The 124,421-nt window shown below is 34.2% G+C and overlaps 1 protein-coding gene across 1 annotated transcript; it reads right to left on the reverse strand.

The window, feature by feature from the left end:
* Window positions 1–52,566: 52,566 nt before the first annotated feature.
* LOC129219108 (uncharacterized) lies at window positions 52,567–120,061 on the reverse strand. The gene is made up of 3 exons (XM_054853428.1): window positions 119,917–120,061; window positions 73,513–73,987; window positions 52,567–52,738 (listed from the first exon to the last, which is right to left on the reverse strand). The coding sequence occupies exons 1-3, from the start codon at window positions 120,059–120,061 to the stop codon at window positions 52,567–52,569; spliced, it is 792 nt and encodes a 263-aa protein (XP_054709403.1).
* Between the last annotated feature and the right edge of the window lie 4,360 nt (window positions 120,062–124,421).

Genomic DNA, 124,421 nt, shown 5'->3' on the forward strand with positions numbered 1-124,421 from the left:
ATTTTATTTTAGGAAAATCATGGTTATTGTATCAATTAATTGTTAAGGAAGATTTAACATTCATACTTGTACCTAATTCCTTCATAACCAATTGAGTAATTAAGAGTAAAATTTTATAATTTCATTTCCTCATACGTAGAGATTTCTATAGAAAAATACTGTTTGAAAATCTTTAACTATTATTAAAAAAAAAAAAAAAAAAAAACCGTATATGGGCCTTGGTATAAATGATCAAAGAAATAATTTACTGTGATAGTTTAGAAACTATTAATTGCAAGTAACTAAGAATAAATTCTTGTAAATTGATTTCCTCATAATCATAGCTATCTACGATAAATGCAAAAACAAAAGTAAAAGTAAAATCACTCATTTTTAAACATGAAAAGTATTTTAGTGTCTACAAATGAGTCACAAATCTGATGCACATTACAGAATTTCAAAAATCAAAAGATCAACGCATATTTTGTTTAAATATTTTTAAAAAAAATTACGAATCATGTAATTTATTTACCTAATGTATCAGTGACAATAATTATAGAAACAGGGCAAGTAAGTTTTAAGAAAATCATTATGTTTTTCCATTGTAGACATTATTTCTCTTGGTTTAATGCATTAAAGACTACTTTTTTTTTTTTTTTTAGTTAACAAAAAATCATTTTAATTGAAAGTCTCAGTATGAAAATACCCTTTTAACATATTTTAATAATGAAGACTGTCATAAAAATTAATGTTTATTGATTCTGCTACTATTCATACATGATATTTCTTTTATTATATTGGGATCAAAAAAGAGCTTTGAAAGGCGAAAATTTGGCATTACATTTTTTTAAGAGCACTGAGTTACACGAATATTTTCTGTTTTCATAATTTTATGTATTTTCTTTTCTTGCTCTGACTGCATCGTCTATCAGGGATGCAAAAAGTGTGCAGGTATGAGCACAATTTTATGCCTACTCTAAGTGTTCTTGGACTTCTTTGGTTATTTTTTTCTCTTGTCATTTAAATATTCAAGCGTTAAAATTTATATGCACTATGCATCGCTTCAAAAGTACATCATCTATCTCAATAAATTTTAAGTAATCAAGCTAATTAGGTAGTAAATGAAGTTTTGGTTGAAATATGCTTTTTAGACTATTTTGAAATGCAAAAGACTGAAAAATAATGATAACTGAATAAATAATAATTAGAGCTACTTGAATTTTTTCTCCATATAATTCTAGAAAAACTTAGTTGGTCTGCCTTGTATATTTATGAACCCAATAGGAAAGATGCATTGATTAAAAAATAAATAAATAAATAAATAAATAAATAAAAGCTATTTAGCAAACTTGCATCACCTAAAAAAATATAAGTTTATAAATTTATTAAATCTGTAATTTATCTATGAAGCTTTGCTAGTTATTTTGCATCAATTAGATTTTACTCTTTGCAATAATATGTAAAATTTATGAAAACATTTGGGGGAAAACGATGAAGTTTTTCAAAAATCAACTCCCTTCCTCCCTCTAAACTCCCCTGAAAGTTTCAATGGTGTAGTCTCCACCATGAGTGTGACCTCATGGGCATCCGTGGGGGTAGTAAAGGACAAACATTGCAAAAAATTGCATACACATGATTTGGGATTTCAAGCATTTTCTTTTTACTTCTTTTCTTAAATTTAAACGACGTGATTTTATAGATGAAAGAACATCCCACAAAACGACTGTTTTGCTACTCGCAAGAGCTCATTAACACCTACAGCTGTGAATTGTGTTTGTTTAGAACCCAAGTTCGTTTAGGTCCCAGGGAAGGAGTCTAACCCCCTTCAAAGCTTGTTTTTTGAGCAATCACGATTGCTTATTGCTTTCATTTGAATGTTTTTGGCGTCCTATCATTTTATTTTCATACCGCCACCCTCCGCACCATCACCGTCGACCGGCTCCTCACGATGCTGCTCCTATAGCGAAAGCCGTCTCCAGGTTGCATCCATGTCCTACGCACACGCGCATACATACACAACTACACACACATACACATACACACACGCATACATACAGACACCTACACATACATACACACACAAAAACATACACATACACACAACTGCCCACACACACAGACACAAACACATATGCCTACACACACATACACACTCCCCCGCCCCCCACACACAACTACCCACACTCTTATGCCAGCACACAGACACAAACACTCATACACACAACTACCCACACTCTTATGCCAGCACACAGACACAAACACACATACCCCCACACACAAACACACACGCCTACATACACACACTGCGAAAAACATAATTTGAATTCAAGATGTCAAAATTCAAATTAATTTTTCTTTTTCTTTTTTTTTCTTGAGTTATCACGATTGCTTATTGTTCTCACTTGACTGTTTTGGCGTCCTATCATTTTATTTTCCCGCCAGCACCCTCTGCAGCACCACCGTCGACCGGCTCCTCACGATGCTGCTCCTATAGTGAAAACCGTCTCCAGGTTGCATCCATATGCTACAAACACGCGCATACATACACAACTACACACACGCACACACAAATACATACACAACTACACACACACGCACGCACACACAAATACATACACAACTACACACACACGCACGCACACACAAATACATACACCTACACATACACAAACACATACACACATAAACGCATACACACACTCAAACACATACATACACACACGCTGACACGCATACATACAGACACATACACATACATACAGACACCTACACATACACACACACCTGCACACAACTACCCACACACTCATGCCTGCACACAGACACAAACACATATGCCTACACACATACACATTCCCCACCACACACAAACACCCATACACACAACTACCCACACACTCATACCTGCACACAGACACAAACACACATGCCTACACACACATACACATACCCCCCTACACACAAACACACATACCCCCCACACGCATATAAACACACATGCCTACATACACACACTCACACTTGTGATTGCGAAAAACATAATTTGAATTCAAGAGGTCACCATTCAAATTAACTTTTTTTTTTCCAATTTTTAATGATCTGTTATTCTTTGGGTGGGAGGGAGATTTTGATAATGTTCCATTTAGAATAATTTCTTTAATTAAATTCGATTTTCAACGGAAGGCGGAACGAGAATTTTATTTCATTCTAATCATAGTACAAATTTTAGCCTGATCCTTCCTAAATTGGTAGATAGTATTTCTGTATTTTGAAGTAGATTAATTGACTTTAAGGGATCCTAAAAAGCATTGAAAAAGATCCTTATGAAAACTTTGCTATGCAAAAATGTATGGGGGTGCGCACTTTCTGCTCTTCGGTGCCCCCTCCAAAAACTAATTGTCTACAATTTTGGTCCCTAAAAGAAAAGTTGTTTAGCATAATAAAATAAGGGTCTCAGTTGTTTATTGTCTAATATACACTGCATGCATCAAATAAACAACAAAGAGGTAAAAATTTTAACTTTTCATTCTACTTTATTATTTTACGTAGTAAATTAGGGTAGGGAGCGTAGACATTTTTTGGGTCCATGCGCATGAGACATATAAATCCGGCTCTGTACATAGGGACCACCGAAATATTTTTATTTCAAATCTCTACATAATATATAACTAGCTGTACCCGCACGGCTGTGCTCGTGCTAAAAAGGTTGTTTTTGAGCAAATGTAAATTTTCCTTCTTACACTTAAATAAAAAAGAAAAAGAAATCCGTTTCCTTAATTAAAATGTGCACACATAATTTTACCTAAGCTCCAAGCATAGTCCTTAAAGTAATACAGCAATCCTGATTTGGTGAACACAACTGTTCGTCATTACTCTCTCTTCCAAAGGAAACAAGTGTCTAATTTAAATACACATAAAATCATTCGAAATCTCTGCAGCTAAGCGTTTCAAGTTAAAGAAAAAAAATATTATTTGCAACATCCAATCCGACATAAATTACCAATGAAAAACATTGAGTAATAAATGTCTCAAAGTTAAGATTTATCGTTTAAAAATGTTAATAATATATAAAACAAAAAATAAATAAAATAAAGTAAAACTATACGATTACATGCAATTGAAAAGAAGATAACAATATTTAATTCGGGCGAATAAATTTCTTTGGCTATGCAACTAAGAATCATCTGGCTCGCTATCTACCAATCACAAAAAGAATAGATTTTGACAAACGTCAGACATTGGGCAATAGGACCACAATTAGCAATCTCGATTGCTTAATTAGACGCAAGTGAAAATCTCCCCCCCCCCCCCAAGGAATAAAGAATTTTATTGAAATACTTAGTGAGTAGAGAAAAAAATAAGTTTCATGAAGTAAATGAGTTTTATGAAAATAATTTCATTCTAAGAACTTTAACTTATATATATATATATATATATATATATATATATGTTTGATTGAAAAATAATGTTACTCGATTATACCTCATTATTTAAAGAAAACTTTGAATTGTTTATTCCACCTTATCAGATGAAAATATTATATTTCTGGAAGTTACCTTATTTTGCTAAGAAATCTTTTTTGAAAAAAAGTTTTGAATAAGAATGCGGGACAAATTCCAGCCTAGTCCTCGAGCAGGTCCGTTATTTCGAAATTTTCCGGAGGAAGGGGGTGGGCGGTGGGGCAAAGGGTGTACACTCAATGCAAATTGTATCCGAAAACAACAAAAACTCTCCCATTTATATGTAAAAACAATTTTTCATTGTCGTTGGGAGGGCAATCGGCCCCCTAACCCCCTTAAATCACGGGCCTGTGCTTGAGGTGAAATAATCATAAAAGAAGGGTCAGCGGCAGGTGAAGTCATTGACCTATGAGACTGTTTTCAATAGAATATTACAGGTGTGAAAACATGTGAGAGTACGAGGGGACATGCAATACTTGGACTTCTTAAAAACAATTATAGCAATTTTTTTACCCGCGTGGCTTTGATGATATACTCTCGCATTGAAATGTGATTAAAAACAAACGGTTAAGTATGCAAGCTCTCATTTATTGATGCACTAGTGTCCCTGGATTCGAGCGGCGCAAAGCATCGGCGCGCATATTGATGGATTTCAGACCCAGAGGTGGGCAACACAAATTCAAAAACTCACTCACTTGATCAACGCTCCAAATAGTGCATTGCTGAGGACGAAGTTCACTTTTTTTTCCCAGGTTGGACGCCAACGAGCTCACCACACACCGTAGAGATCCCCGCAATTGAATAGACCCAGCGGTCGAAAAAGAGGATGCAGCTAGTTATCCTTTCAGCTCTTGAACCTCCAGATGTTTCATCCGCATCTTCTCCAGCCGATGATTTTCCCCGCCTTTTCACAGGAAATCGGCTGACAGCGCCATCTAGAAGCAGAGAGAGAAAAGATAAATTGGGATGATTTTGATAGTGCATGGGAGGAAATAATTCGAGGGAAGCTTATTTATTTTTCTACCCAGAAGACAGTTATCTTTTTATTCGTCCACTACACTTCGAGGGGGGAGGGGAGTGGTAGCGGCTCCGCAATAACATTTCTATTTCTAGCTTGAACTTCTTGAAACGAAACGGGTTATCTTGAGCAAATTTGGGTTTCTTTCTGGAAGAAAACAATGAACAATGTTTGTTCGTCATTCCAGGGCCGATCCTAGGGTGTCGGCCGCCCGTGTGCAAAGACCTAATGTGCCGCCCCTCAAGAGTAATTTGCATATTTTGACTAATTTTTGACGTCCATATAAATATTTCTTCAAATTTCTATATCAAGTTCTAATTTTAAAAAAATTAATTAATTTGAATTTTGATATTTTGAATTCAAATTATGTTTTTCGCAATCACGAGTGTGTATGTGTGCGTGCGTGTATGTGTTTGTGTGTGTGTGTGTGCGTAGTTGTGTACGTATGCGCGTGTGTGTAGGATATGGATGCAACCTGGAGACGGCTTTCGCTATAGGAGCAGCATCGTGAGGAGCCGGTCGACGGCGATGCTGCAGAGGGTGCTGGCGGGAAAATAAAATCATAGCACATCAAAACAGTCAAATGAGAACAATAAGCAATCGTGACTGCTCAAAAAAAAAAGAAAAAAAAAGAATGATGAACCTATAAAAAGGAAGAAAAGTTTTATACAGTAGACCCTCGTTTTACACGGGGGTTACGTTCCACGAAAATGCCGCGTAAATCGAAACCGCATAAATTGAGACCTAATACTGGTGTTAAAATAGGTATTTGGTACCGAAGATGACAAAATACTTCACTCTAGTGATGACTAATTGTGTTAATAAGTTTAATGTGTACTTATATCGACTTCTTTGCACAACGTGCATAAAGAAAACATATACTAATTTCGTTTTCTGTTCGTAAAGAGGAGCTGGCTATGATAGTCTTTTGGCAGTCATTAAGAGCTTTTCTCTGTAATTCTTTGCAGAGCATTAACGCATCCATGACCACTTGCGTCATTTCCATGATAGAATTTTTCCTTCACTAACAAATCAGACAGATCATTTCTATTGTCTAGGAATGGCTCAAAATTTAAATGTGAACGTTTTTGGTTGTGTGTCATCGATGTCGGTATCCTCGTTGGTTTTGACCACCTTTGTCACTCCTAAAAGCTCTTCTTCCTATGAGTTCTGAACTGTATGAGTTTAATAACTTTACTTCTGGAAAGAGCTCTGGAACAAATCGCATAAAATGTCTCCAGTGGCCCAAGCTCGATTATTAGCACGCCAAAATGCAGTTTATTACGTGTAATCTGCAATATTTAGGAGTTTGGATTTTGGAAGAGGGGAAAATTATATCTGTTTGCATTGCCGCATCCGCGTAAAACCGAAACTCATCCGCGTAAAATAAAATAAAGGTGTCAAATCTTAAACCGCGTATAATCGAAAACGCGTAAAATAAAACCCCCGTAAAACGAGGGTCTACTGTAGTAAGAAACTCCTTAGGTACCATTTATATCTTTGAAAAAAGTAATAGATACCAAATTTACTAGTCGTAAAAACGCATTTTATAGTCTGTCTTCGGTGACATCAGAGAAAGAACGTAGGAGGGGGAATCAGGGGAGGGGGGATTGCTCCCAGAAAATTATCGATAATGGCGTACTAAAAACAGTTTTAGTAATCTTTGGTTGTGTTTGATTGCAAGGAAAAAAGAGTCGGGTACATTCAAGGTGCATGGAGAAATTTTCGAAATTGATGTCAAATATCACTATTTTAGGAACTTTTTCGAGACTTCAGAAGAAAAGTAATGTTGGAGTTCTCTTCTAAAATTCTTTCCAAATTGAAATCAATTCGAAGCTTTATTCGTGACCGTAGCTTAGGAAATATCGGCACTCTTCCCAAAAATTTTCCGAAACTGAAGTTTTAAACAAGCAGTTTTGTGTTATCTTTGTTCACGTTTCTAGAGGGAGATTCAATCATCTCCCATTGAAAGTTTTCGAAATTGAAGTTTAAAACGCAAATTTAGGCTGTCTTTTGTGACGGTAGGGGACTGGCGGCTTTCCTCCGGTAATTTCTCCTCACTATTGCTTCAAAAACCCATTTTTGGCTGTATTTGAAACGATAGGAGAAACGTGAAAATATTCCGAACCAAAATATTTTTCGGAACTAAAATCCATTTTAGGCTATTTTTGGGAAGGAAGGGTTTTGGAACTCCCAAGCGGATACTTTTAAAAGCGCAATTTTATGCTATCTTTGGTGACGTTAACAAAACTGAGAAGCTTCCGCGGATCTTTCGGATACTTTTCGATATTAATATCTGAAAAACACAACCATAGACTTTTGTCTACCTCACTTCTACGATTGATGGGTATATGCCCTAGTGCCGTAAAAAGTCACATAAGCCAGTCAGTTCTCCTCTAGAGTTTTTTAGAATCTGAAGTCCCAAAATCGTATTTAAGGCATTGTTTGATAACGATAGGACAAAGAGCGAGCGGGGGTTCAATGTGCGATCACGAACTGTTTTTTTGAAACTGAAGTCAATTTTAAACTGAGGGGGTGGGATTAGCGCCTCTCTAAAGACGCCGATTCAGACTATCTTTCGTAGTAATGTTTGGGAATGGATTTCGGTGCCCTCCATCGCAAAAATTTCTAAAAAGAAATACGAAAAATGTCCTTAAGCAATTTTTGATGATATTAAGAAGGGCTGTTCTCTGAAAACACATTTTGGATTTTAAAGTCAACATTTTCAGGCTATGCTTGATTAAGTTAAGTTGGAAGGGGTGAATCAGAGATTTAATTGAGTCCTCAAGATCGGTGGTTCAAACAGCAAAATTTTCCAAAATTAAAGTTCTAAAAACGCCATTTTAAGCTTTCTTTAATCTCATCAAAGAGGTCATGGCATCCTTCTAAATCTTCGTTTTGGAGCTACGTTTCTATTTACTACCCAGGTCAGTTCATTTGTGATTTTAATTCGAAAAATGCTGTAAAGGGAGAACATTAAAAATTTTAGTTTGTCATTCATATATGTTTGACTCCCAGGGGAGTCGCAATTTTCCACTGTCTCTCCACGCATCCGCGATTGTTGAAAATAGAATTTGTTGTTTGAAATGCTTGCGAGAGTATCTAATCAGTATAGCTTTTAAAAATATAACATAAAATATGTCTTCATTGTTTAGGTCTATAAAAGCTAGGGGGGTAACATTAGTGGCCGCCCTGGGTCCTGATTGCTCCTTTTAAAAGGCACCCTTTCTTGCTTCAGGACGGGATCATTTCCCTCATCTCCCCCCCTTCCCCTGTATCCATGCCTGATTACCGGTTCTGTCATAAATTTTGCAACCAAATGAAGCATGTGTGTAAAGAGTAGATATTAATGGACAATGAACCAACACAATGTTCCCTAACAATCTATTTTTCTTAAACTATGCTATGCTGTCGAGAAATCAGCACTTACTTTGATAATTGAACATTTAAAATTCAGCACATTTATTTGACTTATTATAAGTTTTCTTCTGAGAAATTCTTGAGGAATTTTGCTTGATTAAAATAACTATATGATGCGGCCTGCGGCCGCCCCTTGCTTTGGCCGCCCTTGTGCGGTGCACACTCTGCACACCTGCTAGGATCGGCCCTGCGTCATTCGGAAATTTCTCCCGAAAACTATTAGAACAATTTATTTTAACGGCTAGTTAGCTGGTATAAGACATTCTTCATAGTAAAGAAAAAACATTCTGTGAGATATTTTTTTATCAGGAAACGAAAATAATGTACCGTAAGGGCGAAATGGTGCCACATGAACTTTTTGACTAGTTTAAAAATTGCGCTACTTTTGTACTTGCCAGGGGTGCCTATCTAGGGTCGAGGGGTCATGGCGCAGATTGTGCCGTTGAAATTTACAAGAAAGTTTTTAAAGGAGTATTTTTTTCTTGGGAGGTTGGTCCCGATTTGGAAAGTCTTTGTTTACTTGAGGGGGTGCGCCCTTGCTCTTGGGGGGGGGGGGGGGAGTAGCCCTGGAACTTGCTACAGGGTAACGAATGATTATGTCAGGTACCACACGTGTGCTGCTAACCATTTGGTCATTATTTGTACTTCTGGACAAACTGTAATGAATGATACAGTGCTTTAACCTAAACACTTTATTTTTTATCTAAAAATAAAACCTGCAAATTTTGTTATGTACAACTTTCAAGGTACCTGCAGGTCATAACCATGTTTTGCTTTGATCGTTAAACGTTTGAGAACCAGGGGTATCCATCCCCCCCCCCAGAGTGAAGGAGCACCCTCTCAAATGTTACGCCCCCTAAACGAGGTCATTAAAACTGTCCCACAACTATTAAATACATGGTTCTAATCTGTGCTCAATTTTCAGTATATTTCTTTTATTTGCGTATGTAACGTGGAATGAGTAGCCTAGAATGGTAGCATATGTAGGTACTTGCATCCCATGAACTTGGCTTTGATTGGACTAGAACGGTCTTAATTCCAGTAGTTAATCTTATTTATCAGGTGTCAGATTGGGTGCTCGTTCGGGTAAAAAATTACCATCAAATGTTGCAGTTCTTTCTTTTATATATATATATATATATATATATATATATATTTTTTTTTTTTCCCGAACACAAGCGTTGACGCTTTTATCCCTCTGTTCTTATGGGATTGCCTTTTCACCCGACAGCTATTAATTTAGAAGTAGTAGCTTTGTAGAAATAGTTTAAGAAAAAGTAAGTGTAAAGAAAGATCTACCAGTGATAAAAAGTCAGTTCTGGGTTGTTTCCGTTAGTTTTGAACGCAAAGCAAACCGAGAGCTTTACAAAGTTTTCGGGAAGCCATATTTCAAATTTTAAATTTTCTAATCAATAAGCAGTTAATTTATAACACCACCAAGCATTTAAAACTGCATCATGTATGAAAAACTATATAGTTACTTCAGGTAACTACGGCGGATACCAAAATTTAACATTTTGACGAAATTTATTAAAAACGTTACCCCCCCCCCCCTACACACGCGCGCGCGCGCGTACACAACACTCACACACACACGCACATACACAGAGAGAGAGAGAAAGAAAATTGCTAAAACTTCTACACTTTTGCGTAAGAATTATACCGCACATCTCAAATTGTTTATGGGTCTTTAGTGTCACCAGCGGCACTTTTCCGCATCCCATTATCGGAAAAAAAAACTTGTTTTTTCTAATTTTGCTAAAAATATCAAAAAGCAGCATTTGGTCGAAACTTCAGCGCAATTGCGGCAGATTAAGAAACTCCGAAAAAATTCAAATTTATTTTGTGCACTCCACCCAATGGCACCTTTTCCGCAAGTACCCATCATCAAAATTAGAAAAAAAAAGATTTTTTTTACCCACCCTAATGAGCGTTCCTCGAAAAATAATAACACTAGAAGGAGACAATAAGGCAGTTCAAAGTAAATTAACCAACTTCTTTGGTACCAACTGTACAGGAATAATTAGGGGGGAAAAAAACAGACAAGTACGCATGACTTTTTATGATTTTTTTTTCACAAACTCTTTTTTTTTTTTTTTTTTACGAGCATTCGATTAAAACAAGAAAGTATGGCTAGCCCTTCATGCTCGTGAAAAGTGAGTTCAACTACAATGGGAAAGGAAGGGCACTTTATTTGGCTCGATGTAAAAATGTGTTGCTGGTAAACCGTAAACTATAAGTAATCATTCATTTATTAATTTATTTTTCCAATGCCGAACATTAGCGCCTAAGTCACGAGCTCACCAGTACCTTTTAGCAGTGTCCTCATATTGCGATAGCAGAATTCAACTTTCTAAATGTTCAAAAGTCATTGGTTGTTTTGAGTTACATAAAGAACTTTCAGGGGAATCTACCACTTTAATTCTACAGAAATAGTCTCGCAAACAGCCATGGAACTGTGTTTTCCCCCAGAGTCCTATATCTTTTAAGAGCACGTTGCATCATATTTTGTTTTAGAATTTTATTAAAAGGGTAGCTTAACAAATAATTCAGTCGCATGGAAGGAAAGTGGACGCTTCATTCGTTGTTCTGTCAAAGCTACTTTCTTAGCCTATGTGTCAGCTTTTTCATTGCCCACAATAAATCATTTCATTCAAAATACAGTGGCTCCCAAAAGTCTTCGTACACCTACGACTTTCAACGAAATAGGGCCCAATCCATTGGTTATAATTAATATTTCGGAATAGGTATTTAATTATAAGATCTATAATCAATTTTTAACAAAACTACATGAAAAGTTTTTAAAAAATATTAAAACTTAATTTTTAAAAAATTAAAAACCAAAAAGTGCCGGAAATTTTATCTCACAAAAGTCTTCATACACTTTATAAAATGTCTATATATTATTGAATAATCTAACTTTTGATTAAGTTATTAATTAGTAGAATATCATACAGTATTCATAACACCTTTTAAACGTCTGGGAATAGATTTCATTCTTTTTCTTTCTTTTTTTTCTCTTAATTTCTGAGTAAGTGTTCAACCATACTTCGAGTATTACTGTTTCTAGCTCTAATTTCGTTTTTAAAGCACTATTTTCATAATCTAGCCTCCGGATATCTCTAAATACGCTACATTAAGTTAAAATCTGGAGATTGAGGGGGTATTTTCTAAACTTTAGTACAATTTTCGAGGCACTTGAAGCAAACGTTGAAAACCGTGTGCTTCTTATCGTTATCTTGATAAAAAACAAAGTTGTTTCCAATAACCAAATTTTTGGCTAAGAGTTCAAAATTGGTTTTTAAAATATTTAAAGGAACAGCATGATTCATTATTTCATCAAAAAATTCCAAACTACCAAGCCCTGATGCTGATATGCACCCTCACACCAGAACACCTCCACCGTCCTTATTAACTGATCCAATTTAGTTCTTACGATTAAGTTCCTAATTTGTTTTTCTATTTACAATTATACAACAATTTAACCAAAAATGTTGAATTAATTTTTTTCTGTAAGTAAGACGTAATTCTAAAGCGTTTTGAGCTTATTTATCATTGATTTTGCGACGAAAAGCGTAAGCTTTCTGTTTTTCGCACGATCAAGAAATTTTCTGCGGGAAGAGGTCCCATTTAATCCAGCTAATCAGAGAACTTGGCGAACAATTTTAGGTGAATATTAAATGTAAATTGTTTCATTTAACTCTGCAGAAACTTTTACAGCACTCAAATGTGTATTTTTCATAATTTTTTTAACTTTAAATCTCCGATCACGTTTTGTCAACTTTGCCGGTTGACCTTTTCTTACCTTGTTTTCGATCCGATTCCTTTCTTTAAAGCATTTTATCAAGCAATTTACTATACAAACGAATAAATCAACTAATCTAGAGACATTTCAAACCAATTAACCGCTACTGTGAGAAAAATAATCAAATTTTGAATGGTGTTTGCGGTTTTTTACGAATACCAGCCATTTTATAGTAATAAGCACAATATTAAGGAATAAATAAGCAAAAAGTTAAAGCCAAATGACTTATAAGGATCAACACAAAGCAAAAATATTAATAAAATGGCATATGATAATTTTAATCGTGAATTTATTCGAAAATATTTGAGTGTACGATGACTTTTGTGGCGTGTTATTTCTCTGTCTCTTCGTTTTCTGACCGATTTCAAAAAAAAAAAAAAAATCCGTCAATATTTTGAAAAAACCAATGGGTTCTATTTAGAATGACATAGGAATGATGTGAAAAAATATTGGACTTCGTATTCGAATTCAGTTTCGAGTTATTTTGGTTTTACTAAAAAGTTTCAAAGTGTACGAACACTTTTGGGAGCCACTGTAAGTGCTTTGAAGTTGCTTTTTTTTCTTTTGAAAAAATGCTTGAACTTTTTATTGAAATAGTAAAAGAGCAACAATAGTGCAACAATAGAACAATCTCATGGCGACTCGGATGAAAGTGGTAATTTGTAATGAAGTATTTTTCTTTTAACGGGTGCAGAATTTACAGGTTTGAGGCCCCGTCGCAATGCGTTTTCAAGGACCCTTTTGTTGGCCACAGAACTATGGTGACAACTAATTTTTGCATCCCTTTTGAGGTCCCTCACAATTGTGACAAGAAAAATCCGCAACTGCCTCTCAAATACGTGTTAATTAGGGATGAAATGAACATTCGCCGCTTTGATCGAATCTTCGATTGAGTAGAACATTGCGGAAAGTCATCTAGACTGGATTTGACTTAAAAGTTTTCTACCGAATATGTGCGAATAACAATGGAGAAAAAAAAAAAAAAAAAGACGTAGAAAAGGGGGGGGAGGGGGGAAGGTTGGGTTTCAAATTTTCAAAATTGTATTGCGGTTGCACAGAAGCATATTATTACATAATTTTCATCAGCAAAAAATGTCTGGAATTAACTACTTTTTGAATATTGCAATTAACTTTAAAGTTTTGTTTTAACTACTTTTTTCAAAACTAATAATTTTGTTAAACTATTATTAAATTGTTTAGTAGTTTCTAAACAATTTCTAGTTTTCTTTTTTTCTATTTACACTGCAAATTTAAAATTCTTTAGAGTAATTGAGCCATTTATGTGTTTAAGCATTTTTAGATTTGTAAACAATATGTTAAATTCATTTATAGGTTTCTTTTTTTTTTTAAATTTTACTACAAAAATGAAGTTCTTGAGAGTAATTGAGCCACTTATATGTTTAAGCATGCTGTTTTTAGATTTGTTTATAATATGTAAAATTATAAAATTACTTTATTTTACTAATGAGTAAGTGCGTAATAGTTACGTTTAAAAAAGAAAAAAAAAATGTAAAAGACATTTTATTGTATCTTGAAATTATTTATTGCCTTTTTTGAATGGTCTTTTAAAGGAATTTTTTTAGGATGGGGGGGGGGAGAGCTCTCGTTTTTGGAGAGTGTTCCGTGGCATTTGAGGAGGGGAGAAGGGCGTCACTCTTGAGGAGAGGGGGATGGAAATCAACACATAGGCGTTATTTTTCTCTATTTATTCCGAATTAAATATTATTCTATCTTAAATATTAATCGAAATATGTTTCTAAATCAGTTGGAATATATGATACTTAGCTGAAAACACAAAATAGTGTCGGTTGGGGGAAGTTGGTTACTGGGATAAGTAGGTCACCCCCCTCCCAAAACTGAAATATGGATATGGTTTTTATTCTTTTTTACACTGTTCATGACATATTTCATCACAGTGATTGGTTCTGCATATATTTGGGTTTTGTGGATTTTTTTTTCTATCTCATTGAGCTAGTCAAAAAAAAATATGAAAAATATTTTTTTTGTGAGTTCAAGCAACATTTTTCAAACAAGTGTTTCCAGGTCAGTTTGTATTATTTTTTCATGATAATTCAACTTTCGTGTACGGTTTAACTTAAAGTGCATATTGAAACAAGAATTTTTGTTCAAAATTTTATTAATGAGTGTTTAAGAGGAGGGGTCCCACTTACCCCGTACATTTTTGCGATAAGGGTAAGTGTGTCCCCCCATAACAGTGACAATTTAAAATCAAAAGCAACTCATATTAAATATTTATTAGTGAAATATACCAGACAACTATAATGACCAAATAGGAACTGATCGTTCAGCTACAAAACAACTAAAGCTGGTGATTATGTATTTGTAAAACTTACGTCAAAGAAAACCATAAAGTAGTACGTAGGTCTAATGTTGGAAGTTGATGACACAAATTAAAAAAAATACAGCTGAATTTGCAAGAACGAATAGAAATAGTGACACTTTTTATTGGCCTGTTGCAGATGATTTTGGAATTATTACTGAGGATGAAGTGATAATAGTTCTTCCTCAGCCAACTTTAAATTGACGAATCCATTTAGTGTTTCCAATTTCTTTTTCAATTTATAATTTTTTCTAATTTACCAAAATTGATCTTAATCAACTGTATTACGTTTATCCACCACACCTTCATACAGTGGCTCCCAAAAGTGTTCGTACACCTTGAAATTTTGTAGTGAAACCAAAATAACACAAAACTGAATTCGAATATGAAGTCCAATTTTTTTTCACACCATTCCTATGCCATTCTGAATAAAATACAATTTTTTTTTTTTCAAAATATTGCCAGATTTTATTTTTGAAATTTGTCAAAAAACGAAGAGACTGAGAAAAAATACGCCACAAAAGTCATCGTACACTGAAATAGTTTCGAATAAATTCATAATTAAAATTATCATATGTGTTTTTTTTTTTATTTTTGCATTGTAATGATACTGTAAAGTCATTTGCCATTAATTTTATGTGTATTTATTCCCGAATATTCTGCTTATTATTTTAAAATGGCAGGTATGCGTAGAACAAACACGATTCGAAATTTGATTTTTTTTCCCTCACAGTAGCCATAAATTAGTTTGAGATGTCTCTAAATCGGTTAATTTATACCATTCTATAGTGAAGGGCTTGATAAAATGCTTTAAAGACAAGAATCGGATCGAAACAAGGTAAGAAAAGGTCAACTGGCAAAGTTAACAAAGCGTGATCGGAGGTTTACAGTTAAAAAAAATACGAAAAATACACATTTCAGAACTGAAAAAGTTTCTGCAGAATTGAATGAAACATTTTACGTTTAATTTTTACCTAAAATTGTCCGCCAAGTTCTCTGATTAGCTGGATTAAATGGGACCTCTTCCCGCAGAAATTTTCTTGTTCGTGCGAAAAACAGTAAGCTTACGCTTTCCGTCGTAAAATCAATGATAAATAAGCTCAAAACGTTTTGGAACAACGTCTTACTTATAGATAAAAATAAATTCAACATTTTGGTTCAATTGGTGTATAACTGTAAATGGAAGAAAAAAATGAGGAATTTAATCTTAAGAACTTAGTTGGATCAGTTAATCAGGACGGTGAAGGTGTTCTTGTGTAAGGGTGCATCTCAGCATCAGGACTTGGAAATTTGGAATTTTTTGATGAAATAATGAATTATGCTGTTCATTTAAATATTTTAAAAAACAATTTTAAACTATTACCTCAAAATTTGGTAATCGGAAAAAAACTGTTTTTATCAAGATAACGATAAGAAGCACCCGTTCGCGTTTGGTGCCTCAAAATTTGCCCTTAAGCTTAAAAATATATCCTCAATCGCCAGATTTGAACTTAATGGAACATATTTGGAGATCTCTGGTGGCTAGATTACTAAAATACACCATTGAAACGAAAAGCGAACTAGAAACAGTAAGACTCGAAGTGCGGCTGAACACTTACTCAGAAATTGCACAAAAAAAAGGAACAAAAAACAATGAAATCTATTCCCAGACGTTTAAAAGCTGTTGTTGTTACTGCATGATATTCTACTAAATATTAACTTAGTAAAAAGCTAGATTATTTACTGATTTTTTGACATTTTTTCAAAGTGTACGAAGACTTTTGTGAGATAAAATTTCCGGAACGTTTTGGTTTTTGATTTATAAAAATTAAGTTTTAATGTTTTATTAAAAATTTTCATGTAGGTTTGTTAAAAATAAATCATAGATCTTATAATAAAATACCTATTCCGAAATATTAATTCTAACCAATGCATAGGAGCCTATTTCATTGAAAGTCGTAGGTGTACGAAAACTTTTGGGAGCCACTGTATGTAAAAGAAAAATATGCACCTATAGGTCTTCAGTAAATTTCACAGATGTAATTGTTTTCTTTTTTGTTTTAAAATTTTCCTTCATACAAATTTAAAAGACAGTAAATATCTCATAAATGGATGCATTTCCAAAATAATAATAATAATAATAATAATTCGTACTAAAAGCTTGCATACTTTATCAAATAAAACCCCCTTACATCTTTTTTAGATGTGCTTGATTTAAATTTCAATAAAGGGGGGGGGGGGGGTGACCCACTTACCCTTTATTATTGGGTAAGTGGGACACCCATCCGATTTTTTAAAAAAATACAATCGTTAAGAATATTTTAAACATTATTTTAGAAAATAATGATGGTTGTTTGTTGATTAATAATGTCCAAGATAAAATACGACAATAGGTTTAAATTTTTTTCATTTCAAAACTTTTGAATAAGGTTTCAAAAATGAACTGTTCTCAAAAGGGGTCCCATTGACCTCAACCAAAAAAATATCCGACTCTTGAGCCATTTAGAAACTTATGTGACCATCTTAAAATGTTTGAGTTAAGTTAATCGTTTGTATTAAAACTTGAACGACTTTTTTCTTAATAATATTTAAAGAGCATTGTCGTCTTTCTGGAGTTCAACGGTATGTTTTTTGCTAATTATCTGTCACGAAGCTTTGGCGTCGCTAGGGTGCGGTCAATGTTCATCTTTGGGGAAGGGACTGGCAAAAAGGCATTTATGTGAATTATGAACGAGCTCATTTTTTTATGATAAGGAAACGGAAAGGTTGTTAGCTACCATATTCTTCATTACAACATTGCTATTTTCTCTTGAAAAATATGCTGATGAACGTATCGATTAATCGAGTTTTTATGCTTGAAACGTTTTGTTGATAAATTCATTACGTTTTCACAACGAATCATCCGGCTCTGTTCGTTTTTTCCCCATGTCATTCTTGTATTTATCGAGCGAGGGCAATTTGAAACATCAGGTCAGTTGACATGGAATGACTCTAATATAACAGTCTGCATGATCATCTCCGAATTAGATGAAATTTTATAGAGGAATCTTTGAAACTAACATATAAAAAATTTTCAGCTCCCAAGATCCAAAAACTGAGGATCTAAGATCTCCAAAATACAGTGCTCCAAAATGGCGGATCAACTTTGTGAGACAAATTGACATGTTGTGGTTAAGGTTGCAGAAAATTTTATTACACTGGAAGCTTGAAATCTCTGGAGCTTAAAGTACATTTGGCTGTTGATAACTTTCAAGTATTTTTGTATTTTTGTGCGTTTGAGCTCATTAGATTATGTGTAACACGCATCACGCATGTAAACTGGTGAACAATTGCTGTTTTGTACAGAAATTATTTTTGAGACCGTTAAATTAAGAAAGCTGGTTATATTCTGTGGGTTTCTGACACGAGTCTAAAACTGCACCACGTAGAGTATAATTACAGCTTTTGCTCAAAGTTATTGACTCAGTCCCTTTAGAGTAAGTTTCCTAAAACTTTGATTCTTTCTGTTTCAAACTATCAAACTTGAGACCGTGTAATTGAAAATGTTGATAAGTAAAACTACACCTTATGGACTACAACTACAGCTGTATCACAAAGTTATTGACTCGTCAAAAACAGTTATTGACCCTAAAACTTTGCTTTTTAAAAAAAAAAAATCATAAATTTTGAGATCGTTTAACTACTAAAGCAAAGAGTAACCCATGTTATTTTCTATGTTCCAGCAGCAATGCAGATTTAAAATTTAAAAAAAAAATGTGGTTCGTGGTTTATTTCTTCAAAAAGTGAGTCTAAACTTGAAAGTACGAGAATTTGAATTTGAGTAGTGTCCCTAATAATTAGGCACTCACTGTAATTCCCTAATTACGTTAAATTGTTGAATATCAAGAATATTTGTTTCAGTTTTTCAACTGAAGCGTAATTGTATGTTTCTACTGCAAAATCAAAAGTTAAAAATTGCAACTGAAACCTATACTAATTGACAATCCCCCCTCCCCATCCCATTTTAAAAATTGTTCTTGGGTTAGGCAGGCGTGCCCCCCTAAGATCAAGCCACCCCCCCCCCAAATATCGCAAAGATCCCTCCAACAGCAAAGAGCCTCCCCCCCAAAAAAAGTGAAAAATGCCCCTCAAAGCAACTCCCCTAAAACTTCAATGGTGCAGTCTGTGCCATGATCCCCCCCCCCCCCCCCAGGTAGGCACCCCTGGGTTAGGAGAGTAAATAACTTAATTTGCCTAGAGTTTTTTTCTTTTTTTTTCAATCGAAACTGCAAAGCTAAAAATAAATATAATTGAAGGATTTTTTTTTACATTAAATTTAAATAATTTTGTTTCAATTTTATTCGCGCGAATTAATACACGCACAATCTTTTGTCCTTGCAAAGTTTTGTAAGCACGAAGTTTTAGGTGCACGAAGTTTTGCCCACGCGAAGCTTTGTAATGGTGAAGTTTCGTCCTGGCGACGTTTTTACGTAGCGAAGTTTTGTCCTGCCAAAGTTTTGACCTCGCGAAGTTTTGTCCAAGCGAAGTTTTGTCCGCGAAGTTTCGTTCGGTAAAGTTTTGTTCGATGAAATTTCGGCAGCAAAGTTTTAACCCCCCATTACCCCCCCCCCCCCCCCCCCAAAAAAAAAAACATTTCAAGCAAAAAAAATGTTTTTTTTTTTCGTTTTAGTTGCCATTTTAAAATTCCAAAAATATTTGTAAAAGTAATGTATATTTCACGGGACTGGTTAAGAAGTAACAGCACTTTTGAAACTCATGTCTTTTTTTTCTTTTTCAATGAATCGTTCATCCACAAGTTTCATTACATTTTATTCTTATAGTAAACTTTCTAAAAGCTTTTCGAAAGGTTAACGTTTCTTCATAGGGTAGGAATCAATTATAAAAAGCCTGGTTATTCTTACGGTCAGTGGTCTAACACAGCTCATTAAACTTTGGTATTAACAAAATCGTAATTCTTCTTTCTTTATCAAGATCTTTTTTCTCAACATTTGTTTCCCCTCTTCCGACCCCGACCACTGAACATTCCGCCATTTTCAAAAGGCGAATGATACGAAACAATGGTCAATCAGTAAATGACACGCCCAATAATTTTGTCTTCGTTTGAACTTTCAAGTTATTTTTATTTTACACTGGAAAAGAACTCCACTTTGTCGATGAATACTCAAAACAACTCATTATGTGTACTGTGTAAAGAGCATCAACTATAGTAATGTGTGTATAAATGATTTATTTGTTTAAATATTGAACTCAATAGCATCGAAATTTTTACGAAACGAACTACATTGCTCGTATTAAATGAATCAATTAACCAACGTTTTGAAGCAAAAAAATTGCAAATCTATGCAGTAAAGTTGCTGTAATTTGCAATTTTTGTGCTTCAAAACGTTGGTTAATTGATTCATTTAATTTTCAGCACAAAGTTTACATCGCTAGTACTTAAATTTATTATTGTAATTTTATGCTCTAATATTTCGTGTGAGATTTTTTTAAAATTTGTACAAGCGCTTAATTCCATCTGCCTTCTTAAAAAAAAAAGAAAAAAAAAGTTGCCTTTGAAAAAAAAAATAAATAAATAAAATAAAACAGACTACGAGCATTTTTCTCAATGTTTGTTTCAGCTTCCTTAAATTATTACTCATATTTGATTCTAGCAATCGACAGTTTCAGATAATTTTTTCTACAACTCAAATTTTCATTTAACATTTCAATTTTTTGTACATCCACTTGCTTCTCAATTGGCGATTACTTAAAAATGAAGTGGTTTCTTTATTATTAACAACTGTGTTTTTCTATAAAGCAAAAAATCACTCAGCACAAAGCAATAGATTATATTAAGTACTTATTTTTATATCAATTATTTATTTATGCTTAAATGTTTTCTTTGACTGTAAATCTTAAATGGGATTATAATTTTAGTATCACACGGGTGAAAAATTGATGCTACGTTGGAAATCAACTGTATTAATGAAGTTGACGATGTTATTTGTGAGAAAAGATTCAAGTTATATGTAGCGTAATTTTCCAGCTTTGAGCTAAGTTATTGAAAAAATAGTTTAGAACGCTACCCACCACCCACAGATACATAGCTAAATCAATTTTTCGACGATCACACCTTCCTAATGGCTTATTTAGTTCTACCTATAGATTTTTTTAAAGTGTAGTGTAATAGTCTATCGGAGAAGCGCAGCGAGTCCGGGAGTGATGTGGGTTTTCGATCACCTCAGAAATGCTGGTGCGGGTGATAAGCACTCCTTCCGAAGGTAGAGCCCCTATAACTGGAGAGGCCGACGCATCCGCCATTTTGGATCAAGCGTACTACAGGAAAAGCTACCTTTATTGGCAACCATTCGCCAAACAGGGAACGAGAGAGTCGGAGAGCGAAGGTGAGCATTGGCGAAATTTTAAAAACAGTTGGCGTCGTTCCCAGGCTGCCAGTCACTCCGCGCGCTATTATTTATCCATTTCTTTTTTCTTTCTGCATCTGCTAGAAATCTGAAGAGCTGAAATCCTTTTTTGGAGCTGCTTACACATTTAACAGCCGAACAATCACCTATTTGACTCAATTTAACACATGCTAAAGAAATGTAAACATCAGCAGCAATGCTCTCGCTACCAAGCACTGGATCAAGTTTGCTCCGAAATGGCGGATGCGTCGGCTCCTCCACTATAGGGGCCTTATCCGAAGGTAAGTAGACAATAAATAGGATATAAACTAGTCGCCTGCGGCGCCGGACTCGACCTCGCCGTCTACGGCGGCTCACACAATACGCCTCCGGTGGGTTGGTGTACAACTAACTCTGTTCTTCCGAAGCACTAAAGTACAGCTCCTTCGGCGCTGTACTTCTTTGGTTTCACTTAGCGAAAGAAATTTAAATGAAGTTTTCGGTACGTAAATTGCATTCTTTCAAAGGAAAAGATGAAAATATAATCGAATCAGAAAACACATCGCCTACGTCGGTACATCGATTAATAAACAGTGTATTATTTTTTTTCGCGGTGAAGCTCTAGAATCATTCGATTCTGAACTATTCAATAACTTACGCATTAAACAGAAAAAAGAGAGAAAAGGAAAATCCTTCGATCTGTGAGTGATTTGCGCTTAGCCGCTTGCCAGAATGACGGGAAATATTACAGGGAATATTGTAGGGAAATGTGTTTCGAAAGAAGGGAAAATTGTTCCGAAGAAAAACCGCCAGAAAAAAGAGTTAGGGATTTAATCGTTTTTAATTAATATCTCCGCTAGTTAAAGTCGCACTGCTATGCCACATAGCTAAATATGTAGCCAAGAAAATTACGAATATATCGATACCTGGTTCGATGCTCAGTTTTCTGTCGCTCACCAGCAGTAGCGATGACATAAATAGATTTATAGATAGTCACATACAACAACTTTAATACATAAAGATGATCAAAATGTGAAGCGCCTCTAAAAATCTGAAAAGATTCAAAATGCTGGGAAAGTAGAGTCGCTACAGACCTGATTTCGGAAAAGTGGGCAAAATCAGAGAGCAACAATAGAACTAGAGCGCACGCGAGGGTTCTTTTTCGCTGTACGGATAAAATTTGACCTCTACCGTTTGACGCGCGAAACCGTCAAACTTTCTTCCAATCGCGAAAAATTAGTTAAACACCTAGTTTAACTTCAGCATGCTATGGGAGAAAGATGCGTAATAAAGACTACCAGGGGTGTAGCTAAGGGGGGGTTTGGGGGACAACCCCCCCCCCCCGAAAAGTTAGTCTCAAAAAAAAGAGAAAAGGAAGAGAGAAGAGAAAGAAAAAAAAAGAAGAAAAGGAAAAAGTTCCAAGCGATTATACATACATACATATATATATATATATATATATATATATATATATATATATATAAGAAGTAACCCCCCCCCCCCCGAAAGTCGGGTCTAGCTACGCCACTGAAGACTACCTCCCTCTCCGATTACTTGACCACTACTTTCTCCACATATTAACAGCCAATTTAAGCCGGGGGGAGGGGATAGTGAGGGGGGGGGGCAATTGAGGGAGCACACACCCTAGTATGCAATGCTATGGCTACTGTTGGAACATTGCTCCTATTTGTGATTTTGCCTTTTGAATTGTATGTGAACATGTGGAGAAAAACTTTCAAATGAGGAGATGAAGATGAATATTAAACAATTATTGCGAACTTGGTGATTTTAGCCTATTGAGAGCTGTTCAATCTAGTGTTAGTTGACCTAAAATAACCACATTCGTTTCTTTTTAATAAACAAAAGGTATAAAAGGAGTGTTAGCGTTTAATTAAAATGAATGGAATTCGTACCAAATACTAAATGAACAGGAGTGTCTACCCTGTATGCTTAATAGCGCAATCCCCCGCCTCCCTCCAATTTTTAAAAATTCTATTGCTTTCAAACTGGGTTACATAAAAATCTATAGAGTCTCAAATTTCTTGTTAAATTCGCATACTCAGAAAAAAAAAAAATTTGTTTTGTTTTGATTGATTCATTAAATGAATTGCTCATAATGATTCATATGAATCAATCAAAAACAAAAATAAAAATCAAGAAATAAATTGGCGTGAATAAAGTTACAATAAATATAAAAATGAGAAAAAATGAGCAGCTACCATTTACGACAGCACAGGACTCAAACATGGTACTTTTTCACTTTCTTCGACAAAGTTTTCCCCCCTCCCCCCCTGTCGGGCTGCACTGAAGTTCAGCCATAAATTTACGATATATTTCAATTTAGATACTAAATTTCATATTGCTTAAGAAATACTTTGTTTGATGATCAACGCACAGATATAGTCAAATATTGAAAAATGTCGGTTTGAGAAAAACACGAAGTGGGAGCCAATTTTTGGAATTTTTGTGGGTCACATGAAAATTCCACGGAGGAAAAAAAAAAATATGTGTCTTCTAAAATCATTAGAAGAGAACAATGTGAAAGTTTCAGCAAAATCAAAAAGTTTTATGTTCCTGACCTGCTTGACTATACTGCCCTATGCAGGTAAACAGCAGTGTCTGAAGAAATAAGTTTCGATGTATTTGAAGAAACGCGTTTTATATTCAATACTAACAATAGGGGAATGCTGGAAATAGATTTATTTTTCCTGCTTTTTTTCAGCCGAAACAAAATAAGCAAGCTTGTACAATAAAGATAACATACAATACATGACAAAAATGTAAAAAAATGAAACATTTGCTGTTACTGCCCCTTACCTGCTCAGGGCAGTAAAATAAAAACTGCTTCCAAACGACCGACCTTTGACTGGTTAAAAAAATAGAGTAAACAAAATCGTCTTCTGTCTTCTATATTATATTTAATTACAAATGTTGTTTTCATAGTTAATTTGGGCGTTCTATTCCATAAATCGCTTGTGATTGCGAAAGAAATTGTACTTTTTGTTTTATTTTTTCAGATAAATATATCATATGCTTAAATTTGTTTCATTTAAATGTTTTTTCTATACCTCATTTGAGTTTTGCATTCCATAGGAAATTGTAAAAATTTAAGAACAAATTAACTGAAAAAAAAAAAAATCGGCATCAAAACAATTTAATTCTTTTTTAAAATTAGTATTAAATCTCTCTAAAATCGGGAAAAATCCGAAATCCGTATGGTCCGAACTCTTGACTAGTCCGAATTTTTGAAGTCGTACTTACGAATGTATGATGCGCCCGGAACATGTGTTTGTGAGTTTAAAAATAAAGGGTAAAAACAATTGTCCCTCTAGACCCCTCTGAAAACGGACCTGCTCGTTTGGCATGCGATTCGTAAAGAAACAACAAAAATGGCCACCCCCGGAACTCGAATCGGCGCGTTCTATTCGCACGTCAGTGACCCTGAGTCGAGGCATCGATCGCCTCAATACCAACAGTTTAAGACTCAAATCTTAATCATAATCGGATTAATGTAAAACCTCTCCTAACAATTCTCTAAATTAGGATACTTTCACACTCTCCTCAGATTATTTTTTCCGTTGGGTAGAGTGGGGGGCTGGGGGGGGGGAGGCGAAATTCTTTCCAAGTATCCATTCTATTCATTAAACTTGATTTTCGCAGTTGAAGTAAAGAAGAGATGTCAAGAGAAGCGTTTTATTTTCACTTGCTGGTTTTAATTAAATTATTAGAAACTTAGTACCAGATTTTTTTTTTTACTTTAAAAAAATGTGGGTTTTATTTTTATATGTCTATAAACAGGGCCGGATTAAGCCAGCGCGGGGCCCGTAGCAAATGTTTCCAAGGGGCCCTCGTTTTCGAATGATATAGTAAACAATATAGCACTTCTTCATGGAGACGGGGGGTGTAATTATAACATGCATGAATATATAAATGTGGATATAGTTTTAGAGCTTTACGATATTTATGATAATCTTTTATTGCCCCTCGTCTTCCCGTTACTACACGTTTTTAACTTTTAATTCCAAAAACGCAATTTTTGTACGATATAAAGGGAGGGGGTCCGGGGGGCTTACCCCCGGAAAATTTTCGATATTTCAATTCTAAAAACTCAATTCCAACGACCCCTGATCATATTAGGAAGAGAAGATTCGAAGGCTATTATTTGGGGAAACTGAAGTCAAAGAACGCGATTGCATCCTATCTTAGGTAAGATCAAAGGAAAACAGTTGGGTTCACAGCGACTCTCTAGGCATTTTTTTTAAATTGAAGTCTTAAATAAAACTGCAGATTATCCTTAATGCTGTTGTAGAGAGAGAGGAAAGAGTGGTGTTCAAGGAGATCTCATTGGAAAATTTTTGAATTTATTATCTGTTATTAATCTAAAAACTTAATTTTAAGCAAAAAGTTTCGAAATTATATACTCTGAAATGGTATTTTTTTTACGTTCTTTGGTGATTTTGGGGAGGAGTTTGCGAAAGCCATCCCCTAGAAATTTTAAGGGGATGGAAAGTTGTGAAAACGTGATAGATAGTAGGCCATGGCGGATTACGTTTTGGTATGGGATGGGGTTCAGGCACTCTCCGAGGCAACCCGGAAAATTTTCGAAGTTTAAGTCTTAAAAGTACATTTTAGACCATTGTTAACAATGTTGGAGGGGGAGAGGTACACTCCCATTGGAAATTTTTCAAAATTCTAGTCCAAAATACGCGTTTGTAGACCACCTTATTAGACGACGTTATAGGATCGGACTCGGGATTACACCCATGGAAAGTTTTCGAAACTGAAGTCCCAGAAGGCGGTTTTAGCGGGTTTTCGATTATGTTAAACAATTTTCTTCCTGAATTTTTCTGAATTTCAAGTTCGAATGAAAAAGTTTTCGGCTACCTTTGGTGATGCAAAAGAAAGGGGTTAGGTTCAGGGCATGGGTGGCAGCTTTTTAGTTCCCTCCCGCTCAGAGGAAAAAATTAAAAACGATATTTAAAGTCTTTCTTCTACACATAATTATATTAGTTCATCAAAAATAATATTCTCTTAACAATTCACTTATTTCGCTCAGCATAAGTGTGAAGTCTCAAAATATTTTTCTTTTCTTTTGTCATGATCTCTTAATTTTGCTCATTGTTGTTTACAGTGCCGGATCTACGGGCTCGTGTCACGAGCGGAAAATTTTGAGGGTGATAAATTGACACGAAGTTAAGTAACCAAAAAGAGTTTAAGGATGACTAATAATTACCTTTTCAGGACTCCAATTTCGAAAGCTCTAAGAAGAAAGCCACTTTTAAACAATATCTGAATGGTAACCCTCCCCCCCCCCTCTTGTCTAACATCACCAAAAAAGCCTTAAAATGTGGTTTTAGGATTTGTGCCTTAAGAATTTCAGCATTCTCCTTCTCCTGCTATCAACAAAAATTGCTTAAAACTGAGTTTTTAGAGCCTAAATTCCGAAAAATTCCAGAGAAAGCCCTTAAACCATCTCGATTTCAAAATTTCAAAAAAATTCCAAAGGAGAATACCCACCTACTTTCCTAGCTCCTCAACATTCGGGGGAAAAGGCTCCAAAGCATCACTCTTCACCTAAAGTTAGAACTAAAGATAGCCTGCGTCTTGAAGATTTCAGTTTCTAACATTTTGCGAAGCAAACCCGTATCCCCCCCCCCTAACGTTTCCAGTGATAATCTAAAACCACGGTTTGAAACTTGATTTGACGGTTTGAAACTTGAAGTCTGAATTGTTTCTGGGGGAGTTCAGACCCTCATCCCTTTCTCTAATCTTCCCACATAGCTTGAAATTTTGTTTTCAGCTTTAGCATGGGTCTATCCCTCAAACCCTTTCCTCCTAAAGATAAGATAGCCTGAAATTGACTTCAGTATTGAGCACAATTTCAGGAAAGAGCCCCTTCCCCTTTCCTCTATTGTTATGAAACAACCAATTTTTTTTTAAAAAAGGCTGGGATAGCTGAAAGTTTTAGAACCCTAACGCCCTAAAATTTCCTAAGATATCTTAAAATTCACTTCATTTTGAAAAAAGAAAAAAAAAAATCCAGAGAAAACCCAATTCTCCGTTCTCCAAACTTTGCCTAAAATTGTAATTTTTAGGTCAGTTTTGAAACTTTTCTGACCCAACGGAGCTTTTTCTGCTTCCACTAAGAAAGATTAACTATTTGCATTTTCATGACTTTAATTGGGAGAAATTTCTGGAAAGCAATCTATCGAAAAAAAATAAAATTTTTAATTTACCTGAGCATTTAGAAAAACTATAAATCTACATAAAAAGAGAAAGCTAGAGAGAAATTTAAACGGGTTAAAGTACGGAAAGTAGTTTTTTTTTTCAGGAATTTTTTCTCATGGCGCGGGCCCCCAGAAGAGCGAGGCCCATTTGTTACTTCTGCTCTATGACTAATCCGGCCCTGTATATAAAAAAATAGAATAAAAGAAGACACAGAATAATCCGTGATCCAAAAAGGAATTTTCTCCATATCTAAAGCCCATGCGGCCTATCTGCTGAATCAACCAATCCAAAATTTCACACGTGGTTTGTTGAGTGTATGCGTAAAGATTTTGCGAATTTTTTCAACGCAGTGCTCACAGTTGAGCCAACAGTGAGATAATTTTGCAATTTTTGAATGGCAACACCCACTTTTACCTTGCGCGGATGAAAGTTGCGTGTTGGCACATTTGAGTATCTGACTGACGAAGCACTTTCAACACTACTTATTAAAGTATTTTCCAGTAATTAATGCTGCTACTGCTATCTCAGGGGTGAAATCCCCCTAAGAGCAAGGACGTACCCCCCTAAATATTTCGATGACACTCCATGAGCAAGAGTCCGATCCAAAAAAAAGAGAAAAAATAACTCTCAAACCCCCCTCCAAACAATTGGAATGGCGCAGTCTGCGCCATTCCCCCGCCCCCTAGGTGTGCACCGCTGGCTATCTAACGCTGTGATTTATGCAAAGTTTGTCAAAGATTCTCCTCTCTCGTGTCATCACTAGTCCTGTATAATGCTCTTTTTTCCAAATACTTAACGCCGGCTATTTTCGTTACACGGCAGTCTTTCCAGCGCCATTCGTGGTTTTTAAACACGCTGATCAATTTGCGCAAGGAAAAAGTGTTAAGTTACCCTTCAAAAATTTCAAAATTAGCTCATTGTAACCGTAACCGTGAGCACTGCGTCGTTTAAAATCATCACGATCTCCACCTTATACCTTCAAACAAACTTGTGTGACTCGTGGCTTCAAACGCCTATAGTGAAGATAGGCTGACAAATTGGGAGCCTCATTTACCTGAAACTCTTTTAACCGAAATGCGAAACCTCGTTTAATCGGTCAGATTTATTTTATTTTATTTATTTATTTATTTAATTATTTCATTTATTTATATTTTTATTAAATAATACCACTTTAAGGTCTTCGGAGACAGCAAGAACTGCTGCAGACCCCGAGATCTTCGTACATTTCTATCATTTTTGTTTTTCCCCCATACCCATCAGTAAATTTTGGGAGCATTGTGAATAATTTTATCTAATAACATCTCATGAAATTCAAAAGCTATTGAATCAAAAAGTAAAGTTTTATTTTATTAAGTATTTTTTTCCACTGTGTATGTATGATCAAAATTAGTTCTATTATTTATCTTTACTAATAATAAAGCTGAAAGTCTCTCTGTCTGGATATCGGGATCTCTGTCTGGATGTCTGGATCCCTGTGACGCGCATAGCGCCCAGACCGTTCGGCCGATTTTCATGAAATTTGGCCCATAATTAGTTTATAGCATGGGGGTGTGCACCTCGAAGCGATTTTTCGAAAATTCGATTTTGTTCTTTTTTTATTCCAATTTTAAGAAAATTTAACTGAGCAAACTATCACAACGTGGACGATTAAATTACCAAATTATCATAACGTGGAACCATAACATGGGCAAGCAAATGAACACAGCAAATTGGCGAAAAAATTCATCATCCATTATTTGTAAATACACAGGCGAACCAAATGACCTTTTAATTTTCTACTACGGGCAAAGCCGTGCGGGTACCAATAGTAACACAATAAAGTAACTGCATTGTTACCGAATGCCATACAGCTAAATCTCTCTTCAAGGTCAACAGAGACTCGAGTACTAAGTACGTTTAACCTGTCCTATTAAACTTACGTGGCATTTTCTGATATGTGTAAATGTATTGTTTAAAATTAAACTAATATGTAATTAAAAAATATATGTAGGAGGAAAGGGGGGCACATGTGAGCATGGTATGTTTTACTAGGAAAACGCCAAACAAAAAATCTTTAAAAAGTCTCAAGTAATGTCGGTACCAGTCCTACTTCTTGACCAAACTTTTATGGCAAAAAGCCAGTTTACGCTCTTATGGCGACAACTTCTTTGTTTTAGCAGATGCTGATGTACTTTTATCACTGTCTTCATCACGTAAAAACATATTTTAAACTAACTAATAAGCTAAACTCACGTGTTGCAAACCATTATATGAACATTCATGTTAATTTTTGACAATGTTTAAATTTTGTAATTAAATTTAAAATTCTTTATTTTTGAAAGTTAGTTCTATGGTAGATAACGGGGTACTTGTGAACACAACATGTAGGGGCACATGTGAATAGTTCCCATGTATTCACTCCGGAATATAAACATATGTCTTAGTGTAGACTTATTGTAAATGTTAAAAAAATGTAAAAGATTTATAATTATTATTTTGTTACAATCAATTTGTAAATTTATTGATAATTAGTATTACGTTATTATTTAAAAAGCTATTTGTTTTATTATTTTTTATTTTTTAAATTATTTTGTTGCTAAATATTTGGTTAACAATTTACTGGTAGATAATATTTACAAGGGGGAAAAATCTTTTCCTTTAAGTAAAAACTGAAGTTTAAAATCATTTCCTTAATGACAGTTATTGTACAATTCAAACTGAGACAGTATAGGTTACAAACCCTTCAATGTAATTGGTATGTACGTATATGTTTCATATCAAATAGTTTTTCGTTGAAATATGATGCTCGTCCTGCATTTTTCAATCGTTTTCATATGGGCCCCAAGTTTGTTCACATGTGCCCCCTATAGGAGCATATGTTAACAATTGAAGACTTTTTTTTTTTTTCGAATTTTCATAAAGTAAAGAAATATTTTAAAAACAAATCTGAAAAAATTCCATGGCACAAAGAAAAGACTGTTCAATCATGAAAACAGTTTTGCTGTGAGAAATTGAAAATATTTTCAGAGAAATTAAGACATGAAAAAAATTGTTCACAAGTGCCCTCCTTTCCCCTAATTATTCTCAAATCTTTAGAAAAAGAAATAGATAAATATGTAGGAGAATGAGGGATACAGTGAAATAGCGGGAGAAAATGAAATGGTATAATATTTTCAGACTGTTACACCACCTATTTAGCAATATTTTAACTATGTTCTAAAACATATAATTGATTCCAATCAAACATTAAATTGTCCAAGGACCTATACAAATCATTTTCAAAACTTGATACAGTGAAACCTGTGTAAGTTGACCACTTGCGGTGCAGTACTTTGGTGGTCAACTTAGACAGGTGGTCAACTTATAAAGGGGTAATGATTATTTTATTTTATTTTATTTTATTTATTTATTTATTTTTTTTTTTTTTTGTCATTTCTTGCACCATGTATTCATTTTTTGACTAATTGACACTTACTCTTTCCATTCAACTCGCTTTCATTGTTTAACATTACTTTGCTCCTTATTGAAGTTTGGCGCACTTATTAAACACTAGTTTTGGAAATTCCATATGTCAGTTAATTTTCTCTGGATTTCTCCCTTTTCAATTAATTCTAATATTTCATACTTTTTATAAATCTCAAGTTCAACTAACTTTCTTTTTGAAGCCATTTTACGTAAAACTATAACACAAAGAGCAACAAACTGGATTCTCATAGTTCTAAAAAGCAGTTGAAAATGAAAATGTCCTATTTCTTCATCCCTTGCACCAGAAATACTACAATGCAAGTAACTTTTACTCTAGCACAATTCCAGTGTTGCTACAAAATATTGCAACTGGAAAAAAATACTTTGTACTTTTCTACCGACACATTTTTTCATTGAACAGAGAGTACAAAAGGCAATCTCAAATAGAGCAACAAAAGAAAAACAAGTTTGGAGAATAAAAGAGTTCTTAATAGTTTTCCCATGTGGTTAAACTCACAAGGAAGTTTAGTTATGCTACTGTTTTATTTAGTTGGTAAAATGCTGGTCTGGCATCAAAATATTCTTGGAAAGCTACAAAAAATAATAATAAAATAAAATAATCTGCTAAATTAAGTTTTAAAAAATATACCAAGTGGTCAACTTACAAAGGGTTTTTTACAATACTCCAAATCAAATTTGGGGTACATTAGTGGTCAAGATAGACAGGTGGTCAACTTACAAAGGTGGTCAACTTTACAGGTTTTGCTGTACTCATTTTGTAATATTTTGTGGTTTATCAAAAATAATTTTTGTTACAATGAATTATTGAAGTTTTTGTAATTAACATTTTAAGTATTAAGAAGAACTTCTAATGTCAAGTGTAGTACTTATTTAGTTAATATAAGGCATGTTTTGACTTTAAATATTTGATACAATTTGTCAAGTGCACTCGGAGCAAAGTGGAATAGCTCATTTCGTTTATCCGTTCATTCATTTATTAAATCACTTGCGTATTTATAATTAATTCATTCATTTACGTTCCTTCATTCATCAATTAATTTATCACGCTCCTTCCTTCATGAATTCACTTATTTATTCATTCAATCCACCAATTTTCTTATTCATTCTCTATTTCAAACCTTGCTCAGTTTTTGGAAATAATTTTCTTACACTTTTACTCCCTTACAGGAAGAAAAGGAAGTCTTGTAGGGAAAGACAGCCGAAATATTGGACCACTGTCTGAATTGGACTTCAAAGGGTAACAACTATCATATAGTTTTGTCAAAGGAAAAACAAATCTACAGATCTGCAGGCTACAAAGATGAAGATGGCCAGCGCAGCGCTAGTACAAGAGTCGTCCGTCCAATTCACAATAAAAACAGTTTTAAAAAAAACCGAACATCTTTTCATATAATACTGCAATTTGAGCTGAGGGAAAAAAAAATAAACTCTTATAAATTTAAGTTAAAAGTCTGTAAACGGCTGCAACTGTCTGAAGGACTGCAGTTAGCCTACCATCTACAGTTTAAAGTTAGGATCACAAAACACGATCAAGCATGGCAAAAATTAGGGGTATGTTTTACGGTCGACATTATGGGATGAAAATATTAAAGCAATGGACAATTAAAAAGAAAAAAGAACGTAAATGACGAGTTTCAGTTTGGATTATGCAAATATTTGAAATTTTAACTTTCAGTTTAATTTTAAACTACGTTTTTCATATCCAAACACTAGTGCACACTTTAAATTTTAAATTATCCTTTTTAACACTAAACGGTGTATCTTCTCAGAGAAAGAACTTCGATTTTTCTGATTCGGGGTTACGATTTAATCTCATTTCGTTTTTATATCAAGTTTAAACTTAAATAAATAAAGAAGCATGGTGAATTTATAAACGTAATGATACTGAGAAACTATGAGCAATTTTTTGCTTTAAAGTATTGATTCCCAACTGGTGATCTGCGATCCCCAAGGGGTTCCTGAGGTGCATGAAGATGGTTCACGAAAATAATATTGTAATTGTGAAATTTTCAATCGCCATCATCGTAAAAGAGACAACTGAATATAATTATCGTACTGCTAAGAACTTGAAAATAAAGATTGAATAATCTCAGCAATAATGATGACGATGACAAGAATAACAATAATAATTGTAATATTCTTAATTAGACAAATATGGAGAGAGAAACTCTCTTCTATCCACGCTCACAGAGGCGGCGTAAACCACCGATAAATGGAGCTTAGACAATGTAGCCTCTGAGTACAATAATTATAACTTACAGTTATGTAATTTTCATTCATACAGGTAAATGAGTAAATATGCATTTTTTCGATTTATTTTTAAATTCTAAGTTAAACATGTACATACAGAATAAGATAAAAGCCGCGGTTAAGAAAAAAAAAGTAGCTTACAGTCTCACTCACGCGAATTTATTTCTTTGCCAGTTATATATAACAATAGCGTTGCTTGGATAAGTTCTCCGAGTGCGAATAACATTCTAATCTTGGTCATTTTACTATGGATCGATGGTTAAAAACAGGTTAGTTACTCCAATCGATCAAGCACCTGATTTAAAAACAACGCTTAATGATAAAATTGAAAGTTGTGTTGTGAATTGCCTTCTCATCTGAAACAAAACAAGAGAAGCAAATTGCGAATTTGGTTGGAAAAAGCGAAGATATCACAATAGTTGTTTACAAATGGGATTTCCTTTTACTGGAGAAGCATGAGAATCTAAATCGCTTGGTGCAATAGCAATGAAGCATTTGTCAACAGCAGTTTAAAGCCCTCACTTCTTGGCAGACACTTTGAAACCAAACATCCGCCGCACAAGAATAAATTTGTCGATTATTAAAAACAATAACATAAAATAAACTTTTTTAAAAAGCACTCAACATATAGCATCCAGCTTCTGGCATTAACTTGATACTTGAATTTTTGCATCGTGAATTCAAACTTTGTTTTTTGCAGTCATAAATTGCGATACTTACCCTACTCTCTTGTTTTTACAAATGGCTCCTATCGCAACCATTATTGCGAAAAACATAGTGAAACTTCGAAAAGTCGAACTTTAATGAACCGAAAACTTTGATAAACCGAAGCAAATTTTTTTCCCGTCCCGTCTAACTGAATGGGAAATTAATGTTTTTTATTTTCGATAGGCCGAATTTCGTTGAGTCGAATTATTCAATAAATCGAATTTATTTCAAGATTGTTGTCAAAGTGTCCTTGTTAACATAACTCTATAAGCCGACATCGTGTTTTTTTTTTTTTTTTTTTTGGTTCTCCAAAAAGTATGAACAAAGAGAAAGATGTCGGCGCCATTGCATTGCATCTTGCATCAAAAGGCGTCTAGACAAAGTAGATTTAATAAATCTCTGAAATCAATTATTTACACTTAATTTGGCAAGGTTTTTTTTTTTCTTTTCGGTTTAAATTACTGTTCACTTCATTTCTTTCAGTAGAAAAGAAAAACCTGCACATGGGGTAAACCAAAGTTCTGATTTAGTGCAGCCCAAAAATGTGATGGAAAAAATACAGCGAGGGGTGCTCATATTCAGGACTACGAAATAATTTTACTTTTGGTGAAAAGGGGGGGGGGGGGGGGGTACTAGGCAGAAGAACTATTTTGGGGATTTTGCGGTATTCTACGATGCTGCTGCTCTTTCCAAGACTGGCTTTTTTTTTTTTTTTGTAGAAAGCGAATATTTGTGGTGCTTTTCCATCGATTCCTAAACGTTTGATATAGAACTTAGACTAAGAGAAAATTTAAAATCTGAAGCTACGAAGAAAAAGTTTAGTTAGTTCGAAAGACTCCGCAAGAAAAGCAGCAGATATATTGCGCGTTTTTATAAAATCTCATCCGGAAGTTTCCGATTCCCTCTTCGATACTTTAAAAGTATCCGGGGACTATTTAAGAAAAAAAACAAATTTCTGCTCAAAGCAATGTTTGATAACAGTTTTTTTTTTTTTTTTTTAAATACGTTTCGTAAAAATTGCTGCACCCTAACTAAAATTATAAACTCGTTTTACAACCTATTCCGACTTTTCAATTTATAGAATTATGTTATACAGTAATTATGTCAAGTATATATCGCCGCCTTAAATATCCTACTGCTGCTTTGTGGCGGCGATATTATCTTAGATACAATATTTTATCACTCTTTTTTACACATATTATAAATTTAAGATATCATAAGTATCATGGGTACCAATAAGTATCAGTGATTGTATTTTATTTTATTCTATCGTTTTGTTTTGGTATTCGATAACTCGATTTTGCTTTCTTATTCAATAGAACTTCGACTTGCTGAAGTTTCACTGTAACTTGAATTCAAGACGTTCAAATTCAGATCAATGCCACAGGGGCTTTATGCTAAGAGCTGGACACTGGATGTTTTGTGCTGATGTTGTTTTGGTCTAAAGTGTGTGTATGTGTTGGTATGAGTGCGCTAGTGGAGTTTGTATTATAAGCGTAGAAAAATGAAATCAAAGGAACATCAACTACGGTGTCAAATAAAAAGTAAACAATCGTGATGAAGGGGTTGAATCTTGAACCATTTAATCCCTCTCTTCCACTGGTTAATGAAAAAAAAAAGAAAAAAAAATTTCCAGCTCGGTTATCTTCTATTCCACACTGCCGAGTTCATAACAAGAACGAAACTGCAGTCTCTGAATGGCATAACCGGGCTGCCGGTACATTACATGCAGGTAATAGGTAAGATAAACCCAAGTTCTTATGCATGGAAACACGAATTGAAATTCAAAAAAAAAAAAAAAAGAAATGATTCGAGGAACATGCCAATAACGATACGAAACCGATCCTAATGGATTAGAACAATTTCAGAACGTGAACGTGGAGAAATGAAGTAAGCATTATGATTGCCCTTAAATCAAAGAAAATTACGCTTGATCATTACATCATTTTTTAATATGTTGCATAATGAAAACTTTTGCTTTTCTCGGCCTGCGGGGTCGGAAGGAAAATGACCAACTTCGACTCCGACTCCAACTCCCGCTTTTTTATCTATTTATATTTCATTTTTTAAATTCCCCCCTCTCTTATAGGAGGGAGGAAGCCCCTAAAGAGATAGTGAAATATTATATCTTTTTATGAAATTTTCGCGCTGTATTTTATTGTAAACCTAAGATGCATACAACGTCAGAAATTCAATTTGAAAATCAATTTTCCAATAGTTGCGATTTTTAAAGTGAGATTACTTAAAAATTCCCATTTTTACTTCCTTTTACAAAAAAGGAAGTATTGTATTCGCGAAAAAATTTTCACTCAAAAATCGCCCTTAATTTCCATTTTGCTCACCCCCAAATGAATGTTGAGTTTTTTTTTCGATTCGACCACATGCGGAAAAGTGCCTAAGAATGTATAGACACGCGAAATATCCATTTTGACCATCACCGAGGTAATTACAACGACTTTTCTCTTGACGTCTGTATGTATGTGCGTATGTGTGTATGTGCGTATGTGCGTATGTATCTCGCATAACTCAAAAATGGTATGTCCTAGAAAGTTGAAATTTGGTACATAGACTCGTAGTGGGGTCTAGTTGTGCACCTCCCCTTTTGGTTGCTTTCGGATGTTCCTAAGGGGGTCTTTTGCACTTTTTTGGGGGGAAATCATTGTTAATTTCGATGTAAACTCAAGTGGCGTTATAATTTGTCGGACACTTGGCGATATATCGCCAGTCTTTTGGTCGCCAAGTTTTGTCGCCAACTTGGCGACAAATTTGGCGGAGTTTTTTTTTTTTTGGTTTCAATTTGGCCATTGTTGGTGATATTTAGAGAATAAATATTGAATCACATTAAAATAGCGAATAATGGGGAAATTAAATTGGAGTAAAAGGAAGTCATGTGATGCACACATCAGCTCGTTTAAAAAGTGAAAAGGATTAATTTGCTATCCCTTTTAATGTTTAACAAATAGATGTTAATCAAATCACGTGCTTTCCATTTTTGAAAGCTGTAACTTGAGAGAAAGAAGAGCTTTCCCGCTAAGTCAAAAAAGTTTTTTTGAGAGGGGTCGGTCCACCCGGAGTGACCCCCATCTGGTGCGTGACACCCCAAGTTAACTTCAGAGTTTATAAAAAGTATAAATATTTGAATCCTGAAAATTTTCCTGAATAAATTTTAAATTATACTTCATATTTTTTCTTCGCTAAATTTTTAATTTAAATTTTATTGTTTGCTTTCCAATTAACCTTAATACGAAGATTTTAAGATTAACTGCAATTATTGAGTGTTGTAACCAAGAAATCATAAGTTTATTTTATTTCATGCTTTTTAGTGAGAACCAAGCATTTAGAAACATTCCTTAGATTTAATAAATATTAGATACTTTTTATCGAATCTTTTGGATTCGCGCATTTGCACCAAAACTTATTTGAACTATCCGAACACCTTCAGAAGTTTCCTCCCGAGTTATACGGGCCCCGAATTTCTCAAGGGCTTTTATTATTCATTGCTTTTACTATTTTATAACTGAGATCGAAGTAAAAAATATAATACTTTAATTTGAAAGTGTTTACTTAGAAAGTGTCGGGCAAAACAAAACCGTTTGCTAACAGTTGCTATTAGTTAAAGAAAGTTATAAAACAAGCTAACTAGGGAACGGTGTATATAGCAATTACAGAAAGTTCGATGAACGATCAATAATAGTGGTGGTTATTTTGTTACTAGTAGACCTTTATATATGTAATGGAACCAATTAGGCAGTTTTTTTTAATGTCAGGAGAGTCAATGAAAATTAGAAAAAAAAGGAGCCCGGAGTCGGAGTCGGCATGCTTTCTAACAACTCCGACTCCTTTACCCCAAAATGAGTTCAACTCCGACTCCACAGCCCTGGTTTTTCTGGGGGAAGAAAGAGGGTGGGGATTTGAAATTTAGTGTTTACATATATATATATATATATATATATATATATATTTTTTACTAACGTAAGCTCTGATCTTGCGTATTTTGTTACATTCATCTGGAATTATGAATTTGTGAAAAAAGTTTCTGCCAAAAATAAGGAGATATTTCTAAATGCATACGAAGCGATTAGAAATAAAACGCCTGAGTTCTTATTTTTACGTCGTTTTATGTTAATTTTAAATGCGTTTTACGTATTAGTCTGCATAAAGTTACAACAAAGCTGTACGTAACTGAACGAATGAGACTCCATGAAAAAAAAAAAAAGATAACTTCTTTCTATGATTTAATGCAGCTTTTAGAGCAAATGGCAAGGGCCAACAGTGAAGATAATGCTTCAAAAACGCTTGTTTAATGGAATGATATGTGATCTTAGTTGGCATGGCTCCCATTGTCCATGTTATATACACTGATTACATAAATGGGTCTTGATTCTTTCGTATCATTTCTATGTCAAATCAAGAAAGCACAAAAGTTCATTAAAAAAAGTTTTCCAACCCCCCCCCCCCATCGCGTCTAATTCAGAAAGATCAAGAAATTTATTCACAAATGTAAGACAGTGGCGTAACCAGAAAAGTTCTTTGCGTGTGTGGGGGGGAGGGGGGCACTCTTGAAAATCTCGCTATGGAAAGGGGGAAGTCCGAGGTTTCTCCCTCGGGAAAATTTTGAAACTGTAGCCTTAAAAACGCAGTTTTAAATGGTTTCAGGCGATGTCACTGGGAGGAAAGATTGTCAGGAATGTTTAGAAATTGAAGTCTTAAAAATGCAATCATAGGTAATATTTGTCAACGTTTAGGGTAAAGGATGAGACTTTTTGGGGCTGTCCTCGATTGATTTTATTTCGAAATAGAACTAAATCGATTAACCTTGGGCAGAATTTTTCGAAATAGAAGTTCCAAAAAACGCAGTTACAGACGAATTTTGATGATGTTACGTGTAGGATCGATCTCGAAATATTTCTTCAAAATTTCGAAATTGAAGTCTTAAAAAGCGTAGTTTTTAAGCGATATTTAGTGATACTAGGTGGAGGGATTTAAAAGCGCTCCACCTTCAATTTTTCGAAATTGTAGTTTTTTCGCAGGAGCATTCGGCCCTCTTTCTTAATTGTAATTGAAGTCTTAAAAACGCGACTGTAGACATTAGGGGTTCGGCAAAATTTCAGAATTGAAGCTCCAAAAAAAGTAATCTTAAGCGATTCTCGATGCTGTTAGAGTACGAGGTGTTGAGTAGCTCTCCCCTGGAAATTTTTCGAAATTTAAACCCTGAAAATGCGATTTGAGACGCTCTTCTAATGGTTTTGGCGGGAGAGGGGGTTTTGAAGCGCAGCATTTTAAAGACTTTCTGATTTATAGACCGACTATGAAAATCAAAAAAAGAAGAGAGAGGGGAGGGGCGGAGAAATAGGAGGTGTGCGACGTAATTAACTGATCAATAATCCGCAACTATTGAACATTTTTTTAAGGTTCTTTTCAAAAGAAATTTAGATTATTTTTCCCAACATTTTTTTTCCTTATTAAAATTACTTCATTTTCCCAAGGCACGATATTTCTTCTCTTTAATAAAAAGGAACGATTTTGAAAATGATTCTACTCATCCTTCTGGGAAGGGGAATGTTCCTTGCACTCCCCCCCCCCTCTAATTGCACCACCACCTTTTCTCAGCACTGCAAAACATGTTCCAGAACATTTTTTTTAATCCAAGAAATAAAAATTAGATTAAAAAGTATAACAATGGTTAGGATCATACATTTTTCTCTACTTAGCTGATTTTCATTATTATACATACAACCCAAATTCAAAGAAGTAGAATAATTTTATTTTTTGGGAAAAAAGCTTAATCTAACAAAACATAAGAGCAAAGTTGGTATTGAAATGAACTTGCCGCCTTCCTTAGACTTTGAAATGTACATAACGTTTCATATAAACTTAATAAAAAAATTATCTTTTGCGGAACTATCTAAAAGTTTATAGTAATGATATTTTACATTGAGTCAAAAAAATAGAATGCTAAAATTAAAATGAAAAAAAAAAAAAAAACAATTTCAAACGAAACAATATCAATATTTTTTCGCTTTTTTTTGCAAGAATAACATAATCATTTCAGATATAAATTCCACCAGCTGTTAACATTCAAGGTTATAGATACTATTTCCATACCCTCTTCAATGCGGCAATGAGCTCAATTTTGTTAACGGGCCCTCTAGGTCTTGAACATGTTTCTTTAGATTTGAAGATGCCACAAATTTTAAGTGGTGTTGAGATCGATCGAATTGCTTGGCCAGTTTAATAACGAAATTTTTCTTTCTGCTTAAAATCTGCGAGTCGATTTAGAGATGTGAAACGAAGCGGAATTTTGTTGAAAGATAAATGTGTCACTTAATGTGTCCCTGCTGTACCTCAGGAAAGAGTATCATGCAGTAATACAGCATATCTTGATAAACAGCGGAATTCATACATTGTTTTAAGATACGTATAATTGCTCACTCCCAGCAACTCTCATGCATCCCCTTACCATTAAAGGATGTCTCAATTTGACAGAACGTCTTACTCTTACACAAGATTTCTCAAGCTCTTCGCTTTTTCTAATACCAAACCCGAACACCACTTTCTTCAACAGATATTTCAAATAAAGATTCATCACTGAATAAAAAGTATTGTTGCACTTAGATGAGCTTCTCTTTGCTCCAGGAAAGTTAGGCACGTCTCTGATTTACGTTCATGTTTGGTTTCACTTCGAGGACTCGCAATTGCAACTGCAGTTCATGCAATCGTCCAAGTGTGGTTGGCTTGGACACGATAACTACAGATTCTTTCCAACACTTATGGATGTAAGAGGCATTTTTAAAACGAGTATTTTCGGCGATTCACTGTAATTTGCGTTCATCTTTACCAGCTGTTGCAAGCAGTGGCGCACACAGGAATTTCTCAAGGGCAGGGTCCAGGATCGAAAGCCCATCATTCTCATATCTTACTCTAACATGCATATAAACATATTCTTTGATTTTGTTGATTCTCAGGGACAAAAAAAAACATTAAAAAAAATTTTTGAACAATTACTTAGCATTAGTTAATAAAATTATAAATTTATGAATAACAAATACTTAATTAAAATACTAGAAAGCATAAGAATGTTATTTACTTTTTACATAGTTGAAAACGAGCTGATGTGTGCGTCACATGACTTCCTTTTACTCCAATTTTAATGTCATTTTCCCATTATTGGCAATTTTAATGTGATTTAATAGTTTACTCTCTAAATATCACCACCAGTGGCCAAATTGAAGCCAGATTAAAAAAAAAAAAATTTCATCAAATTTGTCGCCAAGTTGGCGACAAAACTTGGTGACCAAAAGACTGACGATATATCGCGAAGTGTCCGTCAAATTATAACACCACTTGAGTATACATCGAAATTAACAATGATTTCTCACCAAAAAGGGGCTAAAGACCCCTTTAGAAACACCCGAATGCAACCAAAAGGGGAGATGCACAACTATAGACCCCACTAGGAGTCTACGTATCAACTTTCAACTTTCTAGGACATACTGTTCTTGAGTTATGTAACATACATACGCACATACGCACATCCGCACATACGCACATACGTACATACGGACGTCACTAGAAAAGTCGTTGTAATCAACTCGGGGAATGTCAAAATGGATATTTCGGTATTTATATGTTCTTAGGCACTTATCCGCGTGTGGTCCGGTTGAAAAAAAAACTCTACATTAATTCGTGGGTGAGCAAAATGGAAGTTAAGGCCGAATTTTGAGTGAAATTTTTTTCGCGAATACAATACTTCGTTTTTTTTTGTAAAAAGAAGTAAAAAACAGCGAAACAAAATCATTATTCTGGAACAATTTATGCTCACATACAGTTCGATTTTGTAGTGAAACAAAGAGAGATATAAATTTTATTTTTTTCTGCTTTATTAAATCTGAAATTATTGTTACATTTGCTTGGAATTATTTTACGCACAACATTCATAGTCAATTAAAAACTCAAGAGCCATGGGAGGGGTCCGGACCCGCTGGACCCTCCCCTTGTGTGCGCCACTGGTTGCAAGCTTTCTGTTAAGAGTCTTTTTTTTAAAGCTGGACACTTATAATAGTTGATATCTTCAATTTTCGTAAAAATTTCAGGATGTGTTAGTGGAGTGCTACTATGATAAGAAAAAGTGAAGTTTCTTTTTTGAAAAAACTGATTTGTTTGTCCTTGAGTAGGGGTCAAAGTTCAAGGTCGTGAAAAAAAGAGCTAAATATATGATTGCTTTGCTGCAAAAGCAATGAGTGTGAACCAAGCCATTTCTTTTAAATGTAGATACTGCTTCATTATAGGTACACGCTAGCAAAAATATTTTGGTGGTTTTTAAACGAAATTTGCATTACATAAACATTTCTTAGGCTGTTTTTACTATGCGTAACATTATTGAAATGTTTAAATCATAATTAAACATTTTTTTTAATGATTTCCTACTAAAAATTGTGTTTGATAACACTGTCATTAAAGATGATTTTGAAATGATCTAATAATCCAAAACTTATTCCATGAATATTAATATACTAAAAATGTATTCAATCGTGATAATTTGCATACAGCTGAATGTTTTACGAAAAGTATACTTACTAAAGATTTTAGACACATAATAAGAAAATTTAACTTATCGACCAAAATGAAAAGTTCAAGCCCACAATCCTAGGCTGAATTTCCTATTACATTTGTATGTTACCTTCATGTTGCAACTTTCAACTGAAAATAATAATAATAATAAAATTAATTTGAATTCTGAAATTTTGAATTCAAATTATGTTTTTCGCAATCACGAACTGAGACAGGACCCTACTCATTGGAGTTATTGTTTCTAGAAACAGCTCCTGTCCCTCCCCACCCAAGCCTGCCTCTCCTCCTGGGAGGTTACGTGTGCATAGTTGTGTGTGTAGGCTTGTGTGTGTGCGTAGACCTGTGTGTATGCACGTAGGCGTGTGTGTATGTGTGTGGGTGAGTGTGTGAGCGTGCGTGTGTGTGTATGTGTGTGGGTGAGTGTCTGAGCGTGCGTGTGTGTAGGACATGGACGCCTCCGACCAGGAGAAGCGGATAGCTCAGGACCGGAGCAGCCGCGCCGCGCCGTCTGCAGAGGACGGAGGGCGGTGGTGCTGCAGCGGCCCGTGGTCCAAGCTAAAAAAGGCACGGAACATCAAAAACAGTCAAATGAGAACAATAAGCAATCGTGATTGCTCAATAATTTAAAATTTTACAAGCAATGTCAATTATGCTCTTGTTTCGTTTCCAATTACTTCTAAAAATGCCTTGTTTGGAGGAATGAAAATTTCTAACACCTTGTCCCAGAATTTCCCATTTGGGCTTTTTCCTTGTCCAAAATTTAAGCCACCTTCTTATTGTCTCTCTTTTGCTGTTCAAGTTCAAGTGTAGAATGAATTCCATGTAACATTTTCTAAGCAGGAATGTATTTGCAACTGTTTTATTTCATATTCTTCCGTCTTATTTTCCCTGTCATAAGTAATTCCAAATTAGAAACGTTTTGTATTTAGGGGATTGCTGATAGCATCTTGAGGTGCTTGTACTTAGTTTTTCAAGCAAGGTTTTTCGTCGTGTCCACATCTTTTTGCTTTTCTTGAGCTTTGCATTTGATTTCTCTTCTGCATCTTTTTTCTCCTACATTTACTAGGTCCAAATCAGTTTGATTCGTTAAATTTTTATTTATTTGTTTTCTTATTGTGGTACTCAAGGGGTACGTATTGTCATCTACAATGCTCAACTTGTAAGGGAAAAAGTGTGATACTGTTAAAGATGATGTAGCATCCACTTGCGGCATTAAAATTTCTTTCTGAGAGAATTTTTAATAGAGATTCATGTGAAAGAAAATACTGTTATTATTTACATAAAAATAAGTAAGAAAAATAACTAAAATATTAGAAAATATACTGACCAAAAATTACCCTGTGGTGACTAGGAATTACCCAGAGTCATTCTGATATTGGACATGGGGCACATTTCTATTTCAGGGCCCCCGTAGGGTCCGACTAAGATTTTTGAAGACACCGGACACGAAATTCATTTTGTCCCCCCCCTCCCGCTTTTTTTATATGTTAAAGCAATAAAATATTTCGATATTTGCGTTTTTACACAATCATAGTAAATTTGGTGGTACCTCATATCACAATGTAATATATACATTTAAAAAGTAGAAGAGATGTAGTAGTATACGATAAATATAAAAAATGTGGTTAAACTTTGCCCGTTGCAGCAAACCGTAAATACCAAAATTATCTATGATATAACTTTTAATAGTAAATACAGACTAAATTTGAAGTGATTTTCTGATTAGCAAAGAGATCACATTTTTAAGGAGAATTTTTATCAACAAATAGATTTTTTCTTTGTCTTGGCATTTGCAAAACAATCAATGATATCATTGTACTCTAGATTCTGAGTGAAATCATTATTTATTTTTAATTAGCATGATAAATTAAGGGGATTTTGGACCCCCCCCCCTGAAATCTAAGAGGAGGGCCTGTGCCCCACATGTCCCTGCGGTAATCAGGCTCTGGAATTACCCCAGTAAACTGGGGTATAAACCAATGTACTTCACCACTCCTTTTTTTTTTTTAAATAAGAAAAAATACATGTAGGTATGAAAATATTAGAACATTTGCGATTCAAAAACAACACCAGCGAGATTTTTTTCGTAAGTGACATGAATCTTCGAAAAAAAATTCATCATTTTCGGCAACAATCTTTTTTGAAGATGTTTTCATACACGTGTGAAAATTCATTTTTTTTCTCGTATTTACCTGTTACCTGAAAAAAGTCATACGTAGTTATAGGCTGATTAAAGAAAAAAAGAATGCTTTTTAATGTAAATGGAGGGAGGGGGGGGGAGGTTATGAAAATATTTAGAATTTCATAGAGAATGAAAATTAAACGGAATTTTGAAGAGGGGTCATGTAATTTATGCGGTAAATGGATGCTCATCTTCTGGCACCCCCTGGCCGTAATAAATTTCCACCCCCTCACTATTTTATTTTTTTAAAGAGAGATAATTTTTTTTTTTTTTTTTCATTTTCATTACTAAAGCGAAATTCGCAGCCCCATTCCTAAAATACTGGTTGGATGTAACATCCCTCCTCCTCCGTCCTCCCTTTGGCCCTGTTTTCGTGTTTCTATAGAAAAACGAAGTAAAAATCAAACGTACTTAATTACGTTGCGTCAAATGCAAAACAAGTTCAGTTCAAGTTTTAGTTGACGAGCAATCGACATACTTAATAATAATTCAAAAATTAGTGTGCGTGTCAAAAGATGGCAGCACTAGTTTCAATTATGATTCTTATGTTTGTGTTCTGACGTAGATTTTGTACAACAATAACACCAATGCGCGGCAAAATAACACCTTCAAAATGTTTCTGGAATTATTCTTCTACATTGAAAAATGACAACCTAAAAACAAATATGACCACCGTTTCCCCCATCACGTCCCACTTTTTGGAAAAGGCACCCTTCAATTTTTTCAGTTTCTGAATTTCATGATTATAATTTATTATTTTTATATGAAGGTAGGAGCGATTATAATTTATTATTTTTATATGGAGGTAGGAGCGTGCACAGAAATTGTGGGTCACAAATGTCTTTTCCGGGGCCCCATCCATATTGTTTACCCCTACATTTCACCCCTAGTTTTAAAAATATTGGGCCCCCTCAGGCTCGGGCCAACAGGTGTCCCTTCCCCCCCCCCCCCGTGCACGCCTCGGTATGGAGGGAAAGGGTAATGAGCATTATATTAGCTATCAAATCTTCTGAGGGGCTTGAGCTTCTGTGCAAAGTTTAAAAGCATGAACATTTGGAGCAAGTTAAGAGACTCATAGGGGGTATTCCCCCTAAAATATTTTTTAAACTCATCAAAATTGATCTTTTTTGAAAAAAATGTTTGCTGTATAATTTTTTCACTTATTTTTCGGCATAAAACTAGAGTTAGGACTTACTCCTATGAGCCCCAGGTCCGAAATTTTTTTCCACTATTAAGAAATATATTGGAAGCGTCGCATTTTGATGGTCAGAGTCGCATCGTAGATCATCGGCATAGATATTTCCCGTGTCAATCAACATACATTCACAGATAAAATTAAGATTAAAATTAACTTATGCTTATAATATAGCATCAATGTCTATTTATACTTCTGGAGATGCATCGTGGGCTTCATGCTGACGCTACTTAATATCCACGGGCGTCGCAACCGAGGGGGGGGGGGCGAAAGAGTCTGGACCCTCTTATCAATTGGGAATTGGACTCTTCAATAATTCTGAAGACAAAAATCCATTATTTGTTGTGGGGAATAATTAGGAACTGTTTCAATTCCCTAAAGCAAAAACAAATTAAGAATTTACTATGCAACGACAAAATGCGTAATTCATGACGTAACAGAACAAAATAAACTCCGGAAAAAAAAAAATGAAACGATACTACGGGGTAATTCAAACAAGATTTGACCCGTTGAGCGTAAGTGATGCTTGCTCAATAGATATTGGGCATCATTAGCCAACTAATATTGCTCCTTCGTTCAGCGGTCAACTCGAGTTCGAATCTCTAAAATACGTGGCAAGGAATAGTTTTCAGAGGGCTCAGTGGCGTAAGTAAGGGGATAGATGGAGGGTTATAATACCCCATGAAACAATAAAATTATTTATAAGCAGATATACACGTGTGTGTATGTAAATTCAGTGCTTAAAATAGTCTCTTTCGGCCCCCTAACTTCGGAAAGTTCCGATCCTTCACTCGCTACCTAATATAAACTAGCTGATGTGTGCATTTCTTTTACGCCAATGCAATAATAATAGCGCCTTGGAGTAAGCAAGGAAACACTAAATATTTTCACCCCTAGTTTCTTGCGAACCGAAGCAAAAAAACGTTGTAAACAGATTTATTTCCCCATTATTGGCAATTTTAATGTGATTCAGTAGTTTACTCTTTAAATATCACCAACATTGGCTAAATAAAAACCAGATTTAAAATTTAAAAAAAAAATCGTCAAATTTTTCGCCAAGTTGGCGACAAAACTTGGTGGCCAAAAGCTTGGCGATATATCGCCAAGTGTTTGACAAATTATAATACCATTTCAGTTAGCATTAAATTAACAATGATTTCCCCCCACAAAGGTGTAAAAGACCCCCTTAAGAACAACCGAATGCAACCAAAAGGGAAGGTGCACACCTAGACCCCACAAGGAGTCTACATACCAAATTTCAACTTTTTAGGACATACCGTTTTTGAGTTATGCGAGATAAATTCGCACATACATACATACGGACGTCACGAGAAAACTCGTTGTTATTAACTCGAGGATCGTTAAAATGGATATTTTGGGTGTCTGTACGTTCCTAGGCATATATCCACGTGTGGTCGGGTCGAAAAAAACCTCAAAATTCATTCGAGGGTGAGCAAAATGGAAATCAAGGCCGATTTTTGAGTGAAAATTTTTTCGCGAATTCAATACTTCCTTTTTTGTAAAAGGAAGTAAAAATAAGCAAAAATTTCATTCACATTTCTCGCTTACCTGCCCCTCTCCAGGGACGTGCACAAGAATTTTGGAATATGTCATAAATGACTTTTTGGGCCCCCCCCCTTATATCCCTCACCTCTATATATCCCCCCCCCCCCCAGCCACTACATATTTTCATAATGGTTATTAGACAAATTTAAAGAATTTGCCCAAACCATATATATATATATATATATATTTTTAAATAAAAGTTGATTTCATGCAAATTTATTGTAGAATGTTAACTTTCTAATTAAAATAAAAAGTGCATATCAAGTCACTTTGCTTTGTTGCTAAAAGACTAGGTCAAGTTGACGCACGCGTACATACATATGCACACTTTTTTAATATAAAAATAAGTAGGTAAATAAAACGTAGTTCATTTATTTAGTTTTCATTTGATGTTCTTAAATAATAAGGTATTTACATTTCTACGCGTTTAATGTACACGGTATTAATACGCATCATATAACAGGGATAGACAAGGGTGTTGTGAGGAAATTCTAATTCTTCAAAGGGTGCTACGAATCAGAAAATGTTGAGAACCGCTGCTATAAACAGATTGTTGCTCGATCCACCGGCATAAATGACTCTTTTTAACCGACTTCAAAAAGGAGGCGGTTATCAGTTCATAACGTATGTATGTTTTTTTTTTTTTTTTTTTTGTCCACTCACAGCGTCTCACCTAGTGAACCGATTTTGATGATTCTTTTTTTAATGGATAGGGGATGGCTCAATTTAGGTCCCATTACTTTGTTTGACCATATTTGTCCTTTAGAAAAAAAATTATGGGCAAAAAACAATAAATTTCATGCAATTTCCCTATTAAATGATTAAATTTAAAACCCATTGTTATGAAAGTTTGGTGGCATACGACAGTAACATTAATAGTAATTGTCATGATAATTTTGAATGAAGGCTTCTCTGAAGCAAGAATCAAGTTTCTTCAGGGGGGATATTTCGATAATAATCGGGAATCTGGCGCTGTCGTCTCATTTTTGGCGTAAATAATTTTATTTTGGTAACCTTGCTGATTTATAGAACCCTATGTGAATTATCAAAATCTTCCCTTCTTCAGTGCTATTGCTCCTTAGTGCATAGGGGTAAACCTAACCTGGAAGCGAGGTGATGCAATGATTAGGATCTGCTTAGCCTTCCCAATGCTACCATTAGGTTTGCCTCCACCACACACAGTAGTATTTTTTTCGTTATCATCTATGCCAATAACAAATGATGGGAGCTAAGTAAGAAAATACAGAATTGCATCATGAGCAAATTAAATGCTGTGAAATGTAAATTAGTTAGGAAAAACGTAATACTTAGATGGTTATAATTAAATTAACTGCACATTAATTCCAAAGAGGAACAAAGATAAGTTTTTAGTGCCAATCGCTTAAAGTTCAAAGCGTGTTTATAGTTTTTTCTTTTAGTATAGAGCATTTTTATGAAAAAAATAAGGTGAAGTTTCGTGATGGTAACTTCTTACTATTTCTGAAATACCTACATTTACACTAAAAAGAATGAAATAAAAAAATTTTGAAAAAAAAAAAAAAAAAAATAGAACCGACTTCAAAATTGCTCTAAAAAGTGAAAAATAATTTTATTCTTTAAACACCATCGATTATGCTTTTAAACATAATTTTTGAAGTTGGCGCAAAAACGATAGATAAAATCATTCACAGCCATAACTCAACTACAATTATAAATTTAACCAGGCCCAGTTTCTTCACTATCACATAAATTATGCATTGATGACAACATATTTGAATAACGATATAAATATTTCGTTCGTAACTTCGGATGCTTTTCTGAAAAAAATATGAACGAAGCATGGTTACACTGGATTTTACGTTTTGTTTTTGCGCCAACTTCAAAAATTATGTTTAAAAGCATTATCGATGGTGTTTAAAGAATAAAATTATTTTTCACTTTTTAGAGCAATTTTGAAGTCGGTTCTATTTTTTTTTTTTTTTCAAAATTTTTTTTATTTACGCATATATTTTCACTTTATTTCCGAAATGTCAAACTTTGCCTTTTAGTTGTAATACATTCAAATACAAAGAACCATTATACAGTGTCCCAGTTTAACAGGCAATACTTCTATTTTCTTAAGCGCTAGTCCTAGATACATACTTCCAATTGTAAAAATGAAAAAATTGAAATGCGAAATTAAAGTATTGAAGGTTTGAAGCGATAAAAAAACTTAGTAAAATTATGCGAAATCTAACTTTTTATATGGCTCCCTCATCCGTTAAAGTTACACTTGGGAAAATCACAAGAATAAAAAAACAAAAACCCACACTAGTACGACCAATATTCATGAGGTATGATAAGCTGCGTTTTGTGACATCACTTTACACTTTTGGTTTTTAAGGGCGATATAACTGCTTTGTTCTTTTCCCTCAAACTGTAGGAGCTTTTTCCGAGTTTTTTTACGTATCTAATTGTAACCTTTCTTTTTATTTTTCAATCAGAATGAAATAGATACATATGAACTTTTTTTTTTTCTCCTTATTCAGTGTTCTTCTGCAGGCCCGTGTCCTCGTGTCCAGGTTTTCATAAAGGGAAGGGTTTTAAAGCTTCTATCTACATCCTTCCGGGGGGGGGGGGCAAGAATTTAATCCGCAAAACTTTCGTTTTACGTTATATTACCAATCCCAGCAGACTGCTGTACTCCCCCCTCCCCCCAAAAAAAGATTTTTTCTGTCTGCGCAAATAGCAGCAGCATTCCTTCATTTTACGCCTTTTTTAGAATCAAACCTTGTTTATTTCTTTTTTAATAGAGTCTGTTTACTATGCAGTATATTGTAATCAGTATTAAAAACTACCTACAGATTCTTTTACAATGTAGCATTTATATTAGGTTTCATATTCTGAATTAATGCTTAATAAACCGAACAAGAAACAGCTTATTGCAGAAGCAAATTACATTAACAAACACAATCAATGCATCTTCATAGCTGCAACATATACCGAATTCATCATAATCTCCTATACATTTTCTTTTTTTTTGCTTATCATATTTTCTCCAATGGGAGGGGTTTAACCCCTAAAACCCTCCTCTTAGACACGGCTCTGTTCTGGTAGAGCGATATATTTCCATCTCATTTTCAGATCTGCCCCTTAAAAAATTATCTTAAGTGAAAACATTGAAATTATGCCTTCTTTTACCCCAACTGACCCTATGCGTACAAACGTGTCGTGTTCACTTAAATTTTCATTCATATGAAAAAATTCCAACACGTCTGGATAATTTGAACTAGTCGAAAAATCGAAACATGTTTACATATTTTCCATGTGCTAACCGATATTTTTGATTCAACAAAGAACCCTTAAAAATTTTCTCTTGTTGTGCATTCTTTGTTATTACAAACCATTTAACTTGTAAACTAAGCTTTCTTAATTACTGTACTTCAGAGTCAGACTAACTTAAGTCATAATAACCGCTACTTTACAGGAAATGGGGAAAACGTTTGTCCGGCGCATGCAAAGGATGGGACGCGCTCTTCAAATGCTGATAAAACATTACAAAAGGATTTTTTTTAGAACTACGTTCCCATGGCTCGATGCAGAATGAGATTCTGCATACAATGCACTAAAAAACTGAAAATCACAATTTTTGGATTACGCAAGTTCGGCTCTTGGGTAAAGATTTTACTTAAGAAAATCTTATCGATTGTCAGGGGAGAGACATTCGTTCGTATTCCTTACGATAAATTAACCCTTAATAACCTCGAGTTTCAATTTTGATACCAATCTTTTAAACCGAATGTTCACATTACTATTAGTTTTTTTTTTTTTATAGGTTGGCTGTACGTATTTTACTGTTGTATAATATTCTTTCCAACGAAATTAAATAAAAAATCAAATGTCATTATTGTTTTATTTTATCTATGACATTACTCGCGCGGCAAAGTGAAGTAAAAGTTTTGTTGAATACAAAATATTGTGTATTGTAAATATTGTAAAATGGTGATTTTTTTAAGCTATTTTTCCCTTCATCTAGACCCTCAAGCAAACACAGTAATATTAAAAATAAATCACTTTCGTAAATCAAGCTATTAAGGGTTAAAGTTAGTGGATAATACTGCCGCAAATTTCACTTTTTTGCATTTTGTCATCTGTTTTACGTTATCTTTATTGTACAAGGTCGTTTATTTCGTTTCCACTGAAAAAAAGGCACGAAAAAGACATCTAACTCCAACTTTTCCCCATAGCTAGTATTGAATCCAAAACTAGTTTCTTCAAATATCTCGAAAACTCATTTCTGCAGATACTGCCGTTTACCTGCACACGGCAGAATCTCTCACCAGCGGCACATCTCAATGTTGAAAAATACCATTATACACTTAAAATATGAGCATAATTTTCTTCCACACCACAGTAATGGCGCAAACCTAACTGTCATATCAGGTGCCTGGTCCTGTATAAACGATACAATCCATCGTAACACATTAAAATACGAGTATTTATAATTCAGATTTTTTTTTTTTAACTTCAATTATACACCATTACAAAAATTAACCAATAAATATCAAGTATTTCACGTATATTGCAGCACATGTAATAGTATTACTTAAATCTTTGATTTGCTTTTTTTTTAAAATAAAGGTGTGACACTATTGCCGCCCGTGAGCGATATATGCCGTATTTACAGTCAAAAGGTTCGAGATTTGATGTGGCTCGGAGATTTGAACACGAAAAGAAAAGATTTTAATTAACCGTTAATCCGTTATTTTAGCTTATTTTTGAGAATTCAAAAAGTTTTACTACAGCTCATACCTCTAAGCGTTTAGGGTAGAAGTTGCAAAGAATTTCAAAGCCCATAGCAACTCCGAATAGATCTGTTCTAAAGACCCACTGGTCATTTCATTCCTTTCAAACAAATTCACAAAAACTAATGCAGATAATCAAATTTTTTATTTCACAGAAATGAGTAAAAGATTACATGCTTCAAGCACCGTTAATCTAAGCTTAAAATATGGTATGAAACCAAATTTCATTTGTCAATTTTTCCGCGATCTAAGATTATCTATGTTTAGGATTCATAAAGTACCATACAAATTCTATAACTTTGTTTAGATTATAATGACAAGCAAAATAGTGATTGTCGCATATAGACTTCCCATCTTTCAGACCAGCTTGGAAAGATTCCACGTAGGGGTGCGTTGCACTATTCCATGTCACCGGAGGAACGGACCTATAATAAAAAGGATCAGAAAGTTAATAGGGAAGTTGCAACCTATTAAATGTTCATATTTTGACTACTAGATATAGTTAATTGACCCTCAAAACTAAAAAATTCACCATCGCCGAATTTTAAAACACCGTGGTTCATTTTTAATGAATTTTTAAAAATCCAAGCGCAAAAGTGCGCTCTTCTGAAACGTCACGAGCCTACGTCACAGGGCGCGAATGGGCAGCCTTCCGCCGAAGATCCCTTGTTTTCGCTAGGGACATTTTGAGCGCGCTGATATTTATCTTTTTTAGAAATTCAATAATCCTTTTGAACACACTATGGAGACCGGATTCGTTAAAGCACAATCTAAATAATCTTCCTCATGTAACATCAATGATATTCGAATATTTCCGAGAGGATGAGAGGTTTAATGTTCCAGAAACGCGAGGAGTTAAATGCGAGGAGATAAGCCTTTTACGTTTCGTCTCCGAAGTTGAATGCGTGACCTTCGGCTTCTCCCCTATCGGAAGAGCGCATGACGTCACTTCCTATGCCATTTGACGTCACAAGCGCTTGAACTTTAAAAATTAATTTAAAAAACTACTTATCGTATCGCAAAAATTTTCACCTATGATGTTCATACATGTTACTCTATCATATAAAAAAATTGAAAAATCGAAAACTTCCCTATTGCAGTAAACTCCTGATTATCCGGGAAATAGGGTGGCAGGCAGTGGCGTAGCTAGGGTGGAGCGGAGGGGCGGTCCGCCCCGTGTGGCAATTTCACACTTTTGATGCAAAATTCAATGTCTTTTCCTAATAAGGAAATCAGACTTCTGATCATTACTGGAGGCAAAAATAGAAGTCTGAGAATTGTAAGGTCTTTGTAGTACAACTATGATAAAATTACTCTAATACAAAAAATGTTTTTCTTGTGGACATCTCAGCATAGTTATTACTTCTCTCTTCGTCTGAAGCTACAGACTGAGGGAGGCGATATCGTGAAATCAAGGGACCTAGGTTTTTTTTCTTTTACTGTAAAGGTTAGTAACTCTAGGGAAGGAAACAAAAAATTTCATAACCTTTCGTTATATGAAGTTACCAAATAATTTTAAGAAAATTCCTTCAAAACCACCTTATTGAAAAAACACTTATTTTTTCTGAACTTGATATTTTTTGGTGGGGGCCGGTTTTTTCCCCCCTGCAAAACATGTGTAGAAAAAAGTTTTCTTCTTAAAATCTTTTTACTTTAAATACTATTGACTTTTTAATGTATTAGCTTTTTCTCATCAAAAGGGCGGCACATTGCGGAGCCACCCTTGGCGGCAAAAAGTGTAGCTACGTCAGTGGTGCCAGGGTAACCGCGGAAAATGAAGTTTCGCCGATAATCCGTAAAATAAGTGAAAAACGATACTAGTGCGTATAACTAAAACTTACACAGTAAAAACTAACAGTGTATGTAAAAATTAATGCAAAAGCTAAAACATAGCTCAATATTGCAAACAGATCACACACACAGGGGTGCCCACCTGAGGGAGGGTCATGGCGCAAACTGCGCCATTGTAATTTTTAGGGGGTGTTTTAGGGGCATTTCTCATTTTTGGGGGATCTTGGCGAAATTTAGGGGGTGGTGCGCCCTTGCTCTTTGGGGGGGGGGGAACACCCCTGTACACACATAAGCACAAAATCGTACGCACGGATCAACTATAACGGAACAAGTTAGGTTAAACCAAAAAACTTTTAAGAGACGGGATTTTTTTTAAAGAAACACTGGACGGGTCATTCGCCTACAACTAAAAAGAGTAGATGTGAAAGTCGAGTTTCGACTAATCAGGTTTCAGTGAACTTGTAAGTGTTGTCATTCGGCAGGAGGGGGAAGAAATAGGCATGCCCGAGCATAGATTTTGCATTTAAAGTTGAATTTTAATATATAAGATGGGTGCATTTTTCTGCATTCAGTTAATGGCAGGAAAAAAAATGCCAAAGATCTCGAATAAATCGCAAGGCGTACAATCGGGAGTTGACTGCTTTGAAGTACTGTATCTTTCCCAGACTTATAACATGTTCTTACTATGAGCTCTCTGCATGTGAAAATTAAACTTTAAATTTAAAATTAGTAGGGGGCCTGGCGTCAGATGTAACAAATTCTACATTGCTAGTAACTTTCCTAGTTTTCGCCTCGGAGCTTTGAAACTCGGCAATAACAAATCTTAAACCTTTATAATGTTTTCATCTGCATAATGATCAAGGAAGCCATATTTAATCTCATTAACTTAGAAAAGTAGCCAGAAAAACAACTGACTGCTATTGGGTCAATCGTAACACTCATAGACTGTTGTAATAGATATTTTTAATACAAATATTTTCTAAAATTCAATTTTTTTTAATAATTTTCATGATTGAAAAATGATACTAACTATACTTAACAAACTAAGTGTTCATATCGCTCAACGGCAACAATAGTGGCAAATCTCAGATTTGGGAAAACGTTACGATTGATTTAAAAACTGAATTTAACGCTTTTTCTAGCCAAAATTCTCGTAAGATATAAGTAAATTTACAAAGCTAGTGCGTGATGCCGTATAAACTACCTAACCAATAGTGACGAATTCAAAATACAGTTTGGAAGAAAAAATTTCAAACTAGACACTATTCGTTTAAACTAGAAAAGCGAACCAGTAAACATATACTTTTGTTTCTATTGTAGGGTAACGGCAGCAGTAAGACATCGCTCTCAGGTTAACTCAATTTTCTGAGCCTTTTAATGTATTTAGGCTTTTTAAAAAATTTCATGCAACTACATCTCATCTAACGTTTGGCTGCTTTTAGAGCCTCTGAATTAGTTAATTCCATTTTTAATTGCTCAATTCCGAAAAAAGGTCCGACCCCTAGTGACACACCAAAAAATCTGATGATGCCCAGTAACAGATACTAAGAAAAAGATGAGTAATGGACAAAATTCCTTTCTCTTCAAAATAACAAGCAGTTTATGGGATCCTAGGGCAATTGTTTCTACTCTTTCATTAACGCTGTTCTCAGGCTATGGAGGGTTCCCGGAGGGGGTGTTGCGAGTTGCGATTGCCCTCCCTAGAGCGTCTCAGACATGCTCTATTGGATTAGTCTAAATATCTCAAGACCGCCAAACCACCACCGCCATAATGATCGATTTTACGGATATTGGAGGGTAGGTAGCGGGTTTTTATTTCTATCCAAATGAACGTAGGGCAATAATAGTCTGTTAAGATGAACCGGGACCCGCTACCAACCCTCCAATATCCGCAAAATCGACAATTATGGCGGTGGTGGTTTGGCGGTCTAGGCAGACATGTTGGATGACCGCACACCCCTCCATGTCTTTGAGAGAGGCACTGTGACAGTTGCAAGGTATAGGGATGTGGTCTTGGAACCCTCTGCTCACCTCTTGAGGGGCATTGCTAGCCCTAAACTAATTTTAATGGATGTTAACGCAAGTCCATATAGAACTCTTGTCGACGAATTTCTGGAAGGGAGGATGTACCCTGGATGGATTGGCCAAGCAAATCTCTAGACTCCTACCCTAAAGAGCATGTCTGGGACGCTCTTGGTAGGGTAATCGCAACTCGCAACACATCTCCGGGGACCCTCCATAGCCTGAGAACAGCGTTAATGAACGAGTGGAAGCAATTGCACTAGGATCCCATAAACTGCTTCATTTCAAGTATGGAGTCACACTGCGAGGCCATTGTCTGTTAGAGGGGACTATACCACCTACTAACCCATTTTTTTGTACAATTTTGCAACTGCTGTTTCATACCATTCTACTCGAACGAGTGTTTATGATCATGCGTGTGTATTTTAAATTTTTGGTGGTTATTTGTTTTGTATGGTTTCAATGTATGTACATACCAAATTTCTTGAAAATCGGTCCAGTAGTTCTGGAGATAATAGACCAAATCTAAAAATTCTCTTAATTTCTTACAGTGTATTTCAGAAACCAGTCAACCGCACTTTAAATTTCTGAAAACTGAAGAAAAAAATTCCTCATTTTAAAAAGGTTTTGGAGTGAAATTTTTTTTCGACGTTTCTTACTGTATTGGAAAAACAAATAACGCTTGAATTTGATTCTAACAAAGGTTTTTTTTTATGAAAACCATTTAAAAATTTTGTTTTTAATGGGTTTCTGCAATAAAATAAAACTTTTTACTTCAAAAAGGTTTACTATAATATTTATTTTGAAAAGCTGTTTTAGGTTGAAAATAAAGAAGCATATTATTTTTGCTTAAATTCATTAAACATTAAAGAAAAAGTTCAAATATCAGATAAGGAACGAAAAAGAAATAATCGAAGACAAACGAGACAACATAAAACATATCGTCTGTGCATATAGGATAGGCCAAGCTTCAAGTTTTATTCTACTATCTTCATACACTTATGTCGATGCTGCAGGCGGCTTAGGTCGTAGACAACATGAGGATTTCACCATAATACTATTAATGGACTGTAGTACTTAACCAACTTCTTCAGGTCACTTATTTTTTCGTGTTGAACGTTGATCTCTACACTGTTAAAAAAAACTGAAAATTCAGGTAGTTTTCTGACTGATTTTAACAGAATATTTCCGTAATGCTTCAAAATGTATTTTTTCCTTACAAAAACGTAAACATCCCGACGAAAACGGAATTTTTCCATTTCTAGGGTTGCCGCTGTGCTGTACTTGGCTCCGATTAGTCTTCAAGTCATGATAAACATCACTTATTGATAGTGCTTATTAATCGCACTGTTACATTTTGCTAATTAAAAGCATATTTAGAATAACAACTCGGATGCTGTAGACAAAATAGATAGCTTGCTATTTCATGTCTGGAGAGTAATATACTCGTATGTCGAAATTGTTTATACGCCTTTGAGCTTTGTAGGTTTGGAAAAATGTTCGCGCCATTTTTAGACTGGCAGATGTGTTTTGATCGCCCTGGTGATTTGATGTGGGTTTTACTGAGTTAGTATTAGAATATTTTTGTAGTTTTAATATTTTGCTCAATACTTTGAACAATTCTATTCGTTAGTCATATTGTGTGCTCTAGCAGTGAGAATAGTTTAAGGATCTCGTGTTATCAATTTAAAATAAAGCCTATTGGATTAGCTGCATCCAGATGCATTTAGCACCGCAGGTCATATGTAAGTGTTGTTGAATATCTTTGTACATGTTAATATACAAATGTATTTTCCTTGTTAATATGCATTTGATAGAATTCCGATGATAGTTTATTTAGAATTTATACAACTATTATAGAGTTATTTGTTATTGCTCTTACGCATTCTTGAAAGTTAATACACTAAATGCCATTTCGTATCTATACCGGAGGTTATCGTGGTGTGCGAGCAAGATGGGAAAAATCACTCATTTTTTTTGGGGGGGGGGGGGATTTGCTTCACAGTTTGGAATATTGAAAGTAACTATTTTAAATCTCTAAATAAAGGTGTATTGTGGATCTTTGATACATACAATGAAAGTTTTGGCAACAATAAGTACTTAATTTAATTTATTAAGATCTAATCCAACAACTTATTTGAGATTATTGCAAGTTTCTTGGAAAAACAGTTCGGGTAAAACGAACTGATTGATATTGATATATGCTTAAGCAATAATGATTATGTACTAAAAATCTATGTTGCGATTCCAATGAGTGAAAAATTTGGATATCATTGGGGGGGGGGGGGGTGTAGCATTTGAACCAAAAATTCTTCACGTGCATGTCAATGATTCTGTTTTTAAATACATTAGATATGCGGTACTCTCTATCAGGTATATTATATGATAACGTCAACCTGTTTTTAATAGCATTTTATTTGACATTCTGCAAATAGAAATATATTTTTCATGTACGTTTTTCCACGCCACCCTAGACAATGTACGACGAAGGGAATATCGAACAGTATCAGCAGGGATAATTGGTGTCCTATTCAAATCCATCAATTTTTCTGCTAGTACTATCTGATTAATTTGACTCATCCGAAGTTGATATAAAAAGTTTTGGTCAGCAAACGGATGCTTGGTATGTTAGTTAAGTTCTCTCTCCAGATGTTAATTTAAAAAATCTTTGAGTAACAAATGCAAATAAAAAAAAAAGTAATAATTTTAGAACAGTTAACTATATCTGTATTATATATCATTTTAAAGAACTAAATTTTTAATGAAACGAAAAGTCAATACTTGACATAACTTTTTAAATATTTTTTGAAAATAAAATCTTTACTTAAATACGGGAAAGTGAGAAATGGAAAAAATATCGCAATGAAAAAATAAGGAACGTAAATTCTGTTAAAACACAGAAAGATCGTAAATGAACGGAAAAATAAGAAATGGAATTTTCGTTCAGTCACGAGAAATTTATAAACGGAAAACTACAACTACGGAGAAATAAGAAATGGAACTTCTGTTAAATCACGGAAAGTCATTGAACGTAAACGTAATATTTACGGCAACTTTGCTGCCGGTACTTTCTCCGTTATTTTCAGGAAATTTTTTTAACAGTGTATCTTTCCAGATGGACATGCGATTACTGTTGGGAACTCCGGAACTGTAGAATATTTTTCGAATGTGAATGATGAGGAGGTTAAACTGTCAACAAACTGCTTAGTAACCACTTTTCCTTGGTCAGTGCTATTATAATCGAACTCTTTGTAAGTACATAGATACCTACAGAGGAATCTTACTTTACTTTCGAATTTCCCTCCCAGATGTTTTATTATAAAAACGAAACAAGACGAATACGAACGATACGACGATTGGCTGCAGAAAGCCGCCATGTGATTTCATTTGATGGGTTTCTGCAATTAACTGAGATTACGAGACAATATAAAGCCTATTGAAAGGTTTGATATTTGGCTTGTTTTTGCATCAGCCGGTGTGCTAAAGTTGGCCGCTCGTAAGCTATAACATTTTTGAAAAAATGTCAGCTGACTGGTTTCTAAAATAAACGATTCAATTAAACAAATAAAAGATCGTTTTTAATGCCTTTATTGCTTACAAATCATAGCACCTGTTTATTAAGATAATATAAAACTCGTGTGTGAAACGCATTCACCTGATTTCTCAATCGTTTACCAACATTTTCGGTATCGAAAATGTCCTCTAATTTTTCTATGGGACTTCGTACGACCAAAGATAATGATCTAAATAATGAATAACTTTATACATACCTTTGTATTCAATATAAAAATTAGATGGATCATCTTTGACTCATCACACCACTTGGATGGGCGGCAGGCCCGTCATTTGGGTGATCGGGGTAACTAGCAGACAGTTATAACCAAGGGTTCCAGACGAGTGAATATATTCCCTAAAGGTGAAAGCAAGGTGCCCAAGGGTGCCATGCTGGCCAGCAAATAGAGCAGAGGAGCAAAAACAGCATGCAATCGCAGAAAGACTCGCTGCGCATGCGCTTTTGACATACATTCAACCACTTCAATACGGCGGACAAATGATAGTTGCATGTATGTGTCTTTCGCATTGAATGAAGTACACTATTTTATTAAAACAACTTTTCTAGGATTAATTATCCAAAGTAACAAGTAAATACAGCTTTTGATCACTTTAGCTTTTAGGGCTTTCAAACATAGTTAAATGTTTGAAAGTGCATTTACTGCTTTTCAGTTACCGTTACTGTCGTGAAATTTCCATCATTCAAAACGCTACTAAATATATCAATCATTATTTTCTCGAGTACTCAATAAGCAACATTTAATCACCAAAATAACCGGCAATAAGTTTATCAATAATCAAAAGTGAGAACCAGAATAAAAATGATTCTTGTACTTCGTAGATTGTAACAGAATAGCAAGCGAAAAAATCTCTCCGTCTAGCGGCTTTTTTTGCTTTTTCCTTCAAGTGTTTGAATCATTTTCTGTTAGAGGTTAATGTCTCGATGGCGTTAAAAATTTCTTTTGGTTTTTAAACTGTCGAAAAACTTAATGTGCATTTTATTTTGTTACTCTTGATCAACGTTTATGAAACGATACTGTTTTTCCAAAACTAATTGTGAACAGCTGCTCCCACGCTCGTCCAAGGTCGCCTCTCGTCAAGTTGTGATTATTCCAACAGTGTTGGGTATGTTTTTCTTTCTCTTTTTGAACTAGGACCAGTAAAACGAAAGCCGAAACCCCTAACATAACCGGCAAAGACAAGGAACGTCGCAAAGACGAAAAAGTATATGAATCCAGTGCTAATGCTATTGAAAAAGCTAAACATGCTTTGAAAACGGGCTGTGATAAAATTAAAATAATAATATCAGGCTTAACAGACAAAATTCCTTCTAACAAAACTAAAGAATTAAATGAAGAATTAGAAAAAATAACCACTAAGGAAGATGAAATTAATTTAACGGGAAAAACAATTTAATTTTCACTACTGCAAATATCAATACAGTTGTCAAAGTTACGAAAATAAAATCTCTGGTCAACACTGGAGTTAGCATCAGACTAATTGAGGAAACTATAAGCAGCAAATACGTCGTCAAGAATATTGACACGGAAATCTCATTAGAATATATAGCAACTGCTTTGAAAACAGAAAGGATCTTTGTTTCACAAATTATAAGATTTAACAGAAAAGGATCAGAAGATCCTATTCCAGTAATACTGGTTAAGGAAATAGGGAAAACAAATAGACAGAGCTATAAAACAGGAAGGCTAATTTTTGGAACAAATTATTACATTGAAAAGCCTAAAATCTGCTATAACTGTATGGGCATAGGCCATCAACAAAACAACTGCAAAAGCAAAAAAAAGTGCAGAGTGTGTGGGGATAATCACGAAACCTGTGATAAAACTCCGAAATGTTTTAGATGTGGCGAAAGCCACATTGCAACCGACAAAAGCTGCCCAATCTACAAATCAAAAGCCCAAGAAAAATCTGTCTATCAATAGGAAGCAGTCAGAAAAAATAAAACGTGGGTCAGTGTCTCCCGCAAGCAAGACTCCCCTCCCCCTAAGGTTACTATTAGCAGCAGCGACAACAGTGTCCTCGATATTGTTAAGAACTTATTGATGACCTGAAAGTTGAAATTGATAAACTAAAAATTTTGATTACAAATCAATCTCAATCTTGCTCACAATTTTGCAACAACTGCATATCTAAGAACATAGAAATCGAGAAACTTAAAATTGAAATTTTCCAATTAAAAAATCTTGTTGATAAACATATCTCCCCAGCTGATAACCCTTTTCAAATCAACCCTCTTCCGGAGTCTCAAGATTCTTTAGAGGAAGACATAACTTGTAATTAAGGATTTTTTTCCCCCTCTCCTATGTCTAACTTCATTCTTAGCTGGAATATTAGAGGCATGCTAGCTAATTTGGACTTTCTTAAATTTTTGATTGCCTGGATTTCCCCTTCCATAATATGCTTACAGGAAACCTGGGTTCCCGATTCGAAACTCCCCAACTTGAGAGGTTACTCGTTATACTCCAAAGAACGCCCATTTCCTCATAAAGGAGGGGGAATATGTACCTTTATAAAAGACGAAATCCCATCCTACCGCATCAATAATAACATCCCGGCTTTTGAATCCCTCACCACTCGGGTTCACGTTAACAATATTGATTTTGATATCATTAACTGTTATAGACCTCACGGTATAATCAGTCTGGAAACTCTCAATGAATTGAACAAATTAGTTGCTGTGAACTCCATCTTCACTGGAGACTAATGCCAGGAGCCGCACATTTGGGGATCGTCTCACTAGCCCAAGTGGAAGAAAACTATCAAACTGGATTATTGAATCTAATCTAGTGTTATTAAATGATATAATTCCCACTAGAATCAACAAAGGCATTGACGATGGGATTTTAGATTTAACTCTTACTCATAATACCTCCGCGACTAATTTCATATGGTCAGGGATTGAAGAATCAGGAACTAGTGACCATTACCCGGTTTTAATGAAAGGCAACATGAGCATCAACACCAACAAAAAAAAAAGTTATGTGAAATTAGGATTATGTATCAAGAGACCTAATGCAAAAATTTGGAAATCAATTCAGCTCTTGTAGACAGTCAAGATGACGCCCCTTCCACAATCCAGAATTTGAATCTTGACCTAAACAATTTTAACAACACGATCAAAAACGTTATTACCTCCGCTTCTATTACTACCAATTACTGTACAAACTACATAAATGGGTGGTGGAACCTTCAATGCGCCAAAAAAAAGAAAGAGAGACAAATACAGAAAACTTGCGAAAAGAACACAAAAACTGGAGGACTGGGTCAATTTCAAAAAAGCCACAGCCATATTTAAAAAAATGCTAAAAAATCTCAAAAGGAATTCTGGGAAAAAATTAATTTCAACATTAACAATCCAAAAAATTTATACTTAAATTTCAACAAAATTAAATACCTTACAACTAAAGATATCGCCAACAGCAACTTAATCATTGAAAACGAAGGCCACAAACTTATGAATGCTAAAGACCAGGCGGATCTTTTTATCACATATTTTTCAACTAGAAAAAATGACGATGACTCAATTGTTTGGGTAAATTCATCCCCATCTTATAAGTTTCTTACCTTTTCTCATAACATTGGAACCAAAGAAATTATTGCTACCATTAGATCTTCAAAAAATAAATCACCTGGAACTGATAAAATTTCTTCAAGAACACTGAAGAAGATCCCAATTGTATGCATTGAAAAGCTTGCCTCTATTTTCAATAGAAGTATTAAAGAAGGTATTGTCCCAAAAATTTGGAAAGCCACTAAAATTATCCCAGTTAGAAAGCAAAATAAAGACCCGTCCAAAATTACAAGTTACAGACCCATTTCTTTAACCCAAAATACGTGTAAAATTCTTGAAAAGATCATCCAAAACAGATTAAACAGTTGGGAAAATGAAAAAAATTTTTTTTTTCCAAACTCCTTTTATGGTTTCAAAGAAAGAGGAGCCGATGAGTACCATTTCGATTTTTTAGTATATTAAGAGAAAACAGGAAAAAAAGAAGACACATCTACGTTTTATCTACAGACATCATGGGAGCATTCGAGAACATCTGGATTCCACAGCTAATAAGAAAATTAATCACCCTAAGTCTCGACCCCCTTATCCGTTGGATTCAAAACTTCCTTAATAATAGAAAAATTTTGTGTATTGGAGAGAAGTACAATCTACATATAAATATACAATCTGCGGCCTGCCCCAGGGGACCATTCTTTCTCCCTTTTTATTCAACTGCTACTTCACGGACCTAGTTGATTACATTCCCGATGCTAATATATTTGGCTATGCCGATGACTTCTCTTTTGTTGTCACTGGGAAAAATAAACAAGAGGCAGACCAAAAGCTCAACAACACGATGGAAAATCTGGAAAGTTGGTTCAGAGAAAACAAATTACAAATTTCAGTTGACAAAACCGTTATCATTGATTTCACTCCGTCAAACTCCAAAAACACTGATAAATTCTTCATGCAAGGTTCTGAGATAAAATGGAGCCCCGACTACAAGATCCTAGGTATTGTTTATCAAAATAATTTAAAATGGAATGCTCACACCCTTTCTTTAGAAAATTTTTTTTTTCAAAACCTCCAATATCATCAAATGGATTACAAACAGATTTAACGGCATCAACACCAAAAATAGTATCCAAATCATTAAACAAACCGTTATTGCTCAATCTAACTATGGCAGCCACGTCCGATTAAACAATACTAAGAACTCCACAATAATTAACACTCTAGAGCACACAATTATCAGAAAAGCCTTGGGCGTCAACACCTTTGCCCCTAATGATCTAATTAGAGAAATTATTCAAATTGACACTAACAAAATCAGATCAAAACAAAAAGCTGTCGTTTTTCATATAAAACAATACTTTAAGAGGAATAAAAACTACAGAAGCAAGTTGGACAATTGGAAAAACTGGAAAACTGACACAAAGATGAAAAGGAAATTTACAAATATATAATGAATTTGATCAGAAACCTTAAAATCGAAGACAACTGGCTTTGTAAAGAAAACCCCTACTCGAAAAATAACAAATGTAAAATTAAATATAGTATCGACGACTTGACTTTTCAGACCTCTACTATCATAGAAGAAATAAAGCAATCTTTCCACAAATTCAAGCACTCCAATAGAGATAAGGAGTTTTGGGCCACAGATGGCTCAAATAAATCTAGAACAGCCTTCTCAATTGTTAACTTAAAAGACATTCACCGAAAGTTACAAATTCTCCCCCTATCATCTACTTTTACTGCTGAACTCACAGCGATCTGGTACTTCGCTAAATTTTTCCCAAAAAGAAACCTATTATTTTACTCACAGATTCACAGACTGCAGTTAAGGCCCTCCAAAATGAAAATAGGCAAGATGATCTTCTAGTTAAAAATACCAGGACGCACCTAAAGAAAATGGCTGAAAATCAATAGATCTCTTTAATTTGGGTACCCGGTCATAAGGAAATCTTAGACAACGAAATTGCAGATTCACTCGCCAAAGAGGCAGAACAAAACGGCAATACATTTATGATCCCCATCTGTTCCTGGAGAGATTTACAAAATTATTTAACAAGTGAATTCTACAAAGAGACATAATATGGAACAATTCAAAGTATTATAATAAATACAAAAAGCTCATTCCCTCCCTCAGAATTAAACCTAAATGGATAACTAACAGGTACAGCGAAGTCAAACTAAACAGAATACTATGTAAATCAGTTCTAACTAAAGACAAGCTATTCATCATGCGCAAAGAAAGTTCCCCTCTATGTACTACTTGTTGTATTATAGAGGACTTCGAACATCTGATGTGGACTTGCCCAGAAAACTCAAGACAACATATCTATCTTGAACGCAAGAAATTTCTCTCATGACGATGTTTTCCATCCAGACGTTCTAGCGATCCCTTCTTACGGGAGGGCCGTGTTGAAGATGTTCCGTAGATGCGTTTAGAAGGAGGGATGTTTGGTCCTCATTTTTCTCTCGCCAAAGTGGATTATTCGTAGTTTGTGCGAACTGTGTGAATTGTGGTGGAAGGAATCTGTTTCCATATCGCCTATCTTTTTGCGTCCTTGCTCTCACTCCCCTCTTGACCCCTGATCCGATGTGGGGGCTCTTTTCGAGTGGGGTTGGTGGGAACCGGGTGACTGGACGAAAGGGAGAGATGCGGAGAACGGGACGAGAGAAGGAAGGATGCAATAGAGCTCCGGAGATATCTTGTCTCTCGTTGACTTTCTTAGACATTTGTTTTCGAGCAATCATACTATACCAGCTATACCTATTTTATGTGAATTGTGATGTGTCCCTTTTTCCTATTTCGATAAAAAAACATGGGACTAAAGTGCTGATTCTCACTACATATCGGAGCGGCAAACCATCCCAAAAATATGGAAACTTACCCAACGCGGTACTCCGAATAAAACGATTATACGAAAGAGCAATTCGCGACATTGGTGCCAGCGGTGTGGGATTGGTTTGGCTGCGACGATGATCTGATGCCGAGAAATAGCTCCAACGGAGTGCAGTTTACAGATCTGGTTGCTGGCAAGGATTATAAGACGTCCGGTCGACTCGACTGTTGTTTGAGCCGTCTTCTAATGATGCCGAGAAGAGGATTCGATTGACTGTTGTTCGAGCTGTCTTCTGTTGACGCCGAGAAGTTGCGCCGGTGAACTGCTGATGAGACTCCATTCGTTTGTATCGAAGAGCCCTTCGACTATAGCCGCAAAGTGTTCTCCTTCGTGTTTCATGGAAGAATTGGTTTCCAGCAGAAAGTGTGTGCTGCTAGTGATTCGTGTGTGATCGTCTTCGTGGTGATTAAGTTGAGACTCATCTGCGCACGAGTGGTAGTGATGATCCCGAAGTCTTCAATCGAGTGTGGCGAGTGGCATTTGCTTCTTTTCATTTTCTTTGCTTTTTGCAGGGATTCTATTCTATTTTTAATTGTGTCAGTAATGTTTAATAATGTATATTTAATAGAATTAGAATGCTCTAAGAGGTGGCAAATTTAAAAAAGAAATTTTAATGTCATTCTTAAAGTAAAATATTTTCTTATCTGTAAATTTGAATGCATTTAAAGTTAATGAAATAGCTTTAACGTAAAGTTATTTTTGAACATTTAAATATTGTCACTCGGAAAAGTTTAGTTGAAGTATATTTCTTTTTGCTATTGTTAAAATAAGTAAATAAAATGGCTTTCCTAAAGAAAGGGAGAAAGGTAGATCTAATGGTGTTAGCAGAAGAAATGGGCTTGCAGGTTACACCTAACAGTAAAATTTGTGAGTTGATAAAACTAATCACAGAAAGTGATTTTAAAGAAGATGAAGAGGGGATAAAGGATATGTATGGGAGTGTGGTGGAGGAAAGATTACGAAAGGAAGAACAGGATAAAGAGGAGCGAGAGCGCGAACGTGAGAAACGAGAAAGTGAAGAGCGCATTGAATTGGCGAGAATCAATCAGCAGGGGGTATTGAGGGAACGTAGGAATTCTGATAGTGGAGAAAACTACCAGAGAGAACTTTGGAAGAGATAGAGCAGTTCGAGTCCTAACTCTTAGGGTCCCGAACAAAGCGGACGGGTGGAACCATTTTTTTTCCATAGTATGGAAAGGGCATTCGTAAGCGAAAAGGTAGGGTCAGAACACAAAGCTAAAGTACTTATAAACCTTCTGAGAGAAAAGGCAGCCAGTCTCTTAACCTATTCAGTTGACGACAAATATGATTATGCCGAACTGAAAAAAAAATAGTGATTAAAGAGTATGAACCGTCCCCGCAGGTATGCTTCGAGAATTTCAGAAAGGCCAGACGGAGTGATGGGGAGACTTATGGTCAATTTTCAACCCGACTAACCGCGTTATGGCAGTATTACTTGCAGTTAAGGGAAGTTAAAGATTTTGATACACTGAATCAGTTGATAATAGCCGACAAAATACACCAAGGGCTGGACGAAGAAACGGCGGTGCACATAGGGGTACGGCAAGAAAGCAGGTGGTTTAAGCCGGAAAAGCTAGGTCGTGAATGCGATGTGTTTTTTCTGCTAAGTGAAAATCATATGGAATTCAAAGAGGACGGGTGGCCGAATTTTCAAACGGAAAGCCTCGGGACGAAAAGGGCACGGAAAAGAATCTTTGCTTCAATTAAAACCGCGGCGCCTCAGTTTGAGAGGAGTAAGAGCAAACCAAATAATTTGGAATGCTATACTTGTGGTTCAAAATTTCACCTGAAGAGAAATTGTACAAAGGGTCATTCCATGTCAAGTGATCCAAAATTTTGGAAATTTTTTCCCTCACCCTTTTGTATTTCTTTGAAATTTGGCTCATCGGTTGTATCCTTTGAGGTTATCAAAAGTCCAAATTTTTAGATTTTTATCTCTTATTTTTTTTTATATATGACACTTTGATTTTTCGAAAAACCCTCTTTTTATCATGGATGCTTGAACATAAAATGGACGATAACTCAACACCAAATATAGATAGAAAGATTTGGTAAAAATCATTTTAAAGTAAATTAGTTGCTGTTTAATGGGATATGCAACATGATTTTACAGAAAATTTTTAATTTAAAAAAAATAAAATTTCAATTTTAAATTTAAATTTCTCAGGAAAGGTATAATGAATTCTTTTAAAAATTCTCAAAAAATTGAGTGTATTTTATCTTTATTTGTGCAAAGTTTCAAGTTGGGATCTCAATGGGATCATATTTTTATGAATTTTTAAATAAAATTTGACTTATGAAATAATGACATTTTTCAGATTCTAACTAGTTAAATATGGGGTTCTCTTACTGGGGATGGTCTAGTAAGTAGTAATTGACCATGACTATGCTTGAAATGAGCTGACATGAATTTGTAGTACCCCCCCCCCCTCCGTCACACAATCTGTTTTTTTTTTCAAAACTTTTCAAAATGTTAAAAAAAATAAATAAAAAACCAAAATAAATAGGAAACTTATTAAAAATTGTTAAATGTTCTTTAAAATAAGAAAAAGCCCCCCCCCCCCCCGCCGGACCACCACTTTTATTTTTTTTTCAAAACAATTTTCAAAATGAAAAAAATAAATAAATGAATAAAATAAAACAAAATGAATAGAAAACATTAAAAGCTGGTAAATGTTCTTTAAAGCAAGACGAAGTACATTACCCCCCCCCCCACTCATACCATTAACACTATACTAGTATCACGTCTCACCTGATGTTTTTTTACAGACCAAGTGTTTCTTTTTCAATCCGACACAAAGTGTACTTGATTAATTCACTATTTGATAAGGAAAGTTATGATTCATTTCATCCCTTACCCCTGCACCAAATTTCAATTTTGGAGGGAGGAAAGAAATAGTTTACCCCAACATCATAGCAAAATAGGAGTGTTTCCCCCCCCCCCCCCCCCCCCGTGTTTCATTCTTTTCACACTAAACTAAAAATAAATCTAGGTATCAGATCATATGTCTGTCCGCATAAAACTGTCTTTCCACACATTTGGAGTGCAGCTGTTTTTTTTTCTTTTCTTTAATGCTAACTTTCTTTTAATTTCAGTTGTAAAAGAGCAATGCAGCGAGATCTGTTTATACATATATTAAAAGCAGTTATAGATCAAACAAATTTTGCTAGTTTGAGCATAACCTTCCATGTTGTTAAGTTACATTCCAGATTGCCTCCCCTCTCCTCCTCCCCCCTACCGTCACAGTTTCCGAAAGAAAAAAAGCTGTAAATGAGTGGTTCTATTTGTTAGTTTTTATGACCCCTCCCCCCCCCCCCATTTATAAGCTTTAATCCCCACTGATGTTTAGCAGCGTACGTCCCAGTTTATTACGGTTATAACTCTTACGTGCCAGCTTTTTTTTTTTTGAATAATTTTTTGAAAAAAAGATAAAAGGTGGTTGGGTGGGTGGGTGGGGGGGGGGGGGGTACTAATCTAATTCATAAAATTATGATACCATTGAGATCCCAACTTGAAACTTTGCAAATAAAGATAAAATACACATAAATGAGAAATTTTATAAAAAAATTCATTATACCTTTTGAGAAATTTAAATTTAAAATTTAAATTTCATTTTTTTTAAATTAAAATTTTTCTGAAATTAGTCATGTTGCATATCCTATTAAACAGCAACTAATGTACTTTAAAATGCTTTTTACCAAATCTTTATCTATATTTGGTGCTGAGTTACCGTCCATTTTATGTTCAAGCATCCATAAAAAAAGAGGATTTTTCGAAAAATCAAAGTGTCATAAATAAAAAAAATAATAGAGATAAAAAATCTAAAAATTTGGACTATTACCTCAAAGGGTACAATCGATGAGCCAAATTTCAAAGAAATACAAAAAGGTGAGGGAAAAACTTTGGATCACTAGACATGGAATGACCCCAAAGGAAAATTCACAAAGTAAAACTGTAGCCTCGGAATTTAAACCAAGGGCTAATGTTAATCAGGTTAACACAGCAGAAGGGTCTGTGGATGAGGAAGTGGTAGTCGCAAAGGTGGTTTCGTTGGGAATGCCTATTCGTAACCGAGAAAATCGGTTTTGCAAATTAAAAAGGGTGCCCGTTAGTGTGAATGGGAAGCATGCGAAGGCCTTATTGGATTCCGGGACGGAAATTACCGTCATTGGACGACAACTAGTAGAAAATATCCAAACTAAGGGAAAACCCGCAATATTTTTAAAGGGTATTTTTGGCCCAGCGGTCAAAGGTCCGTTGGTGAATGTACCGTTAGGCAGGCCCGTGTCTAGGTTTTCATAAAGGGAGGGGTTTTAAAGCTCCTTTCCCAAGGGGGGGGAGTTTAACCGTACTCCCCCCCCAGAAGAATAATTCTGGCTGCGCAAATAGCAACAGTATTCCTTCATACATTTTTTTTAAATCAAACCTTGTTTGTTTCTTTTTTAATCAAGTCTGTTTACTATGCAGTATATTGCAATTAGTATTAAAAACCGCCCATAGATTCTTTTACAATGTATCATGTATATTAAGTTTCATATTCTGAAATAATACTTAATAAACCAAACAAGAAAAAGCTTATTGTAGAAGCAAATTACATTTCCAAAGACAAGCAATGCATATTCATTGCTGCAACATATACCGAATTCATCATAACCTCCTTAAGCAATATTAATGCAGTTGATGCTTTGTGTTGATAAATCCATTCAGCAATCCCCCCCCCCCCTAGTTTTTCCAAAATGTTATTCCAATTGGTGAAGCTCTAACAGTCTTAAATTGCAGAAAAACTTCAGAGAGAATTATTTTTTTTTAAAGCACTCGTCATACAAACTTTTACATTAAAGTTATAAAAGTCAACTAAGCATTTTCTTCTTTTTGCTTATAATATTTTCTCCAATGGAAGGGGTTTAACCCCTAAAACCCTCCCCTTGGACACGGCTCTGCCGTTAGGAATAGTAACGGGAGAAAGCATCAGCGCACATCGAGAAGTGCTCTGCGCGATCGCGGATGAGTTTACGGAGGAAATTTTGCTACCCCCGCGGTCTGCGGATGAAGGGAGCACTGGAAGAGAGCAGAATTCGGGGGAAAATGGGATTGAAGAATAGGGAAGTTTTCGATTTTTTAATTTTATTTTTATATGATAGAGTAACATGTATGAACATCATAGGTGAAAAAATTTTTGCGATACGATAAGTAGTTTTTTTTAAATTAATTTTTAAAGTTCAAGCGCCTGTGACGTCAGATGGCATAGGAAGTGACGTCCGATAGGAGAGAAACGCTAGCGAACCGGTTCCCATGTCATGGGAGAAATCGAAGAACGTGCATTCGACTTCGAAGATGAAACGTAAAAGGCTTATCTTCTCGCGTTTCTGGAACATTAAACCTCTCATCCTCTCGGAAATATTCGAATATCACCATTTATATTATTTGAGGAAGATTATTTAGATTGTGCTTTAACGAATCCGGCCTCCATAGTGTGTTCAAAAGGATTATTGAATTTCTAAAAAATAAAAATATCAGCGCGCTCAAAATGTCCCTAGCGAAAACAAGGGATCTTCGGCGGAAGGCTGCACATTCGCGCCCTGTGACGTAGGCTCGTGACGTTTCAGAAGAGCGCACTTTTGCGCGTGGATTTTTAAAAATTCATTAAAAATCAACCACGGTGTTTTAAAATTCGGCGATGGTGAATTTTTTAGTTTTGAGGGTCAATTAACAATATGCAATAGCCAAAATATGAACATTTAAAAGGTGGGACAATTGGTGGTCCCAAAGAATTCCAGAGAAGAAGTTATGAGTTTGGCCCATAATTCCGTTTTCGGTGGTTATATGGGGGTGAGGAAAACTCTAGAGAGAATTAAATATTCATTCTACTGGGAAGGTCTACGTTCCGATGTTCAAAGGTTCATCGCAGCCTGCAAAGAATGCCAATTGAGGAAACCTATTAAAGTGTCAGATAGGGGCCCAATAACTTCTGTTTCGCGCCCAGATTTACCGTTTCAGGTGGTCAATGTTGATTTAATTGGACCAATTGAACCAGCCAGCTCACGGGGTCATAAGTATATTTTGTGTTTGGTTGACCAACATACGAGATGGGCAGAAGCCGTACCACTTACTAGTATTACCGCTAAAGCCACTTGTGAAGCGTTACTAGCAATTCGCGACAGTAATATCCCAGAATATTTTTGACTCTTCATGTAAATAATTCATAAGTACCTCTATACTTCATTTTCGGTACGGGTCATGTTTTAGTAAATTTATAATTTCTCACATTTAAATAATTACTAGTCTTTAAATTACACCGTATTTGTGACAGCTCTTTGATACCAAGTAAAGGGGTAGATATTTATTGTTTTATTAATTTTAAACATTACTTGTTTAAAAAACTCAGAATGCAGAATTTTCACAACTTTTTAATGGTCCCATAGTTAATTTTATGAATTTTTAAAAAAACTATAAAGATTTCACTGGTCCGCAAAGTTGTTCATTTGCTGTTACCGGTCCGTGGGTCAAAAGAGTTTGAGAAACACTGATGTAAAGAACGATCAGATGAATTAAGGCAATGAGCACTTCTTAACTATGTTGAAAACTCTGAAATATGATCAAATGCTGTAATTACAAGTTTTAATCATTTCCAGTACTGAGTTCAATGTGAAAATTGTCCGAAACTTAGAATTAAATGAATCGAAACAAAACTATTTAAAAAATACACAACTGTATTCAAAAACGCACACAATACGGGGAGGAGGATCTACATTAAGGGTGCCATTTCTCTCCGAAGGTTCCTTTTTTCCACCCCGGCAGTTTATTTTTTAAAAGGTGCCAGTTTCTCATCCTATTTTGAGGTGCCATTTCGACTCCGTATTTGGTGCCGCTGATGAACAAGCGTTTCTCCCATGAAAGGTGCCGAATTCATCCTGTAGTTTTAACAGTATAGCTCACCAAGTTTTCCGTTTGCATAATTCCACGTCAAAAAATAAATATGCCTTTTAAACTAAATCATTTTACCAAGCTGAAATATTTTCCACTTACAGTGCTGAAATTAGACATTGTACACACAATTTTATTGAACATTAAAGAGCATCCATATTAAACCAATGATTTGCAAATCCATATTTCGTTTGCCGTGTGCATCAAACTGCTGCATCCCTGCTTCACTTTTGATGCCACCGAGCTTCATTAATTTCAACAATTATAAATTAGTTCCTATAAATACGTAACAATTACTTAAAATTTAAAACAACTAAAAAAGCCCGGACCACCTCATAGGTACAGCCCGATCAACCATGTCAGAAAGATGGTGACAGGCTGAAGATTAGAAGGGGCTTTTGGGTCAATATTTTCCCCCCACAAAAATTAAGTTAAAATAATTGAAATAAAATAAATAGGGAAACTTACTGTATGTAGTGATGTATCTTTAATCCAATTTCCCCATAAGACCTGGAGTTGGCACCAATCTCGCAGAGAAGACGTGAAATGCACGTATTTTTATCCATTTGATTTAACACTCCGAACAATTTTTCAGAATAGTTTCGATCCTCTTGTTGGCTTCGTGACCCATTTTTTGGAAAGTCTCCTCGTCGCTTTTGTAGAGACGCTGCTCGAGCCTTTATTTCTACGAGTTCTTGATCATTCATTAATGCCTTCCTAACGTCAGTACCTTGGTCACTTGCTTGCCGAAGGCCGCTTATGTCATAAAGCGAATCTGCATTTTGCCGAATTTTGGAGCTTAGACCTGTGTTTATCAGATAGTTTCGAACCAGGGGGCTTGATGCAATATAACCAGCAGTGGCAATAATTGTGCAATTGACAGCCATAAAGGGAAAAATAATAAACGTTGCTAACAAGAGTCGATTCATCTTCAACTTGAAATCTGAAAGAGGAAAAAGAATAGATGAAGATTATTCTCACAAGTATATTTCTCACAAGTATACAGACTGAAAAACTGAAATAGATTTGCGAGTATTTCATTTGGAACAGAACTTTTGCAATGATTGGCATATGACAGCGTGTGATGACTCAAACTGCTCAGCCCGAGATCCAACCGACTTATCGATTGAAAATTTTCTGACATTTGTGTTATGTTGCAGTAGAAAAACCAGTTTCAATTGTGAACCAACTATAGTCTACAGTGTGACTACAATAACAGAGCAATTGATGAAAATTAAACAACAAAGATCATAATGAACAGAGCTACAATACAAAAACATAATGGATGTGATAAATCCATGGAGTCTTGAGGAGCCTAAAACTTACTAAAAAAACATTGTCTGCGTTTCTTTAAGGGATCTAAAACTTCGTCTCATTCCAAAACACGAAGAAAATTTTGCTTATCAAATGGTAAAAACATGCAAGACTTTATGGTTACATATTTTTTGTAGAAAGTTGAATGCAATATCGAAATTTGTAATAAGCTATTGGACGAAATATAAAATTTCAATCTTAATATAAACGTTAACGGCAGCTATGGATTTTTTGAAAAGAAGTCTCATTTCTGCAAAAGCTGAACTATATCCTGAATTCTTAATGAGTTCATATTTGCATGAAAAATATAATGTTCACTCAAAAAATATTACACATTTCAGTTAAATTCAGTGATACCACATTTCTGCACTTTTTGAAGTTCTACTTGCAAATTTATGTTATTTCCATTTCTCAAATGAATCTCATTCACTAGTTTTCAAAATATTCGAAGGCAAAGGTATAAATGATTTTTTTTTTCAATTTTAAACCGCACAATTCTATGAAATCAAAATTTTGAAAAAAAATAGAACCGACTTCAAAATTGCTCTAAAAAGTGAAAAATAATTTTATTCTTTAAACACAATCGATAATACTTTTAAACATAATTTTTGAAGTTGGCGCAAAAACGATCGATAAAATCATTCACAGCCATAACTCAACTACAAGTATAAATTTAACCACGTCCAGTTTCTTCAATACCACATGCATTACGCATTGATGACAGCATATTTGAGTAACGATATAAATGTTTCGTTCCTAAGTTTGGATGATTTTTTGATAAAAATATGAACGAAGCATGGTTACAATGGATTTAACTTTTTGTTTTTGCGCCAACTTCAAAAATTATGTTTAAAAGTATTATCGATTGTGTTTAAAGAATAAAATTATTTCACTTTTTAGAGCAATTTTGAAGTCGGTTCTATTTTTTTTCAAAATTTTTTTATTTCATTCTTTTTAGTGTAAATGTAGATATTTCAGTAAAAGTAAGAAGTTACCTAGTAAAACGTACGGCTCTATATCACTGTATTGCTTTAGAAAAGCCTTTATTCAAAATTATCATTACAATTACTATTAATGTTACCGTTATATGGCACCAAACTTTTATAACAATGAGTTTCATATTGCCGCGTAGATGAAGATAGCGAAGACAATGTGAAAGCCAAATGAAGTGAATGCTCGTTAGTCTCAACTCGAGATCTTTATTCAGAACCACGAATGAACGTTACATGTACTTATATACAACTTGAGAAAGTGCTGGAACTTTCCAGACTTGGAAAGATACAGAAATTAATAGAAGATTCGAGAAAATACGGGAAACAGTAGAAACGAAATTTTAGTAAAATTCACTTTGTCCTAGTCAGGATTTGAACTCGGGTCGCTCGTGTGGGAGGCGAGAATTCTACCACTGAGCCACCGTTATCCACGGATGAAAAGTGCGAACTTCGCTACAAAATCATTTAATAGGGAAATTGCCTAAAATTTACTGTTTTTTGCTCATAACTTTTTTTCTAAAGAACAAATATGGTCAAACAAAGTAATGGGACCTAAGTTGAGCCATCCCCTATCCATTAAAGAAAGAATCATCAAAATCGGTTCACTAGGTGAGACGCTATGAGTGGACAAACAAAAAAAAAACATACATACGGTATGAATTGATAACCGCCTCCTTTTTGAAGTCGGTTAAAAATATGAAAATCCTCAATTACAGTCTAGGCGTTACAGTTACTGTGATTGACTTACAGCAACCTAAGAAGAAGACTTCAAGGTTAGATTTAAAAAACCTCATCGAACCAGACAAAACCAAATCAGGTTCTACAGCAGTGGGTTCCTAGTTTGTGTAGCATACACAGAAAATATTAAGCAATAAATATAAATTTGGCAGTTCCATTCTGAAAAAACAAAGATTCTTGCAAAGAATATCAGTTCAACTTTTCCGGAAGACACTATAGCTGCAGAAGGCGCGAAATTTTGCAGCGAAAAGTTTAATAATCAACTTAATTTAAACTTTATTGAAAGTTTAAAATACTTAAAACGAACGAATTTTATTTTTAAATCAATACATCTTTGAAAGCTTTACGGTTTTACATTCATACAATAATACAGCTTCAAGGCACTTTAAAATTTTGATTGGGGTAAGTGGGTCATCCCCAAAACTGAAAGGTGTATGGTTTTTTTCTACGGTTTTCCGTTGATCATGTCGCCTTTCATCACAACAGTAATTGGTTTTGCAAATACTGGAACTTCATGTACCTCTTTTCCCGGTCACAGAACTTATGCCAACATTTTTTACGAACATTTTTTCAAAGTTAAAGCAAGTTTTCAATGAAGTTTCCCAGGTTATATTTTATTACATTTTTAATGTTCATTAAACTTCTATGTATAGTTTAGCCGAACGTGCATACTGCAATAGCAATTTTTGCACGAAGTATTGATAAGTGTCCAGGCCCTTCATTTAAGGGGGGGGGGCTAAGTACCTCCCCCTAGTTTTGAAAAACTAAGATTTTTACACACAAGTGGGCGTGATTTGTTTTCCGATACAATATTTGCATTTACTATACATCCTTCCACCCCGGCAATTTGTTTATGATTTGCTAAAAATATTGCGATTTAGTCCTTAATGATTTTATTCAAACAATAACTAATATTGTGAATATGAAGGCCCGATTTCTTTTTTTTTCTTAATGAATAGCTAAAATGTTTTGGTCTAGTAAATTGTTTTTATTTGACAAATAACAAATACCAATAATCTAAGCCCAATGATTTGTTATTTAATAAAATAACTGAAATATTGTTTCAGTCTGAGCCGAAAAAGTTTTGATTTCGACTTCTGCTTTGATGATGCGGAATAAGGTTCATTTAAAAAAATTTAACACTTCACCTAAAGAGAACATTTGTTCATTCACTTCAAGTATCACTTATTGAAGAAAAAACTCCACTAAACCTGCGTTTTTGCTTTCAGTATCTATAAGTCTTCTTACATTCATGAAGCTGGGTTACGTCAACGTAAGTGTTGCATCAACTCTCCCTAGGTCTGAGACATTTGACCCGTATGCAGACTTCAAGAATACTTTTTTTACGATTTCTACTTAGACTAATGTTATTTTTAGCCATAATGTGCAAAATGGCTATTTTGCACATTGCAGTGTTGCCAACTGCTCCGCAAAAATAGCGAAACTCCGCAGCTCCGCGAAAAAATTATCTTGCTCCGTATTTACCGGCCGAGCATGACATAGTGTTTAAAGCTGTTTATTTTTATGCTAGTGCTTAAAATGGTAATCTAAACTGAAAAACAATTTTAGATAAGTGGTTTTTACTTTTTTTTATTGAATGTTATGTAAAATACCGAGCTGCTCCTCAAAACTTCAAAATGCTCCTCAAATTGTTTCCCCACTGTTGGCAACCCTGACATTATGGCTGACTATTTATACATATTTTTTAATTTAATTCTAACTATTCTACAAAAATTGAAAAAACAAAAATTAGGTCAAGTCTCCCGTTTCCCCAACTCATGTTGTAATATTTTGATTTAAGTCGGAAAATTATTTGTTAAATGATAAAGTGCTCATTAAACATTTGAAATATTAAATAAGACCTACTAATATTCATTGTAGTACTTACTTCTTGAATTATTTGTATTTTAGATGCTTTGTACTGTTAGTCAAGTGCATGCGGATCAAAGTGAATGGGACAAAGTCAAATAGTTCATTTCATTTACTTATTCAATCTTATCAAATCACTTATGTACTCTTATTTCATTTATATACCCTCATTTATCGATTCCCTTATTCATTATTTCCTCATTCATTCACCACTTTATCCGCCATCTTTTATTATTTATTAACTTATTTATTATTCATTCATTCACCGGCTCAAAAATACCTTTAATAAGAAAATATTTCATTACAAAAAAATTTTATTTCACTTTGCCCAATGAAAAATATTGAAAAATTTCAACCTTCTTTAGAGGTACAAAATTACTGCCAAAAATAAAAATGTTTTAATACAAGTTTTATTATTCAACATGTTTTGTTTATGCATTGTTTTCAAAACAAATTTTCAACTTGTTCATGTTAAAGCTATCTTAACGATTTGACTTTACCCCACATTCCCCTACTAATCAACTACAACGACGATGTACTACTTTCGATCTACTTTATCTTGCAGGGCACTAAAAATATGTATTAAAAGCATTAAAATGCTAAAATTGTTTAAAAACAGCAGAAACTTGTTTCGAGGTTACAAGAAACTATTTTCAATGCAAAAAAAAAGTTAATGAATGAAAAAGACATCCAAGGAAAGCCATACTTTTGTCCGATTTATATTTTTTCCTTTGAAAAGGTTGTTCCTTGTAACCCCGAAATTAGTGTTCGCAACTCTTAACGTTATTTGTGCAATTTGAACGTGTTTTTATGTTCATTTATTGCACTAACGTAAATATTTTACTTGAACATTCATCCTAGTAAAAATTACGAGTTTTTGAAGAAACTACATTATACGGACGCAGCCACACAGTAACTGCTTAAAGAGCTATCATTTACGTAATTTCGATACTATGTGATTAAATTTTTTGGGTTGTCGAAAGTTCACACATTCTCAACTTCGTAATTTCAAAAATTAAAATGTTTCTCGGATCTCTCACGGGAATTCCTTGAAATTAATAGTTCTGGATATTAAATTCAAGGGCTTTTAGTTTTAGACGGGTCTTTATTGAAATATGGGAATATATCAGAAGGATGACGAAAAAGTAACACCCGAGCACAAATATGGGTATATATATATATCAGAAGGAGAAATGAAAATTAATACTTGAGCTCAAATATAGGTAATACAGACAATACCCTTTTAATAAATTACCAAAATGTTCAAAATCAGATGCATAGTTAACATTTTGAAAATTTGAAGTGAAAAAATACATCAGTTAAAAAATACAAAATTTAACTCTTTATTCGGACTCTAGATACCCTTACTCATGTTTAGGGAAATCTCTTCGAAAAACCCAAAACAAAAAGTTTGACATTAGTACGACCAAAATTCAGAGATATGAAACCCAGCGTTTTGTGACTTACACCATTTTATACTTTCCGCCATAACACTTTTTGGGGTAAATATAACTATGTTTTTACAAATACAGTAAAACCTCTTATGCGGCCAATTTTTAATTCCCCAGTTCCAATGCAAATAACATTAAATCCCTGTCCTGCGGACACCTCTATTGCGGACAAAAAATTTGTCCGGTTAGTGTCCGCATTAGAGGGATTTTACTGAAGTATGTTTTTTCAAATTTCACGACATTTTGTAGTGTGCTTTTGCCACGCCATAAAATTTGCATTTATTTTTGAACAATGAAAAATCTTTTGGATGATCTCTTAAAACTTCGAACTGTAATATCTCCTTTAATTTCTTAATTCAAAATGTCACAATGACGATGTTTTGTAACTATTTTCGTTTTTCCCTCGAAAGTAAGAGTTTGGATGTGGATGTCTTCTAAAACAGGGATTCTCAACCGCTGGTTCAGAGGATCGGCAACGGTCTGCGAAAAATGGGACCGATCCTGGGAGATTTTTACGTGGCAGTGTTGAAAATATTATTAAGGTACATCATATTTTGTATGATAATTTAACGTTAGTTATAAGATTACTTTTTAAAATTATCTGTTTTTCTTCTCAAAGGTTTATTTACTATTATGTATAATAATCTCAATAATTATGGAAGAGTCCGAAAAATAGGACTGCGGGATGAGTGAGACAGCTGCATTCATAAGCTGGAATAAAGCGTGAAAATTATTTCGATCTTGTCCAGTAGTGGCAGATTAGTCTAAAACTGCTACAACTATCGGACCCAAGCAAGGAATTTATTTCTCACATTTCATTTCGGCTTTTATAAGCCGAAATCCAGCAGCAGTCACATTCCTCTTGCTTTCTTTGAGGGGGGGGGGGTAACTTTTTTTAACAGCCATACGCTTCAAATGCAAGTTGTTATACATGGATATAGAAAATATAGAAGCCTAGACATTTATTTGCACTATAAAAATTGTAGGTTTTGAGTCACGCCCAGGTATGCATACCCGAGCACCATAATCCTTGGGGGGGGGGGGCACCAAAATAATGCAAGTTTATTTTTAGAACAGCTCCCACAACATTTTCGAAGTACATTTCACTTGGATTACTGTGCAATGAAAATTTGATTCTTTTCTAGGAAACAGAAATTATGCGATTATACATTTTTTTAGGGGGGAGGCAGGGCGTACACGGGGGGGGGGAGAGACCTGTTGGTCCACGCCCGTGCCTGAAGGAGGCCCGAGATTAAAATGATGGGCGAAATTTATGTAGGAACGTAGGGGTAAATATGGAAAGGGGCCGTAAAAGTTTGCGACGAGCTCCAAAATTTCTGTGCACGGCTCCGCTTACCACACGGTGTCGTATGTCCCGGAATTTAGGACCCAACTCCTATGTTTCAACACTTAATTTATAAATCTGCATCTGGAGCCAAATATTTTAGGGATCCCTGCGTCTGCGATCTCCAATGTGACTGTTTTTAATTGATTGAATCAAATCTATATTTTTCAACAGTAAAACATAATTAGCTACAATAAATATCTAAAAAAATGAAATAGTGTCAAAAGATTTTAAAACTGGAAGTTAATGAGGGTTTATAGCAGTCTTTTAGACAAACGTGAACACAATATTTAGCATTTCCAAAAACTTTCGAATTCCGCAGCATTATATACAGAGCAACAAGAAATCTTATCACATCTAAGAAGGGGGGGGGGGGTGTAAATTTGAAACATTTGTTTAAAATAACATAAGTCGCCTAGATTTTAAATACGTTCTATCCATAGGATGCATTAATATCCGTTACGTACCTGGTTAAGTAGACATTTAAGATTAACTCTAAATTAAAATATATATAGATCCGTTTAAGAATTTTTCGATTTTGGTCAAAACCAGCGCAATCATTTTCATTTATTTCTGGGGAAAGAGAGTTTTCAAAGAGTATATACTCTGCATATATTGAAAAACAAGAAAACTCATGCTCACTTGTATGTAAATGCATTGCTTTCCCTAACTCGGGTGGTATTGTCCCCTTCCGACCCTGACCCCCTAAATGGGCTTTCTCAAAACAGTCAGATAGAAGTTTCACAGCTTTTGTAGAATAAAATAAATGAAAAACAAAGTTTTAATACAAATTATTCTTACCCTTTAACACATTCCTCCTCCCCTAGAAATAACCTATTTGTTAATCTTAATCACTTTTTGCGTATATTCCTTTTATTCTACCTTCACATTAAATTTCCCTGCAACGTAGCAATCTCAAGTAGGATACGCATTCACTTAACCAGATAATGTAGTTCTGACAAGTTGAACCAAGGACTTGACAACGTTCACTTTTGAGGAGTTGAGTGGGGGGGGGGGGAGGGAAGTTATTGGCGCTGTTTCGAGTTTTAATATCTTCACGAAACTACTATAAAAATAACTCAAATGAATTACCTTATCTATTACCCCCAAAAGAAATAACCAGTCAAGGTCATGAACCAACTTATCAGAGTAACACTTAGTGAGCGTAACTTCCGTAAGCAGCATGTAGAAATGCAGACATTAGGAAATAATTCTAGCTGTTTCTTATGGGTCACAAATTAGCAAAGATTTTCTGAAAGCCTAGCATTGATCGAAATCAAAGAGATTTCACTTTTTTTTGGTAATTTTTTTTCCCCAATTCTTTTGTGAGAATAATTTAAGTTCCCCAGAAAGCTTAAAAAGCTAGAGATTAATTTCCCCCTTCTCGCACTTTTTAAAAAACGACATTTTAATCTAAATACGCCCATCTTTCAAAAGGAATTTCTACTCCTAGCCGTCTAGTATTTCTGACAAAACTGAAAACTACTACCAACCCTTTCATGGGCCTTAAGGTTATTTCCCATATGAGCCCAAGAAAGGGTTAAATGAAGTTTTCAGAAATACCTTTAGCGATTCGGTTAAGTTTTACGAGAAATGCTATTTTCATTTCTTTCATTTGAATGTGACGGAAACATTGTGGCGCACAGGGAGTTTTGAGGTACAAGCAATCAGCGTAAAAACATGTCGATGCAACTTATTTTGTAATTTTAGTGCGCCTCCTCTCACATTCAATTTCAGAACGTTAAATTTTTAAACATGCTTGTTTTCACTATTTTCATAGACTTCAATGAATCCACCATCAACAAAAGCTTCGAATTTGTTGCGAAACGTGTTAGTAATCCTTCAGGTATGAATTATTCTCGACATATTCGCTTTTTTTTTTTTGTAAGAGCTTGTATGAGTTCGAAGTCATTACCTGACGTAAAAACTCAGGCCAATAGCAATTAATGCAAATTCCAATTCGCCCATGAAAAAGTTTCCAATATCATTAATTATTACAAACAAATAACCAAAAATATATTTATCATTTACCTAAATAACAGTCTTGGATTCAAAGATATATCAAACCTCCCACACGTAAGAGCGATGCAGTTTTTCTTTCATCTCATAACAACGCAGACTCGTTCTAACCAACGGCTGAAATCCGTTCGTTCTGCAGGCAGATCTGACCATGTAAAAGATTAAAAGTAACGTGCATTTTGTCGTTGCCATCTCATTTTTTAAAACGTATTCTTTGTATTTTGCTTTTTTGAGTAAATACATAAAAATATTAATTTTCCATTTCATTTAAGAACACGCATCAAACTGATCAGATACTTAGAATTCCGACCTTTTTTTTTTTACCTTTCCGAGGGCATCTCCATATCTTAACGGATAAGATTGTTCAATACGATCAGGCCTCTTGGGACCTAATGGCGGAAAGCGTTTGCTGTGAGAGCTGCCTCGGCGCAATAAACTACGTCGGGGGTTCGATTCCTACCGTTCTGGTTCTGTATATTCCTGTGTATTTGTTTGAAGACTTCTTTTTGAGGGACGCTTTGTTCGCAGTCCTCAGCTAAATGCGCTTCTTGAATAAAATAGAACAGAATAGAACTAAATAAGAGAAAGCTTTTTTGAATGTACAAAATATAACACCAGAGGCAATGAAAACTGCTATTTATCTCAATTCTTCGCACTTTTGAGTTCCGATAGGCTGAACTTCAATGGATCAGTTGCTCCACGTTTTCCTTTACTTTTAAGCTTTAAGATTTTACTTACATCATAGATTATTTTTTATTTATTTGTACAGAAACTAATCAGCTTCACTTTCATAGAGGATCGCGTACTAAGCACCATCGCCTTTGGATAAGCGCAGTAAAGATTTACAACACAAAGAGAAGGATATGCTACCCAGCACACATATGCACTGGTGGGAATCGAACCACCGACCACCGTATTACGAAACGAAGCTTCTAACACAGCTTCCCGAGGTCTCTCAAATCATCCCTTATCAATCAATTAATTATTTTATTTTTTATTTGTGCCGAAGCTAAAGAGCTTCTCATACATAGAGGACTGCTTACAAAGCGCCTTGCCACCGGACACACGCAGGAGGAAAGATTTAGAACACAAGAGAAGAAAATAACACCCAGGCCACAGGCAGGAATCGAACCTACGACTTCTGGTTTAGAAGACAAAGCTTCTACCACAGAACCACTGAGGATCACTATCATCCCTTAATTTGCATGGGGTTTCAGTGACTGAGAGGTCAATAGCACCTGCTCCTACAGCTGTTTGTGCAGAATATCGGTGAGGGACTTGAATTCCCCCCACCGCGTTCAGCGTTACATTCCTTTCCTTTATGCTGATCTTTCCAGTGTTGTTAACGCACACGAGGTGCTAAGTTCGCAGTCCTCAGATATTTGTGAAGCTGGTTCACTTCTTGAACAGAATTAGAATTATTTTGCACATTTCTAAGACAACGATCTTCAAGTTCAAATAAAAGGTTTTTCCTTGTGTAAATAATTGAACTATATGTGGCAGTTACAACGATTGAAAATCCCCCCCCCCCTGAAGAAAAAATATTTTCATTGAAATATACACCCCAGTTGGCTATCGATCATCTGAAAGCGCGCATATATTCCTACCAAAAATCACGACTTTTTATAAAAAAATGCATTTACTGAGACTCTAAATTCGGTGCAGAACAATTTAGTTTTTGAGCGATTTTATAAATTATTTCACTCATTTATTCAGTAGCGTTGTGTGAGCCAAGTGCATTCTTTTTTTAAATTTCGTTAAAATGGTCAGTTTTATTGCAATAAATGAACTTTAAAACTTCCTATCATTCTGCCACAATCATTCTGTCCTCACAACACATAAACTTGTATTATTTAACATAAAGCATGAAAAATTATTCAAATTAAGTTCCTTATTGTTACTGCTTTCGGGTCCTGCATCTCTTATCTTAAAAGTATTCACCAATTAAAAAATTGAATTAATACATAATTAGTAATGAGAAGTCGAAAAAGTTCGTTTAAAGAAGTCACGAAGTAAAAAGTAGCATAAACATGAGAGGGGGGGGGAGGAAGTAATATTTTTTCTTCTTCTGTTTTTCATACATAGTTAGCATAAAAGAATATCCCGATTTTAAAAATTTGTATTTCATAAACTATTACACTCAGCACTATAAATAATACAGAAAAATGAAGACAATTTTCTTTTCACTCACAAATGTTCGATGTATGCCCCTTTCGTAACGCGACACCCATCTAGCATACATTTTGAAGTGCTTCACTGTCAATTTTTCGCAATGCTGCACATATGAGCCTTCAGTTCTAGCCAGGGCCGATCCTAACAGGTGTGCAGAGTGTGCACCGCACAAGGGCGGCCGAAGCAAGGGGCGGCCGCAGACCGCATCACGTAGTTCTTATAATCAAGAAAAATTCTTCAAAAATTTCTCACAAGATAACTTATAATAAGTGAAATAAATATGCTGAATTTTAAATGTTCAATTATCAAAGTAAGTGTCGATTTCCCGACAGCATATAGCACAGTTTAAGAAAAATAAGAATGTTTGGGAACATTGTGTTGGTTCATTGTCCATTAATATCTACTCTTTACACACATGCTTCATTTGGTTGCAAAATTTGTGACAGAACCGGTAATCAGGCATGGATACAGGGGAGGGGAAATGAAGGAAATGGCCTCCTTCTGAAGCATGAAAGGGTGTCTTCTAAAAGGAGCACCGAGGGCGGCCACTAATGTTTACCCTCCAAGCTTTTATAGACCTAAACAATGAAGACATTTTTTACTTATATAAAAAAAAGCTATACTGATTAGATACTCTCATCATAAGCATTTCAAACACCAAAATCTGTGTTCAATAATCGTGGATGCATGGAAAGGAAGTGGAAAATTGCGGCTCCTTTGAGAGTCAAATAAATATGAATGACGAACTAAAATTTTGTAATTTTCCCACTTGGCGGCAATTTTTTCTAATTAAACTCCCAAATGAACTGCTCGGTTTCAGATCAGGTAGGAGGACAGGGCTCTTGCCCTAGGTCAGTAAGTTTAAACGAAGATGCAAAAGGATGCCATGACCTCCTTGACGAGACTAAAGAAGGCTTAAAATTGCGTTTCTAGGACTTGAATTTCGGAACATTTCACTGGTTGAACCACCGATCTTAAGGACCCAATTAAATCTCTGATTCACCCCTTCCACCTTAACTTAAACAAACATAGCCTAAAAATGTTGGCTCCGAAATCTAAAATATGTTTTTAAAGAACAGCCTTTCCTAATGTCATCAAAAATTGCTTAATGACATTTTTCGGATTTCTTTTTCAAAATTTTTGCGATGGACTTTTTGCAATTACTACCAAAGACAGTCTCAGTTAGCGTCTTTAGAGAAGCCCCTAATACCACACCTCTCAATTAATTTACTGAAAAAACAAACTAAAATTGCGTTTTTCAGACATTAGTCTCAAAAACTTTCGGGAAAGACCCCGGATCCCGCTTTTCTCCAATGCAATCACTATACCTCAAAATTTCGTTTTTAGACGGTTCCGTGGAGCCACAGAACCCTTCCTGCCTAAACTAGCATGAAATTGACTTCAGTTTCTAAAAATAGTTCGTGAGGGCACACTGAACCCCCGCCCGCTCTTAGTCCCATTGTTATCAAACAATGAATAAAATACGTTTTTGCGACTTCAATTTCTAAAAAATTCCGGAGGAGAACTGCTTGGCTTATGTAACTTTTCACCACGCTAGTGCATACCCATCAATCGTTGAGGAGAGGTGGACAAAAGTCTATAGTTGTATTTTTCAGATATTAATATCGAAAAATATACGTAAGATCCACTGAAGCTTCCCAGTATTGTTAACGTCACCAAAGACAGTATAAAATTGCGCTTTTAGAAACATCCGCTTGGAGCCACAAAACCCTTCCTTCTAAAAAAAAAACCTATAATGAATTTTTGTTCTGAAAAATATTTCGGTTCGGAATATTTTCACGTTTCCCCTATCGTTTTCAAATATAGCCCAAAATGGGTTTTTTTAAACAATAGTGCCGAGAAATTACTGGAGGAAAGCCGCCAGATCCCCTACCATCACCAAAGACAGCCTAAATTTGCGTTTTAAACTTCAATTTCGAAAACCTTCGATGGGAGACGATTGAATCTCCCTTCCTCTCAACGTCAACAAAGGTAACCCAAAATTGCGTGTTTAAACTTCAGTTTCGGAAAATTTTCGGGAAGAGCGCCGATCTTTCCTACGCTACGGTCACAAAAAATAGCTTCAAACTGATTTCAATTTGAAAAGAATTTTAGGAAAGAACATCAACATTACTATCTCCTGAAGTCTCGAAAAAGTTCCTAAAATTGCGATATTTGACATCAATTTCGAAAATTTCTCCATGCACCTTGAGTATACCCGACTATTTTGTCCTTGGAACCGAACACAACCAAAGATAACCTAAAACTATTTTTCATACACAAATTTCAATAATTTTCTCGGAGTAACTCCCCCTCCCCTGATCCCCCCCCCCCCGCTTCCCCCTCCTCCGTCTTTCCTCTGATGTCACCGACGACAGACTATAAAATGCGTTTTTAAGACTAGTAAATTTTGGTATCTATTACTTTCTTCAAAGATATAAATTGTACCTAAGGAGTTTCTTACTATAAAACTTTTATTCCTTTTTATAAGTTTATCATTCTTCTGTTTTTTTTTTCCTTTCTTTTTTAAATTGGAACTTGGTATAGAAATTTGAAGAAAGATTTATATGGACGTTAAAGATGAGTCAAAATATGCAAATTACTCTTGAGGGGCGGCACATTAGGTCTTTGCACACGGGCGGCCAACACCCAAGGATCGGCCCTGGTTCTAGCAATGTTGGAGGTAATGGCTGGCAAACGCATAAAGGCTAAATCGTCTACACCTGCACTACCAATCCAGCGTTGCGGAACGTCCAGGTCTGATTACTGAATAGACCATCTAGGTCATGGCTTAGCCCCCCCCCCCCACTCTTTAGGTGCCCACAAATGGCTAAAATTGTTTTTATGCAATGGCTAAAATTGTATGGTTTAACTACTTAGGGGCCTCTAAAAAAGCGTTTGGCCTAGTTCCCCTGATACATTTTTTGGGCCCTGGGAACGTCAGTGATGCAGCGGGGAGGGGGGAACCCCCCTCCAGATGTCTTGGTTTTAACATCGTTGCTAATTCTAATACGATAGTCAATACACGTGTAAGGACTGTTGTGACCAAAAAACCCATGGCTGCGTTAGTACAGAACGTACACGTTTAATAGTTACGTAAGTTCAAAAAAACTTGGACAGTTTATCTTCATTTTTATGTATCATTTATAGTGTTAAGTGTAATAGTTTATGAAATATAAATTTTTAAAACCGGGTTATTCTTTTATGCCAACCCTGTACTGTAATTGCTAGCGATGATGTGCAGAGAAAAAAAATGTCAATTTTAATGAAAATAATTTCACTGTTATGATTTAAACTTCTTTTAAAAATCAAAGCTGTTATTCCGCGCGCACAGTCCTGAACTAAAAAGCATTATTTTCCTTGTTATAATCAACATAGCAGGCTATATCGCCATAAAATAAAATAGTTCTTAAAAGAAGAAACAAACGAAGAATTTAAAAGGCTATTGTAAAAGTCGTACAACTTTTTTTCTTATTGGGATAAAAGCTTGAATCATCAACCGTAGGTTGGCTCTGTGGTTAAAAAAAAAAAAATCTTTTTGCATTTTCCAATAGTGTCGAAAAAAAAAAAAAAAAAAAACTGTGGGATAATTTTTGCACTTTTTATTGATGATTTTAATAAGAAAATTTGCGACTGGAAAATCGAGTTCGTGCATAACTCCTAAAACGTGGACAATTCTCGCCGTAATATAGTCATAGAATTGAAAAAAATTGCATTGAACGCAAAAAGATCTGATACAGTAAAACCTGTAAAGTTGACCACCCTTGTAAGTTGACCACCTGTCTATGTTGACCGCTTTTGTCAGGAACGGAATTAGTCCTATCTCATATAATAAAGGAAAACCTCTGTAACTTGACCATCTCTCTATCTTGACCACCTGTCTATCTTGACCACTAATGTTCGCCACATTTGGTTAGAAGTATTGTAAAAAACCCTTTGTAAGTTGACCACTTGGTTTATTATTATTTTTTTTTTAACTTTCTTCAACAAATTATCTTATTTTATTATTTATTTATTTTTATTATTATTATTATTATTTTTCATAGCTCTCTAAGAATGATTTTAATGCTTTGATGACGGAACAGCATTGTAATAACTTAACAGCAGCATTAAGAGTAACGCTGCTCTTTATTCTCCAAACTTGTTTTTCATTTGTTGTTCTATTGAGATAGCTTTTTGTACTCTGTTCAATGAAAATAGGTGTCAGTAGTAAAGTTCAAAGTCTTTTCTTTCAGTTGCAATTGTTGTGACAACACAGGAACTGTGCTAAAAAGAGAAGGTCCAGATCTATACATTTTGATTCCCCTGCAACAAAATATGTAGGGCCCATACCTACAGGCCAGCAGTGTCTCTTAGTATAGTGAAGAAGTCTTAGTACTAGTTTTTTTTTTTTTTCTATTTTTTTCTTCAATTTCTAGGGCCGTTAGCCCCTTTAAGGACGCGGGCCTCTCGCACTGCGGGTACGCAGATCTGGGCTTGCTAATGAGTAAAGTTACATGTCTCTGGTGCAAGGGATTAAGAGATAGGATATTTTGATTTTGCCTTTATGAACTGAGAGAGTCGAGCTTGTTGCTCTTTGTGCTATAAGTTTTACATAAAAAAGGCTTCAAAAAGAAAATTAGCTGAACTTGAGATTAATAAAAAGTATGAAATATTAAAATTAAGTGAAAATGGAAAAAGCCAGAGAATATTAGCTGGCATATAAGGAATTTCTAAAACTAAAGTGTCTAATATAGTTAAAAACAAGGAAAAACTAACAAAATTATTTGAATAGTATTTTTAATTATTGTTTTACTTTCAATAATATTAAACAATGAAAATGAGTTGAACAGAAAGAGTAAGGGTGAATTCCTCAAAAAATGAATACATAGTGCAAGAAATGACAAAAAATAAAAAAAAAGTATTACCGTCCTTTATAAGTTGACCACCTGTCTAAGTTGACCGCCAAAGTACTGCACCGCGAGTGGTCAACTTACACAGGTTTCACTATACCAATAACTCGAGCTACTGATCATTTGAAAGTTTTAGCCAGTCCCTTGAAACTTCGAGTTATCGGGAGTTGTATAAGATTCAATGGATAATTCTCTAAATATCACCAAACTGAAACCAGGTTCAAAAATTAATTTTCTTCGCCAAATGTCACCAACTTGGCAACAAAACTTGGTGATACATCGGCAAGCCCGTGTCCAGATTTTCATAAAGGGTTTTAACCTTACCTGTGTGTGGGGGGAGGGGGGTCAACCTCTCACAAACATTACTTTTACGACAAATTTCCGATCCCAGTATGGCATTTAAGCTTCTAAAAAGACTGCCCCCCCCCCGCCTAGAAGAATATTCCTGGCTGCAGCACAAGTGACCAAAGTATTCTTTCACTTGACAAGTTCACTTTAATCAAACCTTGTTTGTTTCTTTTTAATCAAATCTGTTTACTGTTCGGTACATTGAAATAAGTACTATTGAAAACTCTCTACAAATTATTCTATAATGTAAAATGTGCATCAGGTTTCATGTTCTGAAATAATGCTTAATAAACTAAACAAGAAAGAGCTTATGGCAGATGCAAATTGCATCACCAAACACAATCATTAATGTATCTTCATAGCTGCAACGTATGCCAAATTCATTATAACTTCCTTATAATAAGCAGTATTAACGTTTTCCCTTGGTAGATCATCCAGCGGTTCTTCCACCATATTTTTTCCAAAATATTATTTCAGTTTTCAAAGCTCTAACATTGCATAAAAACTTCAGAGAAAAAGGTTATAAAAAAAATAAAAACGTTGCACGCAAACATTTACATTAAAGTTAATTTACGTCAAAAAAAAAAAAATACATTTTCTTCATCTGACTTATTATTTTTTCCACAATAAGAGGGATTTAACCCCTAAAACCCTCCTCTTGGACACGGCCCTGTACATCGGCAAATTATAACTTTATTTGAGGTCTGCATTCAATTAACATTGATTTTCCCCCAAAAGATGTAAGAGATCCAATTTAGAACATCCGACTTCCAAAGTTGCACAACTAGACCCCACTCGGAGTCTTAGGGGAAATTTTCAACATTCTACGGCATACCGTTTTTGAGTTATGCGAGATACAGACGTTAAGAGCAAACTCGGAGATCGTCGAAATTAAAATTTCAGACTTCCACACGTTCTTAGGTACATATGCCCACGAATCGTTATTTTTCGTCTTTTTCTGCGTCGAACATGCTGCCATCTGGCAAGTCAATTCGAGATTTTTATTAGTCGTTACAAAGTTAATGCAACAAATGTGACATAAAATATAGTCATAAAAGAGCATTTTTAGAACCCGAAAGAGATGTAATAGATGAAATAGAGTTTGTAATCCAAATTTCTTTCTTTACAGCGGGGGGGGGGGGGGGAATTAACGATATTGAAAAGTAATGAAAATGGAAAATGAAAATGAATGGAAATTTTTGCCCTTTTCATTTTTGCCTTTTCACTTACTTTTATAATTTGAAAAATAAATGGCACACAAAGAAAATACGTGCACACATTAAAATGAAACAATCATATTTTAGATTGTTCATAAGCTAGAGTTGAAACAATGACACTGCGATAAAAAATTTCAAACGTTGTAAAATAATCAACAAAAATCCATAACACAACGAGAGTTTATTTCATGTTGATTCAAAATTTTCTCATTACACTATTAAAAAACTAGTATTAATAACACAGGACTATAAGGAAAATACGACAAAAAATATAAATGAATAAATAAGTTTTGCTAAAAAGCATAACTTTTAGAAATAAAAAACATCATAAAAAATAAAAAGTTTGATATTTTTTCCTGAAAGTAAAAATGAAAATGAATAAATAAATAAATATAAAAAGGCAGAAATTTGCTAAAACTCGTAGGGACGAGTTTCGGGGTTACAATTAACACAGGGGGATAATGGTTCAGCCCTGCCACCGCTTTTATCTATAGTTCAACCATGGCTATCTGCGATCCCCTTGCGAAGGGAGCAGGATCGTAGATAGCCATGGTTCCGTGTCTACCATCTTTCGCCCCAATCCCCAAGGGGATGGAGATGATGCATGGGAATCTCCCAGTGGGAGGTGTGGGGTACGTCAATTCAAACTGGTTGTAGGGATTTTGGTTTAGGGGACAATCGGTGTAGGGAAATTCTATGCGGGTTATTTTTCCCGGTTCCGAGCACGTGTGTATTTTCACTCGGACTTTTTCCTTTTTTTCCAAAATCGTTGTTCAGTCCAAAAATGAACAGCATTAAATTCATCGATTTCATTCAACTGTTAATCCTATTGCATGTAGGTGCTCCTGTCATTCAATCGGGAATGGTTTCCCCGATGAATGCAATGGGGGGGGGGGAGTAATTAGGCTGAATTCTATAAGTCACCAAAACACAAAATTCTGTTTTTTTTTCTGTCGTTTCGGGTTTAAACTAAATTTGCTCGATTTTGCTTGGTTCCTGATAATGTTGTACATAGTGTTTGTTTTTATGTGAGTAGCTAGTATCCTGAATCATAAAAGAGTAAATAAAAAGCGATGAGAAATAACTATTACAAATGACACCGAGAATAAAATGATTGATAATAAACTATGATATTTTTTCTTTTATTTGAGTGGTAAATGAAAATTATCAAAACTATATTATGCACTTAAATCGTATCTTTATATATAATTATTAAATAAATATACATCCCTAGTTGGTCATTAAATTAGATGCACACCATTTCAGTATTACATCCTAATACAGTGGAAAATACAAAAAAAAAAAAAAATTAAATTCCACTATAATGTATCATTGATTAACTATGCTTTCTTTCCATTCGTCTTATTAAGTGAGATAAAACTGCTTCAGAAGTGCAATTAGAATTAAAGAGATAAAGTACTTGACACAGTGTCTTCCCTATTACTTAAGATTTCGCATGAAATTGCTTTTTTATGATGTTCTAAAATGAGAAAAAAAAAAAAATTCAGCTGTTCTTTTTTTTTTTTCTCTTAGAGTCTCCTTCATTCCTCTTACGTATGCTTCAAAAATAAAAGTGAATGTAGTGTGCTTTTTAGTGCAATATCAAATTCTCAAAAAATAAATAATTAATTAGACAAATAAGCAACATTAATAGTAATAACAAAGGAACAAAAATGAACAAGAAAATAAAGTTGAAGGATTCAAAAATAAAAATGTTTCAAACTGAACAAGAAAGCGTGCTTCGAAAAACAAATCAGGCTAAATCGGATACGGTCCTGGTCAATCGCAAGCATATAAGTATTTTGTTACTTTTGGTGTAAAGATTTTTCCGAGAAGACAGTACGAAAATCCCCAATAGCAGAAACAGCGCAACGCTGCGACAGCTCTGAACCACCGTCTACAGAATATTTCCTGATTGGGGGAGAAAAAATCTAAGTTTTTTTTTAAAGAAAAACATATTTGATTTAAAGTAATGAATATTGTCCCCATCCCCCTCCAAGATCTGTAAAAAATAAAAATAAAAAAAAGACTGCGGGGGGGGGGGAGGGGGAACTTAAAAATCGAGCAAAAACATGAGAGGCAGTATCAGCGAAAAGAAAAAAAAAAAAAAGTAGCTGTCCGGCTTTAAAAAAAAAGGCCCCATATCTGAAATCGCTTCGAGCCCCGTTAAGTCTGAATTCCGTCCTGATTATAGGAGCTATAGGATAATCTCCTATAGCTATAGGATAGCTATAGGATAATCCCCGTCTCCATGCAGAAGTCCGCTGTTTATTATCATATGAAAACGAGAGCCCCTTGGAAACATTTGGTACGGGCCCCGCGGTGTCTCTAAGAGCGGATTCAGGGGAGGGTCAAAGGGTCAGCGGATCCCTCTGCGACAGGAATTTTATTATAATCTTTATTGAACTTTAAATTTTTAGGTCCAAAACAAAAGTACATGGAATATATGTTAACCTTTTTTTGCTTGGTTCTGTCAGGAATTTCTCCTCAACGCGTCGTAATTCCATTGCTATTTTCAGGTTCTTGCTCATTTTCAAAAGAACAATCATCTCTAATGAACCTAAAGCTTTTTCAGACTACCCTTCCGTCTTAAAACACAGATCATAAGCTTTTTCTAACTATTTTATAGCTGTAATCTCATACATTACAAGCTTGCGATAACATGACCAGACTACTTGCCTAAAGAAATATGACTTTTGATGAAAATTTGAGAGAATATGATCCATGGTGCAGGTTGCGCCACTGAAAAATTCTAGGGGAGGATTGTAATTTGATAGGGTTTTGATCTCATTGGGGGAAGACGGGGGGGGGGGGCTTCGTAGTACATGAGGGGTGCCTCATCCCCAATGGGAGGATGGACGTACCTGCTTAGCTGATACTTTTTTACATTGACGGTATAACGTTGGCCATTGAAACTTGACCCCCCCTTATAAAAATTTCTGGACCCGCCCCTGGCTGTCTTAATCCGGCACTAGATATGGTCATTGCAAAAACAAAGAATTTCTAAAGCCTGTGATAAGGACTTTTCAACCAGTTCTTAAATGGAAAGGGTTTGACAGGTCAATACCGCTCATTTACTTTTAAACTTGTAATTCCAATTTTTTGTGCTCAACAAAAGAATAGAGAAAACAGAAATGGGCGTACTTCAAATGTTAGTTTTCATTGTGCTTTAATCAATGTTATCAAATTTTTGGGATCCTTCCCAGGGGCCAGATCATGACGATTTCAGGCACAGACACTTCCATTACATACTAAACATAATAATCGATTTTTCTACTTCGAAACTAAAGTTATTTCCCTACTCTCAATTGCATTCGAAAGTCTCTGCTTTGCTCTTAAGTGTTCGAGAGCAGATATGTGTTCTGGGCTGAATTTAGATCCATGTTACTTATAAGCTTTTCAGAGACAACCATTATAAATGGTAGGTGAGTCTCTCCTCTCTCTTGGGGCAAGAGACAGTACTAGTAGCCCTGGTAGGTGCTGTTATACAGCATTATTTAGAAAAACTTTTCAATAAAAGCCTACCTAGGACCTTATTTAAACGCGCTTTACTAAAAACTAGAAAATGTCCACTTACATCCCTTTGCTTCTCACTGCCTCATATATCTCTTTACTCTAGCCCCAGATGAAGACAAATATCCTACGAGTGCAATAATAATAAATAAATTTTATGCTTGCTCCAGAGGAGCCTTAATTCAAAATTTTTACTATATGATTACTACACTGCTCGACATTGAAAATGCAACACTAAGAAGGAGTTGTCAGAAAGTGATGAAATTTGGAAAAAAGAGAGAAAGCAAGGAATAATAAATGATCTTAATCTCAAAATGATAGGCAAAATGTAGAGCGAGAACGGCGTTGGCTCAGTAGGATGTAGGACCACCGCGGACAGCGATACACAAAGAAACACGTCTAGGCATAGAGTCAATAAGGGTGCGAATGGTGTCCAGAGGGATGGCTCTCCATTCCCTTTCAACCATTTGCCACAGTTCGTCTTCTGAACGAGGCAGGGACAGAGTCTGCAAACGGCGTCCAATCACATCCCACACATGTTCAATTGGTGGCAGGTCAGGAGAGCATGGTGGCCAGGGAAGCATCTGTGTGCCTTGGACAGTATGATCGAAGATCTTCCGTCGTCATTAAAGGGGACTGGGTGACGTTAAATATGCTCGTGGTCTCAATGTCCTCCAAGTGAAACGATACCTCTGGGGGTGCTAGCACCAGGTAGCTATTAGCTCCTGGTCTAGTTCTAAATTCTCATTAACTGTTCGATCCGGTGATGGTGCTGCCATCTATCGGTATAAAAAATAATGGAGGCAAGGCATTTAGTATGCAGTCCTCGACATAAATACAGTTGTAGTCAGTTGTGACTCGGAATCGAAATCGAAATCGAAGCTGTCAGTTGAACGTATTTCGACATACTGCAACTCATAAGTTCAGATCGTAAATGAATGCGTCTAACGTTCAACTGGTTTTTTTTATACAGTTAGAAGGATGATGCAATCTTACGCAATAGCTTGCATCATGTACCGACGCCAATTCATGTTATATGATGCAAGAACCGTAAAATATTTCATAAGTATGTACTTATAAATTCTAAAAATATTTGGATTTCGCAGGTGATGCAATTTTTTTACCACCACTGTAGTTGCTGAGATATAAGCGAAAGCAGGCCTCAGATATTTCAGTGACAATCAGGCCAAGTATAATAAAAGTGCTTAAAAATGGGGGTTAATTATTCCAATTTTTAATTTAAATGTCGCTCGAACTGGTTACTTGAAATTTGATTATATTGCAAGAAAAATAAGAGTTTTAACGCACTTTTTTGTGTAGTTCCTGAAGATTGTTGAATTCAGCTAGCATGACCAGTTTTAGTTTTTGGTATTGCCCATCACTCAGGGGCGTGCACAAGGGGGAGGGGGTTGAGATTTTTAAAATGGGGCTGAAATATATTTAGCTCTATAGGGGTAAACAATATGGAAGGGGAGCCGTAAAATTCATCTGTGACGGGCCCCAAAATTTCTGTGATTGCCTCAGCCATTACTAAGCGAGAGTGACCATAACTGGTCAAACTAGTGCATTTCAATTTATGTCAGAAAAATGTATGAATCATTGTTGAAAATTAATGAAAATTTAGCAGCTATAAGAGTACAATTTCTAAGTTCTAACACCGTGAGAATTACTTTTTCCCCAGAACCAAAACTGCAACATCACAGTTCAACAACAATCTAAATTAAAAAAAAACCACTAAACCATGCCCGTTAGTTAGTCATTTTATGTAACGCAATTCTCCAGATTTCTTTTTTTTTCTATGACATGCTAATAATGATAATGGCCCCTCCGTTAGTGAAAGCTGGAACTGCTTTGGTGTGTGGGAGAGAGAGGATGTTTTGTTTGAAAAAAGTTACTATGTAATTGGAAAAGAAAAAAAAAAGAATGGCATTTGATCCCATGCACTCCATTAGTTTTTGCCCTCGTGATAAAATATAAATAAAATTTTTGTGGTACATATAATGTAAATGGCTTACTAAACGCTTGCGTTTATGAATTAATACGAGTTGTAAACTTCTGTCTGCACTTTCTACAAAAAGTTAAATATATATATATATTTTTTAATATCATTATTTTCTTTTTACTGAGTTTTTTTTAAAAAATCAGACGCAAACGGGGGATTTTTGCATGTTTGTCCATCTGTAAACGCACAACTATTTTCTGCTGCATTCAAAAGTTAATATTTTGATCAGATCGGCTAATAATACTGAATTCTATTTAGAGCTTAGAAGCATATGAGATCCAGAAACGCGGTTTTCCGAGATGAAAAAAATATTTTAAAGTTAGTTGACAAAATCGTCAAATACGACCCCCCCCCCCCCTCCGGATGAAGTTTGCTTAAATGCACCCCTCATTATGTGCATAATTCTAACTATCAATTAGTACAAATGTCATTCAATAAAATTTAGAGACAATAGCTTCCAGGTTCCTGATCAATCATTTAATGAAAGCTAAAATGACGTCTACGGATAAAGTCTACGGATTTTCTTTTCTTAAATTTTAATTGTACGCATCGAAGATTTACTCATACTTAATTGTCGTGTCACTTTCGAAATACAGTCGGACCTCCATATATCGAAGTAGCAAATTGACGGAAAAAAATTCGATATATAGAAGTTTCGATAGATGGAAACGATCTTATTTTATCATAAAAATATCCTTAAAGATTAAAATTAAAGCTAATTTTCGTGTATGAAAACCTATTTATAATTTATACGAGCATCGGATTAAATGAAAATTAATAGTTAAAAAATTAATAGAAATTACATTTTTGCTTCATTCTTCATTCTTCGGAAATTCAACTTGATCCGCAACATTAGGGGATTTTCGTTTTGACAATGTAATCGAGAGAAAAGTAAAAAAAAAAAAAATCTATTTAACTTGAATGATTTTTACTGAAGCTAAAAGGATGAGGAATGATAATCAACAGACAAAAGGGATAGCTTGAAACTACAGTGCTACTGGTTACAACTAAGCCTTGAAATAAACTTGAGGAAAAAGAAGAACTCCAGAACGGAACAACGACTTATCTACACACCCCTAAACCCCAGATTCCTTATGAGTTTCATAGCAACCTTTAGTGAACATAATTTTCTCCCGTAACCTTCATTTTTCATGAGACAAACAGTCTAAAACGGAAAAAAAAAATTACGAATGTCTCGAATTTTTTTTCGATATATAGAGATTTTTTCGATATATAGAAACCATTTTTTTTATCTAATGAACATAGAAGTTTGCTAGGATTTCGATATATAGAAAATTTCGATATGTGGAAGTTCGATATATGGAGGTTCGACTGTACCTTTTAATTGTTCAAGCGTCTTGAGAATCTTTACCTTTTCTTTGATGGTCAGGAACTTTGTCTTTTTCTTTCCATTTTCGCCAACTTAAATGAAAGAGCGCGTTTGGGAGGCATTCTATTTCATCAACTTTCATATGTAAAATGAAAAAAAAAAAAAAGCTAAGAATCCGAGCAGTTATTTGTTTAAATTTTAAACTAAAGCAAAGCGTTGTTTAGACTAATACATTGCGTGAACTTCCGCTTCCAGTGATGCTAAAGCAATGAAAGTCCATTCACAAAACCAATATTTAGGGTCAACAAAGCCCATTGTAACGCCTTGCTGCTCCTTTCCAAAAACATTTCATGTTACAGGCGAGCAATTTGTGTCCGCAATAAAAAATTAGTAACTCACGTTATAGCCATTTCGCGTAAGTCGGATCGTGTTGTAGTGGGATCCGACTGTATTATCAACTAAAGGCCAGTCAGTTGGTTTGTAAGCTTTCCGCTGGCGGGACCAAATCCATTCACAGGACGAATGTGACCCGCAGGCAGTAGGTTAGATACCACTATTACGTTCTATGCTAGCGTGTGTTACTTCAATCTTTAGAAATAACGAAAATAATTTAGGATATGTCACTTCCTCCCAGATAACAATTTGTAAGCTGATTGTTAATATACTTCTCTAACTAATAAATAAAGTCAGTTGGCAGTAAGTCGCGGGAAAACTCGTCAGTTGGTGCATTCTAGTTGGCGATAGATGCTCCCGCTTAACTCTTGCGTCATAACTGAATCGATTATTTCAGAAAGGGAGTAAGTCCTACGGAAATCCATTGGACTTTTACGCGCTTTCTGAAATCGATTCAACTTTCAATGTACCAGCTGACCATTTTTCCACCGGGGTACAGCCAGCTGATTTGTGTATTTATTCATAGTTGCATATAAAGTGTAATCAGGCAAATTCTTAGCTCAGAGGAAATAATTGAATTTTTTAATTTTTTTTACATGTTCGATCTACCAGCTGACTCATAACCCACCGCGTTACGTTAGCTGACTTTGTATTTTCCTTCGAGATAGAGTCTTAACTATAATTTGACAAAGTTTCAGCCGGGAGGAAATGATTGACTTTTAAATTTTTTTTTTACATGATTGGGAGGCCACTGTTGCCCATCCCACCCACAGACACGCAGCTGACTTTCACGAAGCGTTTTGATACCATTCCCTTAAACCTCTCACCAATTATCATTCGAGAGGAAACGACTGACCAAATTTGTACCTGGCTCCCGGACTATAAGTAAAGAGACAGTTTAGGTTCTTTATCACAAAACTTGTATGTTGTGAACCAATCTTTTGCTTATATCTCAGCAATTACACTATTTAGAGACTTCGGAATTTCACTAAATGATATGTTTAATCTTATGGTACAACTTAACGTTAAAAAAATATTTTGTTTAAAAACGAAAAACTTCAAAATAACACATTAAAAAAAAATACTACGCACTTCACATGATGCACTCAAAAAGACAAATTTTTTTTTTTTTTTGGTTCAGAAAGTACTATTATATCAGAAAGGACAAAGTATTCCTGTAGTTTTCACGAACGAAAAGTGCGCTCAAGTCATTTCAAACCAAACTTTCCCATTAAGAAAAATATGCAAGTTTCAACGCTCAAATTTATGGTTGCAAGCTAGATAATGATAGGTAAGAAATTCTCTGCATGACTTGAGTCGCACTTTTCTTCTCTTGGGAGACATGTTCTTGGACTAATTGAAAACTACAGGAATACTTAAAATGTCCTTTCTGACTCAGAAAAGTTAATTTGTCCTTTTGAGTGTATTATGAAAAGTGCTTAGTATTTTTTAAAAAATTCTGTTATTTTAACATTTAAATTAATTTAAATGAGAAAAAATAATAAGTAAGAATTTTAATCAATATTGTGACATGGTATTATACTGATACTTTCATTCATTGCATAAAAAATGTTTCATTGTGAATTTTCGAAGTTTTAAATTTGTCCACTACGCGGTTGTCGAATGTTGAAACAGGGGAATGTGGGATAAAGTGAATAAGAGGGCAAAGTGAAATGTTGAAATATTTACTCTGCTTTTATCACCATCCATCTAGTAATATTTTAATTATGTAGTAAAAAATGTTGCCTATTCCAGCGAAGAAAAAAATAACTCTGAAAATCATAGAATATGATAACACAAGCAATTTTCAAAAAAATATTCTCATATCGTAATATTTTACTGTAAGTCGAAAATTATTTTTGGTATTATTAAATGATAAATTTCTTGTAATTAACATTAGAAATATTAATTGAGACCTAATATTTGGTGCCACTGCGCGGGCTCTCGCCACTGAGTGGCTCTTGCTCCCAATCCCTTGCAAGGATACAAGCGTATCCTATTCTTATTTATGCTTATACCTAATTGTAAATAAATTAAATTGTTTAGTTATTTTAACCACGACTCATCAATGCAGTCACCAATCGCATTATACAGTCCACCGCTGGAAAATTAGTCCCCCCCCCCCGAAGCCAGGCGGCTTCAAGTATTTTAATTACTTTTTATAATTAAGCAAGTACATGCGAGGAAAGTGAAAAGTTAATTTTGTTTAATTATTCAATCATTCATTAAATCTTTTACGTATTTTTTATTAATTACTTTATTAACATACCTTAATTTAGTAATTCACTTATTTATTCATTCATACATTTATTTTCTTATTCATTCACTGTTTTACTCACTTGTTTATTTGTCCTCATACATTAATTAATTTGTTTAATTAATTATTCGTTTATTTCTTTCAGCATCTCTTCATTTACTCATTCAACCTTTAATTTACTGATTTCTTTGATCAAAAATATTTTTTATAATCGAATAGAAGACATTTCATTTCAAAAGTATTTCGTTTTTCACTTTGCCCCGTGAAAAAATAAAGCGAAAATTTTCTACTTTTTTCTTGAAAGCGAAAATTCACCGCCGAAAATGAAAAATACTATTTAAATGCAAGTTTTTTTTTTTTTTTTTTTAAATAAAATACAATGTTCTTTCATGTACTGTAATTTTCAAAACAAATTTTCAATTTGTTCATTTTGAAAAAGCTCAGTCAGCTTAACCACACTTTGCCCCACATTCCCCTACTCTGCCACAAAACAAATAATCGGTTTGTCCGTCGATATGCAGTACACCGAATGCCAAGTATTGCGTGCATCTCTGAAAAAAAAAATAATAATAATAACAAAATAAAGAAAGAAATAATACGGGATTTGCTTTTTTAAAAACTTATCTAAAGTTTGTTAGTTTTATTTTATTGTTATCCTCATTCTGGCAACTTAATCAAAATAAGTTTTTCATTTATGTTTTTCCTTTATCTATTCTTGTTGATTTCTAGCTGTTTTTTTTTTTTTTTTTTTTCATTGTGCTGTACTCTAATTTTATAATCTGGAAACAGGGTACAAAGTTTTGATAATTTCAATAGTTTTGTAACCTTCTCTATAGGAAAGTCATTGTGTTTTATTTTTTAAAAAAAGTATTTATAACCAGTTGATCATTCGTCACTAAAATAGTTTTAATTCACTTAAGACATTAATTACGCAATTAGTTTATTATTTGGAAATTTAAAGTTTAAAATATTGTGTTGTGTGATTATTTTTTATTTCCTAGGTAGGCAATAAATACTTTCATTATCAATTTGAGCGAGAAAAGTAAAACACGCGAAATTTTCGCCACAGTAATACGAAATACGAGTCTTTTCCCCCCTATTGGCATTTATCGATATTTAGGGATCGCCAAAAGTTTATTTTAGACAGTGGGCAAAGATGGCGATGAAGTAGCTCGGACTTTCAGATCTCTTTGTTAGGAGGGAGGTGTTCGCCACGTGGTTTTGATTGACAAGCTTATCTTGATGTGTATGACAGCTTGAGCCAGTTGGAACCTCATCCTTCCGACCCTACGTAGAGTTGGAAGGCATTGGATTGGTCAATAGTATTTCCAGTCAGTTGGGCGGAAGCCTCCCGTGGTGAAAAATTGGGCCAAATGGGAAAACACCAACTGAAATGTAGTCAGTGGTCACTTTTAAAGATAAATCCCTAAGGCCTAAAGTGAATGAGTGGCGTTGAGCAAGCCCAGGGGACAAGGGATTAAGATGTCGGGTGGAAGAGGTTCTCAATCTTTCTTGCCAGCAATAAATTACCCCCTGAAAGGTAATATTAGTTTTGGGTTAGGTGGTTGGCAATTACGATTGTTAGAACCTCTTCCACCCGACACCTCAATTGCCTACCACCTGACCCAAAACTAATATTACCCTTCAGGAGGTAATTTACTGCTGGCAAGAAATATGCACGGGTGCTTGATGGCGCCAGGAAAAAAAAAGGCTGTTATACTTGTCCTTGGCGATGAGGTCGCGCCAGCCCATTTAGCGACTTCGTGTAATTTGGCAGACCTGAGTGAGTTTGAGATTACAAAAGATCAGCCAATGATACTTGAAGCTGAAGCAAAGTTTTTTTTTTTTTGACATCCGGCGCGTTGCATTTTTTACATTTTAGTCGCTTTTAGACTTAAATTGCTGCAGTTATTTTTTTTTTAAATAGCCGTTATTGTCTCAATTTAGGTTTAAATCGTCGTCATAGTTGCCAACACTTCAAAATGGTCGGCAGTGGCAGCCCTATGTTCTGAAAGAATTCAGTTACTTTCAGCTTTCAGACATCATTTAGCTTTGAATTAAAAGCTCTTTCCATATTTATAAATGTAACTTTTGCTGATTGTGTCGATTTAAGTAATTACTATTGAACTGACCAAAGCCGTGCGGGTACAGTTAAAAGAAATTATAAAAATCAAGTAAGGACATACAGGGTGCCTTCCAATAAAATGTTTCACCAATGAGTCATTCCATTTCAAATCAGGCAGGCAGGTATGAAAAGTGTCATATGACCATCACCGATTTTTTTGAAAAAAATACAGTAGTTACAACTCAGGGACATATGAAATATCCCAAAAGGATTTTGCAAGAAATTTTTTTTTCTTCAGTTACAGCCTAATAAATTATGCACAAAATCCGCCATTTTGGAAAAAAAACGGCAAAACACTCCATTTGAAATGGAAACTATTTCAAAAGTATTTAACCTATTTGAATAATTCTTTTTTCTAAAAATAAATAAGGACCCATACATCCTCTAGACATCGTTTTTGAAAGTTTTGTTAGGTTTTTTGATAAAGAAAAAAATTCATTTTTACCGATTTTACGATTTTTTTTCTCCATGAAAAAAAAGTTTTTTTTTTACTAAACGGAGATGGCAGTCTAAAGCCCTTATATGATAGTTTTATAACATATTTTATTTTAATCCTTGGATGCATACAGTCTCGGAAATAAAATTTGAAATTTTGAAAATTTTCAAAAATTAGCAATTTTTGAAGTGATTTAACTCAAAAAACCCATTTTTTAAAAATCTAATAATTGGCTCATTTGAACCCCATATAATGCTTAACAAGTGGATGGACACCGCATCCCGTATTTTTTCCCATAAAATGTTTTATGATTTTTTGAAAGTGATCTTATCGCCGCCCATTGCATGCATGGTAAAATAAAAATGTCTAATAATTTCAGTAACTGAAATTCTGATTATATTAATGCCTAATAGCTACAATAACGGTGCACTTTATTAGGAACAACTAAAATCTTACTGACTTTTAATAATATATTAGTAACAAACCGCTTTTGATGACCCAGTCAATTCGTCTTTTTGTAAGTATGTAGCCTTTAGATAGAAGAGCCTTTGGTGATTATATTAATGACTAATAGCTACGATAATGATGTACTTTCTAAGTAACAGTTAAAATCTTTCCCTTTTTTTAAAAAAATAAATAATAGTTTATTTTGTTTCCAAAGCTATACATTCACCGTTATTTTCATATGCAGCAACTAATCATATTTTTTCTCTTTCAATTATGTTTCTCTTCAACTCAATTACTCGACAGGGGAAAACATCAAAGGGAAGAACAATACAATGCATTTAAAACGATTAACTTTAATTTCGTGCTTTGGTTGTCATTGACGAATGTTGTCACATAATTTGTAGATCCTAGCTCGTATGATTACTTTTATACGTAAGAATATGTATACTAAATTCAAACCGCAAAACTCACTTGTAGTTTAAGAATTTAAAAAGCCCACCTGTTTTATGAGAGAAGTAATCAATTGAACATGGTTGTAAGTTGAAGTAACCTAACAGATCTCTCTCACCAAAGGTATTGTGCGTTCATGAGGAGAAGAGACTTCGGAACGCCTTCCCGAAAGCAAAGCTAAGTTTAGCGCGGGGGTGATCGCTACCGCTTTCAATTGAGACAACCCTAAATTTGGCGGGCATTTAAATTTGTAAAAATGTCTTTGTGTTCTTTCCTTTCGTTTCTAGCTTCGCGTAATTGTCGTCTACGGGGAATCTATACTTTTTAAACTGAAAATCTCAGAACAAAAATATTGTATTTACAAAAAAAAAGTAAGGTATTTTGTTTTCCGAATGAAACATTTTTATTAAGGATAGGCTTTCTGAATTTTGAACGATATCCTTTTAAACACTAACGTCCTATATTCGAAATTGCAAGTGCGCTGATGAAAAAAAAGGGGGGGGGGGGGACAGGAAAACTTCATTGCCACACAGACTGTGGGATTGAAATGCTTAAGGGTTGCGTTCGTTTTGAAGACTTAATATCTCTCTCCATCTCCCTCTCCCTTTTCTTGAGGGGGGGGGGGGTGACTCAGTAGCTTTTACGGGTTGGGTCTTTTTGATGCATCTGTATGGATTGTACAAAATTTCAGATCATATAGAGCGGATATACAGTCAGTAGATCTACAGTAGCAGTTATTTTTGAAAAATGATGAAAACATTATTCGAACAAAAGTTGCCCCCCCTCACCCCTCCCCCAAAAAAAAAAACTTGGTTGAACCAAAGGCGGGGACTGGGCAATTGTTCCAGAAAGGATTTACATGTGAGAAATAAAAGTAAATGAGAAAACAATAAAAAATCAATCTGAAATATTTAAAGCAATTGACTATTAAAATCAAGGCTATTTCTCTAAGTATTGCATGAATATTAATGTTTAGAAATATGTAATAATTTGCGATGCGTTATAAAAGTGTCTTTGGTTTGAATACTGTTTTAAAATTATAGGTTCATCGGTTGGGCCGGCTTAAGAGATGACGACTACCCCCAGGGCGAGTATTTTCAAGGCGGGGGGGGGGGGGAGGTAACCAACTTCGTTTCTGGGGGAGGGGGCGCATATAACACTTCAGTACACAGTAGCCTAACGTAAACACGGATTGTCCATAAAGGACGTTACACTTCACCTTAGCCTCTCCCCTCGTCACATCTCACGCAATGTTCGATGAACATATTGCTATAACGAACACTTTTATTTGGACCAAAATATGTGAAGTCATATTTCTTATAATCCCCTCCTTCCCCCTTGAGACTAACTGTCCGAAGTTCATAAACCCCGAACCCTCTCTCCCTACCGCTTTCAAGAGTGACATCATTTGTGAACGACTCCTTAGGTTTGCTCTAAGTCACCAAAATCGCAGTAACAATTGTTTTAAGGGAAAAGACCGGCTCCCCCCCTCCTTCCTGGATAGCTCTAGTCACAATTTCTTTATGATCATGTATGTTTTTAATAAAGAATCATATCGCACTCCGGCAAGGAAAGTGACACAATTCAAAATCTGGGAAAACCGTACCGGCTACTGATTTAAAATCTAAATTTAGTGCTTTTTCTCGACACAAAAACCACAAAGTTAGCTCACCTAAATGGTGCGGGGGGGGGGGGGGCGTAGAAACGATTTCATCAATAATGACACATCATTAAAATTTCATAATTTGGAAGAATATTTTTCGAGCTTAAAGTATGCATTATGTATCTATACTTCAAAAACTAATTAATTAACATCACATAATAAGTTGACTGCGCATATTGTAATGTTTGAGACTAAATCACTTAAAATTACTATTCAGGGTTCATACCCTTTAGGCAGAAAAAAATTCAAGCACTTTTCAAGGTAAAAAATTTTGTTTTCAAGGCAATATCATAAATTTGTACAAAAAATATTGTATGCAGATTTCATTTACTACAAACACATAGAAATAAGGCAATAATACAAAAAAGTATAGGAAAACAAAATTGCTTTTTCTACAACGAGAGACGTTTTGATGAAAGATCTACTGTGTTGAAAGTTTTTCTGAAAATGTTTGAAAAGTTTGGTCATAAAGAGAAGCAGATACCAAGAGGTTTAATTTTGAGGTTTTTCAAAGGTTGCAGCAGTCAGAGGTTTGTATATTTTCTAGAATCAGCAAATTAATACTTTATAAAAAAAAACTTTCATAAGTGCTTTTAACTTTTATGGGAAGAAACTAAAATACCCAAGTTCAATGGCATTGCCAGAGAGGAGTTTTTGAAGTCCCCCCCCCCCCGGTTTCAACATTTATTTCCAATATCTATACAGTGGTTTATTACACTATAAGGGCGGTTAGGACAAAAACACTACCCAGAAAGTTATTTCAGTTTGCACTATTAAGTTCTAAAAATATCAGGTTTGCAAATCATTTATAAGTATGCAAATCAATTATTCGTATGTATTTATTAGCTGTTCAGCCAATAAGGCATTTCAACTGTCCTAGAGTAAATTTAAAAATTAGGAAGCAAGAAAAGTTTATGAAAGTCCACAGTCCAGTCTCTACACCTCAAAATATACAAAAGCAGCTTAAGCAGTGATAAATACTCTGAATGCAAACTTGAGCCTATTCAGCTTTCATTGATTAACTTGCAATAGACAATAAATGTGCAAGTTCAGATTTATAGAGCCATATTTCGAAATTGAAAAGATTCACAAGAAGTTGACATATATTATGACAAAAGTAGTTTTATTTTGGGAAAAAATGGGTTATCGTTGAAATTAGAATTTAAATTTAGAAAGGCATTAATATTCAGGTGTAATTGTGATTTGTGAGTTCATAAAAAATTACCTGAAAGTTTCAAAGAGCAAAATGGGGCGAGGGGGGGGGGAATAATTTTTAAAACTAAGCCCCCTATTACTTGAATATACATATGTACAACAATAACTTTTGCTATGCATACAATTCATAAAATAGTTTATCAAGTCAAAATATTCTGCATAGAAATACCATGCCCAGTGCCTGTTGGTAACCAGCAACAGGCACTGGGCCTAGCTAGGCTGGTACTGGTCAGTTTATTAGATCCAAATGAAGATGAATGACCCTCCTTAAGCTATCTACCCCTTTGCTGATTAAAGCCTCTTTCAGTAAGCTCCAAGTACCCACAACCTTAATAAAGTAGTAATTTTGAACATTTGAGGAAAAGGGGAAAATTGGAGATATAGGGAGGTAAAAGTATAAAAACGAACACTACACGATTTCAAGTGAATAATCATAACACAACCACCCCTGTTATACACCTTATTTATTTTAGCAGACATAAAAAAATGATGTACTTATAAATAAAATTATATAAATCAACTTTATATTTAAAATACAAACTTTAAGTTAATTTGTTAGGTGCTCAACTGCTGAAATTTAAATTTTTTTTTTTAAATCAGTTATGACCAAAAATTAGGTAAAGATAATCATTCAAAATTGCAAAAATAAATAAGCAAATAATTAAACAAGACCAAGGTAATAAATTCTTTAACTCTTTAGTTATTAAAATAAAAAATAAAATAAGCTAATCTGATGTAGCAGTGTCAAAATAACTACTAATTGCCAAAAATATAAAAATATTTACAAATACAAAAGGATTGAAATCTCAAACAAGGGAAGCAAATTTTCACGAATTCAGTTTAATGTTGTCATGTTTCCCATAAAATAAACTTATATTTTACTGAAATTAAACATAAAATATGCTAATCTACGGTAGCAAATATGAAAATAACATCCGATTAGAGAATATATTTAAATATTTGCAAGATGCAAAAAGATTGAAATTTCAAACACGAGAAGCAATTTTTCGCAAAGTCCGAGTTTGTTCGACGTGGTATGTTTCCCATGAAATAAATTTATTTGTTTTTTATTAAAATTAAACAAAAAATATACTAATCTAAGGTAGCATATGCGAAACTAACATTTGATTAGCCAAAATATTTAAATATTTGCAGGATGCAAAAAGATTTGAAATTTCAAACACAAGAGAAATTTTCCACGAAACCCGAGTAAGTTCAATGTTGTCATGGTTTCCAAATTAATATCTTTGTTAATTAATGAAATTAAAAACAAAAAAAATAAACTAATCTAAGGTACCATATGTCAAAATATCTTTCGGTTGTAAAAAACATCAAAATATTTACAAGATGCAAAAGGATTGAAATCCCAAACACGGAAGCAATTTTTCGCGATGTTGCATACTGAACACATGTTCAGAAAATTGCATTGGTGAAATACTTTTTTAAAACTTCTAAGCACAATTCGTTGATTTTTGAGAGAATTTAAGCACTAAGAAACTTTTTCAAGGTTTTAAAACTTTTTCAAGGTTTTCAAACACTTGAAAATGAACTTTTTTTTTTCAAGCACTTTTCAAGGTTTTTCAAGGGTGTACGAACCCTGCTATTGCGTCAAACCTTAATTTTCTCCATTGCTGTTTGTTTTTTCTTGTGGTTGAGTCAGTTTCCTTGCCAGTGTGGGATATGTTGAACAACTGAATAGGTTGACTATAGCAACGTTTCTTGATAAAAATAACGCATTTTACATTCAGAGCCAAGGACGGATCCAGAAACTATTCAAGGAGGGGGGCGATTGATTTCACACCCTTACCCTTTTATAAATTCGCAAACCTCCGCCCCCCCCCCTTTCCAAACACCATGAAAGATCGTCTCATTTCAGTTATTTTGGGAAGGGGAGGGACTTCCTTTTCTACAAAATTGCGGAGGAGTGTACCAAACCCCATCCCTTACCTTAACGCCATCAAAGGTGTCCCATTCAAGTTCCTCTTTTTTTTTTGGGGGGGGGGGGAATTCAATTTTCCAAACTTTCCTGAGAAGAGCCCTTGAACCCTATAACCCTATTTAATATCATCTAAAATCTTTTAAAATTGAGTTTTTGGAACTTTGAAATACTTCCTATACAAAGTTAAGATCTCTATCAGTAATGTGTTAAGAATAAGATATGTGCTACACTTTCATTTTCCAGACAGCAAGAGCTTCGTCAAACTATTGAAGATAGGCTAAAACAATTTTCAACTTCAGTATCAAAGACATGCCGTATAAGAGTTCTGCATCTCGACTCAAGGAAGGGGCGGTCGCCCCATCGCCCCTCCCTTGTGTCCGTCCTTGTTTGGATCTGTATTAGAATACGGGCAACAAACTTTTGCCTATTTTATGATCCCCACACGTAACGCTGTTCCGTAAAAGTACTGGAAGAACTGAATTACTTTTAGAGTAATCGAAAAAACTTGAATAAAAAAAGCATGTATATTTTTTCGTATTTACAAAAATAAATAGGTTAAAACAGTAACATAAAACGTTGTTTCAGGCACTTATTCAATTATTCTGTAGATAACCATATTGGCGTGTGAAAAGCTTTAATTTTTGTTTTGTTCCTTTTTTCATTTCTGAAGAATAAAAGCCATATTGGGAAGAAAAAAATAGTACTAAAGTATTGAAATGTGTCACACAGAGTGCTTTAAATGTGTATGGTTAAAAATGAAGTGCCTAGGAATCGAAATAGTAGTTCAATACTTTTTCATACTGTCTCTACATGATTACATCAATTCAACATTTTTTTAAACAAAATATTGACTGTTTGAAATGGGCCAAAAATGAGGTGACAGAGAAATATTTTCAGAAAAATTCGAAATTAAAGTTATCGTCTGTCATTTTCTTTTTTTTGTTGTTATTTTTTCAATGCGATGATAGTTAAAAAATCTTTTGGCATTAATTTTTGCTTGTTCACTTTACAAATCTACGTATTATTTTAAAAATGACTCGTATTCGCAAAGTAACAACAAACACAATTTGAAAACGCATTAATTCTTCATTATATTCGAAGTAAAACAGTTCGAAATATTGCAAAAGTAGTTCATTTATCCCTAAGCACTGTGTAATATTTAATAAACGCTTTAAAGAAGAAAATCGGATCGAAAATAAGGTGAGAAATGGTTGACCAGCAAAGATAACAATATGCGATTAGAGATTTATAATTAGAATACCTATGAAAAACCCACGTTTGAGAGCTGTGAAAGTTTCAGCAGAATAGAAGGAAAAATTTTCCTTCCAATTTCACCTGCAACTGTTCACCGTGTTTTCAGAAAATGTTTACTTAGCGTGAAAGACAGAAAGTTTAGGATTTCCTTCGCAAAATCAATGATAGATTAACCCAAAACTTATAGAAATACACTGCAAATCTTAAAATACTTTTAAGTCGAAGTCGAACAATTGTCTTAGTAGCACACCTTTTTTTCGGGAAAGAAGGTGGGAGGTAATTTCTTAGAAAATTATAGAACACTCGTCTTCTTACAGCGCGATAACGATGGCCAATTGCAACCTTTCTCAGTGTTGGTCTGAAGCCTCATCCCCAAAAGATGCATATAGAATCTTCCGATACCACGTGTTGGGGGCGTGGCCAAGTCTCAACTAAAGAAAAACGGACAATAGCTATTATAGCCAGAGATCCAATTTCTAACAAAAGAAGTGCAGGATCCCTATAGTCTTCAGAACTTATTTTAATGCTTAAGTGGCCTAAATTCGGTCAAAAATACAAAAATTTGAGTGAAACGAATAAGTATGGGAGCTCAGCTCCCATAACAATTAGGCGCTGGATTAGCAGAAAAATATAATTATGTAACGAAGTACAAAAAGACGAATTGGCTGGGTCATCAGAAGCGGTTTGATACTGCTATATTATTAAAAGTCAGTAAAATTTTATTTGTTGCTGATAAAGTGCACCATTATTGTAGCTATTAGGCATTAATATAATCAGATTTTCAGTGACTGAAATTATTAGGAAATTTTATTTTACATGCATGCCATGGGCGATAAGGTCACTTTCAAAAAAATCATAAAGCATTTTATGGGAAAAAATACGGGATGCGGTGTTTATCCACTTGTTAAGCATTATATGGGGTTCAAATGAGCCAATTTTTAGATTTAAAAAAAAATGGTTTTTTTTTGAGTAAAACTTCATTTCAATAATCGCTAATTTTTGAAAATTTTCAAATTTTATTTCGGAGGCTGTATGCATTCAAGGATTATAATAGAATATGTTATGAAACTATCATATAAGGGCTTTAGACTGCCATCTCTGTTTAGTAAAAAAACTTTTTTTTTCATAGAGAAAAAAAATCATAAAATCGGTAAAAATGCATTTTTTTCTTTATCAAAAACCTAACTAAACTTTCAAAAACTATGTCTAGAGGATATATGGGTCCTTATTTATTTTTAGAAAAGAGGATAATTCAAGTAGGTTAAATACTTTTGAAATAATGTCCATTTCAAATGGAGTGTTTTGTCGTTTTTTTCAAAATGGCGGATTTTGTTCAGAATTTTAATAAGCTGTAACTGAAGAAAAAAAAAAAAAATTCTTGCAAAATCCTTTTGGGATATTTCATATGTCCCTGAGTTGTAACTACTGTAATTTTTTCAAAAAAATCGGTGATGGTCATGTGACAGACCTTGCCTGGTCTGAAATGGAAAGGCTCCAATGCAAAAGAAAGTAATCCCAAAGAAAATGCTCGTAAATCAGCTTGATATTAAAATATTTATTGAAGATGATTACAATACAATTTAAAAAGGAATCAACAAAAAACTACATTAGTAAAACCTTAATACATAAATATGGAAGACAATTTTAGTACACGTTGTAAAAGTTATACAAAATAATTTGTATACAGTGCTAATACAAGTATAGAAAGCAATAGCAACACATAAGACCATATAACAATATATTTAGTTAATGTGAGATGGGGCAGTCTAGGTAGGGGAATGTGGGGTTCAGCAAAGAGACACTAAAATATTTCTGTTCGCAGCGCCATCTATCTAGCAATATTTTAACAAATTAAAAATGTAGTTTAAGAGGGGGAAAAAAGAGATACATCTAAAGATCAAGGTATATAATATCAAAAGTCATTTTAAAAATTTGATACTCATATTGTAAGGTTTGTGAAAAATGATTAATTTTTTTTTCTTCACAAAATATCAGTTTTGGTAATTACATTTTAAGTAATGAGATCTACTGAAATCTAATGCAGCATGTATTTATTTAACGTTATGCATGTTTTGACCTTAATTATTTAATAATATTTGTCAAATACCTGGCCGAGCTAAATGAAATTATTTATTTAATTTAGTTAATCATTTTCTTATTAATTTATTTACTCACACATTAATTTATTCATTCATTTCGTGTTTTATTATTTGTTCAAATACTCATTCATTCATTTACTTATTTATTCATTCATTTGAGAAAAGTATTTAAATGAAATGTGAAATTGAAATTTTTTTTTGCTTGAACATTTACTGCTAAAAGTGAAAAATGTAAAAATTTTGGTGCATTTCCAATAGAAATTTTTCTTTTTGCTCATTTTGAATAACATGAATTACCTTAACTAACCTTCACTTTGCCCTGCACTCCCCAACATAAGAATGATTTGGATGCTTTCATGTTCTATTTTTCAAAATGTTAAAGCAAAAAAGTAGTTTTGTATTCCATCATTAAAATTTAAAAAAAAAAGGATCTGTGAATTGAAATTTAGGTGTAGAAAATTCAGAAAATCACAACAGTAAGTGTGATTAGTTCCCCCACCACACATATGTGGTTTCTAGTTGATTATTACAATAAATGTGATAGATTATGATTGGAGAATTTTGTTTTTCATTTTATTCATGATCATGTAAGTGCTGTTGTTTTATTAGTCTACATGTGAGGCATTTAGCATTAAATCTAGCTCAATCTATGGAGACAAAAAAGAAAAAAAAAGCACGAATAAGGCTGTTTTCCATAGACAGCGGTTTTTTTACAGTAAGTTTTTACATGATAAAGCTGAAAAAGTCCCAAATTGCTTTGTACCATAATAGTATGTACCAAGAAGTATGTAATTACGAGAAAAAGTGAATTTCCGAAATTTATGAATTGAGCTGGTTTTGATACACATCTGATTAAATGGTTATAACTAAACTGCTTCCATAAACAGCATTCTGCAGCAACCAGATCAGAGTGAACTCTCACCAAATTAGACATATAAACAATTACACACAAAATGCACTTTAGGATTTTCAAAGGGAAATTTTAATTCAATCAACGCTGATAGGTTGCCTTTTGTATGAAAACACAGCAAATTTAATGACAGAAATGATTCACACAAAAGGAATGAACGTAAAAATAAGAAAATAATGTGTTTTCTTCCATACAATGTGCTACCTATATATATAATGTACAATTATGAACTCTTAAGTGCATGTTGTGCATATCAACTTTTGTGACAATATTCTCAACCGTTTAGCTGTGGAAAGTTGAATTAAAACCACCTTGTGCATAAACATTCACATGGTATCATACATAAACTATATACACACATACATACCATAGAAGCAATATATACATACATAAATAAATGCATATGATCCATACATTTTTGGAAAACATAATTTTAGAGGCACACTTATTTAGATGTTTGAAAATAGAAGAAATTTCAAGTTCTTTACTCAATAACTGTTTCAGTTTTTATCTGAAAATTATCAGTAACAAAAACTTTGTTTTATACCTTTGAAATTTGGCTCAGACAGAGTTAGCATATTGCTTTAGAATGGCATATTTTAAAATCATATTCAGGCTTTTAAAGTCAAATAAAAATTAATGAAAATTATTCAGTAAGAATATTTACAAACCACATTAACACTATTTATTATGTAATCATTCTCAAATATAATCATGACAGAATTGTAGTTGTGGGGAGAAAAACAAATTTAGGGTAAACTATTTAATTTAACTGAATAGGTTAGTTCAAAATCTGTTTTAAACTACCGTAGAGAGTCTAGCTTTTTTCTTAATGAAAAATGGAAAATGATTTTTATTATATGCTTTCATCACTATAATATTCATTTGAGATAACAAAGTATAAAACTATTTTTTTTAAATTTCCAAATAAAATCTATAGCATAAAATAAATTAACACAAAATTTTGTTTAAATCTTACCTACTGAAAAACTAGGACCAAATCAAAACAGAAGTTCAGCTTTGATTAACTTTGGAAGAAAATAAGAAAATTTAGATTAAAATGTTCGGATATTCTCTCTAAAAAGATATAAGAATATTAATTCTACATTAATTAGGAATTCAGAAAAGCAAGAACAATTGCGGCTTTGAAACTAGAACCACATCTATTACTTAAAAACATTTTTCAGATTTTTTTTAACACTCCTAAAGCAATATTACATTTCATTTCATTATATGATACATTATTATTTAGTATCAGCAAACATTTCCTATAGAAGTACTGAGAAAATTTTCAAAGATTATTATTTTAATATTAAATTTGGGCTGAATTTATGCAGAAAAATTATTATTTAATAAAATTAATAATTATGTAAATAGGGACAGTTTTTTTGAAACGTAATATTAATTAATGACATCTAAAACAAACTCCATAAATGAGCACTGTGACATTAACTTTTTCTACTGTTTTGCCTAATCTTTCCCGAAAATAGTGGATCAATTAGTCATACAATAAAAATAAAAGATCTACCATAAATACAAAAATTGCAATGAAATCCAATTTCAAAAAACTTTTCAATGAAATAACACACTAAAAACAACTCATAAATGTAATTATGCATGTAAATAAGCACTATGAAAAACATAAAAATAAGCCTGAATAAAACAAAATTCAAAAACAAACCAAAAATTCAAGTAACTTAAGCACGAGCCTCATGCTATGTATTTCAAGATAAAAAGGATTAAAAAGTAGTGCCTATCTTTTATTAACATTAAAAAAAAAACATAACTTAGAATGATAAATTTAGTAAAGCAGACACTTTTCTGACTTAACACTTAAAATTTACAAGAGAAAAATGTGTTTGTAAGCAACAAAATTAATAATTGCATTCAAAATTACACAAGTACCCTTTAATGAACACTTTGACAGATTTTTTTCATGTTTAGCCTTTTCTTTTTTTTTAATAAAATAGTGCAGCAATTAATCATATAATAACAAAAGGCAAAATATTTTTAATGAAATTAAAAATTTTAATAGATTTTCATTAATAAACAAAAATTACTCCCAAATGCAATGTAAATAAGCATTATAAAAATACATAATATCAAATCCCCCATTATTAAAATGTTAGTTTTGAAAGAGTCAAAACATTGAAATCAAATCAAAATAGTCCCATGCCCTGGATCGCAAAATGGGAGAAAAACCTTAGTGCTGTTTACCTTTTATCAACATAAAAACACAACACATAATGTGAAACTTAAAATTAATACACAACAAAATTAATAGTAACATTCAAAATTAGACAAGAACAAAATCATGTACCTCCCTCTCTTCTGTCATGTGATTATATGATTTTAAAAAAAAATGTAATAACTTCTCGAGTTATTGGACTTTTTGAACTCGTGGAGTTGGTTTGAGTTTCTATCATGACATCAAGGGATTACAAGTAACAACAGTACTGTGACTATCCCCCTCCTTCCTTGTTTTGCATTTTTTAAAAATAAAAGTAAGCAATTAATCACTTACTACAGACCAAAGAGAAACTAAAAATTCACAATAGAGTAATAACGAGACTTTAAGGAATAACAAAAATTCTGATCTAATACCTCATATTCACAAAAGAAACATGCTTTTACTCTGTCACAAAACAAATATATATGAAAACGCACTAGATTTGTTTTTAGTTAGTAATATTTAAAATAAATTCTTAGAGCATGTCAGAAGAACTTAGAGCATATTAGTTATCTGGTTATTATGTTGAATTGCATATGAAGTTCATAAAAAGCACTATAAAAGCATTTCTATACAAACTATGCCAATGAAAACTTTGACCTGTTATGCCATGTATTTTAAGATGAATTCTGCTTTAAGTTGTATAGTTTTATACCATTACAAACAAAGTATAGTTACAGCACACAACTTAAAAACAATTCTGAAATTTCCCAATGCCACTCAAATACTTAGAGAAAAATTCAGTTATAAACATCAAGGTTTTTAAATTTTATTTCATGCAATACAAAAATTTTAACTCGGTTAAGAAATGCAAATTATAACAACTCTCATGCAAAATTTATGATTTCAATAGCATTGAATTGATTATATAATTTCAATGCTGATAATTATGACTTTGGTTTTCATGATAACAGTTGAAATTAGGCATACATATCAATCAGGAAAAGCAACTGGGAATCACTTTCCCTTAGCTCAATTGTTTACAACCAGACCAACTTGGACTCAAACTGTGAACGAAATAAGATTTTTTGTTGTGTTTGAACACTTTTGATTTTTCAAGCAATTCTATTAAAAAAAAAAAAAAAAAAAAGTATTTTTTCATTGCTTGAAATATAAATGGCAAATCTCTTTAGATTATAAACTAGCAAAATATATCTTTCAAAATTTTCAGAGAAAAATAAGAGAGAGAGATAGGAGAGAAAAAAAGAGTAAAAAGTATTGAAATTATTATTAAATAGTAAAAATTAATGCTGTGTATTTTAAACATTCAATAAAGTTAATTTTTATCGATGATTTAAAATAGTACTTAATTTTTCATTTAAATTATATCATTTTAAAACTGGCTGACCAGCGATAGCTTTGGAACATCCGATTAAGCTGTTGTTCTGAGCGCATTGGATAATTTTAACAACCAAATTCTGGAATTTTTTTTATCCAGAAAACATTTTGAAAATAATATTGGCATGAACAATTTTAAAACAATAAATACTAATGGTAGATGACTAATTTATTTATTTTACTTGTAACTCTGGCAATTATTTTTTTAAAGCTGCTTGTTTATAAAAAAGAATATCATTCAACAGAGAAAGAGCTACTGTTAACCTTTCATTTTCAGCGTGGATTCTTTACATCTAAAACGTAATTTAAAGTAAAGAGATGGGCAATAAGAAATTGCGGGCAGCTAAGAGTACAGGATCAGATATAACACTCCAGAAGAATAGACATCAAGGACCTGTGTAATTGTATCACAATAATGAAAAAACAAGCAAACATTTACAGTTTAGGGCCACAAAAGAAGAAAAAAAAAGCATTATTGAAAACAAGGTAATTTAACTCAGCTGAAAACTTTTCATATCCAGTAAAAAGAACACATGACTTTAATTCAAAATGTTCCTGTGGAGTATGCAATTAAAACTAACCAACAAAATATGTTAATAGAAAAAATAAAGCACTGGGATAATTAATTTAACCAAAAAATAGTATAAAAAATTTCTCATGAATCATTAAAATATCTCAACATCTATTATCATTTTTATAAATGATTGACATTATTAGATGAAAAGATTTCCGAATAAATTCTGCATAAAATACAGCTTTTAAAAAGCTTTGTTGCTTTACACTGAAGAGTGAAACACTGCTACAGCTTCAAACAAATTTGAAGCATTAAAGTCCAAAATATTGTTTATAAAAACATTGTGCACCCGATAGTCTAAAATTTTAACAATCATGACCAAGCATTCTTGCAAGGCTATTTCCCTTTGCACAAGAATTTTGACTCATTTCTCCTTTCCTACTTTCACTGTGGTTACATTCTGACAGATTTGATTGTTTGACACTGAAGAACTTGGATCTTCTTTTTCCACCTTGATTGCAATGGCTGGTTTAAAGTCGGTTACATGAGACTCTGAAGAAACTTGGCTCACACACGATTTAGCATCACTTGACATATGCATAAAATGCCTATCTAAGGTATTAAAAGAGGCTGCAGAGTTTTCTGAAGCACAGGAATACATTACATCAACAGTATTACCTGTTTTACTAGTGTCAAGCTTTGTGGGTGTTACATTAGCATTCTCCTTTCTAAAGTTATTTGAAGAAATATTGTTTGCAGTGTTCACTTCACGATTTTTTCTGTGTACACGTTTTGTGGGTGTTCCATAGTTTATACGTTCTTTATTCCTTAAACACATATGGGTGATATTTATTTCACATTCAGTAACATCTTCCTTTTTTATTCTTGGTACAAAATCAGTACAAAAACTATCTAATGTATTTAAAGAAGCTGCAGGGTTTTCTGAAGCACAAGAATACATTTCACCATCAGTCTTCTTTTTACTATTGTTAAGCTTAGAGGGTGTTATATTAACACTCCTCTTTTTAGAACTTGTCCTACGAGGTGTTAGTTGCTGGTTATGCTTTCTAGAGTTATTTGAAGAAATACTATTCTTTTTAAGTACACATTTTGTGGGTGTTCCATAGTTTATACGTTTCAAGTTTCTTAAAGACATATGAGTGATATTTATTTCACATTCACTAACATCTTCATTTTTAGTTCTTGGTACGAAATCAGTACAAAAACTATCTAATGTATTACACATAGGGGTGAGATTTGTTTCACATTCAGTAGCATCTTCCTTTTTTATTCTTGGTTCAAAATTAGTACAAAAACTATCTAATGTATTTAAAGAGGCTGCAGAGTGTTCTAAAGCACGAGAATGAATTGGATCAACAGTTTTCGTTTTCTTTTTCCTTTTGTTAAGCTTAGCGGGTGTTATATTAACACTCCTCTTTTTAGAATATGTCCTACGAGGTGTTAGTTGCTGGTTATGCTTTCTAGAGTTATTTGAAGAAATACTATTCTTTTTAAGTACATGTTTTGTTTGTGTTCCATAGTTTATACGTTTCATGTTTCTTAAAGACATACAAGTGATATTTATTTCACATTCAGAAATATCTTCATTTTTAGTTCTTGGTACAAAATCAGTACAAAAACTATCTAATGTATTACACATAGGGGTGAGATTTGTTTCACATTCAGTAGCATCTTCCTTTTTTATTTTTGGTTCAAAATCAGTACAAAAACTATCTAATGTATTTAAAGAGGCTGCAGAGTTTTCTGAAGCATGAGAATACATTGGTTCAATAGTTTGAATTTTTTTAGTATTTCTAAGCTTAGCGGGTGTTATATTAGCACTCCTCTTTTTAGAATATGTCTTACGAGGTGTAGGTTTCAGGTTATGCTTCCTAAAGTCATTTTTAGAAATATTGGTTGCAGTGTTCACTTTAGTTTTTTTTCTCTGTACACGTTTCCTTCCATAGTTTTTTGCAGTGTTCACTATAGTTTTTCTTCTTTGTACATGTTTTCTTCCATAGTTTTTTGCAGTGTTCACTTTAGTTTTTCTCTTCTGTACACATTTTCTTCCATAGCTTTTAGGTTCCTTATTTCTTGAAACACGGGTGAGATTTGTTCTAGATACAAAATCAGTAGTAGCACTGATGCATTTCCTTCTTTTATTCTCTCTCTCTTGGTTTTGGTTGGAACAATTCAATTTCACTCCTAATTTTTTAGTACGATCATTAATAACAGTTTCAGAACTACACAAAGTATGAGATGAAGGAGTTTTACTTTCTGTGTCCTGATTTTTGCATTTTACTACTGAATTTTCAGAATTTTCAGTTAACTTAGAAATGGACTTAAGGTGTTGCCATATTTTGCGATTACCTTCTTCTATACTATGCAAATATGTATAACCTTCAGCTGAAGACTTTGATACTCTTACTTCCTCTTCCGAATCATCACTTTCTGTACAGGATTCTGGCAGTTTTGAAAGATGTTGCTGAAGATTATTTTGCATTTCAGACACGTACAAAGTAATATCATTTAGGAGATTTTCCATATTGGGATCAGGATACTTTAGACCTTCTGACAAAGCATCATTGCTATCATTTTCCTCAAAATACTCAATAAGTTTGCAACATTTATCAGAAATATCTTTTGGTTTATATTGTTTAAATTTTCTGCTGCTTCTCTTTAAATTTCGTTGTTTTTTCAATGATTTGCTCTTTTTTTCTTGTTCTCGATACACTTCTAGAATGGGTATACTTTTCTTAATACATCGTTCTTGCAATGTATTCAAAGCGGTAATTTTGCTTGCTAAATCTTGTAACTTCTTTTCCCAAGAAGTATCAGACTCATTTGTAGATGATCCTGCATCACAGTTAGCAGGATTACTGGCACTTTCTTTTACTAAATCTTGTAAATTCTTTTCACAAGAAGCATCAGAATTGCAGCAAGTTTGTTCTGCTTCACAATTAGCAGAATTACTGGCACTTTCTGTTGACTGTCCAACTTCTTTATCCTGATATCCTTGTATTTTAGCTTTACTTACTGAAATGAATGAAATATAAAAATATAGTAACAAAAAGCAATAGAGCTAAAAATTAAAATATTACATATACAGCCAAAGCTCATTATCGTGGCACCCCAATTTCACGACACTCTGGATTACCCGACACTTTTTAAAAGTCCTGAACTCATGCCATAGAATTTTAGTGACTCTGGATTTTAGGAGTTTTTGTTTTTTGGTGTGACTCTGGTTATGACAACACTTTGAGCTGCGCAGACTGGATCAAATTTTTCTTAGGTATTCAAATATTTTCAGTATAAAATAATGAAAACATTTGGAAAAGTTTATTTTAGGAACTTCAACTCTGACAAGAGACTTGACCACACATGATACTTCATGGTGGGGGCGAGTAGATCAAGTTCTAAAAGCTAATGGTTTCAGACTTTGACAAGAGGAATAATAGAAAGGAATTCAAAGTAGATGGATTTTAATACTGAATTAGGGAAACAGCAGGAGAAGAGAAAAAGACCATAGCTACCTTAAGCTATAGATGGTCACTGTAAGCTTCTCCCATGAGAGAAAGAGATAAGAGTTGATTATAAGTTTGAAAAGGAACACACAACTTTAAAGTGGATAAAAGAATTATAAAGCATTTTTCCACTTTTGAAAAAGGTGGGCTTACCATCAAAATCTAATCAAATTGTGGACAAAAGTGAAGAGTCTTTAACTGGCTTCTTTCTTGCTGATAATTACAGGAACCCTTTTTTTAATACTTTATAATCAACTTCGAGGAAAGAAAGGGTGTAATAAATGTTATTTAAAAGTTAAGCAAACCCTTATTGGAAAGTACTTTAGAGTAAAAGAAAAAAAAAAGTCAAGTATTTTTTTTTCTTAAAATTTTATTTTTATCTACCAATAATTCAATTTTACATTAGTTAAATCAAATTAAAAACATCAAAAATATTAAATTCTTCATTAAATCTGTAATTTTATTATTAACTAATGTTTAATTATGAATTTTAAAACTATTCCGGTTATGATATTGCTCCGGCTATGGTGACACTTTGTTGACAGCTCTAAAGGTGAAGTGATAACGAGGTTCAACTGTATTATGCAAACACCTTTGTTATTAACCTCAAATCATGCAAAAATATTAACACTTGCACTGACATGCATCCTTTAGGCAACATTTCAATGTACAACAATTGACCTACTCTATAAAAATTGAACATGAATCCATGCTGTTGTTTTGAAACAAAAGAAAATGGAAGGGACTTTAAATACCTCATCATCTAATCAATACCTAACATAATAACTCGCAGATCTAACTGGTAAAACCATACTTGTAAGTAAAATAAGGAATAACAACATCAAATAGCACAAATATCAGATAACTGCACATACGTGTTTCAGTGTTTCAAGGAACTCCTTTTCCAATGCAATAGAAATGAGCTTATGGACAAAAAGACATCCGACAGCTTTTGTCAGCAATAATCAGCAATTTGTGCAATTTGATGCTATTATTTCTCAATTTACTCTTTTTATGCACAAAGGCAAGAATTTCACTTTGCAAGGTTGCATAGATTTACTATGTTCTTAATAGCATTAAAAATAAATTAAAAAAAAAATTCTCTACAATTTCAGCAGATCTTTTATTTATTTATTTTATTTATTTTTTTTTTGGTTCGCCCACTTCACCATTTAAAAAAAAAAAGTGATTTTTAACATTAATATTAAAAAAAGAACATTGAATTTTAGTTGTAATTACCAGATAAAATTATCTGCCAATTCCATTTTAACAGATGCATTAATTTTGGCTCAAAACACCCTATGAAGAATCCAAATATGTTAGATCCTTGTTTTACTGCATGAGCTTTATGAAAAATGGACCCTACTTTTATGCAATGCAATTACAGTTTCAAGATTTCCAGATACAATCTTTTTCGAGTTGGTTGAGGAAAGTGTGTCACCCCCCTAAAACTGAAATGTGCGCATGACTTTTATCCTTTTTTGCACTGATCATGTCACATTTCATGACAGTGATTGGTTTTACACATATTTGAGCTACATTCAACTTTTTTCTAGGTCATAGAACTTTTGTTTTAAAAAAATTCCAAAAAATATTTTTTAGTTAATTCCAAGCAAAATTTTTCAAAGAAATGTTTTCAGGTTAGTTTTTATTTTATTTCATTTTATTTACTGTTTTTTTCATTAAATTTTCATGTATAGTTTATCCGAAAGTGCATACTGCAATAGGATTTTTAACACAAGTATTATCATTAACATGTTTCTAAGAGGAGGGGTCCCACTTATCCCGTAAATTTTCCCAATGAGGACCCCAAAGCAGAATACTTCACGATGTTTTGCAGTGTAAAATCATTTGACCAAAATTGTTCTGCAATTACTGTAAGCATTGTATACACAAGCATTGCACCCCGAAGCCCCCCGTGCCTACCGCATTTGCAGTTTACCAGTTTTAGATGCTCAAAATGACTCGGACAAATGGGGTCAAAGGGATGCATACACAAGCAACCAACATGACTTTTTCCACAAATCTGGAGCCCTAAATAAAAGTAACTTCATACAGGATATACAGTAAAATCCCTCAAATGCGGACACTAATGGGATTCTTCATCCTGCTTAAGTAAAAAGGTTTTTATTGGCATTATTGTTTCACAAGCTATCAGAATAAAAAGAACTTGCAATACCATTTCCACTTTTAATCAAGAAATTTCTGTATCCAAAAATATACTTTTTAATAAAAACTTCCGTAAAAATCTGGTTGAAAACATTTGCTTAAGTATAGCCTTCAATGAACATTTCGCTTCTCTTGAAACGGTTTAACTGTTTAAATGTGTGATACAACCGTGACAAACCATTTTTTTGGATCACTGGTGTTGATGGTTTTTGCACGTGGGAAAAAGACGACTGGCATGTTTTCGGATTATTCTCTTCGGATGTGGACTAATTTTTTTAGATTTTACGTTGATAACTGGAATGAATTTTGTCAAGTTGAATATTGGATTGGTTTTGTTATAAATGGATTTCAAGGTAAGATAATTTTAGTTCTTGGCAGGTACTGTCCCGTGGATGTCTAATTATTCGGAACTTGTTTTCCAAATTAGTCGAGGCAAAAACCCCTGCTTTTATTTTTAGGTTTAAGCTCTTGTTTATTGTTTAATATGCGGTGCGTTTTGCCCAATGTTACTCTATATTGCATATACTGGAGCTTAGACACTCTTTTAGTTCATAGTTAAATTTTTTGGCCTTTTGACAATATTTATCGAATCCTCCACGGCTGATGAGCTCTGGATTCATACTTTGTCTTTTCCTATTAAATAGCTGCTTGCAATTTTCCTTTTTCTCATCATTATTTTTTATATAAATTGTTTAATATTTGGTATTTGGCTTGCATATTTTTTATATTTACTTGGCTTTTTAGTTTTGCTGCGTGGCGCATCTGTGGACTTTTGGTGCATCCTTTTCAATATTTTTAACTTTTATTATAATATATATATATATATATAAATATTCAGTTTTTGAAACTTCACTGTTGTCATGCATTTATATGGAACCTAATCCTTGGTAATTAATGATAAACCTAATGAGATTGATATGATTTGGCTGGAGTTGATGAGCAATAAGGGCAATAAACTACGTTTAGGGAACATTTATAGGCCACCCAACTTAAGCCAGGGTCAAGATGAACAGATGTTTAGTATCATTAGTGACATTTCAAGCAAGGGGTCAGTCATTATTATGGGAGATTTTAATTTTCCAGGAATTGATTGGAATAATTTTTTCCATAGTAATAGCAGAGAGGAGGAATTTTTGAAAGTAATTGGTGATTGTTTTTTAGATCAAATTGTAACTCAGGGTACTCGACAGGACGTGATTTTGGATCTAGTTT

Source organism: Uloborus diversus, chromosome 3, assembly GCF_026930045.1.
Source record: "Uloborus diversus isolate 005 chromosome 3, Udiv.v.3.1, whole genome shotgun sequence".
NCBI classification, from domain to species: Eukaryota; Metazoa; Arthropoda; class Arachnida; order Araneae; family Uloboridae; genus Uloborus; species Uloborus diversus.

Bases quoted from the DNA above. Each gene is read 5' to 3' on its own strand.
- LOC129219108 (XM_054853428.1), bottom strand. From the start codon at position 120,061: ATGGAAAATCTCCTAAATGATATTACTTTGTACGTGTCTGAAATGCAA. The intron at 73,988-119,916 runs GTTATACATATT...TTCCTCTTTCAG, and splicing joins ATCAAAGTCTTCAGCTGAAG to ATTTCAAGTTGAAGATGAAT. The intron at 52,739-73,512 runs GTAAGTTTCCCT...TTTTTATTATAG, and splicing joins AAGATACATCACTACATACA to GTCCGTTCCTCCGGTGACAT.